Raw genomic sequence first — 118,364 nt, 5'->3', positions numbered from 1 at the left:
GCTGCGAGGGAGCGATCCTCTTCCTTCTTCAGCCTTTGCGCCACTTGTGCATGCGCAGTAGAGTTTAACAAAAAAGTCTGCATTTTTACCCTTTTTACCCCGCTTTCTTCTAAAAGGAGCAGGTAAGTGATTACAATGACTGAGGGGTGCCTAACATTTTGAAACCCAGTAATTTTACCTTTTCTTCTCCTTACACAAAATATAATTAATTAGAAACAGCAGTCCCACATTTGGCTGGCCATTCGTCAGAAAATTAAGTTACTGAGCAGAACAGTTTTCTGACGTCAGTAGAACTGTAGCTCCTCATCATCTTATCATCTGTTGCACTATACACTGGCAGATATGGTCCAGCAGATCAACCTTTCTATCAGAAAAGAGTCTTCTGACTTCCTCTGTTTCTAAGCAAGGAAACATTGCAAGACTTTTCTCTGCTCAGAAACTTAATTTTCTGATGACTGGATGGACTCTTAGCCAAACTGAACAGCAGGTGGCGCCACTGTACCAATTAGCCATGTTGAAAACTTTTTGTCTTAAAAATTAGAAAACAATAATCGGGATTGCAAAAGTCACAGAGGACCAGTTTTACATGAATTTGTTGATCACCTTTGCAAAACTCTGGCATTACATTTTTAGGGCTTCCTAGAAAAATATTCAATTAGCAAAAAACTTTCCTATGTTTATGTCAGCCTAAATGCGTGATAAATTGGCATAAGAAGGATTTAAGGGCACAAAGTACTCTAGAAATATTCTTGTCAGGCCACTATTTCATATGAGAATGAGAACTCTGAGACTGTTTCAGCCATCATTACTCCTCCGTGTGCAGCCCTTATAGGCATTGGAATCTGTAATGGCTTTTAGCACTGCAGCATAGCCCTGATATGCCCGAGCATATTAAATCAGTATATACATCACATCCCACAACACCAGTTTTCTTTTTTATGTCCATGAAAATATATAACTTATCCCAATAAACGAAATATTTTTAGGTTGTTTTTACTACATCAAAAGAAGAGAATATGGCTTCATTTCTAGAAGGCAAAGTAGTGTATATTAAATCAGAAGCAAAGTCACAATAAAATTAAAAGGAAATATATTTTAGTTGGATTTGTGATGTAACGCCTGTCATGTTTTTTAGGGTCCCACTACCCCTAGTAACCAGGAACTGCTTGGAAATGACTGACTGGATGATGCATGGAATAGAAGTAATATAGCATACAGTAATAATTACATTTAGCCTACATTTCTGGAGATGCATATTGCATTAGGCCAGGCCAAGCAACTTTGTTCCCTAAGGAAATGGTGGCAATATTTCCCCCACAATCCCACCCAAGCATTACTCTGGTATAGAAGAGTTAGTGGTGCAGCCAAGTAAAAAGTTAATAGAGACAAGGAGCAGATCTAATCTAACGTGCTGCTTTGGAGGCTTCAATAAATATGTTTTCTGGAACTCATACCCCATTTCCCAAAATGGTTGTGGCAGGTGCCTTGGTTGCCTACTCCTAGTTCCAACCCTGGCTGCTAGTACAGTTATGGGATCCCTTATCAGGAAACCCGTTATCCAGAAAGCTCCGAATTACATAAAGCCCGTCTCCCATAGATTCCATTTTAATCAAATAATTCAGAATTTTAAAACTGATTTCATTTTTCTCTGTAGTAATAAAACAGTACCTTGTAATTGATCCCAACTAAGATATAATTAATCCTTATTGGATGCAAAACAATCCTATTGGGTTTAATTAATGTTTTAGTGATTTTTTTTAGTAGAGTTAAGGTATGGAGATCCACATTAGGGAAAGACCCCTTATCCGGAAAACCCTTGGTCCCGAGCATTCTGGATAACGGGTCCTATACCTGTAATCAGAAAAACATTTACATTTCAGGTTACAGGAAGAAAAAGTAGAGAATTAAAAAATTCTAAAAACCTTTTGCAAACTGTCTCAGAATAGTCACAAGGGCTCATTCACTAAAGCAAAGTGCAGCACAAAGAACCCAACAGTTTTCTTCAATTACCATGCACAAAGGTACTTGTGTCTATACACGCTCCTGTCTGCTTGCATCTTGCAACAAATGCTGCTGGTGGCTGCATTGCTGCATGAGGTGTGAGCTGCAAAGTACATGGGGCATGGGTGCAACAGAGCTTTGGCATTAAGGGGGTTGTTCACTTTTACATTAACTTTCAGTATAGACATTGATATTCTGAAACAATTTGCAATTGGTTGTCATTTATTATGTTTTGTGGTTTTTCAGTTATTTCGCTTTTTGTTTAGCAGCTCTCCAGTTTGGAATTTCGGCAGCTATCTGGTTGCTATGGTCTTATTTACCTTAGCAACCAGGCAGTGGTTTAAATGGGAGACTGGAATATGAATAGGAGAGGGGATGAATAGGAAGACAAGTAATAAAAAGTAACAATAAAAATGTAAGCTCGCAGCGATATAGTTTTTGGCTGTCGGGGTCAGTGACCCCCAATTTGAAAACTATAAAAAATAAATAATAAGGAGCCATTGCAAAGTTGCTAGGAATTGGACATACCTAAAGTTACTGTAAGGTGAATCACCCCTTTTACACCTCGAGGGATTGTTAATACCAGGGGCTCTCTTTGCATATTGAAGTGCTAACACAGGTTCTGGTAATACAATTATTGTAGTACTGGAACTAACACAATTTGCACCCACACTCATGCCACTCAGATGCTCGATAATGCAACTTATGCTATGTTTACCAATGAGAATGCTGATTTGCTTCCGCATTCTTAAAAATATTGCTGCATTGTGGGTAAAAAAAATGTCGGCTTTGCACTGCTTTAATAAAGAAGCCTTTTAATGACATAGTAGATGAGGATGATGGGACACACCCCCTACAAGCTTCTGTCTATGTAGTACCTGCCTTACCTCTGGTTCATCCAGTTGGAAATATAAACTGCTCACATTATATTACGTTAGTCTTAGGATGAACATGCCTTTCAATAAGAAAAGATGCCATAGTAATGTGCCCTAAAGCCATTTCTGAAACGTAAGATTAATGTGCTTGTACAGTTGCTGTTCTGGAATAAAAGCCACAATGTTCCAGTCATGACTGCTGAGATGAAGGACTCAGGTCACTGTGTTCTGGGTATGATAGGGGAGATGAGCAGATCCGAGGCAGTGCAGAGGGGTCATTTTTAATCTGAGACCTTACTATCTGAAGGAATAGCCAAGGTTACTTCATCAATTCATTATACTGAGTAGCTGGCCATCAACTAACGGATGTAATCTAGCCAAGCTGGGGCAGGAACCAGCTCTGTTATCAAAATATTCATACTAAAGACAATCTGTGAAATATTGGATTCATTAGTTCTTCCTCATTTTTTTTGTATTCGTTTTGGTTTTACAGGGGTTTGTCACTTTGAAATGACCTATTAGTCTGATGTGGACATTGATATTCTGAGACAATTTGCAATTGGTTTTCATTTTCTGTAGTTTTTCAGCTTTCAGTTCAGCAGCTCTCCAGTTTGGAATTTCAGCAGCTACCAGGTTGCTAGGGTTTTGCTTACCCTAGCAACCAGGCAGGGGTGTGAATGAGAGACTGGAATATGAGTAGAAGAGGGGCTAAATAAAAAGATAAGGAATATAAAGTAACAATAAAAAGAGCGAAAGATGTAGACAAAGATGGCAAACAATTGAAAAACTATAAAAATTAAACAATAAAGGCAAATTGCAAAGTTGCTAGGAATAGTACATTTAAAAGTTATCTTAGGGCTCTGGCACACGGGGAGATTACAAATGAAAGGAGTGGTTCACCTTTAAGTGCTCTGGCACACGGGGAGATTAGTCGCCCGCAACAAATCTCCCTGTTCGCGGGTGACTAATCTCCCCGAGTTGCCATCCGTTGGCATCCCACCGGCGAAAATGTAAGTCACCAGTGGGATGGCACACGCTGCGCAGGTGATTTCAGCAAATCGCCGAAGTTGCCTCGCGAGGCACCGCCGCGTGTGCCATCCCACCGGCGACTTACATTTTCGCCGGTGGGATGGCAACGGATGGCAACTCGGGGAGATTAGTCGCCCGCGAACAGGGAGATTTGTTGCGGGCGACTAATCTCCCCGTGTGCCAGAGCACTTAAAGGTGAACCACCCCTTTCATTTGTAATTAAATTCATTAAATTTATTTAGTAAATGAAGTCTTGTAATTAATGCAATGCAGATTTGTAGGCTGCTAAAGTTTAGAGCTGCTGAGCTTTAACACCTCATTTAAATAAGCTGGAATTGGCAATCTGACATACTGCAACATTTTTAAATGCCCAAAAATGCCCAAAATGGCGGTTTTATACTGCTAATATAATTTGTGGGGGGGGGGAAGGAATAAACAATCAATTTGGACACCAAGATGTCCACCTAATTACAACTTCACATCAACCAGTGTCTTAATTAATGAGTGAATTCACTATGCTGCCTGGGGTTAGCTACACAAACTGCCTCTGTAACGCCAGCTGTGGATACAGAAATTGCCAGCTTTAATGTATTACATGGCGGGTCCACACTCCCATCATTCCAGCACCAGGAAATTCTTAAGCATGACCCTATAGAGTGTTCATACAACCCAATCGTTTGTGTCTTAGCCTGCACTATGCACACTGCCCCTCACTGCTATGGGCACCAGACCCACTAATATACTTCTCTGCCCAGCAACAATAAAGTATATTTTCCTTATGTTAAGTTCTAACCAGAGCAACATCATAAGACTTTCCTCTTCTCACTAACGTCGTTTCTGCTGACCATTGTTTCAAATTCATTGTATCAGCAGTGTAAAAATAATGCTTATATCTTGAAAACTAGAAGAAAAAATATTGTAAATTGCAGAAGAGCAGTTTTACATGAATTTCTCTTGAGGGTTTACATTCCCTTTAATAATACTGATTAAACTAGGAATCCCTAGTTCAAATTGTAATAAATCTGCCCCATACTCTTTTACCATTCATCATTTTGCCATGTGAATATTCCTTGGCCGTTGCTATGTATACAGTATGCATGATGCATATTAATGATCAATTGCTTTATAATTACACTTTTATATGTATTTCAGATGAATTAGATCCCTTACCTCCAAACCGTCATTATTTTGAAGAAATAGAATCCCCAGCCCAGCATATATTTATGACTACTCAAAGCCACATGCAGCCATCATCCCGGGTTCCTATAACTCCCATAATGTACATTTTTACTGTAATATTTCATAATGAATAATTACCCCCTTACAGTGTTTCTTTGTACTATCAAACTGTTAGTCTCAGCCTGCTATATATGCACTTATATTTATATATATATATACCTTTTGCTGCCGCCTGAATAAGGAATCCTATTGTCCAGTATAATCTCTTCTCTCACATTTTATAAAATATAATTACAATCTTTTGGTGCTGGCAAAATCCTATACATTTCCAAAATGCAATTTAACATTTACTCAAAACGCCTGGTAGATCCTTCTGCAGTCCGGAACTGGCTGGTACTTCTATCCATTTCACAGCTTAACAAAATATCAAGAAGTGAAGAATAAGTCAAGCGCACATTTTAGAGCCAATTAAAATCAAATGTCCCATTACTGTAAAAAAATGTTCACAGTCCACTCAAACACAGCCAGTTTAAAGGTGCTCTATTCAATATATATTTATGTGTGTGAGTTTGTATGTATATATATACATCTTATTTATATTTATTAGAAAAATATTAATAATAATGTTCCAATTGCCCTAGAAAACGCATTTCTAATACATTCTAAATATACAATCTGGCAATGCTATTTCTGTCGCTGTACACTGTTGCCTGTCTATGGACTGATGAGACAGGGGGGTCTAGAACCTCATGGCTGACACCTGGTTGTTGGAGATTGCTAATGTTCTTTAGCCACGTTCCAGAAGCCAGTCAAAAAAACTGGGTGAAGTTTTGCTCCCCTGCTTTTGCATCTTGCAATGAAGAACCAAGGCGCTGAAGATGTCTCCCACTTTCCAGGACTTTGCTTGAACTAAATGTGTGACTTCCAGGAACTAGATGGGGAGGATAGGAAATGTCGAGTTAGAGCATATAATTGGTGCAAGGGAGAACCTGTTTATGTTATAACCCTCTTTTTCAATGTTACCCATATTCCTAACAGTTTCTTCCCATATATGGACATTAAAGCTATCAGAGACAGACTGGGTCTTTATTAACCTCATAAAAAGTTTTTCAGAACTTCATAATTTAATTTTGGGCCAAGTAGACTAGACTTATAGTAACTAAGGTTGAGCTTAATGACTATTGTCTTTATTCATTGGTATAGGATCCATTATCCGAAAACTCATTATCCAGAAAGCTCTCAATTAAGGGAAGGCCATCTCTCATAGAGCCCATTTTAATAAAATAAATGTTTTTATTTCCTTTTTCTTTGCATAAGAAAACAGTAGATTTTACTTGATCCTAAATAAGATAGAATTAGTCCTTACTGAAGGTAAAACAACCCTGTTAGGTAAAGACCCAGATTCAGAAAAGCCCAGGTCCTGAGCATTCTGTATAACAGGTCCCATATCTGTATTTAACAGAAGCCATTGATGATTTAGTTCTATTTGGTTACAGGTCTGGGCTTTGTTAAAAAGCCATTTTTGCTATGCAGTCTGGTAGATAAAGATCTGAGTGTTTAGCTTGCTTAGTTTATAGGGTGTTTAGGCTAATGTAGGTTGCTTGGACAGCTATATGATTGGGAATGGCAATTTTTTTTTATATTTTTTTATATTTTGTGCAGTATAAGCTTGTTTTTTATATTCATGGATCTCTTCTCAGCGCTAAACACTTAGATAAGCCTTAAATATATCTTATAAGAGAGAAATGATCAACTGTGGCTTCAACGTAATTTATAAAAACTCTTCCATGTTTGGCATCTAAGATATATATAGTATCCGTAATACAGGTATGGGATCCCTTATCCGGAAACGCCTTATCCAAAAAGTTCAGAATTATGGAAAGGCCATCTCCCATAGACTCCATTATAAACAAATAATTCTAATTTTTAAAAAGTATTTCCTTTTTCTCTGCAATAATAAAACAGTACCTTGTACTTGATCCCAACTAAGATATACAGTAATTAATCCTTATTGGAGTCAAAACAAGCCTATTGGGTTTATTCAATATTTAAATGATTTTTAGCAGACTTAAGGTAGGAGATCCAAATTACGGAAAGATCCCTTATCTGGAAAACCCCAGGTCCCGAGCATTCTGGTTAACAGGTCCCATACCTGTAGTACAATATATGTAACCAAACAAAGGGTGCCAGGGCCCATTCTGGTCCACTGGTGGCTTACTTATCTTATTTGTTGCAGATAAAGATAGCGTGTGGCTAGTAATTAATAATAGTTTACATTGTGTGATTAAGTGCAGCAAGTATATCACAATACAGTGTATGTATATGGAAGATGTGTGTTCATGAGAATCAATAAAAATGACTTAAAAAAAACTCACCAAAAAGAACCCCCAACTCAACCCTTTCCAAATGTGGCTAAAATCCATTCCAAAACATTAAAACTTATTGTAGGAGAGATGCAAAGTGATGCCCCTCAATAAACAGCCTTTAGGGTATAGAGCAATACCCTAAAAAGGGCACAAAAGAACCATGTTTTTGCACTTTGCATATTGTCCAGTCGAGATTTAATGATCCGTAGTATCTCTGTCTCTTATGTTATGTCATTTGGGGATAAGAGGGGGTCTTCGTGGGGTGTTCTGTAGGAATTTAATGCAATCTTTCAAGAGTAAATATAAGCGATAGCTTGTATTGCTTTAAGGTGTCAGTCACCCAGGCCTCTATGAATTTCTTCCCTGGTCTGGGAAATCTATGAAAAGTAGGTTGTTGGTGCTGTGCATATGATTCCATGCTCCAGGTCTTGCATTTGGACTGGAAGCAGGTTGCAAGTATCCCCCCTCCCCAGTATACTGACTGTTTGCTCAACTGTAGTACAGTTCTGCAAGTCGTTCATTAACTCATCTATGTTATTAGTGACCAGATTAGTGCAAGTCCCTGCAGGGTCTTCTGCTGGAGGTCTTCCCAAATGTTGCCATTCTCTTACTGGAATAAATGTTTAAAGGAGGTCATACTATTACAGGGAGCAGTGTTAAAGATAGGGTAATGCTATTACACACATTGTTTGAGTAGGTTCATACTGTTACAGGGAACAGAGTATTGGGATTGCACTGTTACAAGGAAGGGGGTTTGGATGGTTCCTACACTGCCTGTTGTGTCTCAGTCTCAAGTAAACACCATTTCATGTGGCAGTGTGTTGACAGTTAACCTCTTATTAGTTCTTTCAGTAATCCCTCAGTCTAGTAGTATCTTCACTTTTGTACCTTTCGGATATTCTGTTCCTGAGATTTCCTAAAGAAGACGGCAGGAATTCCCAGTTCTGAGGCAGCGATCCACTGCAAGGTTGTGTGTAATTCCGATTCTGTACAGTCTGACTCCAGGTCAATGTTTATGACAGAGACTTCATGTTGATAACTGGCTGTGCCCACAGATAGCCCAGAGGTACATTCTGCCAATAATTAGAAAGTGATAATGAACTATTTATAAACAGAAGAAGTTGGGTTGTGCTCAAAAGGTACAACAGGTAAAATATAAAACGTATGCAACGTTGTCTTGTGGTTAAGTAACTAATAACATCCATGTATAGGTTTAACTTCAAACACCAAACCTGCTGATTGGTTGGTTTAAGTTATATGAAATTGAGTTGTTATGATTTATCAAATATGGAGCTTATCTCCTCATATGCTCTAAGAAGGACATTGCACAAGTGTTCCTTTAGTTGTGCAAAGGAAGACAAGCTCAGAGTAGACACTTATTTTATTATTAGTTATTAGGGGATTGAAGGATTCAGTCCCCTAATAACTAATATTTGGGGATTGAAGGCTTCAGTTGCCTATGTGGAAGTAAAGCATAAAAAACAATAACAAACCAGCTACATTTTTTAAACAGATTTAAGGGTACTTTAGAGACTTTGAACTCTGGACTCATGGTCCAATCTCTGAACTGTCAGGCCACTGGCAAGTAGTAGCTGGAAGGGGTCATACATTTATGGAAAATTAACTTACTTATGTAATTGTGGACACAATAGAATTAAGGGGGTGGTAGGGCTAAGCAAGTCGTTTTCTGTAGAAATCACTGGAGCATAGCTATAGGAATTTAGTATTAGAGGATCACAAAGCATTTCTGATAAACTATACTAGACTATATATATCACTTATGACACATGCAGCATGCAAAGAGCTATTTCAGACACAATTTGCCTTTGTTTTGTTTTTTTTTTACCAAAAAGCATTTTCACCCATAATTCCAGCATTATTGTGTGTAAGATCAAATGCCCTTAACGAATAAGACATAATCTTCTGGTCATGGAAATGTGATTTAATGCAATAATTGCGTGCATTAGGAAACTAGTTTCCTACCATCTAGATTGTCCTGCAGATCTTTGGTCAATTGTTTTTCTTCTGCATTTCTAGGAGAAAGAAAGAGAGAACAGAATGAATCTTTACACTCAGACTTAGTTACTGTAACTACAAACAGGGCAGATTTCTGTTGTAACCCACACCAAGCTCCATGTTTCCAACTGTCAGGATAACTAATAGGTACAGATTAAGTGGGGAAATATCTAATATGAAATGTTACGTTCAGCTTCAGAGCTTCAGAGGGGTAAATACCTTATTGCAGAGGAAATAAGATTTAATAATAATTGCAGAATGCAGTTGGGCAGGGTCTGTAAAGGGATGTTGGAACTGGCAGTCAGTGGCAGCAGGGGCCCTTGAGGCCAGGTCCAGAGGGCCCAAGGGTCTCCAGCCAACACTGCAGTCTAATAAAGTAACTAGAACAAATGGGGAACTGGTTTTCTGAAAAGCAGCACAATTGCTAATGTAAATCTGATTAAAGCGTATATTGCGAATGCAGTGCATTAAAGGGAAACAAAGTTAATGAAGGAAATGAATGCATTATGATAAAAGATAAGAACTGGCACATTGGTTTGTTGTCTTTCCAATATAGCAACCTAAATATGTGTCCATAATTTCAGCCATAGGATAGTGAAAGAAATAGAAAGGAGGTTTCATCATGAACCTATTATTGGTTGCTTAAAGGTAAAAGAGAAAATTCTCTTTATTGAGGTTGGTAAATCTGCTCAACTAAGGACAAACAGGGTGTGTGCAAGGTGGAATGACTGCAATAATTAGTGATTTACTGAGATATGTTGCTAAACTGGGTTGACATTACTGTAGTAAATGCATTTTGATTTGCAGTTGCTAGTTTCCATTAAACTGTAAGGGCTATCAAATCATAAAATATCCTTTGGTTATTGACCTATTTAATACAAAGGAAATTCACTTTTTTGCAATGATGCACTTATAGTTCTGCTTATTACACCAGTGATTGACCCAGGGCCGACTGCTCATGGTACCATGTGGGAACATAGAGAGGGCTTGGTGAGGCTAAATATGGTGGATCAATATGTAACTAACAATTGGAAAAAATATACATAACCAAATCCTAAAGGCAGCCATACGTGGTTTATTGAAATAATTTTTAAATGAAATAATTTTTTACAATCTATTATTCTCATCATGCTTTATTTTACTAATGAAGAACTACCTTTTATTTCTGAGGCATGTCTCATAATGACAGAATTACGCATAAAACATACATCTGCAAACACACAGCAGGGGAGCAAGGCCCTTAATACTCTATACTCACATGTTAGCGCAAGGAGTGGTTGAAACTACCTCCAGGTAGGCTTCCAGGTCCATGGCTCCTGCACTGCTGGTGGTGCTGCTGTTACTGTTACTGTCGGAATAAAAGAGAAATGATATCAGAATTTTAGCAAGAAAAAATTCTTTATACATTTGTAGATTTGTCTCTGCAGATGGAAAACAGGGTTCTATCTGCATAGTACAGGTATCGGACCACTTATTCGGAAACCCATTATCCAGAAAGTTCCGAATTATAGAAAGGCCATCTCCCATAGACTCCATTTTAATCAAATACAGGTATCGGACCCCTTATCCGGAAACCCATTATCCAGAAAGCTCTGAATTATGGAAAGCCTGTCTCCTAGACTCCATTTTAATCAAGTAATTCGGATTTTTAAAATTGATTTCCTTTTTCTCTGTAAAAATAAAACTGTACCTTGTATTTGATCCCAACTAAGATTTAATTAATTCTTATCAGATGCAAATCAATCCTATTGGATTTAAGTAATGTTTTATTCCAAATTACGGAAAGACCCCTTATCCGGAATACCCTTGGTCCCGAGCATTCTGGATAATGGGTCCTATACCTGTAATTCACATTTTTAAAAATGATTTAATTTTTCACTCTAATAATAAAACAGTACCTTGTACTTGATCCCAACTAAGATATAATTAATCCTTATTGGAGCCAAAACAATCCTATTGGGTTTAGTTACTGTTTAAATACTTTTATTAGCAGACTTAAGGTAGGAGATCCAAATTACGGACCCCTTATCTGGAAAACCCAGGTCCCGAGCATTCTGGATAACAGGTCCCATACCTGTAACAGGCAGAGTTGCAATGTGTTGCTTTTTCAACATTCAAGCAGCACAGAGAACCCATGCTTGTTCATGTCGTTTTTATTATATATAAACCCATAGATACAAACCACTAGACCTTGCCTCTCCTCCTATCTCAGTGGCTCCTCTGCTATTGTGACTGGTGCAAAGTGTGCCATGTTACCTCTCTTTTGGTACTCTAGCACCTAGCAGCCCATGCTCTTCACTTTAGAGTGGAGTTTGTGCCTCCGACTGCTACATATACCAATGTTTGATAAATGGACCATAAGGGATGCAATTTTCACAGCACAGTGTCCAAGCAACAGTGGCAGTCATAAATGAGGCCTTAAGGTTTGCCCAAGGCATTATATTTTGATCTGACTCAGCCCAGTTCTCACTTCTTGGCAAAGGATCCACCCTGGAGTTCAGTCCAAAAATCCATCCCCAAATCAAGTGTTGTGTTTAATGTCAGAGTTACTAAATTGTCCTGCCAGGTCATAGAGAGCCGCTGTGCTTTGATATTCTGTTAAAAAGAACAAACACAGGGGATCTGCAGAAATCCTAAGGCTCTGACTCACCTCCTTTACTTCAAAACCAAGACTTTTCATTTAATCACATCTTACATCCTAATATACACATTAGGGCCATATTCCATGACACTAAGTAGCCTTGTACAGAAGAGCATAAAAATTTAAATTGTGATATTTTCTTCAGAGCATGATTTGATCACACAATGTCCCCTCCTACTATGCCTACTACTACTTTTAACTCATGTTTTAATGCATTAAAATGAATATGTTGCCCAGATGTCTCTCACCAGTCATAAGGTGGCCATACATCTTAAGATTCGCTTATTTGGCAAGGTCACCAAATGAGCAGATCTTTGCCTGATATGACCACCTGGAGCTGACTGATATTGTGCTGATCTGATCATATGGCCCTCAGGCAAAACAATCAGATAATAATAAGCGTCTATACAGCCATCAGGAAAGGACTGTATTATTGTACAGATGGGGTCCTTGCCCTAATGGGATTTTTAGTTTCAGAGAGGCCCCATACGCAAGTACATAACCTGTCGACTGTGAAGTGCCCCAATTGGCACCATAAATTTGCCCAATGGGCCAGCTTTATTCTGCCAACTAGGTGGCTCTCAGGACCAAAAAGGTTCCAGTTTTTGGGCAAGACCTACCAAAGACTACTCATGTTTATTTCCATTGTTGTTAGTGAGAAAAAGCCCATAGGTATCCCCAGCATTCTACCATGGTGCACAAATTAGTGGTAGGAATGATAATAACCAGTAGCCATAGCACTTACAATGGGTAGCTATGTCTCTTACTGTGAGTCTTTCTTTTCAAATGAAAGGTGCCAACAATTATTTCCCCACACTGTGACGCAGCAAAGTCCTGAATGCACTACTGCCTTCTCACAAACTGCCCCCTGCTCTGCCCACTCACCTCATGGAGCGCTCACTCAAGTGCAGGAAACTACTGGAATCCTCTGGATTTTCCTCCTCATTGGCCAGTTGTGACCAGCTGCCTGTGCTGTCCTCACTGCTGCTTGCTGGAGTAGGGGGCTGAGGGTTTGTTTTTCCCTGTTTGGTTCTCCCCTGCACATCTCTGCTTAAAATGAGAAACCAATTTGATTCCATTACAAACAAGCTGCCATTATTTCAGTGTGCCCCCATTGACTAAATGAGACTCATATGCTGGGTTTTTAGCAACGCAACATTTCTTTAGTAAAAATACCAGTGGCGTAACCATATACAGCAAGGGGTCCCCAGGCAGCAGGGGGCCAAGACCATGGGGTCTACTGTACCTTAGTCCCCACTCCCCGGCCCCTCTCCTACCTTTAATATAGTGGCACGGTCGGGGCCAGGAGGAAGGGTGGGTAGGAGGGACTGGTTGCGCTGGGCTATCTCAAAAGTTTTCTCTGCGACTAAGTTAATCTGCTGATAAATACACTATACAGTTATGGAATCTGTTTTCTGGTACAAATGGCACCTAGGGTTTTTCAGTTAAGTATTTTTCATAATATGGATAATCAGAATACATAAAATGATTACTATTATTATTAAATTATACAACATGCAATAAAGAGCCATATCTGTCCAGAAAAAAAAACTTTACATTATTAAGCAAAGACAAGGGCACTCCTTAGTGACTGCACTCTGAACCTATGTACAAGTGTAGTATTGATGGGCAAGGCAGCACTGGCATAACTACATGCCATAGGGATGGTATAAATTGTGGCCTGCAGCTGGCATGATTCTATAATTTGCTACTCCGTACAACATGCAGGTTATGGATCAAGCAAGGGATGGGAGGGAACGCCTATATTCATCCCCCCTCCTACCCCTCATGAATATGGCACTACTGAATGAAGGCAGCGCTGTTTTCATTGGACACATGCAGGATCCTAAAATCTATTTTGGAGCACAGAAAGGCAATTTATAAGTACAGGACAGGGCAAAAGTGTGAAAAAAGCATGGCCGTTTGTGCCCAGTTTTTGGTACTTTACACCCTGCCCCGCACTTAGCAAATGACCCCTCTGTTGTAATTCTTGTACCAGTCTCATTCTTTCTGCTGCTTAATTCCCCTGAAATTTAATAGTGTGGAAATTGACTGTAACTGCCCCTTTTAGGTCAGGGAAATTTTTTTTTTTTTTTTTTACTGAAAGGTTATGTTAAAGGAAAACAGCCATTCCATATGTCACAAAGAGGCAAAGGCATTGAACTGTATGCGTGATTATACAGTCCTGCTTCTGGCCACATTCTTTTGCTGGTAAATATTTTTCCATGTTAAATCCCTTGATATATTTACATTTATCTTAAAATGAACAATGTAGGTCTTTCTAAAAATATATTGCATAAAACAGCTCATATGTAAAGGACTGCTTCATCTAAATAAACCATTATATAGATACAAGTGATAGTATGTGCCATTGGGTAATACTAAAAATAAAATAGCCATTTCCCTGGGACCATACGATTCACGGTGCACACAAGCAAACCAAGGGCACACATACATGTACACATAAATTAGCCAATCGACACAATTCTGTATTTTGCTCCCACACTACTTCCTGTTACAGTCAGAGCTGCATTATTTCCTGTCAGCTGATCTCTGAGGGAGCACACAGCCCATCACTAAATGGCGGCTCAAGGGAAAGGATGTAAAAGGGCAATATTTACTGATATATATATTCCAGTTTGGTGAGATTCTTGGATAGACCATTTAGTATGATATAAATCTGTTGGTTAGGTATTTATTCTGGGGGTATAGTATTCCTTTAAGTATTCCATGATGCTACATTCCAGGTTATTTATTCCATGACTTATCTTAGTTTCCCTTTGCGGAAGTTTCCTCTCAAGGCAACTTCCACGATTTCAGTGAAATCGCGCCGCCGCGTATGCCATCCCACCAGCGATTTACATTTTCGCCGGTGGGATGGCAATCCAGGGAAATTAGTCGCCCGCAAATGGGGAGATTTGTCGCGGTCGACTAATCTCCCCGTGTGCCAGAGCCCTTATACTGATCTGCTGAGAGGCAGTTGGCTATATGTCTCTCCAGTTTTTGCCTTCTGTGATTCAGCCCATTAAAACGATAGAGGTTAACTATTTTCTGCTCCTTCTCATCAGATTGTACTAATCCTTGACTAAACAGTTTTTAAGTGAACTTTGCATATCTATTGTACTAAATGTAAGAGTCAGATTAGGATAAAAAGCATTTCAGTCACATAAATGTTACTCTTTAAACATTTACACTTTGGTCACAGCAATGACTGATCATTTAATGTCAGACAGTGAATTTGTACCTGACTTCTGCCGAGAATACGTTTCTCTCTCCTTCTTGTTTTGAAGATTTGGAATCTTCTGAAAAGGTCAAATCCAGAATGTTTCCTTTATCCTCTACCTCCGTCTCATCCCTTTGTTCTGTTTCGATCTGTATAAGTGGTACATCCCTGGGGCCAAAACATAAACCAGGCTGGTGAGCAGTCAGAGATTTCTTTGTCATTACATTTTCGCTCTCAAAGCCTTGTTTGTCTGTATCTTTGTGCTGACCTTGGGATGTATTCCTATAACTTAAGCCTCCTTTATTTGAGTCCTCTAGGGAATCCTGTTGTGAAACCAGGAGACATTTACCACTTTGGACAATATCAGCAGCTAGTTTATTAGCATAATTGTCCACATGGGCCGGGGAACCTTTTGGAGATAAATCTACATCACTGTCTTCAGGGCTGTCTACTATGATCTTGTTCTTGCGCATTAGGTCCTCAATAGAGCTAGACCATGTTTCATGAATTAACATATCCGTGACTTGGTCCGTCTGGCATCTTTGGTAGAGGCAAGAGTCCGATTTGCAAAGGTTGACAGAGGACATAGCACTGGCAGGCTGCAGATAGAGAAAATCTTGTGAGCCACTTCTTGCAAACCCATCCAAAGAATTTGCTTTGACCGGAGTGTTCACTGTCAAACGGGCGCTTGAAGATCGATTACACGGCATAGAAGACTGCCGAAAGCAGAATGGAGTGCGGGGTGTTGGAGGCCGCAAACTGCTTGTCCACGCTGCTGTGTTCCTGTTGGACATTTCTTTGTTTTCTTTGTCTATTTCTTTCAACATATACCGGTAGAACTCTTCTGTTATGCTCTCTGTGCTTGACTGCTTAGACAGGCAACTTGTTTTAACATTCAAGTGATTGTTTCTTTTTGAGGCTTGCTGTAATGCAGAATTCATGATGTTAGCTGCATTTTTCCCAGCATAATAATCTAATAACAGTTCAAACTCCCTGCCCTCATTTTCCATTTGGTTGACCATAAACCTAGAGAATTCATCAGTGATGCTTTCGCAGCTGGACTGCTTTGACACTGAGCTTGTCCTGCTGAATGGCAGCCCTAAAATGCTACTTGGATCCAAGGTGTTGGGAAGACCCTTAGCATCGGAGTCTTCCTCTGGGATGCTTTCATAACTAGATGCTTTACCCCTGCTCCACCTGTCACAGTGTAACCTGTTGCGTGACACGTTTTGTCCTTGCCACAGCGCGTCTGCTACCGATGCCTCAGTTAGATTCATAATTTTTGCAGCCACTTCATTGGTAAAAGCATTGGCAGCATCAGGCACATCCTCAAGGTTGATGGACTCATCTACCACTCTGTTCATAAGCCGTTCCTTTAGCTCTGGGTGCTCATCTGTTTTCTTTTTAATTTCACTAAGGCGAGGTGGCCTGTGCCTCCTTACTACAGATCCACCAGAGGATGTGTCTTTTTTTCTTTTCACAGTTCGACATGGTGGGATGAGGCATTCGCTACTTTTTGCCCAAGCACAAAACCATGGCTGCTTTCCATGGGAATTTTCTAGACAAATTGCTGCAATTTCAGTGGCCATAGAAACAACAGTTTCTGCTAAGTCATCTGCAAAGTCTGTTAAACAGTAATTATTGGCTGCGTGTTTCACTGGAATCGCAGCGTGTGATGGATGTAGCATGTAATTAATTGGCGAGCTTGAATTTGAAGAGAAGTCCTTTATTACACTGGGCTCGGAATTAAGTTTTTCCTGGCTTCCAAAACGTGTCACTCCTTCCATTGATCCATTATCTTGGCTAGAGTGCTTGAGTTCTTCTGCATTCATGGTGCTCTCTTTGGATAAGAAAACTCTGTGCTCATTGTGATGGCGTCTGTACATCTCCCTTTTTATATATGGTTTAGTACATGACATTTTCATTTGCAGATTGGTTTGGCCACTGTTTCTGTTGTATAGTTCTGCTGGTGCATCAGCTTCAGTGGTCTCATACTGGGAAAGTTTATGTTCCAAATGTTCATGTTTTATATCCGGGCTGTTCTTGCAAATCTGATGTTGCCTGGTCCTATTCTGTAGGTCCTCTGTCTTTTGAGCTACTGTGATATCATCTACCAATCCAAGACTTTGACTCTCTTCTATCTGTGAATTAGTAGTGTTGTTTTTATCATCTTTCAAGTCAAATGGCAGATCCCCTGACTGTACCAAGTCACCCATCTTTTTACAGGTGAAATGCATCACATTAAAAAGTATTTCTGTTGCTGCTGCAACAAAAGCACCTTGTGTCCCAGATTTGCCCTTGCCATCATCACTATGTAGTCTCTGTGTAGCTTTCTCTGCAGAATATCTTAGGATTGCATCAGACAAGTTATGAGCCAGATCATCATTAACAACATCCTCTACATGTGTCAGTTTGGACGAGTTGACACTAGTCATGATCCTTTCATTCAAACATTCTATAAACTCCCCAATATTCCTGTAGGTGCAAGGACTGGTCAATACCATCGAGGCTTCGCTAAGCAAGACCTTTGCAATGTTGTCTTTTAGTGTTTCCAAGCTGCTCCCCAATGTAATGCTGCAATGCAGAGTCACAGCTGTGGAGGCATCAGCAGCTGCCAGAAGTCCACTGGCCGTAGTTGGATAAGAGATCTGTTTTTGTTCTCCAATACCACAAACTGCTACTGCACTTGCCACCTGGGTCATTTCACACAATGCAGAGGGTACAGAATAATCAGGCCCCAAAGTGATGCTTGAAGGTCCTACTCTGTCTCTTTGCTGCTCATCTGTATTTTTATCTAAATCCATGTGTCCCTCATGTTCTATTTTTATTTTCTTGGCAGTGTGAGGGCTTGTGATGGTTCCAATTACTGATGCAGCACAAGCTAAGGCCATTTCTAAAGTGTTTTTCGTGGAAACAACAGAACCATTCTCATCTGTGCACATTTCAGAATCATTCATAGGACTTTCCTGCTCTGGCCAGTGAGATTCGTCTGTCCACTCTGTTGGATTTTCATAGCTGTCTGGGCTTTGAACTATAACAATTTTAGGGAGTTCGTTCCATGAACGAGAAGCTAGGGGAGCATCTTGTTTGGTGAAGTTTCCAAAAGTCAAAGTGTCTCTAGCTGAAATCGATACGGCTGCCTCCTTGGTGAAAGAAGTTTCTGGCTGTGACAATCTAATAAATGCATCTTGTAATACACATTCGGCTAGGTTAGTTGCATACTGGCCAGTGGTAGCAGGTTCACCAATATGATCAGAAGTACATACCATTGTGTAATCTTTTTTTTCCTTTACATCTTGCTCCTTGCATATGTCCACATTGCACAGACCATGAAGACAATGTCTGTTTACATTTTTGTTTTCTTCATGATTATCCATAAATGAACAAAGGCTGCTTTCATTTGATTTGTGTTTTTGCTGTACTCCCTCCAGGAAAAGCTCTCCAAGTGACTCCTCTCTTTGGTATATTTTCACCGGAGCTTGGTTTGAATAGAAAGTCTCATTGGCAGCTTCTATGTGGTCTTTGTATTTTCCCAGTTTAGAGTGTGTCTCTCTTCTGTTTATGCTCTGAAGACTTTCATCAGGAGGCTCTGAGATGCATTATAAGAAAAAAAAGAGAAGAATTTGTTTATTTATGTTGCCTATTCTAGTACCTCAGTATATGGACTCATGGACTCAAAATGAGGGACTAGCAGGATTCATAGTATAGACATAATAGCACTATGGCAGATGGGATTGACCAGTGCATGTGAGATCTGGTGGGCCATGAAACAACATGGGATGGTGGCTACTATACAAATTATTTTTTCATTTCCATTTTCAGTTCCATGAACGCTTCAATATTTTTGGTTATTCATGTCTCTTTTCATGATAGGACCAGCCAGTCACATATGATTAATATGGGATGCACCCTAACTGATATTTATGTATAAAACTGTGTGCATATATTTCAGATTACAGGTTACATATGCAAAAATAAATTCTTGCTATGAAAAATATGACAGAGGAATATTAGGCATTTAGCCTGGTTAAACTCATTAATGGATGCTCCCCACAACCTGCTAATTATATCACTGGTCATGTAGCTCACCTCCCCTGCAGTTCTCCCCTTCGCTTTCTTCTAGCTGCTCAGAGGCAGTCAGGAAATCTTCCTCAATGGAGGACACCGAGCAGTTAGTGTCATCCTCAGCTTGCAAGGGGGAGCTGTCATGATGCAGAGTATTCTCTTGTGCCAGCTCGAAGCCAAAAAGAAATTTATTCAGCTCCAAGAGGATGCAGGAAGGGCTGCTTTTCCCAAGGGCTCTCATGTATTGCAGAAGACAGATCTCTGTTGGCCAGGACACCTAAATGATCATACACAATCATTAGGAATATCATTGGAACGAGGCTTGCCAGCTACTGCTTTACCAACACAGCTTGTAGAGATGCAAACGGAATATTAATGGAAAGCTTTAACAGAAAAAAGAAACTTGATGTTTTTCTTCAGGAACTTCCTTGGGAATAATATGGCTACATGGGATCATTAATGCTCTATTAGAGATAGCAATCTAGCGCAAAGAAAGTAACTATGATATGAGCCTTCCCACAGTCTCTTATGCACTATTCACACATTCACACTACAGACTTAGTACTGAACCCCCCTTTTATTCTGTCATGTACATCTTGTGCAGCTGAGAAAGAAGCCCTGTCAGTTCCTTGTGCTCCCAGACATCTCAGTAAATTGTACTCGTCAGTGCCATAGTAAACCATTCATTTACTTACTGATAACTCCTGTCTCAGTCAACCAGTTGTCATATCCACAAAGGAGCCCCAGAATTTCCAGTATTTCCTAAAGTATTCTCCATTAAAACCTGTAACTTGTCATTGGGGCTATTGACAAGCTCTTTAAAGCATTAAATACACTGAGTTCTAAAATGCCAAACAACTGCCTTTCCGTCCTATGAGGCACAAGGCCCAGGATTTAGAGATTTAGACTTATTGATCCTTTAGTGTTGTACAGTAGACCAGAACCATTGTGAAACTTTTATATGCCACCATACCATGTGGAAGCGATCAGACTCATACTCACATATAGAAATCTGCTTGGCTAAAGTAGACAGGCAAATTCAGTAGTTTCTGTGAGATCTATAAAGGACTTGTGTTGAAAAGGTAAGTATTCTTTTAATTAAAAACAACCCATATTGTATGTATCTCTTATTAGAAAGCTCTAATGGATCTTTGTTTTTTTTTGCTGTACTTTCTCCCTCTATCACACCTATTGGAATAAGGGTAATTTGAAGGATAGTAGTGACAATATCCCCTGGGTGCAAGTGCAATAGCACTTAGGGGCGCAAAAGCACTCCCATTAGTGCTCATTCTAACAACACTTGCACCCAGGGATATGCTGCTCTTTGAAGGTAGCCTACATGCCTCCCCTGCCTGCCCCATTTAATGCAGGCCACACTAGTTTCAAACTGACGTCTGCAGGTATCTACACTGTGAAATGAAGTAGAGTCCTGTGGCTATTTGCATAGTGCAAAGAAATGGGCGACTGCTGCCTTTTTTTTTTGTTTAGACATTGCACATTGCACACTGCATGGGGCATTGTGAATGCCCCCTAATCAGCTCTGTATAAGCAAACTTCTCCCAGCTGCAGTCCGTGTCAGGCTAAGGAGGAGCTGAGTAACAGAGGACTCATCTTTGGACCAGATATATGATGAACTGGCTTCTCCCTCTCCTACAGTTGCTCAGAAGTAACACAGAAAGCTGAAAAGTGAAACTGCTTTCGGTTGCAGTCTTGGCGCTGTTTAGTGCAGATGTTCTTGCACTTGTCTTCTTATCAAGGGTTAATGTTGAACCATACAAATACTCTTGTTACTATAAGAATGTCAACAGAAATATATTAATTATACTTTTTTTCCTAGATTGTTTGTGTTCCCCTGGGGGCTAGCCAAAATAATAGAACCTGTACTGCTGCATTGCCCAGTGGACTTAAGGAGTGGTCACAGATTTATCCCTAAATTTAAAACAGAGCTAATGTAAATGACTGCAACACAGTACCCTTTGCATGAACTGGCAACCCAGAATGGGGTCTGCCCTTGGTACATTATAAATATGCTACTGAGCATCACAAAAAGGCTCATCCCTGTCCTTCTCCGAGGCCCTAGTTTCTATATATCTTTCCCCCCCACGTGCTTTTCCAATTTCTAATTTGCCCTTATTTTCAGGTATAGGGCAGTCTAGCACTGCCTGCTGAGAATAATGTGATGCTTTGATTGCAGGTGGAAGTATTGCCCATACAGAGATAAATATATTTCCCCTTTACTAAGGCCTGCAAGCAAAGGAAAATATCTGGAGTATTATCCTCATTAAGAGTTTAGGATAAAATAATAATATCTTTAGATAAAATTGGAAAATTACCACTGCGGATTCACATCTGAAGCATTTCTCTCTAGCCTTTCTGTTTATTTCCTAATCTCACAGTATCAAAGCCAAATTGGCATGCTGTACACAGGCAGGAGACACACAGCAGCTCCTTGCCTTACAGGTATAAAGGACAAGAATTTCGTGTTAGCTATTTAGGGATTTCAGCATTGCTTGATGTGATGGCTTAACAGCGCCGAGGGAATTCTAAATGAGCATTTATGGTCTGTTGTGGCATAAAAAAAATAATAAAACAATACTGTGTAATGATTGGAAACTACAGTGCGTGAAGAATATAGTTAAGGGCAACAGAACAAAGGAAATGACTGAATTTTACTGATTTTTATAGCACCTAAAAATACTGGTGCAGTAAAGGATATGGATAATATAATGATTATGAGTAGGAAGGGGTGGTGCATATAGAATCTACAGTATGTATTAACACCTGTCTAGGGAAAATTCAGCAGCCACTGTTATAGCCTGAAATGAATTAAGGGGTACTGGGTTGCTTTGTTCATTCACCACCCCCTATGTCACATTTCCCCTGTATAGGGGGTTTCAGTATGTTTTTCCATGGGGAACAACCACCTTCCATGTTTTGTAATGGACATGCTGTGTCTGGGATGTGCTTCTGGGATATCTTACAAATAATACTCCTCTGTTGCTTCATGGTGGGACTAAAGCAAGTACTATTTATGAATTGCGAGCAAGAGAGGGGGCAGAACGCTCATGAAAGACTGAATGCCAAGGCAGGAACACATAACTTATAAAGATAAAAGCAGCTAGTGGGGTAAACTGTAGAGCAATACTGCTGGGTAACAGTTAGGGAGCCAGCAGTAAGCTTCATAGCTGCATTTGGGAGACCCAGATTTCTAAGTTCATGTTGTCCTAGACTACCAATGTTTAAGAGTAAGCCCCAGTGACGTTAAAGCCCATTTCAAATACCCTCAGTGCACAATACAGGTTCATACAGGACACTGCACAATTAAACTCCTGGGGCTCAGACTTATTAAAAGGAAGGGCCTTGACTGGGTGAGGAAAGTCAGGCACGTGCAAGGGATAGAGATGGGGTAAGGGCAGTATAGGGTTAACTGCTGGATGGCCGGAATAGGAAGTTAGCAGGCAGAAGGCGGAGACAATGGGGTATAGGGAAGTTCCTACCTTTTCCAGTTGGAGCAGATGACAGGCAACATCCCACCCTCCCACCCTGGTTTTTTGTGGTAAGTTTACAGGTGGGGGCATTGTAATTAGATACGTATGCCTTATTGTCACAGCTATAGAGGAATGCTTGCCAGGGGTGGGGGCTTATGCCCCAGTTTTAGGCACAAGTGTGCCAAGGTGGATATGGTTTCCTCGGACAAGGGTCCCAGGACGGTGGTTTTATGGTTACCTGCTCCCACTTGCCCACCTGTTGCTCCTGTGACAGGCGGCTGGCATGGCAGGTAGCCCAGTTGGTGGTGGTCTTCCGGGGGGCAAGCATTCCGGGTGGGAATATAATGTTGATATAATGTTGATACAATGTTGATTCTTATTTTAAAATTTGTTAATAAAGCTGTGGCCTGTTTTTTTATCCCAACCTGGTTGTCGTTATTGCCTCCTGGGGGAAGGGGGTGGCAAAGGTAGTTAGGGAACCCTTTCAGGTTAAAAGAAAAAGCCGACACAATTGACGATGCACAGTCATGTTACTGCAGTATGTTGCAACTATCAGTTTCATGAATTGGTTTCACCCACCCAAAATCCCAATAGCACATTTTGCAAAGATAGCCAGGAACAGGTCAAGTAAGTTGGAAGTAGTAACATGACACATCTACTCCTATATTACTTTCTGACTGTGGATGGGGATTGTTAAGGTGCTGGGTAGTTTTATGCATTCAGCAAGCAAGAACTCTCTAGGCAATTACAGGACAGGCAAGAAAAATGTGTGGGGTGTATAGGGCCACCATGGCTCTCCATATGCTGATGGATAACAGCCAGAACTCACATGCAATGATTGATGGTTTTACAGCTCTGTGGGCATTGTAAACGAGCAACAGGGGTCTACTGTAGCAAAAAATAAAATTACTTATGCTGTGAAATCACTAGAAACTGCAACGCGTGAAGAATAGATTCCAGTTGAATGGAACAAGGGAAATTATTGGATCTCACTGTTTAGAAAAGCATCTGTGTTCTTATTTAGGTGCCATAAAATGTTGTGTAAAATATATGTTGTATAGCTGTGTAAATTTATTGGCAAAATAATAACAAAGGAATTCTCCCTATGAAAATCCTGAATTATTTTGTGCCAAGAAGTGCAATGCCTGGCCCATGAGGTTGTTGCTTTGCTAGAGTTAGAATTGATGTAAATGTAAGTAAAGCACTGCATACCCCAAAGACCAATATTCCAAAGCATCTTGAATGTTTTATCTTGGAGCCAATGGGCCCACCATTACTTGCGCTGACCCTTCCTTGTCTGCTTGGGAATTTTTGCATCACGGGAAATGAACAATACAACATTTACAATGTAATGTCTAATTTGTTTTATTCTTATGTATGTGTTTTTTTTTGCATCTATGCCTTTTATTACATTTGCCAATTAATGTAATGAAAGTTGGCCAACTAAGCGTGATATATTTTTATTTACAGATGATAGAATTTTGTCAGCTGTGGTCCAATTTGAACATGCAAATGATTGTACAGATATGATTCTGTATTGAGATAAATGTGTTCCAGAGGGTTTGGTCATCAGCCAAAGGGTTCAGTGCATTTCTAATAGAAAGAGAATTATGTTAATGTATATATGACACATTAGGCTCTGCTAATTGCAATGGTAATCTAACGGCTTGTGATTTTCTAATGTGTGAACATATGTACCAGTGATGCGCAAAACACCAATTGCACCATAGCCCTGAACTGGCATATATCCAACATGAAAGCAATAGGTTCTCTTAAATGACAGTTGTGTAGGAAACATACACTTATTGGAATGGGATATTATTACATTTATACCTTATCTATATAAAATCTATTGGTAATATTGTGCAACTAGCAATCATTACAGATAGTTTACATGGAATTACACTTTCCACTGCAGCTCAGAATGTTCCCAGTGTGTAGCCATTGCCCTTTATAATTTATATAAGGAGAGGGAGCACATGGCTCCACCTGTACCAGGGGGGATGTATGGCAGAGCCTACAGAAGAAGGTTCCAGTATTAAGCTTTTAGCCCTAAGGTAACTAAAAGCTTAGAGAAGTCAGAGACCAAGATTAATGTACTGGTAGACAGCTCTGTTATAGTATAAGTATAAGACAGACTGGCCACAGCAGTATTTTGCTCCATTGAGGAGTAGTGTGGAATTAATACACCCCAGCTAACACCTGCCTAATGAAGGGGCCACACCTGGAAAGGGACTCTGCTTGTCCTTCACCCCTGTGAGGCTTCTACTGCAGGGGATCCATTTTGCTTGTGTTCCTGATAGGTGAGACTATTCCTACAGGTAATGGTGTATGGACCTCTGTGAAACTCATCTTTGCAATACCACTTTGCAGATTCCTCTGCCACTTGGTCCTGTGCATTGATTCTGCACCCCATTTATGGCCTCTGCTGACTTGTTCTTATGTTTTAAAGTAGGACCACTGTTGCTGGATTATAACCCCCAGTATATGGGATTATCATTCCAGTTTTGCTAAATAATCCTCCAGTGTGTATCCCATCCGATATGTGTAAATCTGCCTTTATATATGTGATTCCCTGAACAACTAGACTATAGTATGTCCTCGCCTGGTTATAGATTATAACCACAAAGTCTCAATTGCATCTTAAATGGATACCAGCAGGATTACTGACATGGTGCTGAATAGAAGCAGAATGTGCATATAAGCATAGTTCTAATTGGTGAATAATAACATTTACCTTAGAGAAGCAAAGGACACAGTATATAGTACATTCCAATGTTTGCTGAGCATAGTGTTGGTCATGTTTGCCTATTTTTATAGTAGGGGGACAGCAAGGCTGCACAATACAGTGGTACTATTACACAAAGCCCGTTACAGCACACTGTGACAATGGTGGCAATGCTATAAAAATCTCCACTTACTTGTTGGCCCTCAGTCCCCGGACGGAGCCTCCCCGATGTTAATCCACTCAACAATATCATCTCATTTTCTTTTAACTCCTGTGCCTTTATTGACGTCATTAGTTTGGGGATGTCTGCAGACACATCTAGCAATTTCTAATGCAAAACAAAGGGGAAACAGGCAATATTACAAATACTAAAATCCACATGGTGTAGGTTTTCCAGTCTGTGGTCAATTGTCCCAAACAATTTGGGTTGTTTTATGGCTTTCTGGGTCACAGCTGTCTCTTTGGGTTTCAGCCTTGTAAAACCCAAATTATTATTTGGCCAATAACTACTTCTAATGTCCTGGCCCTGCCCACACAAGGCACAAAACACCCCCAAATGTCATGACCCCATTCCTATATGTCACTTCTCTGCCCCCATGTCATCATCCCCACTTTTTATTCAGTTTTCACTGAGGTCAAAGGTGGGAGCTCTGTTTGGGTCAGGACTCAAAGATGTTGTTTAAGGTGGGTGAGACAAGACACAATTGTAATTAAAAATATATATTACTTTTCTAGAGGAACATACACCTGCAGGGACACACTGGAGAAACAGAAAATACATGAATATCCTGCTGGAGGGGCAAAGATTTGGAGAATGCAAAACGCAGTAAATACATTTATCTATTGAAATGCACATTGAGAGAAGAGAATGTCTCATTTGAGGATTTGTGAAAACACAACACAGGTAAAAGTATCAAATGAGCAAAGTTTGTTTCAGTGGAAATCGGCACATGAAAGCCTCTTTGATTTCTAATATCCTTATACAGTATTTTAAAAATGGGGGCACAGTATTATAGATTGCAATTTCATCAAACTAAACTTCAAACTAGACAATTACTTTGTAGCTTTAGCAGAAACTGTTACAATGATATTTATACACAGGGTTATGCTAAATGGACAATTTATCTCTCCTCTGTCCAGAAAAATAATATAACAGCAGCAATTTACATTAAATATATATAGTAATATTTTATTTAATATTTTATTTGCATTATATTTGCTTTATATTGACATAATAATGCTAAAGATAATTAAATAAGTAATGAAAATAATCATAAAATAATATTTGACTTTAATTAATGAAAGTAATAAATCATCATTTATTTTGGTGAAGTTTAATTATATAAACAGCTTACCTTTTTTAAAATGTCATGGCTTGAATCCTCTTTCATAAAACTGAGATTCACAAAACATACCTAGAAACCAATGAGATTCACTGAACTGAGAAGACTGGTTAAAGTTTCCAGGGAGACAGACATAAGAGAAACAGTCCAAAGATATTAGTTCCTCAAAGCAATTTTCCTATATTCCTATTTCCTATGTCTCTGTAGTCATCATTTATGGCATACAGGTATATATATATAGATAGATAGATAGATAAATAGATAGATACCTATGTGTACATATATACATATTCAGCCAAGTACTGAAGGATCTCATAGTGGGTCCAACCCTAGTCTAGGTCTCCAGCCCTTTTGTATTTCTGCCACAGACCAATATATTGTAACATTTGTAATATTTAGTATTATTTATAGCTGGATGTTGTGAGAGAAGGACCTAAATGTCAGGTCTTCTGGTGGGCACTAGTGATGAGGGAATCTGCCCCGTTTCACTTAGCCATAAAATTCGTGAAACGGCAAAAAATTTGCGAAACTCATTTGTTGCGCGATTTTTTTTGTTGTCGTTTTTTGATGCGGCTGCGCCCAATTTGCCACGACCGCGCCCTTTTTTGCCAAAGTTGTCTCGCAGCAAAAATATTTTCCGCACGGCGAAATTTACCGCAGCTAATTTTCACGTAAGTTTTGCAAATCAATTTGCCAATGCCGATATGTGGAAATTCGCTGCGAATCCATGCCTGGCGAAAAAATTCGCTCATCACTAGTGGGCACAATCTAATAGGACTCGTTATCCAGAATGCTCTGGGCCAAGTGTATTCCGCATAAGGAGTCTTTCTGTAATTTAGATCTCCATAACATGTCTACTAAAAATTAATAAAACATTGATTAAACCCAATAGGATTGTTTTGCATCCAATAAGGATTAAATATATCTTAGTTGGGATCAATTACAAGGTACTGTTTTATTATTACAGAGAAAAAAGAATTATTTGATTACAGTCGAATCTATGGGAGACGGGCTTTCCATAATTCGGAGCTTTCTGGATAATGGGTTTGCCGGATAAGAGGTCCCATACCTGTACTCTATAATAGATTGTACCAGCAATTCTTAGGAGGGCAATTATCAACACTGGGATTTTGAAGGTTTAAAAGTTTAAAACCACAACTAAATGTCCATGAATGTCAGTCATTTATCAAAAGATCTGGATGAAAAAACAGCATCAAAAAAACCTGAAAACCTCTACAACAATAAAGCAAATAAAGATCTTCCAGTTGCAAAAGTGACCGGCATTGACTTCTACATGATCTTGACAGGTTTTAGATGGTGTATTTTTGCTTTTGGATTTGTTGCAGTTTTGTCACATAATCGGAAAAAAAAAATCACTTTTTTACATTTTTACATGAAAGATGTTTTCAGCGCAAATAAAAAATTGAATGTAAGTAAATGCTCCCCTTAATGTAGATAAAGTGCATATATAAACCAATAGCTATACTGCTATGTTGCATGTAAAACAACTGCAGGCTCCCTTACTATAAGCAGGGGTGCACCGTTGCATCTATTTCTTGCACCTTTGCTCCCCCCTCCCTGTAAACAGTTACCAAGCCAACCAAGCATGAAGTGTATTTTGCTTGTTTATCAGTATAGCAGAGAATTTGTTTCCTAGGGTGATAGGACCCCTTAGAATAAAACATTTAGAAGACAAAACCAAAATTGTGCTTAAATTCAACTATATATATATACAGGTATAGGACCTGTTATCCAGAATGCTAAGGACCTAGGGCTTTCCGCATAATGGATCTTTCCGTAATTGGGATCTCCGTTACTTCAGTTTCTTACAAAATGATTAAAATATTGAATAAACCCAATAAGATTGTTTTGCCTCCAGTAAGGATTAATTATATCGTAGTTGGGATCAAGTACAAGGTACTCTTTGGAACTTTCTGGATAAAGGGTTTCCGGATAAGGGATCCCATACCGGTATATAAAAATGTGCCCGTACTCGTCTCCAAATGCTCTATAGAGGTGCAAAAATACATATGTTTGGTAAGGACCAGCACTCTCAAATATAAAAATAACAAAATGTCTTTATTTCACAAACTACTTGTGTCCCAAGGATACATATATATGTGCTGCAGTTTAACAGTTTGTTCTGCACTTTAAAAAATGACAAGTGAGAAGCAAAGTAGCTACTTAACTGCATCAAATAATCCCAAATAACGTGTTCCCTCAGCATACATAAAGTGCTCTTTGTTGTTTGCTGAAAGCTCTCCCGCGCGTCTCCGCTCCTGCCCGCCGATCCGTATTCTTCACAAGTGAATAATTATGTGTAAATCACAGTGTTTTTCAGCACGCTCGGAAAATGTAAAAAGCTGATGGTTTGTTTAAAGTCTGAAATTGAATTCCCCCTCGCGGCGTGATGCTCAGAGGAGTAAAATGAGCAACTTCCTAGTTCACTCTGCAACACTCAGTGCTTGTGTAGGAAATGGAGTCTGGGGCTCATTAATAGGAGGCTGGTGGGAATCATCGCCTTGTGGGGTGACATTTTTTTATTCTCTTTTTGTTCTCTACTATTATCTCCCCTTTACAGTTACTGCACCCCAAGTCCTAAATGCACCGAAGCCAAATCTGTATCTTGGATTAAAAAAGTCTTACAGGAAACCAGATCCATCTATTAGTTGCCATTATGGCCCCGGGACACAAGAACCTATTCAAATACCACCTGCAAAATCACAGGCTTGTAATCTGTATTTAATGAGTGTGGAAATAATCAAAAGTGCTCCAATACCCCTTCATTTAAAAAAGAAATCTGTATGTGTATCTTTTTAAGGATCGTGATGCACAGCTCGATGATGAGCTATTGTTAGTGCTTTTGGCAGTTTCTATAAATTGCTACAGTCTGTGAGTCAGTTGCTCTATATAGTCTTCCATCCTTTTGCGTCACTTTCAGTTTCCTTGCTCGTTCTGTATTACATAGGTCAGTGTCTGATGCGCGTACAAAATATCTACAATTCTCCTCACCATTCACACAACTCCATTTCATTTGTCTGACAAGATCTTTGCTACTCAGTCTCTTCTGGGAAGTGAGTTCCTAAAGAAGCTTTGGGTCCATCTAAGTTACCTATACACCCTCAGATCTGTGTTGTTTTAATCTGCATTTTTACAGTTTTGTTTTTTTGTTTGAAGGATGTACAGGGTTTCCATAATTTGTCTAAATGTCTTTCCATGCGAAGATCTGATCAATACAAGTATGTTAAACAACTGAAGGCTCATTTACAATGGCTCCAGATGCCAGTGATAGAGCACATTAAAGAAGCACTGGCATCCAGGGTCTTGTGTGCTCCTCACCTCAACTAGGAGTAAAACCCATAGACTGCTGCCTCCCCTGCCCACCCTTCTTAAATACAAAGCAGCCAAAGGCAGGCAGGGCTGTATCCATGGTGTATCCATCAGGTTCTTTCCTGTGACCAGAGGAACATGTAATGGGAACATAACATTATTCCATGTAAACCTTAGGCATAGAGGTGGGACAGGCAATTACTTAATCTTTCCATTCAGCACTCACATTCTCCCTACCTTCTCACCATCTAACCGTGTAGCCCGTGCATGGGCCTGGGCATCAGGTCCCCCATTCTGGCACATAGACAAGATTTTGGGTTGATACAAAGCTTGCCTTAATAACAGTGCCCACAATATGGCAGCTGCCTGCTGGCTGTGAATGTATATATCCAAGACTGAAGGAAAGATTTATATCATTTATATAGTAAATGAAGTTATTTTTGTTTAACAAACACAATAGAAAAGAAATTGGAATTATTTGTGACAGGTCCCCTTTAAAGCAGAAGGAAAGGCTAAATCACTGGGGGGGGGGCAACTCTTAGGCCCCAGAGACTGTAATCGCTTACTTGAAACCCTTCGGCTTCTATTAGGGGAAAACTGCACCGGGCAACTTTAACAAAAGCTTTATTGCTCAACTGCACATACACCCCAGGCCGATGCAGTTTTCACCCAACAGGAGCCGGGGGTATCAGGTAAGCGCTTCCAATCACTGGGGGTGCGTAACATTTGGCACCCCCGCCCGCCTTTCCTTCTGCTTTAAGCAGGGGATGTGTTAACAAGATTGCACCTTTAAGTGAATGACTTCTCTGCCTGCTAATTGTTTGTACTTCCAACTAGAAATAAGGTCATTCAGTTGTGAAAACAGCAGTTTTCTTGTGAATAAATGTGCTTCCTATTTTATTCAGTATTGCCATGTAGAAATGTACCATCTGTTTATATACCTAGAGCATCCATATAATACTGCATTCGCTGCAGGATCTGCACTGACATATGGCAATACAACTTCTTAATACTCAGCTTTCCTACAATGATCTGCGTGACCCTCACACTTATTGTCTGCTTACCATGAGGTTGTTCAAACAGCAGCACTCCTAAGAGACATTCTAAAATGTTCTTTTGCAAAAAAGAAAAAAAAAAAAAAAGGCGTAAAGCAGTGATTCCACTGAAACGTTCATAAAAATGGAAAGTTATTGTGGGTGCAGAAGCCTTTCAGTTGTGCAGCCTCCTGGGAACAGCTAGAATTGCTAAGTTGGTTAGAATAAGTTATGCTACAATTTATTAGGATAAGGGTTAACCTATTAATGCATTTCTTACCTGTTGGGGCACTTATTCATAGCCTTAACCCTTGTCCTAATAAATGAGTTTTTAACTTTACCTTGACTAATATTGACTTCTTATTTAAAAGGAACCCATATATATATATATACATTTTCCTTATTGTCAGTCTGGGTGGTAGGCCATGCCATCCTTGTACTGGCTCAGGGACAGTGTTAGGGAGGTCAATCTGGTGCTCATTGTGCTGCTGTGTTTTGGCATACAGTCAGTCCGGGTGGTGGTTCTTTCACATACTGGCTTATAATAGGGACAGAGCATGGCTATTGACATATAGTCAGTCTGGACGGTGGGACATACCATCCCACGTACTGGCTTAGAATAAGAGCATGGCATTCTTTATATTCTTCAGAATAAGAGAAATTAAGGATAGAGCCAACAAGCTGTACAGAAAAAGGAACTCTGAAAATATACAGACAGGTGAATTGGTTGCTAATAAAGTTTAACCATATTAAATGTGATAGGGCAGTGTGACAGGGAATAATCTCTGTTTGTGTAAAGTTTTTATAGCTGTCCAGCTGTTGCTCAGTACAAAAATGAAATAAAGGAGTAATGAAAACACTGTTGCTAAAAAAAACACAGCAATAAATAAGATAATAATTGGCTAAATGACAGGGACACTCTTTGGGGTGTAACATAAGGGCCCAATGTGGCTCTTTTTCTGGCTTCCAGAAGCTAAAGTATAGTCTGCAAAGATAGTCTGTGTCCAGACTGAATTTAAGGGAAAAAATTTAATAAAAGCACAGCAGTAATTAAGTGAATAAATGGCTAAACGACAGCAACATAAGTTATTATCTATAGCAGGGACAATTCCCTAGGTTTCCTTATAAACTTTAAGAAGAGATACCATAACAACGTCAGCAGAACTATTCCCTTAAAATAAAAAAAAAAAGCTTAATTCTACAACTAATATTTTATAATCAAATCTGAACTTTTAGGGACAAATTGGACTGAGCTGAGTGAGAAATACCATAGGCCAGATCACTGTCAGTTTTGCTCTAGTGTTCATAGTCAGAAAAGCCAGTTTAACATCTATAGATAATAATAAAACCAAATTATCAGTAGATGCATTCAGTCTGCCAAGATATAGGAAGAATATAACTAGTCACACACAAGATAAGTGAATGGATATCTCTGCCCATAATCTGCTGAGGAATATGGCAATATGCATGGGGAAATATACTCACTATGGTGCAGAGAAATGAATTTTTCAATTTACTGACAAAGAAAGAAAGGGGATAGACACAATGTGCTGATTCATATGGATACAGGGTTCGCAAGTACAGTAGTGAGAATGTATGTATATCTTTATTTATGTATGTAAGAGAATGAAACCATCGGGCTGGATAGTTTATGCTGGGCAGCAGATGTGGCACTTGGTCCATTTATAAAGATAAATCTGAATTCATAAATGTTAGGCCTGACAATAGTGATGGCTGGGGCCCCCTGGCTGATTACTTCTGACATTAGGACTGATCGCCTTCTCTGTCCAGTTTTCTGTCCCTAACCACAAAATGAAGACCAGGAACCAAGTTATTAGATTCACAGTTGTGCCATACTAAGACTAAATAAAGCTGTCAGCCCTTCTTTAGGGCTAATGTTCCAGCCTTTATACTATGTACATACTGTATTTAACATTAACTGTGCACTGGATGTGACACAAAAGACAGTATTACAAACCCTCTTCAAACTGTGACTCAAAGGTGTGACTTATACTCTGAGCTGAGCTAAGTGCAATGTTTGTAAGCAGACTGGCCCATCAAGCAATAGAGGAATCTGCCTAAATAAAAAGCATAGACTGTATGTGCCTACTGTACCTTCTGCTATAATCATAGATAAAGACAGGTTCATTTCTTTCGCTGCTGCCCACATATATACCAATGTCTGCCATTCAGTACATGCTGTTAAAAGCAAAAGCAACATAAGGAACAGCAAGTAGAGATCGGAACTGAAATAAATGCAGCTGGCTCTTCAACAGCCAAACCTACAAAATGATATGCAAGTGTTAAACACTTCCACCAATACTTACATGATTTGTGTGATTAAAGTAAATAACGTAGGTATCTAAACGACTTAATAAACTATTGTCCAACCAACGTGACTCTACTTTCTCAAGAATACAAGTTAAATATTGAATCACAGTGATTACGGACAGACACTCTATGGGGTGCAAAAATACACCCCTTAGTGCTTATTCAGGGAGTACCTCTGTAAAGCCTCTGGCTGCACCCTGTACCCTGCACCCAGTGAATAAAAAGAACACAGCATGGACAGACACAAGGCAGCCCCGTCCTTACCACCTGCCCTATCCTGCACCCTCCAGTGCGCGTTAACTTGCATGTCTGAATGATGCACAAGGTGGGGATTAGGAGTAACACCAACACCCACATGCCCCCCCACTCGTGAATACAGAATTGCTGAATCCAGGCAGCACTGTATTCATAAGGAGGCCACATAGGTATCTAAAAACATGTTGAATTGTTCCCATTTCCCAGCCTAAAATGACACCTTGTATTATGGGATCCCTTATCTGGAAAACGCCTATCCAGAAAGTTCCGAATTACAGAAAGGCCATCTCCCATAGACTCCATTAAATGCAAATAATTCTAATTTTGAAAAATGATTTCCTTTTTCTCTGTAATAATAAAACAGTACCTTGATCCCAACTAAGATATAATTAATCCTTGTTGGAGGCAAAACATGCCTATTGGGTTTATTCAATATTTAAATGACTTTTAGCAAACTTAAGTTGTAGCGTTCTAAATTATGGAAAGATCCCTTATCCAGGTCCCTAGCATTCTGGATAGCAGGTCCCATACCTGTATTCATTAAAATATTAATGTAATATAGCTGAATTTGGTCAGTGTAAGTGATAAGTGAATCTGTCCAGTTTCTCTTCTATGGAAAAATTGTGAAACTTTAGAAAAAGTCTTTGATGTGGCCATGACTTTTTCCGACATGACCGAAACATTTTCGCTGAATTTTTGTGCTGTATTTTGGTGGCTACCCTATGCATTTCTTTGTCTGAGACCCAGTACAAGTGCCTGATTATAAGCATAACGCCATGGAAAGGAGAAACCATTGGGAAAGGGAATTATGGGTCTTGTGTAGTTTCCATGAGTTGAGAGAATGATATGCTGATCCCTTTGTAGCCTTTAAGGTGGCCATACACCTTACAGGATTACAATTGCGATTGTTCATTTCCTCCACTGACATTCAGAGCTGAATTGTCAGATATGGAGGTAGAAACAATAGGGATTGTACCTCCACCTGACTATTCAGCCCTAACACAGATTTTGATCTGGCGCCTTCATCTCCACCCAAGCAAAATCTTTTGTCCCCAATCGACGAGACGACCGTTGTCCAAAGCTTTTTGCAATATTGGTTGTCTGGTCGATCCACCATACACATAACGAATATCTTACGAAACTAGGTTTTGTACGATAATATCGGTGCATGTATGCCCATGCACACTTTGCCCACTTTGCTCCTCTCAAGGGGGATTGGGATCTGTAATGGAAACCTGATTTCCAGAAAGCTCAGATTTAGGGGAAAGCCACCTCCCATAGCAAATAATTCTTTTTTTTTTTCAAATTATTTCCTTCCAGTCTGTAATAAAGAAACAGTACCTTGTACTTGATGGTAACTGAGATGCATGAATCCATATTAGTGGCAAAACAATTCTACTGGGTTTATATTGTGTTTAAATGTTTTGAATAGGCTTAAGGTACGGTGATCCAAATTAAACCACTTATCCGGTATCTGGCATAACAAGAAGTCACTTGTCACACAGTAAGGGCATTGGTTTAAGTAGAAACAGAGTATTGTGCCCAGCAGAAACAATAAGGTTTGTACTGTTTCATCATAACTTACTTACCTGACCCCCATCTCCCTTTCAGCACTACTGTCTCTGCCCTATTCTATAAACAATCTGGCAATTTAGCTAGTATTTAGCATAGTATTTATCAAACAGAATCAGAAGATAATACAGGTATGGTATCCATTATCCAGAAACCCATTATCCAAAATGCACCAATTACAGGAAGGCCATCTCCCATAGACTTTATTATAAGCAAATAATTCTCATTTTAATAATGATTCCCTTATTCTCTATAATAATAAAAGAGTACCTTGAATATTAGAAAATATTATATATTAATATAAATTATTTTCTAGCATAAAGTGATATCCCTTTGCTCCCAGTCTTACATCCCTACGTATAGCATTTTACTTTGGAATATGCTGCAATTCTGCCTACGTGGCACTTTAACTTAAACCGCTGGCCCAAACACTCTGCCATTGTTAGAACTTAAATTTGCAATTTGTTTATGCTGAACACACGCACAAAAGTGATTAGTGGCCCGTTGAAAGAATTTGACTTTCGATTGTATTCATTCAGTAGTTTCCCTGCTCTGCATTAAAATAGAAGAGCTGATGCTGATTAAAGAAATAATCAGTGAAACTGAACCAGAAATAATTGGAGATAATTAAAGGCTTGAGTCGAATCTGCTTATCTGCTATAAAATCTCAGTTTTAATCTCAGTCTTATTAGATGTGACAAAATGTATCATATATATATATACACACGCATACACACGCACAGTTCTCCAAATTATAAGGTTATTAGAATGCACAGAGACATTGCTAACTGTATTAAGACTTGGGCCCAGAGGCCTCTGCATTTTCTGCAGTTCACTGAACACTAAGCTGACCTTGCGCATCCTTCTATCCTCGCTATCGTTTCCAGTAGAACTACCTTATTGCTTTCACTGCATCAGAGGTAGCTGGGTACAGCAGTAAATTGAACTGTAGCAATAAAAGTCTGTGATTGGACCACAGTGCTGGAACTAGGGGTAGGCAGTAGAGGCACATGCCTAGGGCTCAACTAGGCACATACCATTTCTACTCATGCATTATACAGGTCAGGAACATACTCACAGTACTTGGTCACATAGTCTCTGTCCCCGCAGGTGAACAATGGGTTACACAAAGCCTTTGGGATAGGCCTTTCCCACGTGGAACCCAGGCCATTCTCTCTCTAGACCTGAGTCTGTTTGCTGGTATCCTACTTCTGGGCAACAGTACACCCAGGATTATAATCCCTCTATGACCCTTGTTGGAGCCAGAGCTGCTTCACTATTTAGCCCTTGCTATCTAGTGTGACATACAACAAAACTATGCCTGACCTTACTGGGCCTAAACCCAGGTTCCACTCTGGTCTACCTGCCTGCTTCAGGTCGAGATCTAATAAAATGGACCCTGTCCATATGGCTGCTGAGCCTTTTATATTATAACACTTCCACCTTGTTGCCAAACAGTGTAACTACAAGGGTCATGTTTTCCCAGGAAAATGGACTTACTTGACTTTATCTTGAGGACCCCCTATAGCTGTCTAAATAATTATGTTAGGAAGGTAGAATTTACCAGTCCCCTACACTAGTAAAGCTATGGTTACTCTCATTATTACAATGAGATATATAAAAAAGTCCACAAGACAGCACCACACTCCAAAGATATGCTATTATGTAGCTGCCCCTGTGCACGGAATACCATATAGATAACAAATCAAACACAACCAGCACCAAGGGTCTTGCGGCTCAAACAAATATTAGTGTATTATAATTGCATGTATAACCAACGTTTCGGTCCCTTTATATACTTATAATATATATACCTTAAATCTACTATAAATCATTTCAACATGAAATAAACCCAATAGGATTGTGTGGCCACAACTATGGGTTTATGCAGCTTAGTTACCATCAAGTACAAGCTCCTGTTTTATTAAAGGAGAAGGAAAGTCTAAGTCACTTGGGGGTGCCAAAATGTTAGGCACTCCCAAGTGACTTTAATCACTTACCTTCTACCCCGGGCTGGTGCCCCTGTATGGAGAAAACAGCACCAGCCTGGGGTAGCAGCGATCGCTTCCTCCTTCCTCCCTCGCTGCGCGCGCATGCGCAGTAGAGTGAAAAGCCGAACTTTAACAGAGAAGTCGGCTTTTCACTCTACTGCGCATGTGCTGGACTCGGAGTCTAGGGGAAAGGAAGGCGGAAGGAGGAAGTGAATCGCTCCAGATGCCCCAGGCTGGTGCGGTTTTCTCCTAATAGGGGCACCAGCCCGGGGTACGAGGTAAGCGATTCAAGTCACTTGGGGGTGCCTAACATTTTAGCACCCCCAAGTGACTTAGCCTTTCCTTCCCCTTTAATACATAGAAAAAGTGAAAAAAAAAATAGAATTATTTGCTTATAAAGGACTCTATGGGAGATGGCCATCCCATAACTTGGAGCTTTCTTGATAGTGGATTTCCAGATAGGGAATCCCATACTTTTACTACAACACATTCCTGAGATTTTCCTAATTCACATCAGTCCCTGCCCCAGTGGAGGTACCAGTACCTTAGTATCTCAATGCAGCAATCCCAGAGCTGTCAGCCTTTGAAATAAAGTTTTACTAAATACACAAGGCAAGTTCTTGTATGAGTATCCCAGGCCCCAAAGCATTCTTGTGTTTTATTGCTGCTGATATTCAGGTATTACTTAAATGAAACAGTGAGCTGTAGGCGACGGAAGAGTAGGAAGGGCATAAAAGACCCCAGGAATCATTCTCCTAAAATGGGAAGAGAGAGGCTGCAGGCAAGAGAAATCCATTCATTCTCAGCATTAACAGATGGAGAAATATCAAGACACATGTCGTATGAGAGCAAGGTACAGGGTTCTTGGGGAGATGACTGACACCTTGGCACTGATACCAATCCGCTAGCAACTGCCAAATTATATAATCACAAAATCTTTATCCAGCAAACCCTTTAGCACTTCACTCATTTAAAGGAGACTATATACTGTACCATACCCTTTATTCAATGTTCGTCATACTTCACCCAAGTACTGTAATAAATGTTATTATTCTATATGTGCTGTATAAAGATTATACATCATTCACATTGGTTTCTGCCCCAATAGAGCTTATAGCCCTGTCCCTGTCCTATATTTATATACCAACATATTCTGCAGTGCTTAACAGATATTATACCATTCACACCAGTCCCTGCCCCAGTGCAGCTTACATTCTAAGTCCCTATCACTTTCTCACCCACTATGGTCAATTTTATTATGAGCCAGTTAACCTGCCTGTATGTTTTATGAGTGTTAGAGGAAACAGGATTAACCTTCTTCAGTTCAACTGGCTGTTATGGGAAGTCCTAGGCATATAAACTCCTCCACTAATCTAATCACAATCGCACACTGTAACTGCTCAGAGAGGTGACACCTGAAACTCACAGAAGTGTGAATTCTGCGGCGTTATTTTGATAGCATTATCAAGGTATCGTGCAACCCATAGACTTTACTTTACAAGCATTACTTGTGAGAGTTGCATGAATGGATGTGTGAAGTGCTCTGAAACTGCCGGGATACAGATGTTACACTCTGGTTTGAATGGTGTAAAAGAGGCTATTCATGTTAAGGTGGAGAAACCATCCCTAAACGAAGGCAGGGGCCTTCAACACCATCTGTTCTAGCATCTGTACCTCAGCAGTTTTCATATCTCCTATTCATATTCCAGTCTCTCATTTACACCACTGGGTAATTTGGACCCTAGCAACGCGGCAACTGCTAAAATTCCAAATTAGAGAGCTGATGAACAAAAAGCTAAAAACTCAAAAAACACAAATAAATAAAAAATGAACATAAACTGCAAGTTGTCTAAATATAACACTCTCTACAATATACTAGAAGCTAACCCCTTTAACAAGTCCCCATACTGGTGGCCTTGTCACTGCTGGGTACTAACCCAACTGTCTTCCTTGTTGGAGCCCTTAGCTGCTCAGCTGTCATGAGCCTGTCTTTCACTCCTGAAGTGATTATTGCAGATCTTTCCTATTGGTAGCTTTGCCTAACTGGTACCAGGTCCAATCCTGTACCCACCTTCCCGCAAGGTGGGATCCCAGGAAATGACCCTGAGCACATGGGTGCTCTTCCTTTTACACAAGAACACACTGCCATCTACTGGACATTTCTTGAACTGGTATCAAATTACTCTGACCCTGGAAAAGGAAATAACTACCCAGCGTTTAAAAAAGAGCCACCTACGGTGTCTAAACTATAGGGTAACTGCCTGAGAAAATGGCAGCTACATTTTTGGGGTTCCTACAGCAGTTATATAGGTCAAAGTCTACAATTAGTACAGGACACAAACCAGTCATTGCAATGTAAAGGTAGTAAAGGCAGTTGTTACACAGATTGTAAGCAGGCAAACCCTGTCACAGACACCCAGTGGTGAAGAACGGGGAGAGAACGGCACCCTTCTCAATGTCTATAGACAAACAGGAACAACACATGGAAGCACTTGCCTAGGGATTTCCCCTGTGGTTTAAAGGTCAAAAATGGAAACACAATGTTTTGTGCCCTTTTAAGTTGCTGTCCTACATATTCTTAGAACTAGAGCTGAATGACTGATACACCAGTATTTTTCTACATCTGTAACCTTGTTATGAGTTCAGAGGGGTCCTGACCAAACGTTCAGGCTCCAACGGACAAACAAAAGTCTCACAACCACTGCCTTATGGATATAGGACTATACAAATCTAGTTTTCTGGTTAGAAAGATTGGGAATGGATCCTTGGATAAGGATTTATGAAAATAATAACCCACTAGTAAGGTATGGATATTGCTATATAGCCTTTTCTTATTACATTTGCCATCGGCCATGCAGTTGTAACATTCCTGTGCCTCTTGCCAGGGCTTAAGGTAAATCTGAATGTAATTATAAATGTCGTATTTAAAGCTTAGAAAAATGCATAAGCTGATTGAAGGAACTCCCTTCTGACAGAAATAATCTCTTTGTTCTTTGGGCTTCAGAAATACAGGAGCTGAGCACTTTCTAGTTTCTGGTCATGGATTCAATTCCCATGTTGACGTAGAGATGGCCGCCTGGTTACTCCTGGCAATTCTACCTGTGCATGGTAGCACCTATGTACTGTCACATAAACATGACATCTAATGGAATTTGGTCACCAAATTAGTAGGTGATTTCCTTATGCTTTGCTTAGCCGACTAGGAAATCCTGGATGGATGATTGTGAAAGGTTGGCGGCTGCTATAAAGACATCACTTGCATCTGCTTTTCCATAATACAATGACTCAAAGCTTTTTCATCAATAATCTATAAAATCCCTGCTTTCATTTGAGCAAATCCTGCCGGCACCTGGGCGCTCTTATCTTAATTACTAGAGCTGGAATTTTGGCTGAGAAATACTAATATTCATGTCAAAACATCAGCTGGCTACAAGCAACGCTGCAGAGCCGGTGAGGAGATTGCCGGAGCTTTCTTAAATCTCACAACGTATCAGGGGAAATCTGGTATTTATGATGATTTGCTGCTGTAAGCACTGTGCATTACATGAACAGATCGTACCCATTAATTAACTGGCTGATATCTAATAATCACAGGTATTTCAGGCTTGGGCACAGCTGATATTGAAGTCAATTTCAGATATATTACTAATACACATTACTACACAAACTGGGACACACACACAGACATAGAAGCTTAAACTCTTTCCCATCACACATCCTAGAAGCCATCCTAACCTTCAGGATTGGCTTGACCCAACAGCGAACTGGAAGAAAATCCAGTGGGCTCTGGTCCTGTTTGACCCAACAAGCCTGGGCTCATGGCATGCTGTGCTGATGGCTGGAGGGGGCCCCTAGCGAGGGAAGGGAGTGGTGGGCATTTTGCCAGAGGTGACCAGAATGGGTTTTCTATTGGACCCCTCCTACCCCTGTTCAACAAATAATAATCTTAGGATAGGATTTATTTCCTGGTACAACCCTTACTGTGCATTTGTTCAGTGCAACAGGTTCAATATAATATGAATAATGGCAATGCAGGACCTACAGTGGCCCCCTTTTCTGGAAAAAAATACTGACCTTCTTATATTTTTTTCTTTTTTCCCTATAAATCACATTGGCATCAAACATCAATTTTACCAGCTAGCTGGGGTAACCCTAGTAGGACCAGAAGGGATGGGTGTACAACATATATGAAATAACTCAAAGTCTCCCCATACATTAGGGCTTTTTTATATCTGTAGATGCAGTGGGCGATTTGCCCTTTTCCCTGCAGTGAGTTGTGTCTAAAACCACTTTCATTAAAGGTACTTGTGTCCAAATGTGCTCTGCACAAAATTCCAGGGTTCCTTGAGTGCCCTTCATCAACAGAACAGTCATCAGACGCATGGATTCCACATGAAATCAGTGCATTGTGAGAAAAAACATGGCAAATGCATCTGAAAGTGCACTTTGCTCACTGCATGAAGGAAAGTAAATGCACCCTACTGACTGGTAAAGGCATTTTTGCCTTGAAACTTTTGCTTCCGTTAACTTTGTATGTATCTAATAGTGAGTGCTGAAATGCTATATCCTTCATTGTAGGGTGTCTCCTTTATTGTGTGGTACCTTAAATGAAAATGTCTATATTTAGGGTGCAAATATACTCACTGATTGGCCAATGTACATGATTTATTTGACTAAATGCATGGACACCTTATGATTGTGCACGGCCACCTCTCATTGTTTTATTTGTTTGGACCAACAGTCCAACCTATAACAATTTTAAGGAATTAATAAGAGTGACGTGCCAAAATTACCCTTTAACTCCAGCAACAGCAAAACTGACCTGACTCACATATACGGAGCTGAACTGAACCCAGTTTGCTCAACTCTATTGCTATTTCTTGTATGAGGAATGTTCCGTATACACAATACCCTCATAGTACATGGTGAAAATATGGATAAAAAGATTGAATTTATTTAATCCTTTGAAGGTGACGTTTCATTTGTCCGGCCGTGCTGCTAACTTCTGTGCTGCATTTCCATCATCTCAATTACCATTTTCTCTTAAGAAATGAATAAATAGAAATTATTAAAAAACAGCTCTCATTCTGTTATTCCTTATGGCTAGATTGACTTCGCAAGATTGAAACGCGCATTTGAAAATTCATCAATCACATGCCTGGCACTGTGACACGCTGCATGTGATGGAAAGCAGGGCCAGATTAAGGGCTGAGCTGGAGTGGAAATGAAATGCACTGCGCGGGTGTAGAAGCTAATTGGTTTAGCATTGTGTTCCTTATGTGAAATTATTCCGGATGCAAATTCCTGCAAAGAACTCTCTCTCTGAGCCATCATGAAATGATTTTACAGCTGTATTGCAATTCAGAGAGATATTGAATAGTTTCCAAAGAGTAGAGCATAGCTGGAAGCAACAGAGAAAGGCTCATACGTGCAGTACATGCATCATGGGATACAGTTACAAAGTGCAAATAATTGGTGCACACACCCAAAAAATGTTTAGTGCAACGCTTTAGCATCAGCAAACTAGCAGAAGGAGATGATGGGCTCAATGTGTTAACTATTAGGGTAACGACACACTGGGCTACTAGTAGCAGCTACTTTTCACGGCTACTAAACTCCAGAAAATACCCTGCCATAGACAATACTGAGAATTGCCTCTGCTAAACACACAGAGACAGTTATCAGTAAATGATCAGCATTGTCTATTTTAGCAGCCATGACAAGTAGCTGCAACTAGTAGCTCCATGTCTATGAAGATTTTCATTCATCCAGGTCATGGTATATCTAGTATAAATAAATTTAAAGCTCCATGTGTCTTTAGCGGTGCAAAAAAAAGTGCAAGAAGTGGCACAATGTGATTTTTTTTTACCCACAACACTGTATTTAATTCCAGAATTCCAGTGGGTATCAGCTGTTCAACCCTTTGTTAGCTGCACAAACTGCATTAATATGGCCATCATACAGGCATGGCAGGGGTATTCTTTTATATGCCTTTCATTTGTGCACTATCCATGCGGAACAAACAAGAAGACATATAGGCACAGGGCACAAAGGAAATCTTGTATTTATTAGCAGGAGAAAGCCAGGTTAAAGCACAAGGGTCTGTTGTACACATAGTGCAGGATGCTGCTTCTTGGCAACATTTGCAAACAAGAGCCATTGTCCAAGGTAGTAGGTACGGAATCCTGGCTGCAATGGGACATAGTGCTTAGAATGACATGCTTAGAATGACATGCCATTACAACAAACAGCAATTTAGCAGATGGGAATAAGTGGGGTAAGGGTATGCATAAGCAGCTATTGCCCAACCTTTGTGTTACCTGGACTAGGCAGGAGATCATGAAAGGTTAAAAACAGGGCAGTATATATGAAAGCACAGCAAAGCAGGAGCCTGCAAATATAGAGGCATAGGGCTTAGGTGCAGAATTGTGCCCTTTAAATTACCATCCAGCATTTTTGCCTACTTGTGCTTATCTACTGTATGCTAGCACTGGCAATTTGCTTGTTACTTGGGCACACAAGGCTCTGGCACAAGGGATCTCTATACCTAACACCAGTTTTGAACTGATAATAAATACAGGACTCTTTGTACACTCTGTGTCTGTAGATGAGAGATGTCTAACTAGATGCAAGGCAGATAATTGAAGGGTATATATATCTACACCCCTATATGCTCCCTGCCTACTTTCCCTCCCATTGCAGGAGCAAGTTGCCCATTTGCATGCAATTTACTAACCAGCACAAATCTTGGCACCTGCTTTTTATTTACAAAAGTGTTAATTCTAGAGTGGAAAAAGAGTGGGATAAAGGAACTGGGAGTCCATCATGGCACAAGGGCTGGCACAATACTTTACTAATATTAAAGACCAGCATAGGTGGGAACTTGGCTGCTCTTTAAAGAAGGACATCTAGTTCTTTTGTAACTTATATTTTATTCCAAAATGAAAGAACATGTAGTTCTAAGCAATAGAAATGCAATAGGCATTAACTAAGCAGTTACTGAGCCTCAGGGCAAAATCATTCTAGGGCCTCTCCAAAGACATTTTTCATGAAAATGTCTATAAGCCAGTGCCCCATTGTGCCCCTATAGCTCCAAACAGGGGCCTTTTTCTTCTATAGTTACACCCCTGTATGAAGGAGAACCATTATTCTGCAATTGTACTGAAGCCCAAGTTTGATCCACCTTTATCCAGACAGCGTGGCGCCATGCTTGGCCTAGCTACAAGCACAATAAGCAAGCTAGCGGAGCCCCAATAAAACTTGTTATGTAGCAACGTGATTTTTATGATAAATGCTTCCCGGTATTTTGTATATTTAGCTTGACAGTTTATTGATGATTGTGTCTTTACCGTTTTCTTTTCTTACAGAGCACAGCAAGGATATAAATCATACAGGTGCTGGCTGTGCTTCAATAGACTTTATATGGAAAGCTAAATATAAAGCACTCGGCTCATTACGCGTTTTTTCCTCTTTGTTTTCTAGCAAAATAGAATAAGTTTTATGGTGATTGATGTGTTTGGCGGCACAGCTAATTGGCAGAATTTAGAATGGATTTTTAGAGGAAAAGATTTGTTGCAAGATTTGGTCTGGGCGGTAAATAAAGGACGTGCCTGTCCCATACAGTAACTGAATTGCAATGTGCTGCTGTGATCCCCTGTGGAAATAGCTAGATTAAATAGAATGTGCAGTCTTATAGGATATGGGACAGATACATTATCATGTGCTGTTATCATTTCTCAGCAGTTATACAAAGTAAAGGTTCTGGGAAGGAATTCCCATTGGCTAAAATATAACCAATTGTGTCCATACACCATATTGCTGTCCAGAGCTCGTGTGCAAACACCATCAATAAAGCGTTAACCATAATGCATTTTGATAAAGAAGCTTCTGGTATTAAGAACCCTTTTTCATGTGCTGTCACAGTAAGAGCAACAGATTAGGGATTATTTACATCCACAGAGGCAGTGGGCAACTTGCACTTTTCCCCACAGTGATTGCTCATAAGACCACTTTAATTTTAAGTACTTGTGTCAAAATGCGTTCTTTGCATTTCCATATACAGTAGTTGTGCTTGGCACTGCTCAGTCCTTCCTGCATTCTATTCTTAATCAGGCGCTGCTGTGCCCACTGATGCAGGGGAACCCTGGAGCTACTGCCAACTCCTGACCAGGTGGTAGCCTTGGTTTTCCATTTGTACCCTTTCTCAATAGGTGCATGCAACACACATGTAACTGACTTCCATGCAATTGCATCAGGCGCAGCAGCCACTTACAGACATAATACTGCATTGTGAGAAAAAACATGGTGACTCAAAATTGTACTTTGCTCACTGAATCTGCAGATGTGAATGAGCCACTAATGTGCTTGGAAATAGTAATTACTGTCCTCTTGCAATTGTCTTTTCTCCTCTCTTAACAGTCTAACCTCATAGTTTAAATCTTCCATCCCCTTTACCAATTTAGTTGTAGTGTAAGAGTAACTGGTAGTCTATTGGGTCAGCGGGGACGCCCGCCCCGTAGTTCTGGATGGCAGAAGTGTGCGCACATCCTTTTAAATCGGCGTGACGCATAGCGTCATCGCGCAAGGCACGAAATTCAAATATTTAAAGGTGCATGCGGATAATTTTATTGCCCAACTTCGGTTTAGCTTCCTAGTTCATTTCCTAGTTCATGGTATTGTCTATTCTGATTGCCTCTTCTTGTTTTGGCCCTTGCCTGACCTTCACTTCGCTGTTTGCTGCCTGTACTGACCCTTTGCCTGTTTACTGATTATGCCTTTTGGATCTCGACTCTGTACCTCGATGCTTGCACGGTTTTGACCTTGGCCTGTTCCACATTCGTCTTCTATCCCTAACTTTGCTTTAACGTTAGGTTCCCTAGCCTGCCCAGAACATTTGCCCTGGTTCTTTCACAATAAGTCCTGGTGGCACCCTAGTAGCGGAGGGCTCCTCCTGAAGTGAGAGGTGGCTGTTATAGGCGGAAGAGTGAGCTCTGACGGGGATCTTGGCTTTTGTTCTGGGTTTTGGATATCGTGCCTGACTTGCAGTCTCTGCACTCTCTCCAGCTCATTAAAATCCTTCTTAAGGACTGGAGCCCAAAACTGCCCCCCATACTCAAGGTGAGGCCTTACCAGGGACCTATAAAGGGGCAAAATTATGTTTTCACCCCTTGAATCAATGCCCTTTTTTATAAAAGACAGCACTTTATTTGCTTTAGTAGCCACTGAATGACACTGCCTGGAATTAGACGTGTGATGCACAAAAATCCCCAAAACCTTCTTTATTAAGGATCTCCCCTATACACTACCATTCAGTGTATAACTTGCATTTATATTATTTCTACCAAAGTGCATAACCTTGCATTTATCCACATTGCACATTATTTGCCAGTTTGCTGCCCAGTTCTTCAATTTACAGACACTCTGTGTAATCTATCCTTCAGCCAGTTCTCTATCCAAGTACAAATATTACGTTCTAGGCCAATTTTGCTTCATTTAACCAGTAACAATCTTTGTGGTACTGTATTAAATGTTTTAGCAAAGTCTAAGTAGATCCAAGTATATGTTAATGTTAGCAACAAAGTGTTGCATGGCCTGCCCCTAACCCCCCATCCTTAGACTAATGTCCCTTGTGCCTGTATTTCTCTGCTGGTATGTTACATTAGCTTTAGCTGCAAAACAATAGTGACCACTAGAAAATAACTGTGAGTGCAACTACTCATTATTTCATGGGATACACTGCCCTTTTAATAGAAGCAAGTATCTGGAATAATGCTATAGCATACAATTATTTGTGGGTTATATAAGGAAGAGCATGGGATGCTCCATTAGTTATTGCAGACCAGAAATATCAAGGCCTTCTGCATTATTTTAATTAAAACTTTATCCATAGCATGTTACCAACACAAGATGTTTGATGTACACACTGCAAATCCTTTAAGCCTACCAGTGAATTCCCATTATGCTCTAGCATGTCTAGCAATAAACCAGTATAAAGTGTAGAGTGAGGCATGGGGCACAAAGGTTACATGGGTTACAGTCATATAGATGTGATCTTTAGAATGGAAGCAGTTCATGCATAAATGTATGAGCCTATATTCATATCCATCTCTATGAGGCCGCCCCCCTTCCTTTAGGAGAATGGAAATGATTTAACCTCGTGGCTCCAGATAAAAAAGGCAGGATAAAGCCCTTCCCACGCAGAGTCGCTTTAAGGCACGATGATCGCTACACAATTTTCACCCAAACTGATATGCACATAATTTGCCTCAAATTCCTCCTGCAAGTCAATGTCACGTGGCACTGGGGGCAGAGAGGGATCACACTCACAGACATGTGATGCCAGTTTTAAAGGGACATGAACTATTTTATTTACATTTGAATGTTTATCTCTTTTTCTGGAATCATCAAATGAAATATTTCTTGGTGGCAAATGACCTAATTGATAGGGTTTTCATTACACGGTTTGAATTGTAAAAACATCTTAAGGGTCATTTACAATGTGCGGTGTGGAAAGTGCAATTTTTGGCCACAAATAGACTTCATGATGTTTTTTCCCACAATTCCAGCACCATTGCGGCTGCCGCAATTGAGCACAATTAGGTACAATGGATGCAATTGCATGAGCATATTCTTGTCACTTTAACAGGGGGTGATTGTTTCAGAATATACCTGTTGTGGCTATTGATGCAAAGCACCATGGGAAGCTTGGGGTGGCTATAGTTACCTCTCCCTAGTTTCTATAGAGGCACACAGGGGTGCCACTGCCCTGCGTCCAAGCAGCAGTTTCCTACAAGTTAGCAGAGGCAGCAAAAAGCCGACCCTGGAAACCAAAATTCAGTTTTTTATCATAATTTCAGCTTCTAGTGCAGAGAGTACAACTGCGCTTTCTGCACTAGTGATACAACCCTCCTCGACCCACGCAAAGTTCTGAATGGGGGAGAGGGGCGCTGCATCAGAATGTCCGCCTCAGGGGTCAGGGGAGGAGAATTGTCCCCAGCACAGAATTCATCAGAGCAGAATGGATGGATTCAATGGTGTTTAGAGAAACAGAAGTGCAAATACCTTTACTGAATGATATCAATACTCACAACATTTTTATCGTGAAAACACTTCTTTGTAAATACGGCTGTTAAATTATATGCACATGTGGGCCCTATTAGAACTTCAGTGACAGCCCCCACATCCTTATTATATTAACTGTATTAAAGCATGTAACATGTAACAGTGTTACAGAAGTAACAGTATCAGTGCAGGGTAATGGCACATTATCTCTCTCTCTCTCTCTCTCTCTCTCTCTCTCTCTCTCTCTCTCCCTCTCTCTCTCTCTCTCTCTCTCTATATATATATATATGTGTGGAAACAACAACAAGAGAGCCTCTGCACTCACCCATTATCAATATATAGGACATTAAGACATTCAGTGCATTTAAGCTACTAAGAAATGCCCTTCCCTTTAAGCAAAACAGGGATTGTTTGTCCATATATTGCAATATACTTCAAGCTGGCCAACTGCGTCAAAGTCATCCCTTCTAGCCAGTCCTACACTGACTTATGCGATTCATTAAGAATTCTACTGCTTCAATATACATTTAGCCAAGGGACTAAGTTTTACCTGCAACTTTCTTGCTTTCAAGGTTAAAACCCCCATATGGTTGCCCTTTTATTGGCTCCACTGGGAGCTATAGCTTATACAGGAGCAGTGGCCAGCTCCTTGTTGTAGCTCCCACCCTTCCCAGCTGCAGTCAGGTGATCCCAGTGGAGCCAATAAAAGGGCAACCATATGGGGGTTTTAACCTTGAAAGCAAGAAAGTTGCAGGTAAAACTTAGTCCCTTGGCTAAATGGATATTGAAGCAGTAGAATTCTTAATGAATCGCATAAGTCAGTGTAGGACTGGCCAGAAGGGATGAGTTTGATGCAGTTGGCCAGCTTGAAGTATATTGCAATATATGTACAAACAATCCCTGTTTTGCTTAAAGGGAAGGGCATTTCTTAGTAGCTTAAATGCACCGAATGTCTTAATGTCCTATATATATTGATAATGGGTGAGTGCAGAGGCTCTCTTGTTGTTGTTTCTATGTATTTCGTGGTCACAACCTCATTGCACCCCCGCCTAATGGTTTAAAATTTAGTGGTTGAGCACAACTTTCCCTTTTTTTGCTATATATATGTGTGTGTATATATATACATGCAATCAAAAGTATTTTAGTGCTATGTATCACTAGCTATTTAAGGAACAGCATCTCAGAGATTGTATAGAGGAATAGAATACCTGTTCAATCCAGTAATTACCTTAAAACGAAACCAGAAATAACAGGGTCTTCGGTTTTCCAATGACAAATCAGTTTACACATGACAACAATTATAAAAAATTGTTTTCATCTTCACAAAATATATAATTTCCAGTTAATTTCTGCTTTGCATAATTTTTCTAAAATGTAGGTTTTAACAACGATGTTGTTTCCTATACTCTCTGTAACCAGCTCCTCGTCTTTCTAAACAGCTGATCAGTAACAGATGTGGTCAGATGGTGGGCCAGTTTGCACTGATATATGTGGATGTATGCCCTTACACTCGGAAGAAATCTCAGCACTTTATTTGCACTCTCCCTTCCATTTCACTGCAGAACACCTTTTGTGACATTAAACTGACCACCTTAAACCTATACAGTGTGCCATAGCCGCTGCTTAGAACGGAATGCTAATGCCAGTAGCAGACTCCTTTCCTGCTCAAATGGAGGATTTTATCCCTTTGGCACAGAAACCCTATGTTCCACTCGTGTAGGTCATCTTGCGTTTACTCTCTCTCTCCCAGCGCCTCTCCCTCCTGTTGACTTGTTCCAGCTCTGTGAGCAAATACGTAACTTCTGCCTGTCACCATGTGTTATTCACTTCATGAGCAAAGTTATACCCTTTGGGCAGCTCTGTCTTGTGCAGGCACCAACATGTGGGGGAGATGTCATCCACTGACTCAACAAAGCACATAGTGACAGCAGACATTCCCTTGAGTCACTGCAGTTAGTCACTTCACCTCATACGGTCCCACAGCGCTGTGACATTAACAAATCCACCAACAATTAAGTTCGAACCGCTTATGGTTATACTTTGTACAATGCACAATAGTATTCATTGCTGTGAAATACTGCATATCTCCTTACTTGCTGCAGACTAAAACTGCAAGAGTTTTTATTTTTCCAGCCCATTGCTAGACCAAACATTAAAATGGATAGGTAGAAAACGCTGGTATGAGAAAAAACTCACACAAATATATTCCACAAATGCCCTTTCCAGCCACTCAGTTCACTCAATATTATCACACTCATCTTAGCATTAAACAGCCCATCCAATATCAATACATATAACTGGGGACATAACCTTTTTTGCAAGCCATTAGTATTTGTGTGCAAAAGACCCAAATTGTATAAGAAAATAATGTATGTGCTCCGAGTCACCACTGAGCTTTATGAGCTGCAACAAAATGCATTTAGCTTTGGGCCTAGTGCTTTTAAATGGCCTCAGAATGTTCTTGTGGCCTCTAATATCTTTATAAACGACAGCATAAGCCCTTCTGCACCACTCCGGAATTCTAATTGCACTGACTTGCTAGGGTGGCACATTAAAATAAGAAGGATCTAGTAGCAGAAAAAAAAACAAATATGTATAAAATGATAATTTTTTTATCTCTCTGGAAAGGGGTGTATTGCAATGTTTTGGGCCCCACATGCTTCAATAGCTCATGTCCTTCTATGTTTGTCCCCCCTTTATAGAGAATGTTATGTGGAACCTACTTCTCTTTGTGTCTCCATTGGTTACAAGGGAGTAGAAGGATTGCCCCACTATTAATATTTATGTTAGCTGTCACCCTTGCGGTATAAATGTTACTAGGTTGGGATTCACTGGCACCCAACATTGGGTGCCACTCACATATCTGAGTGCTCATCTTTTAGTGTAAGGCTTGGGCATTTGGTCACCCAGATAGAATTTCAAAAGCACTTATTTTATTCTAATAGTTCAGCTTCTTCCCAGCTGCTTTCTTCAAATGTCCAAATGCGCCCCTTCTCCTAAGTGCCACTATTAGGGTAATAAGGGTTTATTTGTGGAACACATTTGGTGGCTGCAGAATTTTAGACAGTAATCAACAACTCTTTAATTCATTGATGATTAAAAGCCATATTAAACACGTGAAGCATAAATAACAAAGGTCTGGTATTAATTTGTCATGGAATTCACCAACTAAGCTGACTCAACCTAGTCACATTTACACCGTAAATCCATTACTGTGTGAACCTTATAAATACAGGGCACTTAAGTGAAGGTATGGTTTCCAGGGTGCAGCCAGCAGACCCGCTAGTTTATGGAAAATCCGGGACACCCGCTTTTTACTTTGTTCTACAAACTGAAGAATAATGATAGTTTTGGCTACAAGAAAGCCCCTGGCACTTCATTAATGTGCTCTCTGCCATTGTACGTGTCCTAGAACCCCCGACTTCATACATTTGCAACCATGGCATCACTCTTGTAATTAGAAACATCAGGTGGTAGATGTGCTATTCCTTTCAGGTTAATTATCCTTCTGGTAGTCAATTAGTTTAACTCCCATTTCTCCAAAGTCAATACTGGGTGTGAGGAAGGCCCCGGCAAAGGGAACCTGTCAGCCTGCAATCAGAAAGCGTTGGATTAAACTTGTCAAGAGAAAATATCATATTGATTTCTCTGCTGTTCATCTTCTTTGGGAAATCAGATGTGCCGCCTGCTCCGACTTTGGCCTCTGTGCATATAATGGAGTTTAAAAACATACTTAAATTGGCAGATACCAGTGCTATGTATTTGGTCTTAAAGAAACATGTATATGTGTGTGTATATTTTGAAGATAAAATGCAGTTTAAGGATGTATAGAGATGTGCAAGGATGCCAGGGGCAAGTAAAGACAGAAAGTAAACGTAGCTGAGCTCAATCTTTTTGCACCACTTTGTGCAGCTCATAGATGTGTGCTCTAGAGAGTGCTATATGTGTGACTATAACCATAGAAATTGACTGACCAAGATATAGAGACAAGATGATCTGTGCTATTAAACCAATAACTCTGGATGCATAGTTGCCCATGGGAATATAAAGGGTTGCACAGTGATTTAGTGGTTAGCACTGATGTCTTGCAGTGCTGGGGTCCTGAGTTTGATTCTGCACCTAACTGTCAGCCATGCCAGTTGTCACAGACTATGCTATATAAACCTCTATAAGGACTTTGTGTCTTTGGCTCATCCCTTTCTTAGTCGATGGAGTGTGTTTTAGATCCTTTGCTAGAAGAGAAATCACTGAGGTCTATCTTAAGACAAGGGACCTCATGAGTGAGGAATAACCAGACTGAGTGCTGCAATGCTAAGCCAAGATGTTGTAGTGACACTATATACATAGGGGTAGGTTGCTTAGCCTTAGCAGCCCTTTGGTTTAATGAGAGAAACATGGCATTGGGTCACAGGGAGCTAATGCTCCTCTACATTTTGCAAACCAAAGATAGTTCTTGCCAGTTGTAGACAGTTGTTGCATTAGTGCATCCCAGCACAAGTGTTTGGGTCTACAAAGTCTACCTGCAACAAAACCAAAGTTTAATATATAACTTTCTGTCATAAAATATGTACAACCAACTATTTTCTTGTACTTCCAACTTCCATGGATCAAGAATGGGAAATTGCAAAGCACTCCATAGGGACAGCAGATCTCTGCCTGAACATCAGTCACTCGCCCTCCTATAGATTCAGACACTGCATGCTGCAAAAATATAGCAAAAAAACAGATATCTGCCTAGCAATAGCTCAACCTCACTTGGTGCTATTATGGAAGCCATTCCTGACTCCTTCTGAAAAACCTTTCGTCAGAATTGATTGAAATCCTTTTTTCTGGTTTTAGACGACTTTTACTCTCCTGTTGACACTTCCATAATGGCCTTCTAAATACAGTATTCTCTATGGCAGTCTCTTGCATCTTGCAGTGCATGCTTTCTTTAACAATGCTAGACAGATCTTAAACTGGCAATATATTGATAGACTGGTGTGTTTGGCAAGGTCACCTAACAAGTGGATCTTTGGTCACACACAGGCTCCACCTTATCAGGTTGATCTGATCATTTGACCACTGGGCCAGGGATGCTTTGAATCTAGAATTTTGGTTGAGATTCACCCTAACTGAATCCAAAGTTGGTTGACTTTAAATCTCTAGACAACAGATAGTAAATGATGCAATTTTTAAAAAAACAAATGACGTACAATATTTTAATATAAAATATAGGGTCTTTATTTGGTTTGGTAATCAGTCAGATCTTTTGTGAAGAATTTGGTATTTGACTGAATCCAAAAACTATGAATTCAGTGCATTACTAATAAAGGGGCTCAGTGCAGGTCCATTAACTGCAACAAAGGGTTGATATGGTCCTAGCCCAACAGATGATCCTTAGTTTAGCCAATAAAATCCAACCATAACACTTAATAAATTAATATTATTCATTATTTATACAGTATAGTGCCAACCTATTTACCAGTACTTTCCAGAGCCTGTATACCAACCCCTGTTCCAGTGGAGCTTACAATCTAAGGTCCCTATCTCATTCACACACACTATGTCAACTTTGGGTCTGCAAATAAACAGGTGTTCTGACATTTATACTATTTTTGTTTGCTTTACTATAATTAGGTCTTTTGGTATCTCTTTATCTCATCTCATCCTGTTCTTTCAAGACCACAGCAACTCGGAATATATTCATCATTTTCACTGCTCATTATCTAGAAAACTCTTCTCATCTTCTGCTGTCAGTTGTTCTGAGGAACGTGAATAGTTTGCATACTGTTTATATGATGTAAAACACAACACTTGGAATATACACGCAATTGCATTTGTGCTCATTGTGTTCTTGCCTGGAGGGGTTTATAGGGTATTACACATAACAAACTTTCAGAATAGAATAAAATAGTTTTAAGCATACTGTATATATTAGCTTAATGTTGCCCAGATCCAGCAAAGTGCATTAATTCCATCCCCTAACGATCAGATTTAATGAGGCCAGGATACCTTCTCAGGGTGTAACACTAGCGCCATGTCAGAACAGCAATGTTATTATCTTGACACTTGCACTTGATAGTGACAGCGCTGAATTGTTAATGCCTGTTCTCGCTGTGTGTGTTATTATGAAGCAATATTGTGCTGACGAGTAATAAACACTCTCATTGGCCAAAGGTGGGAGCAGTTTATTCTCCCCAGATATTCAAATTCATTAAAGAACAAATGTATGAGAATGTGCTGTTTTACAACTGCCAAACAAATGGCCACAGCATACCTGACCTAAAGAAACAGAAGCAGTGACTTGGTTAGAATGCAAACACAGTTTAAAGGGGACCTAAAGACATAATAATCCCTCACCTTCTTTAGGTTTTATTGACCTAATTTGAAATATAAGTTACATACCTTTCTATCAACTTTTCAAGAATTCTGAATATTGGTGACTAGACCTTGTGCAGTAAGAACTACCCAACAGAAATGCTCCTTATTGCCCAGTATACTCTGCCCTTTTCAGACATGTCCTGAAGCCCCGTGTCATTACGTTGATAATTAACTCAGTTCTAGCTCTTTGAAAACCTAAAGGGTTCATTATCTTACCTATATGTACCAATTTTTTAAATAATGCCAGGGTCCAGGATTCTCTTGATGCAGTTGGACCACGTATACTGCAATTGATTCACCAAAATGGATGCCTAAGCCAGGCCATTCTGAGCAGGCACCCTAGGCAACATGGTCAGCCACCTCACTCACAGGCACGGTGACGTTGAGGGGGGAGGAATGCATGTGATGAGAGGTAGTGCCCCCATTGTTGCGTCCTATACACATGCCTCCTCTGCAACTGCTCATGCACTTTATCACAAATCGGGCCCAGTTGTGCTGAATATTTTATAAGGCTGCTGTCCATCATTTTAGGTGTTTGGTGTGTGAGTGACGTATACACCCTGATGTATACACCCTGTCTCAAGTGTGCATATTTGGAATGGAAGGCAGGAAGGCCTGAGTGGCTCCAAGCACAATGATATGGAAGTGCAAAAAGTGCATTTTGCCGCAAGTAACTTTAATGAGTGCTTTAAGGTGCAACTCACTGCGGGGAAAAGTGCAAGTAGCCCAGTGCAATGAACCCTATATTCTAGTTCTATTGAATCATTATCACCCTAATGACATGGGGTTAGTTGACATTTACTTGATATTTCTTCTTTTTCCAAATTGTGAAGGTTTATTGTTAAAAAAGTATGGTAGTTTGGGCTGGCCACTTATAGACTGGGTAAATATAATGGGTTATGCATATTTTACCCCATCCCACCCCCAATTTTTAGCAGATAAAGAGAGAATAGAAGCATGACACCGAGATTGTCCAGTCCCATTGATATGACTATGATGCAATTTAACTGGTCACATCCTCTGGATTTCCATTTCTCACCCGTTTAAAATTTCCAGAATCTTAAGGCCATCAAATGGTCAATTAAAGCTCTTCTGCCAAACTTAAGCTCTTAACAACTTATACACCTTTTCCAAACAACTTTTCTCTCCTTCTGCACCCCCAATTACTGGTTGACCAATTTTCTCAACAAACTAACGTCCAAGATATAAACTGACACAATACCACACAAGTCACCACCACCAATCCCCATCTCAATCCCCTTCCCTATTAGACTGTAAGCTCTTTTGAGCAGGAACCTCCCCCTACTGTATTTAATACTATGCATACCCTACATTGTGTATCTATCTCAGTATAACATCATTGTATAAACTGTTCTGCTTTGCATTTGTGAGAGTGGTGCTACATAAATAATAACAATACATGAAAGTTGTTGAATATTTTTACCCTGGCATGAACCTGTGTGCCTGTTGCCATAAGAACATAGTAATCACAGTGTGAGAGCCTTTCAGCACAATAAAGAACTTCTGCTGTTGTTAATAGTGCAGATCCCATTTATTTCTTGCATTTGCTATGATTTTTTTCCGAATGTGATAAAACCCTATAGAAATGAAATCTCTGTTATGTTGTAGCTCAGGGCACAGATAAATTTTTGTCCCTGTGCTGCTTCCCACCTCCTCATGCTTATTAAGGCGGCACAGGCATCTCAGTCCCTCCAGTAACACTGTGTCTTGTCATAACCTCTGGGAAAAATACATTTGCATATGTTTTAACATGTTTTCCCAGAGATAAAACATTGGTGAACATCCATCCTCAGTGCTTAGTTCAGTGTCCTAAGTTGGAGAACTCTCGAACAAACCAAGCCATTTCCTTAGAGGGAGATTCACTGAATATTAGCCAACAATAACTCGCGTCTTTGTTTTCCTATATAACATGCTTGAAAGCACTCTGTATCAAGGGGTTTACAATACCCACCTGATGAGCAGGAACAGTTCAAGGGTCAGACAGATGGTTCATTTGCCCAATAGTTCCAACAGATGCCAAACTGGGGAACATAGATACATTACTATACAGATCATTTTAAAGTATTATAGATGAAGAAAATCCAAAGTCTTATACAGATAGGAAATCCTTGTTTTATGTAAATCCACACCCAAGGCAGGGGCATCATCAATTCTGTATTGTCAAGGCATAAGTAGACTTGTTTATAGAACGTGTGATATAGAATTTAAGAATCCCCCCAAATAAATATTTTTGGGTAACATCTCAGTTTAGTTTTCTGCCTTGGTGGCATCTTGTATTGGTTAGACCTATCTGTTTGGCATCTTGAATACAGTGTCTTGGGTGTATCTTGTATTGGTTAGACCTTTCTGTTTGGCATCTTGAATACAGTGTCTTGGGTGTATCTTGTATAGGTTAGACCAGTGCTGTCCAACTGACCCCCCTCTGTGTGGCCCCCCACCTGTCTGGCTGCTTTGATGGTTTACCTTTGAGTAAGCTTTAAATGGTATCAGTACTGAGATTAACTGCCCCCCCTGCATGGTTCTCACCTCAGATTCAGGCTGTAATCCTCCTGTATTGTTTAAAAATGTAATCCCCTGTGTTTTTCACACCTTTTAATCTCTGCATTGTTCACCCCCTGCAGTGTTCACACCTTAGGCTCAGGCTGTAATCACCCCCATTGTTCACTTCTTCACACCTCAGACATAGGTACTGTAGGTACCTATGTAGGTACTGCCTGGACTGTGCTGCCTGTGTGTATGGCAGAGTAGGCAGAGTATGGCACACACAGGCAGCATACTCTGCTTGCCCTATGCTGCTTGTGGGAGGTGAACCTGGCAGGGGTTTGTTGTGGGAGTTTGTTGGCAGTTGGAAATAGCCATTAAATGGTCCCTAAGGTGTGTAATTATGTACTGGGGGTTGCTGTGCTATCCACAGGGGAGGAGGAGGCATATGGAAATTAAGGGTATATCTTAATACGACATAATTCTTTCACATATGAATGATGGTTGATATCCCCACAGTAAGCACCAAGCATTTGGGATTTTGCTGTGCTACCACCATTGTGATAAAATAGGTGTGGTTTGAAGTGGGTGTGGTTTCAAAAAGGGGAGTGGTCAAAACGGGCTTCCATTAACGGCCCTCCACCATGTATGCTAGAGAAATTCCGGCCCTCGGCACCGCAGAAGTTGGACAGCACTGGGTTAGACCTATCTGCATTGATTACAGTGCCTTGGGTGTACAGTATCTAGTATTGGTTAGACCTATCTGCATTCAGTACAGTGCCTTGGGGGCATCTTGTATTGGTTAGACTTATCTGCATTCAGTACAGTGCCTTGATGGCATATTGTATTGGTTAGACCTATCTGCATTCAGTACAGTGCCTTAGGTGTATCTAGTATTGGTTAAACCTATCTGCATTCAGTACAGTGCCTTGATGGCATCTTGTATTGGTTAAACCTATCTGCATTCAGTACAGTGCCGTGATGGCATCCTGCATTGGTTAAACCTATCTGTATTCAGTACAGTGCCTTGGGGGCATCCTGTATTGGTTAAACCTATCTGTTTTCAGTACAGTGCCTTGATGGCATCTTGTATTGGTTAAACCTATCTGCATTCAGTACAGTGCCGTGATGGCATCCTGTATTGGTTAGACCTATCTGCATTCAGTACAGTGCCTTGGGGGCATCCTGTATTGGTTAAACCTATCTGTTTTCAGTACAGTGCCTTGATGGCATCTTGTATTGGTTAAACCTATCTGCATTCAGTACAGTGCCTTGATGGCATCCTGTATTGGTTAAACCTATCTGCATTCAGTACAGTGCCTTGATGGCATCCTGTATTGGTTAAACCTATCTGCATTCAGTACAATGCCTTGGGGGCATCTTGTATTGGTTAGACCTATCTGCATTCAGTACAGTGCCTTGATGGCATCTTGTATTGGTTAGACCTATCTGCATTCAGTACAGTGCCTTGGGGGCATCTTGTATTGGTTAGACCTATCTGCATTCAGTACAGTGCCTTGATGGCATCTTGTATTGGTTAGACCTATCTGCATTCAGTACAGTGCCTTGGGGGCATCTTGTATTGGTTAGACCTATCTGCATTCAGTACAGTGCCTTGGGGGCATCTTGTATTGGTTAGACCTATCTGCATTCAGTACAGTGCCTTGGGGGCATCTTGTATTGGTTAGACCTATCTGCATTCAGTACAGTGCCTTGGGGGCATCTTGTATTGGTTAGACTTATCTGCATTCAGTACAGTGCCTTGGGGGCATCTTGTATTGGTTAGACCTATCTGCATTCAGTACAGTGCCTTGGAGCATCTTGTATTGGTTAGACCTATCTGCATTCAGTACAGTGCCTTGGGGGCATCTTGTATTGGTTAGACCTATCTGCATTCAGTACAGTGCCTTGGGGGTATCTTGTATTGGTTAGACCTATCTGCATTCAGTACAGTGCCTTGATGGCATCTTGTATTGATTAGACCTAGCTTTATTCAGGTCTGGCATCTTCTATTGGAAAGACCTGTCTTCATTCAGTTAAATGCATTGGTTGCATCCTGTAAAACAATTTGACTGATCAGACAATTCTTGCCTTTGCAGTCTAGCCACATCTACACTGTACATTTTTAGAAAACAATATTATAATAATATCAATTTGGATTTTAACCACACAGACTAACAGTTATTTGATGAAAATATTGGGCTGCTTCAGCTTATTTTGCTTACTATATCTATTCCACACATAAATCCCCAGCTGTTGTTTATAAGTTCATTTTCAATGGGTTGCAGTAACAAGAGCTCCCCATAAATATTTCATGCGCACCCATAATCCCTTCCATGATTCCTACTTTTTGTGAATTTTATACAAATCCATCCTGGATTATTGTAGCCATGGATATAAATATACTGTATATTGATTAGTCACATCCCTGTTGTATGTCAGCATTCTGTTGTCTATGGCTATTAATTCAACACAAAATATTTTATTCATTTAACTCCAGGAATTTATCTAATTTATAAAATATACAATAAGAAACTTTAGAAGTGAGCAGCTTTGCAGGATACTGTACATTAATTACATGTTTCAAGCAGTATCTTGAAATAATGAGAGACTGGGATGAGTACCTTCTTTTCAACATAGAGGGATCACAGGTATCAGCAGGGGCAATAAACCACCACATATTGCAGCATTTTGTAGCACACAGACACAGTCCCATGCCATGGAAGGAGGGAGCTCTTATTAATGACTTACACGCTTGGAACATTTAAGCACATCTGTCCTATATTTTTGCCATTTAATAGGGCTGTGGTGATCCCATCCTGGGAATCCTCCATCTGTACCAACCTGAAAGTAGCCTTCCATACTGGTAGTTCATTGGTTATCCCTGTAGATATTCCTATGAATGTCATAATACTGTGCATATTTGTCATCATCAATAGAGACACTGGGCAAGAATGTGAACATAGAAAGGGTTGAAGATTGAGGGCCATATTGTATCTGTACAGTTGTCAAGCTGCTGAATGTTTGGGTTTGTACAACAGCCTTATTACATGGCATAATAGATTTTAGAAGGTTTATTTCAATGTATTAGTTGCCAGCTCTGATATGACACTCTGTCACCTTTCATGTTTAATTAACACCTCCACATGTCTTACATTTTTCACTCACTATATGTAGGACTGATGGGAGAAATGCTGAATCAAATACAGATTTAAAGCCTCTAATTAGAACTTTCCCACAGGGCCTTAGCAACATCTGTTTTCAGTTTGTGCCCAATTGGCTTTAATCTAATCCAACTCTAAATGCAATTCTCCCATCTATTTGTACTGTACCACAAGAACACTATAGACAAGAAATCATCTCAATAATAGACCACAGGGCAAATGTGGTCTCAAGTCTCTATTCAGGCAACACAGAGAATATCCTGCATCTCAAGTGAACTTCGTGTACAAGAGACTTTGTTAAAACTATTGCTTGATAAACTGACCAAGAGATGCCACCTATTCATTACAGTTTTTGGATAAGGTTTCCTAATCACAGTTATTATGGCTGTTCTCACAATATGAAAAATATGCCAGTGTGTGGTGTATTTATAAAGATAATTTAGTTCATGTTAAACAGTATATTCTTTTTATCATGGTAGGTCTGCAAGGATGCAAGCATGTTCATAGGGCAAGTTTTAGAAGAGAATCCTTATAGGCAGTCAGAAGGTGGCTGCCATCTACTGGTGTAGCCCCAAAAATGAATGTGGGTGACTTTTTGTTATAAAGTTGGATATTTAACAGTGGTGTAACAATAGGAAATAGGTTGCAGGAGGGTCTGTGGCACAGAGGGCCCAGACTGTGGGATCTGCTCATATAAATAAAAAATATAAATATCATATATGCATATAAATCCTCACTGGGTGGAGAGGGAATGGGGAATGGCTAATTATACACAAATGGGCAGGGGGGTGGGGGGAAGGGGGCGGTAAGGTTTGAGGTCCAGTGCAGAGTAGTTACACCACTAATGTTTAATGATTTGTAGTAACTACAGTATGTTCCATTGTTCAAAATGGTTCTTTTAGTTGTAAATGTAAGTTTGCATAGCAGGAAGTGTGTGGTATGGTTATAGGTCAAAATATTTCAGCCAGCACAACAAGTAAAGTGCAAGCAGGGCTTGGCCCTTGCGTGTTTATTCAAAAAGCAACGTTTCGGGGGCGTACCCCTTCGTCAGGCATGGTATGGTTATAAGCCAGTATGGTGGCTTGGGTTATAATTTTTAATCCTAGTCAATGTTTTACCACACAAGTGTTTAAAAACAGGGGTCACATTTAATGTTCATACACAATAAACATTTCCTTAAATAAAATCGGACTCTTGCTGCAAATAAATATTTTTCTTTTGTAGGGGCTGAACAAACAAATGTTTTAGTGCAAATAAAAGATTTTCCCTTTATGGCCCTGGGCGAATATGGGATTGAGCATTCGGCACAGGATGGAGAGTTTGGGTTCACAGAGTTGTGCTGACTTTCTGCTTGATTGCAAGCTCTATTGGGCTACAGGACTGCTATAGAAACTGCTCAACTGGCACATTTTTCATTTTTGCCATTGTCAACAAAATTACACTGAAAACTTAATCTGGAGTGTTTTTCACTATATACTGTATAGTGTGTGTGTGATACTTTTGCTGTGCACATAAATAGTATATTTGACACAAAGAAAATAAAACTAAAGTAATAAAAGAAAAGTAAAGTTGGGGAAAGGTATGAAACTATAAAAGCTTTATGAACAAATGCTCACCTAGATGGTGTTCCTAATGTACTATAACACTAAGGGTATAATAAGCAGTTCACAGGCGGTCAGTAAATGTATAGAACTGAAAGCAGAAAATCATAACACAAAGAGACAGAAAATTGCAACTCTTGTAACTAAAACCCATTATGGCAATTTAAAGTGAGTGGGACTCTGAAATGGGCATTTCATTTACATGAAAAAGTATTTACACTATAAATAAAGAAACCAACACAAATCCAGTTGGGTAACCCAGTCTGCCAACCTAAGAGTGTGCCAGTATAGCGAATATTAACAGCGAGTAACTCCCTCAATACATTTATTATTTAACAGGGATGAACCCTCACTCTGCCGATTTTCCTGGCTTGTGTCAAAGTAACCATTGAACAAAGAATTGTAATTATACTATGTATGATTAAAAGCAACAAATATGTGTGTGGATTTAAGTCTTAATCTCACCTACTGTAAATGAGCCATGATTTTTAGGCTGATGCCACACCAGATATTGGCTACATGCAGATATTGGCTACATGTGCCTGCACCAGAGCATATTCCATTCATTCTGGTGCAGGAACAGCTAGGGGCATATGGTGCATATGGTGCATATTTTTGGCAAGCGGTTTTCATCTTGCCAAAAATATACGCCATGCACCTGGTGTGGCATCAGCCTTAATCATTTACTAATGACTTTCATATAATGTTGGCACACATCTTTATACCTATATAGCCTCTCCATAATTAGGATGAACAGAGGGGGGACTCATTCACGATGCCCAACACAGTGTGCAAAGTGCATAAAAGTCCTTAATTTATGTTTTTTGCACTTTGCCTACTGTGTGGGGCATTGCGTAAATAGCCACAGGCCTCTGCTCTTCATTTCAGAGAACGGAGACCTGCAGACTGCCCTTAGAATTGATTGCAGTCTGTGTTAGGCCACACTTAATTCTAAAGAGGCCCCTACACACCCCTAACTTGAACATCATTCTGCGGCACAAGCGGCACAAGCGGCAGGGTGTGTAGCCTGCATCGGGGCCCTGTCCTTACGCCAGTGCACAACCGGGGATGCCAGGGGCCCACCAGAACCCTTATACTATGGGCCTGCTTTCCAAATAATTTTATTATATATATATATATATATCCTCTTAAAGAAGAAGAAAAATCAAGTTGGCATTTTAATGCCAATAGATTAGCCATCATAGTGCAAGCTAGAATGCTATAATTATTCTGTAGAAAGCTTTATCTAACCTTCCCTCTATTTCTTTTCTTTGTTCTCATATAGAAATGAGGAATGGTCATTGTATAGGCATACAAGGCAAATGGCTGGGTGAGCAGGAGGGCCCACTAACACCAAGGCCAAGGCTCCAAAATCGAGCTCAAATTTGTATGTGTGGGTATGTGTGGGTTTTTTACTTTGTACTTTAAATTAGTAGCCCAATTTGGCAGAAAACCCACCAACCTGGCAACCCTGAGTCAGAGCTGCATTATTTCCTGTCAGCTGATCTCTGAGGGAGCACACAGCCCATCACTAAATGATGGCTCAAGGGAAAAGATGTAAAAGGGCAATATTTACTGATATGTATAAGTTTGGTAAGATTCTTTAAAAGGTCACTTAATATGATATATCTGTTGGTTAAGTATTAATTCTGGGAGGGTGGGGGTATAGTTTATATTTAAGGAATACCATGAACCTACACCGCTTTATAAAATATTCCTTTCTCATATCCCCCAGTGCATCTCACTTCTCTCCACCATGGGGCATCCCTCTCTTTATTCTTTTATCTGGATTCATGTTATTCCATCATTTATTAATGTCATAGTCCAACAAACCTTTTGTGATTCAGCTGGTACTTTAAGGTACTAAATGTTATATTCTGCGCTTCCCGGAACAGATCCCCGTGTCGGTTGGCAGGCACCTAGCGTCTCCTTTTGGAGAGTACATGACATCTATCACTCGTCTCCTGTCTGTTTCACTCTCCTTAGAACAGTGACTCTGACTGCAATAGCTTTTCATTCCAGGTGGTTTAAGATTAACACTTGTGGAGAATAAAGCTGACGGGGCTAAAATTCTAATTACATACCGGTAGATGCCTCTCGTTTGCATAATGTATATATGCAAGGACCTAGAGACTTCAGGAATACTTTTAATTTACCCACATTAAAGGTCACTGCAAAAACATGCAATGCAGCAATTCTGATGTTTTCCAGAGTGTTTGAGAGTGCCCAGAGGCTGCCCATATGAACATCTCTTCTTCTGCAGGTGATTGATTATAGAGTTCCAGTTCCAACTTCCCGTGATAGAATGACAGCTGCAGACTCAGCCCCAAGCAGCTCTACTGGAAATATGGACAGCTTTTCTACATCTGCCATCGCTGCATATCTTGCATTTTCATAGGACTCAAAGGGCAAACAAGTCATCCAAGCACCCAGGTCAATTTTCTTCAGCAAGACATTTAAAGTGCATGATACATCAGCATCATGACCATACACTTAAAACTCCAAGGGGAGTTTGTTATATATTATATAGTGTATTTGTTATAATAGACATCTTTTGATTAAAAAGGTGACTGCAGTTGTGCAGCCCAAATGATACGGTTTAGTGCTAAACTGATAATGTGCCATTTGTTTACTAATAGTAAAGTATAGGGGTTTCTGCTCCTTCTTTGAGGCAGGGGGTGATTCCAGAATAAGTGGCACGAGAGGAGAATGCAAACCTTGCAGTCAAGGGGGTGAGGGAGTTGAGGGTGATGGGGGGCCCAGATAGCGGGGTATGTTTCCCCTATACTTTAAAGAAATCCCCCATCCCCTACGACACTGCAAGCAGCGGGGAGGCAGGGACGCGAGCCCACAGGCAGGTGGGGGAGGTAGTAGTTGACTTGTGTGCTCCCTATTGATGCCGGGCCCCTCCAAAATTTGTTTTTAAAGGGGCCCAGTTCAGTCTAGTTATGCTGCTGAGTGGCACTATGGTACAGGTTATATCTGTCGCTATGAGAAAGAGTGGGGCAACTAATTGCATACCTGTATATTGTCTCTGTCAGTCCGAATTAATTGGAAAGGGTTGAGAATTCAGAAATATTCCGCTTTATTGATATGTGAGGTCAATGTCAGTCAGAGGTTAATTATAACATGGGCATGATTTTAGTGGTCAGATGTTAGAGACAAAAATATTGTATTATCATTATACTGTATTATTCTGCAACACAGTCAGATGTTAATACTCTTTTCAGTTTACTGCTAGGGATGAAAGAATCTGTCCCAAAATGGCAAAAAATTGCGAAACGTGTTTTGCTGAGACTTTTTCATGCTGTGCGAGTTATGGGAAGGTCATATCTCATTGACTCCATTTTAATCAAATAATCCAAAATTTTAAAACATATTTCCTTTTTCCTCTGTAATAAAACAGTATACTTGAAGATACAAGCAATGCTTATTGGTGGCAAAACAATCCTCTTGGGTTTATTTCATGTTTAAATGATCTTTTAGTAGACCTAAAGTATGGGGATGTAAATTACACAAAGACCCCCTATCCGAGAAACCCCAGCATTATGGATAACAGGTCCCATCCCGTTATATATATAAAAATACAGACACATACTGTACAGTATATATATTCCCCCGTTAGCATAGAATGAGGTGCTTACTGATGTGCAGTGGGTTTCCAACCTTTCTTCAATAAGTCCTATCCTGCACAGATTCCTAGAGTTCTGTAGCCAGTAATCCAATGACTCTCCAGGTCGGCTGGTACACAGGATCTGAGAAGGCAAACAAAGAAGACAGTGAGTTGTGCAGGCCAGGAGAACTTTGAAGGACAAAGGTCTTATAGACTTGGGGGCAACCTGCTTATTTTCAGCTACTGACAATCCCAGTCAATGCCCCTGTCCTCATCAGCCACTGGACTCATATACTTGTCATAGCCTGAGGAAGAATACATATGTCTCTCCATCTGCGAAATTCCCATCATCCCTTCATCATTAACCAAACAGTGCCCTTGTGTCCCTGCCAAATCCTAAGGACGAGCCCCTGTGGTTCTCCAGATGATGTCTAACTATCATTAACTTTAACTAACTATAGGTCTCTGTATTTTTCCCTAGCCTTATGAAAAGACCATATGACTCTCCATTAGTTTCTGATTAAATATTCTAAAATCCTTAGTTAGCCATTTTCTGTCTATTCCCCTAGAATCCTGAGGAAACTCTCTGCTTGATGCCAGGATCCCAAGCATTTGTTTACATGGCAGCTATGTATTGCAGATCCTTTGTCCGGTGAAAGTATTTGCCTGATGAAAGGGCCTGGGTGCTCCGAAAGCTTGCAAGTTTACTTACTCAGTTAGCCAATAAAAGATATCACCTAACCTTACATTTTCTGCATTCTTTCAATGGATATCACGGTACAACATCTTAAAACCAAACTCTGGATTCAAATGCATTTATTGCACAACCTTGAGTAGGATTGTGAGCCACCAGCAAGCCTCTTTTAATCCAATATTTATTTAATCCTTTATACAACAATGCAAAATCCATCAATTTATAATTCATCATTTTACACCATAGAATTCCCATATTTTTTTCTGTCTCTAAAATACAAAGATTTAATGAAAGAATTTGAATAGATTGTCACTAGTGACACGTATTCCTACCTGAGTAGAAGGGGATTTCATTTACAAAGGCTGACACCTTGTTGTGCAGTATCCTAGAGTGCAGTATCCTAGAGTGCAGTATCCTAGAGTGCAGTATCCTAGAGTGCAGTATCCTAGAGTGCAGTATCCTAGAGTGCAGTATCTTAGAGTGCAGTATCCTAGAGTGCAGTATCCTAGAGTGCAGTATCCTAGAGTGCAGTATCTTAGAGTGCAGTATCCTAGAGTGCAGTATCCTAGAGTGCAGTATCCTAGAGTGCAGTATCTTAGAGTGCAGTATCCTAGAGTGCAGTATCCTAGAGTGCAGTATCTTAGAGTGCAGTATCCTAGAGTGCAGTATCCTAGAGTGCAGTATCTTAGAGTGCAGTATCCTAGAGTGCAGTATCCTAGAGGGTGCAAGTGGTTAGGAAATGAGCACTAAGGGACATTATCTTGCTCCCATTACTACTCTTGCATCCTCAGGAGTCACGAATGACCTCTCATGTGTTTTAATGCTGGCATTATAGGGGTCATTCTGACCCCAGGGGTTGCACGTGCAAGAGCTGATTTTTTCACTTCCTACACTGAGTTTCAGTTTGCAAATAAGGCCTCCTATGAGTTTGTGTGTTTTAATTTTAGGTTAGAGCTATGACACATAGAGCTACAAGTAGACAATACTAATTGTCTCTACATGTCTTTTAACTGAGACAATTATCACTATTGTCTATGGCATTGTATGGCAGGTGTCATAGCCCTTAAGGTGAGAATTTACCAGCCAGTGTAAATCAGGCCCACATTGAGAAGAGAAGGCAGAGGTGGATCAATAACATCAATTAGTAGATAGAGTATGAACTTTGTAGTGCTTCTAGTATTATCTTAATGTGCAGTGCATCTGTAGGTTTTCCATAGGTGGCCATTAGGTACAAGGTACCTCTGCACTTCTTAGCATTGAAATGGTGCTATGCAGACTTTGCAAATCAGCTTAGTTTAACTTCCTAAATAAACCCTAATTTGTCTATGCGTATCTTCTACATGATATACTGGAAGAGATCATTGAAGAGTGCACTCGAGGCATTTGCATTTGCCAGAGCGCAGTAGAGCAGATGTGCCAATACAGAAGAGACTACTTAGTATCTTAGTATAATTCAGAGAAATAACTAATCTCGGTGTTATTTCCAAATCAGACCTCGGCACACTCAGACACGGACCTCTGCTAATTCAATTACCCAGTCTAATTATCGTTTAATAGAATCAAAACAAGCTCTGGATGGATGGACTGCAGCAATGGTAACAAGCCATGAGACACCACAGCTAGGATTAGCAGTGAATTCAGATGCAGCTCACTGAGAGATCACTGGGGAGAGACATCGCATTTATGAACACTGCTGTCTGACTACAAATGTAAGTTTTGAGTTGGGATTTAGCAAACAATTCAAAAGATTTTTATTAGGGTGATGACACACAGAGTTACTAGTAGCAGCTACTTGTTGTGGCTACTAAACTAGACAATGCTGATCATTCACTGATAATTTTCTGTCTGTGTGTTTTAGCAATTCTCAGTATTGTCTATGGCAGGGTATTTTCTGGCATTAAGTAGCTGTGAAAAGGTAGCTGCTACTAGTAGCTCAGTGTGTCCCCAACCTTATGCTTACAGTACATCATGCTTGCAGTTGCATGTTGCAGTGAATAAACTGTACACATACTTACTTTCTTACATGCTGTAATGGAGCTGCCTAAATTACTGGTAGAAGGGTCCATAGTGCTGCTGCATCGGCTGTTCCCATAGTTTTCCAAGGGTCCATACGTTGCAGCCATGTCCAGGTTACTAATAAGAGAGCAGATATAACAGCCATAAGCACAGTCCTTCCCAAAAGCTGTTCCAGCTAAGCATAACCATTGTGTTAATTAATGAGTTGAATAACAATTTAAAATAAAATTGTTTTTAGATCCCTGAGTACTTTAGGACAATGTGCTAAACCTGTTAGGTCTGCCAACCCCGATGGGGCTTAGATTTCTGTATAACAGGAAAGAGCATCTGGTTATAAAGTACAAGTATGGGACCCATTATCCAGAATGCTCGGGACCAAGGGTATTCCGGATAAGGGGTCTTTCCGTTATTTGGATCTCAGTACCTTAAGTCTACTAAAAAATCAATAAAACATTAATTAAACCCAATAGGATTGTTTTGCATCCAATAAGGATTAATTATATCTTAGTTGGGATCAATTAAAAGGTTCTGTTTTATTTCTACATAGAAAAAGGAAATCAGTTTTAAAATTTTGAATTATTTGATTAAAATGGAGTCTATGGGAGACGGGCTTTCCGTAATTCGGAGCTTTCTGGATAACGGGTTTCCGGATAAGGGGTCCGATACCTGTACATCCAGTTGCAGAGATGCCATTGGAAAAAAACTACTATATTTCAAGCACTGGCTGCACAACTTTAGTTGTAACTTTCTGATAGCTGCCCTTTGAAATTGAATCAAATATTGGGTTTGTCCAGGATCTTGTTGTATACTGGCTTTCTTTCACCATTGAGAGAAGGCATGAAGAAGAAGGAACACAGGAGATCTGAGTTACAGTAGCTGAAGAAATGAAAATGGAAGGAAATTCTACCGTACAGCAAGGACCTTTAACTTTGGTCTCTCCGGCTGTTGCTAATGGCACAGTTATCTAAGCAGAGAGAATGAGTTAATTTAAGAAGTAATTGTCTATGCTACAAAAATGGGAAGCGTAAGAACAAACAAACAATAGTCACTAACATAAACATTTTACTTAATTATGTTTGAAAGTATGGAAAGCTTTTATCTCATCTGAGAATCAGATCCCTCTCCTGTAAAAAGAAGTTTCTAAAGTGCTTTAAAATCACTTTGATATATTGTATGCACTGTGGAACTTTAACTTCTTGTAGGCTTTTATAATGTGGTGGAGTAGCTACATATTGACAAGGCCAGGGATTCCATTCTCCAAGGCCTGCAAAATGGAAAACATGGGGTATTTATCAAATAAACGAGGAGCTGTGTGATGGATACAGCCAGGATGACATCATTTGAACCTCAGATGAAATGTGTGGGATTACTGGGCCCCAGGATGCACTCTCACAACATACACAATTTGTACTTGGAGCAAAAAGGTCAGGCTTCTATAATCTCCCAAAAGCCCATAACAAACATTGCTTCTAACAGAAGTCTATTGAGCATTCCTGTACGGACACTAAGCAGCAACTGTCATCACAGAGACTAAAATGCAAGGGTAAGGGACACCACGGTCCAGCAAGAGAGAACAAAGAGGCATTAGCCGGCCAGAACTGAATCTTCCCCCTTCCCACTCAGCTCTTCATTTCTTTTTATTTGAAAATGAAGATGTGGGATATACACTATGCACAACCAATGTATATGATAATATGTGGTCAAACTCAACAGTAGAAAGCACTCACAGCTATAACATCAATCAAGTCAGTGATTTATTTCAGCATACCATCTACGCGTTTCGATCACCACAGGATCGTCATCAGGATTTACAAGACTGATAATATGTGGTCATAGATTCCACTGAATTTCAGATCTATGGGTATCCAGCCTTAAAGGCAGCATGTGGGTTAAATAAAATCTTTACATACTTTGCCCTACCTACTGTATACTGTATATATATATTGGTTATACATCCATTCTCGCACCCATATGCCCAGAGTTGCACCTGTGAGGCAGCAACAGAAGTCTTTTGTTTCATTGTAAGATCCTGCTACATATTTTCTGTGATGAATACAGTCCGTAGCCGGTCTGCATTAAAGGATGTGCTTGTTTCAAACCAGTTGAACTCATTAAAATGACTGAACACCTGTGCACCATTATACTGTATCATTTGTGCGCAAGGCAACCTCAGCAGTTTGGCCTGATGCTATCCATGGTCCATGGAGATTAAGCTGAGAAACTTTGTTTTGTTGGAAAATATTCTTCAATGCAATGTAGTGCACAGGCATACCCTGATGAAAATATGATAATAAGGTAATATAGATGGAAAGGACAGTGGGGACTAAAGGGGATAATGAGGTTGGACATTCCGGAAGCTGACAGTGTTCTAGTGTTATAGATCTTTATACATCTTTATGGGAAGATTGTGTTCCCTTTTTGAACAGCAGAGTCTGTGATTGTTGCAAATCAAACTAATGGCTGGGAAGTTTGCTAAAAGTTCTGCATGTTGAGGGAGGGGTTGGAAACCTCTAATTGTTTTCTTTATCTCACTGCAATTTTGCCTAGAACATAGCTAACCACTCAGCAGGCAGATGTGGATGTATTTTAGGGAGGAAAGGCTTTAGGGAGAAATCAATGTATTTTAATAGCAGGTTTAACAGTATGAAAGGTTGTAAATCATTTGCCCATGGTCTCATGTCAGTAATACAGGTCCAGTATTTTATTTTCCTATTCCCCAATCCCCTATATTTATACCATTAATGCAATATCAGCAAACCTGCAGGAGTCTCTTGGATAGGGCTTTGTGAATTGCACATTTAAGGAGAGGGTTATGGATATACATACAGTTAGGTTATGCTGGAGAAGCTCTATTACCTGATGCGTTTTGAAATAAACATGTTTTCATAGTCATTTAGTGTTGTACTTGTTACTGCTTACTATCTGTTCTCCTAAAGGAAGGAATAAAACCCAATTTTCCATAAAACTGCAACAAGTACAGCCCTAACTTTATGCTTAAGTCAACCTAGGGTCTTTATTCTTAATGAATGACCGTGAGGGGCTCCAGGTTTCATGTTATGTGGTTATTTTGGTTATGGTCAGGAAGCTATTCTGTATATTCAGTGATACCATGTTTAGCTTTCTGACGGGGCTATGCAATGTCCTAACCATAACAGTGCTCTATAAAAACATACCTGTACTCTCACCCTTTTCAATCTAGACCAGGCTAGTAACTATCTGTTAATCACTGATCACTATGATTCTTATCTTCATCAACAACAATCATTTATCCACAAAGCCATTCTCCTCCTTTTCCTGCAAAATTTTTTTCTTTTGGCTTCTAGTCCAGTAAAACATCAAATATAAATTTATCCTTTACACTTTTAAAGCTCTACATTCCGCTGCTTCTCTTTCTCCTGTTCTAAGTTAAAAAAAAACTCTGTCCCTGTCATTGGACTAAGTTAAAATATTTTCCAATCATACAGTTTACCGAAATAAGTTCCACATAAAGCTATGTCGGGTTGAGCCGCAGGTAAGCATCTGGCAGGCACGAGTCTAGGTGCTGGGTAATACGGATAAAGTGGGTACTTGAAGTTGGAAACACATTGTTACAGAGAAGTATGATATACAGTATTAATAAATGTGAAGACAAATAAAACAGAATAAAGAGCACGATATAACAAATACAAAGTCCTTACACGGGTCAATAAGTAAGTAAGGGCAAACAGCAAACAATCACAAGTCCATAAAACAGGCATTGTTTAACATGCAGACCAGGGTTTGATTCCCAGTGGTTCCTGACAAGCTATCCTCCCTAAATTACAGGAACTCTGCTTCTACATTAACTTGATTCCGGCCGCTGTTTTGCTTCTATATGTCTCCTCTCCCTCACTAAAAGTAAGCTTTGGTGAAAGGACATGTTCCAGCCATGCGTTCTCAGCACTTATGCATGTAATTCTGTTAATTTGTATTACTGAACATTGTGCTTTTATGGAATGGTTATACATGTATGGGACCAATTAACAATCCATTTAATGAAATAATTGACATTTTAAAAAATTATTTCCTTTTTCTTTCTAAAACAACAGTTGCTCAACATTCATCAAAAGAGGCAGACATACATTAGATCAAAAACCTTAATGTATGCCATCGATATTCACTCTCCATTGGGAGTCTTCCGGTCTGAACATATCCAATTTGCCTTTAGCCTGGGCACCCCATAAATGTTTTTTTTAACCCTACCTTTGGGAGAGATAATATAAGACTGTATATAAGACCTGTCTAACCTGTACCATTTGTTTGTTGGGGTGCTGACACCGCCAATATTACGGGGGGGGGGGGGGCATTCCTATTGAGCAACTATTTTATAGTCAAGTAGATTCAATCAGGTCAGAAGAAAACCTTAATTTTAAAACTACAGTTTACTACAAGGGAAACGATTGGCAGCATCATTTGAGAACGATCTGGGACATGTGAATCCCCTCATTGTGTACAGGAAACTAATAGCAACATTGATTTTCTTCTACTAAACCATTGTTTGGGCCTTGCGGGGATTCACTCTGTTGATCAGCCATTTACAGATTTCCTATCTAAAAGTCAGATTATTTAGCTTACGTTCACAATCAATATTCAATTTGGATGAAAGTCTAGGAAGAATACAAGACATATCTGTAAATCAGGAGATGACTGGAATGGTTACGTTTAATCTAGTATTCTTCACGAATGCAGTTTGTTTATACCTGATTTATTTACCTATCCAAGCAAACGTTGTTTATTTTTTTATATAATAGTGCTAGAATTTACTATTCCTGTGTATAGATATATCATCATGACTATTTTTCTACTGCTCAGAAGGAAAGGTAAAGTCTAAATCACGTTTCCCATGCTCTGACCTTTATGTAGCCTGCAAGAAAGCTAGAAATCCTATTTAATCCTTCATCTTCATTTCTGCTCAGGCCATATTTGATGTCCATGGCTTTTGAAGGTGTCATTCTATACAATCTTATACTTCATGTTTTATTTTATTTTACAGTTAAGATGAAAGGCCAAGATCTCTCATCACCAACGGGAAAGTATGGATATTTCTGGTATTTTCACTCTGGTGCTAGTCATTATGCATGTCAGCCTGCGCGTGTTTTCACAAATGTCTGTGTGTGAGACAATGGGATACTGGAAAGAGATTTTTTTTTTATACTAAAGCCAATAGCTTCTTCCTCCTTGGCATGAGTGTATTTGTGAGTGTGTGAGTGTATTTGTCTGTGTGTTTTTGGGGTAATACACTGTGTTGTAGATATTTATTGCCCTTTTTGGTAGAATGTTATTCAAAAAAGTAGGGTCAAAATGTCCTAGAAAAGCACTAGAGGGTCTGCTGGTGGGCCCAGGACAAAAACCCAGGACAATTTTCATTAGACTTTTTATCTTTTCCCCATGGGTTTTACACATTTAATTCAGAGTGCATCACATTGTTGTGTTATTTGTAAATGTTATTGCTATTGAAAGCAGCATTTGCTGAACTCCTGGTTGTTTCTTTTTAAACAATGTTGCAACGGTCTGTCTCCTTCAGCAAGTCAGGTCTGTCAGTCTGCTGCTTGTGTTACATTGTTTCAAGAGTCAGAGTCCCCAGGGCAGATAATAAAAAAAACAGACAAACACAGCTTCAATAGCAGTTACATATACAAATAACTCAAAAAACATTACAAATTTGTATATTTGTAAGTTGCTTAGAGATTTGTTTTCTTTTATTAGGCAAAAAAATTATATTCTGGGTTGACTTGTCCTTTATGAAAGAGAAGGGCTTACCCACACACCTGGGCACTCCAGTAAAGAGAAGCTTGGTGCACAAATGCTGGAGAGATCGGCACCCTTCTGGGCAATTGTAGAAAGGAATAAGCACTGGCACCTAATGCAGGTACAAGCAGGTACAAGCAGTGCTGTGAATGTTCGCTATAAACTTGCCCTGCTTGTACCAGCTTTGTATGCCAGTGCTTATTTCTGTCTACGATTGACTTGTCCTTTAAACTATCCAGGGCAAGATAGAGAAAGAGTGAGAGAAGAAGCCTGCGGCATTACACTACACTTTCTCCCGAATGGTCTAGTCCACAAATTAAGTTTTATTTTCACTGCCAAACTTTTGCTGAACTATCCAAGGCAAGATTACTAAGAGCCATACCAAACATTTTCTGCTAAACCCCAAAAGAGTACTTGTCATTGCTTGCAATTCAGTAGCAATCAGTGTGCTCCCTCCGTGTTTTCATCTCAATACAAAGGCATTGGTTCCCTATAGAATTCACAAGAGAACCTATTAACTTACCCTATAAAACGCATAGGCTCAGGAACAATATTACATACAGTAAATGAGCAAGAAACAAAGAAGAGACCTGAAGCTGCCATTAACATAAGCTGATAGCGTAACCTCACTGAGATCCCAAATGGCTAACTAGAGACTTGCACGGAGAACAAAAACTACAAGCTCATTTACTGGAATAGTAAAGGGTTTATTGTATTAAGAAAGAGGAGCATTAGTTCGATACCAAAACCTGAAAGGAGTTCAATACTCCCTAGAAAATTCTACACCTTTTGTGTACTGAATAGGGCAACCCTTAAACAGAAATACTTTATATAGCAAGCAAAGCTACATTTTATTTAAATTAATTCTGCTTGTGTTCCTGGGTATACAAAAAGTATGATGACCTACAGTGCTACAGTTGTACTGTACTTAGCATGATAACATGTTCATTAATGTATAATTGAAAGTTTTTAAGCATTTTCCTAAAAAATCTTGGAACCTGAGTCAATTATAGGAAGGTAGCTAATCACAGTCAACATTCAAATATATGTATTTTAGGGCATAGTTTGGAGCATGTTCACAACAATGGAATAAACATAGCACCTAAGTTTACCCAGGTGCAGTAACCCATAGCAACCAATCAGCAGGTAGCATTTACTGGTCACCTGTTTAAAAGCAAACATCTTATTGGTTGCTATGAGTTACCGTACATGGGCAAACTTAGTGCCTTTTATTAAATATGGGGGTTAAAGTGCACTTAGTTATTACTATGTATGTTTATAGGATAAATAATGTTTGTTTATTGTAAATAACCCTTATTTGCCATGTTGACGAGGAACATTAAGGGGCAGATTTATCCAAACTCAGATTTGTGTAATTTTATACCATGACTATACTCACTTTTTAAAAAGGCACAAATGTGTACTCATTTATTAAAAAATCCAAATATAAATAGCACAAACAAAAAATGAATCTGAATAAGAATATAAAAACCTCAAAATCCTTGTTTTTGTAAGAATTTGCATGCGCTTACAAAAAAAAATATGAAATCCTCTAAAACCACCAATTAAATAAAGATTTGCTTAGAACAGCTCCCATTGAATTCTACATGACCTCGACAGCCTTTAGATGGTGAAGTTTTGTATTAGTGTTTTCATGGTTTTCATGCTTAATTAATTATGGTTTCTTCGTGTTTTCAAGAAATTATAATTGGATTAATAATAATCTATGATGATGTGTGCAATTCCTTTCTTTTTAACCATAGAATTTCCTAGCCAAGAACTGCTAAGTAGAGGTATGGGATCTGTTATCCAGAATGCTCGGGACCTTAGTTTTTTCCGTAATTTGGATCTCCATACTTTGTAATCCTTAAATAAATCATTTTGCCTCCATTATGGATTAATGATATATTAGTTGGGATCAAGTAGTGTCAGAGTACTGTTTTATTATTACAGAGAAAAAGGAAATGATTTTTTAATAATTTTGAACTATTTGATTAAAATTGAGTCTATGGGAGTTGGCCTTGCCTGTAATTTGGAGCTTTCTGGATAACGAACGTGTTTCCAGATAACAGATCCCATACCTGTACCAGTCAGAATGCTTATGGCTGTACATAAAAGTCTGTAGTACAATACTACTAAATACCGATCGTACATTCTGCATTTTTGTCAGGTATGTTGGGGGTTAGGTGGGTGGTTTATCTGTGACCAACACATAGAACAAGGCACCTATTTCCAGCAGTGCAGTATTTAGGCTCCCACAGTATTTAGTATTTAGGCTCCCTGGGGTTTTCTGGATAAGGGGTCTTTCCATAATTTGGATCTCCATAACTTAAGTCTGCTAAAAAATCATTTAAATGTTGAATAAACCCAATAGACTTGTTTTGCCTCCAATAAAGATTAATTATATCTTAGTTGGGATCAAGTACAAGGTACTGTTTTATTAATAGAGAAAAAAAGGAAATCATTTTTAAAAATTAGAATTATTTGTTTATAATGGAGTCTATGGTAGATGGGCTTTCCATAATTCAGAACTTTCTAGATAACGGGTTTCCGGATAAGGGATCCGGAATTGAACAATGACAATGGTTGCAGAACATGGGAATCACCATTTTCCCTTTTTAGGCAGAAGAAAGACTTTAGCATTAAAAGACATTAAAAGACATTTACAGGTATGATCTTCCTTTTCAGACATCGTGCCTTATTCAATAAATTGCCTTAAATCCATCATTGGTCTATAAATGCCTTTACATAAGAATGACACTTAATTGAAATCTTTGCAGAACCGCAGATCAGGACGTTTTATATTTGCACATTTAGAAATATACCGCTTGTGTGGAGCGATCTACAGAATTTTCATGCCCTTATTAAATCTGCTGAGCAGCGAACATTATGAGCCCAGCTCCTGCCAACACTATTAATTTCAGTCTGGAATAACAACACTTTTACATTCAGCCTGGAATAACAGATAGCAATTATTAATGCAGATTTCATCTTAATAGAAATTGTAAGGGTTGGCAAGAATATTGAAAGCTTGTCCACGTGACAATAATAGGAATGTTAATAGTCTTAAAGGTGATACTAACCTACAGGTTGCCAACTGTAAATCGGAGCTTAAATCTAAATGACCCAGCTGACCCATTAGAAACATATAATAGACACAATATCACTGAATAGGGAATATTCAACACATTCAATCACGTGTAACAACGTTCTAACTTTGATTTTTGTATTTGAATATTCCAGCATGGAAAATATGTTGTATTTCATAACACTGGGTGCTCACTAGAGAGTACAAGTAGTCACTGTATGTCTCAGTGGGAGAAACATTAGATGGTTCTAGGGCTACTGGCTATTCCCACCGAAATGTGGATGTTTGGTGAAGCTGCAGGCCATTCTGTGTGTTTGATTTGGTCAATAATGTTTTTGGGCTTATTTTTCAATTTGTAAGTTTGTGAATTTGAGTTTGTTTTTGTTAATCGAATAAACTTGTATATAGAATGCTTGCTTATTTATTAATAAAGAAAACTTGTTCAAATAAAAAACATGAATACCTCAATTTTTTTGAGTTTAGAAATTAAAAAAAAAATGAGTTTGAAAATATGGCTTGACTTTGCCTAGGAAAACTCCCATTGACTTCTATAGAAACTCGCAAGCTTTCAGATGGCAAATTTTTACATTCAAGTTCTTTGCACTTAATAAATACCAGACATTCAAATTTGAGTTTTTTTAGCGCAAAAAAACTCGAATCGTAAGAAAAAAAAGTCAAACTTGAATGTTGATAAATCACCACCTTTGTGTTGATTCAATCACTTAGCCCCCAGGCCAAAGATTAGGTTATATGCAGGCTACTGTACACTTGTTGGGTAAAGACCACACCCATGGACCAGGTGATCTTTAGTTTAGAGTATTTTATTCTTAGCCTGGCTGATACCTGAACAAGCCCCTGTTTAGGCCAATACACAGACCATTAGTCTTTAGATGGTCAAGAGAAGCCATGTCAGCCATCTTTAGTAATGTCAGAAGGCTGAAACCCCATTAGTTTGGGAACTTTGATAAAAAAGGCTATGTTCTGATGTATATGGATTTGGTATGGACTATAAAATATAAATATGCCTATATTTTACACCAAGGTTTTTTGGGGTAAAACAGCTTCCTAATGAGATACCCAAGGGCTAAACTCCGGGAGCTTTTGTCGGTTGGTATCAGATGCATCCTACAAATTGGATGTAAATGCATTGATCAAAATCTAATGTCACTGATAGAGAAATCTGACGTGTAAGCTACATGAAAGATTTGCCATCTGACACAACACATTTATTGGAAGGGAACGCTGCATGCTGTATTTTCATCCGAACAGATAAAATCTGACGGTGTCTAATGTTTTTTTCTCATTGAACTACATTGACTGTCAAATGTACATGCAGGAACAAAACCCACCATCCAACTTTATCTGATCCGACTTTACATTACAGTTATGGAGATCAGATTTGGTTGGATCCTACAAGATCTTGTGCTGTTGCGTGGTCTTGCGTGACAAGATCAGATAAAATCTGACCCACAAAATCTGACCAAAACCTCCTGTAGAGTTTAGCCGTAAGTGTTAAATAAGCCTGTGCACCAAGAAGGAATATTCTTTTAGTGTTTCTAGGTACCAGATGGACCTGTTCCTTGTTATACAGTGATGGTACCATATGTAATGTTCCTGCTGAAATTCTCAAGGTCTGTGCAGTGACACCAACAATTTCTAGGATCTGAATATCCTTAATGGACTATCTAAAAAATGTACAATAACAAATGGAGTATAGATTCCAGGATCAACCCACCATCCACCCCCACAAGGAATTAAACTAGAAACACTATATTGGTAATGATTTAGCTGGAGTGCAAATCAGTCTCAATTAGCCAACATTAGTTAAAGTATGAGATGGCCAATAGGAACAGGAGTCTACTTTGCACCTTCCCATGTGTTAATGCACATTACTACTCTTCATAGAGTAGATAAAACAAGACTTAATATTCATTTCCATTAGTTAGAATTAGCAAAAGTAAAAGTGAAAGCAAGTCCGTAGGGAAATCACATGTAACATGGGAACTAAATTACTGAATTGATTACGTTGACGCATAAGGAGCTACTTCACATTAGATTCGTTGCAGGGAAAAGAAAAGGTGCAATTGTATCGTAACATGGAAAAGTGTTCTTATGGCTCCTGTTATGGCGCAAATCTTACAGGTGAGTTATAGATAATTCCTTATGGTGGCTGAGGTTGAAAAGTCTACATGATTTATATCTACTTCTCTCCTATCCACCAGGTCAATGTTTCTGTCTCTGCCGTGTTGCCTCTGGCTTATGGTTTATCCTGGATTGCACCTGTTGTTTGGTGGTGCAATATTTTGGGTTAAAGGAGAACCCCATACAACACAGAAACCCCTGATATACTATATCGCTGTAATCTGTTCCTTCAAAAATTATGAATAAATACTATTTTTAAATACTGAAATCCAGCTGCAAAACACTTCTCTTTCTGCATCTTTTGATATCCAGGCAGGGGAGGAGGGACTAAAACACTGATGTTACAAATTTTAACAACTTTGCCACAGCTTACAAACAGCATGCAGGAACTACATAACCCACAGTGCATTGCATGGAATTGTGCAAGGAATTGTGGGATTTGGAGACTGCAGCCTGAGGACAGTCGACTTCATTTTTATGAGTCTCAAAGTAGTGAGCCAGATCAGCAGGAGAACAGGGGGCCAAGATTATGTTACTGTCCCAAAACATATTATTACATTAAAAATCATGAAAAGGCTGCTTTTTAATTTATATATATTGCAAAGCTGCTTGAAATTATGTTTTCTGTTCAAAAAGCTTAAGTTGCGTTCATGGATAACATAATTTCATTCTTACAAAATAACCAGATTATATTGAAATCTGTGGCTAAAATTAGATGAATACCATCAGAAACAATCAATTTGATCCTAAATAAATAGCCCCTTAAATAAAGCTTGATGTCAGGGTTGGACAGCCTTAAGTGGACGTTAAACTATAACTTCCAACACCTTCCTGCTGAGAGCTTGTCAGGATATGCTATTCCTCTGATAGGTAATTCCCACACAACTAGAACAATCTGCCCCGTAATTAGGAAAAGGTGTGACAGATTGCGGGTTAGTGACTTGCATGGCAATTAGTTCCTGCTCCCTGTAGAAGGTAGTCGAGAATGGCTCAGAACCCTGTCTTTCTATTCTAAAAAAGCGCAAGGAAAAAGCTTTGGAAATGGAACACACGGAAGAGATAAGACATGCAAATTGTGCCATGAGAGACTGAATCTTTCATCTTCAAGAGGTGAGGTACTTTCAAAGCACTAAACAGGACAGAAATAGTCTGTTCCTGGGGCTTCTTGGGATCCAGCTCTTTACAAGTGCGTGCAGCCGAGGTAATTACACAGCCAAAATATCCAACAAGTGTTACAGCTAAAATGGGGTGGAAGTGTTTAATGAATTCTGCAGAAGTGGGAACCAATATAAAGAAAGTATCTTATAAACCTTCAGCAAAACAGCTTGGTATCTGCTTATCAGCAACACAACATGGTGGGTGGAGGCAGAGAACACTGAACAAAATCTCAGGTTTTTTAGCCATATTCATAAGTATGTATGGAACTCATTACAATTTTTAGAGGCCAATATATCATCTGTTCATATATTGTTATTTCTTGCACCACTCTTAAGAACATAACTAACCTTTGTCTCTTGAGTTCATTGTTTTTTATTTCTCCTTTACCTTTCCTTAAATGTTATATTCTTTAAATAGTGAAAGCAGACCTAGCAGCCCCAACAGGGTACACCAATAGAGAAGGCCCAGCCAGGGACCAGGCCTATACACCATTTCAAAATGTGGGCAAAAAAATAGGTTTGGGTTAAGGGGGACCCTAAAATGATTTTGCTGGTAGGCTATCCTGTGATTTCAGTACCCAGCCATGGACCAACCATCTACAACCCTGACACTTTGCTTTCTACTCCAACATCTCACCGCTTGTCTCAGCCTTTCTCTCTTTTGCACCACTATTTATTCATCTCCCTTAACCTTGTAATTTTCCTCCTCCCTCATCCCTGCACCAAAAACCATGGCAGCAGAACTGACTCTCATTTGTTTCAATATAAGAAAGCGGCATTCTAGCCAAGGTCCTGATGGATTAATCTGCCACATGTTATGTTAATGTGGTTACTGGTGTCACACTGTGTGAATGTCAGCTCAAGGGCATACTCTCCACACTAAAGGTCAGATTGTGTGTTTTAAACAATATCTAATTAAAGAGATACCCAGAATGCTTGTGCCACATGGTTTGGTTTCTTTCGCTTTTAAAGCATGGAATTTGTATAACAACTATGAAATACATTATGGAGCTGTCAGTGATCTATTCACCAATAATTGTCTAAAGTACATGCAGTAATAAGAAGGAAAAGGCTTAGGACAGACAAGGGAAACCTCCTTTATAAGTGATATTAATTTGGGAATTAATAAGGAAACCATTAGTAATATGTTATATTATTCCAAGTAGTAATTGAAAGACTTAAGGAAACACTTTAATTTGGCAAAACAACCTATCTATTAAAGGGACAATCTAGTCTAGTTGATGAGGTGGAAATAATACATATGTTCAACTTGTCGAAATAAAACCTACCTAACTTCTATTTGATCCAGAAGAAACCAATGTCCACTTTGCCTTAGAGGTGGAGAAAAATTCCTCAGCTTCTCCAGGCTAAGTCAGCAGCTTATTGCTACCTTTATGGACCATGACAACACACTGCCTGACCAATATAAGGTCAAATATAAGCCAGAAAGCTATTGGGCAGGTTATAATATCCAATCAGAAAAGGACCACATTGGCATGTAGATAGGACCCACCTATCTTAATGGGTCTCCTTAGGCCACATAACAAAAAGTTCCTTGCCAAGCCTCACCAAATGAGAGAATCTACAATGCCCAACTTTAGGCTTCCACATTCTCTAAATGACCACCTTAGTAACTGCAATGAATACCCTATTCAGTCAGGCCTTTAAAAGTTGTCAAGTTTTTCAGTATACAAATGAAGCAGAGCTTACTGAAGCATTTGGCACACACAGTAACACCCACCCACCTCCTCTTTATATGAATGCTTTGTCTTAAGTCTTGTGTGCCAGATAAATCTTTAACATTTATACATATAACAACAACTGATTTTCCCATCTTACTGCTTAAGTCAGACCCTGGCAGGAGTATCAGAGATGGAGAGTTATGCATTCCAGAAGCCCAGTTGCTAATGGCCAAAAAGTGTGCGAAACATCATTACCATGAACCCAGACATCCAATGTGCCACACAGAGACTCTTATTCATCAAAGCTCCTTTCCTGTTTATCATCAGTGGAGTTAATTAAAAAGCCTCGATTAAGCTAATATTTATCATGCTCTCTATTAAGGCTGGGAGGAGTGCAGGATCACTCTGTGTAAATAAAGGATACATGAATCTTGTGCTTAATCACTTTTCAACCAGAATAGAATACTCAGAGCTCATCTGGCAAACACGGAATTCAAAGCAATGAGAAAAATGTCATTTAAAAATAGAAACTGCCAGCTGAAGAAGAGTTTGGACAATACAAGGAAATTTGGTTTCAACAAAAATGTCAATGATAGTGGTTGCAGGTATGAGCAACAGCATAGAACTAAAATGTAGTTCTTGTACAAGAAAGACCAGGGGGGATTTATCAGCACTTGCTTTTACTGACCACTAATGACTTTTACCAAATAGTAAAACATCCCTGGTGGTTTAAGATTTGACTATTTATTTCCCATGCTGGAATAATTCATTCAAGGGAAGAAAATAATAATCTGAAGAAAAAAAATTCTCCCCATGTGCAATTTGTATCAAGGAGCAAGCATTTGGACAGGGGAGCAGTACCCGCATATGGAATACTGGAATGAAATATACCTATGAAATAATACAGAAATGGAAATACTTAGCGATATTAGGGAAGTTATTCCTGAGATGGTGGTAATAACGGTATTTAATATACTAATCCTATTCTTATTGTTACCTTGGGACTCCCATTGCCCCATTAGGTCTGGCTATGGGTAGAGCAAGGATTTACATTCCCACCCCTTACACCTAAAGGGAGCCCTCATATTCTGTATATATTGGAGGATGGGTAATACTGCTAATAGTGTGGCTTTGTGTGTTAATACTTATTAAACTGGTTATGACTTTTGGCTGCTCAGCTACAAAGTACCTACTGGTCACATTGGGTCTAGAATGGCATTTGCTAATCTAAGCACAAAAGACATCCCTTGTTGGACTACCATAAGCTCCCCCACCTCTTCTTTCCCAGGGAAACACTTATTCTGTGATCAAGTTCCTGCTGATATACCCTAATAAGTAGCAAGTTACAAGGAGCAATATTAGACATTTTCATTTGCCCATTATTAGAATCACAGATAGGTGTTATGTGTATGCAAAAATAGTGTTTATGCAACAACACAGTACATAATACAGTTTGGTTATCTCCAGTATATATTGTAGCTAGCAGCATGGTGCTACAGTTACTCAAATTAGAAAGAAAAACTGTCACTTTAAGGTACCCTATGTGTCGTTTAACAAGGCTAAAGAATGTATGGAAACCAATGCCTCTCACATCAGTACAATGGAGAAAGAACTTACGAATCTGTGCATATATTTTACTAATGCAATTTACCAGCTTGTCACTCACAGTGACCTTTACGAAAAACACATCAGCACGCGTAATAATTTAGTAGCCCAAGGAAAAGTAGCAAACACCATTTAAAGGGTACATTATTATAGTATCGTATTAGATGCTACTTATCAAATTAAATATTTCATATATGTGATTAGATCTGGTCATTTTTAATGACCCTGTTTAACCCTTCTATGCTCTCTATGTGATGGGGAATGTAAGTGTAAGCAAGCTTCCTGTGCTGAGCCAAGGGCACTCTCAAGGTCAGAAAACCAAATAAACAAAATGCAGGACTAGGGAAGTAGCATCTTGCTATTTTGAAGAATGGTAGTGGAGCAGGTCACTTTCCCCCCTGTAACGTGTCAGGTATTAAAATCATGTTGCACTGACTTCACTTGGTTTTTTTAAAGTATGCCATGGATCTTATTGTGGATTTTAAGAGGAGTAATAATAAAAAAATACTGTACATAGTTACATAGTAAAGTTAGGTTGAAAAAAAGGCAAAAGTCCATCAATGGTTACCCTTCCAAATGAACCCTAAGTGCACTCAAGCAGAGATCCATACTGACCTATCTATCCACTCACATACAGACCCATACTGACCTATCTATCCACTCACATACAGACCCATACTGACCTATCCACTCACATACAGACCCATACTGACCTATCCACTCACATACAGACCCATACTGACCTATCTATCCACTCACATACAGACCCATACTGACCTATCTATCCACTCACATACAGACCCACACTGACCTATCTATCTACTCACATACAGACCCATACTGACCTATCTATCCACTCACATACAGACCCACACTGACCTATCTATCCACTCACATACAGACCCATACTGACCTATCTATCCACTCACATACAGACCCACACTGACCTATCTATCCACTCACATACAGACCCACACTGACCTATCTATACACTCACATACAGACCCACACTGACCTATCTATCCACTCACATACAGACCCATACTGACCTATCTATCCACTCACATACAGACCCACACTGACCTATCTATACACTCACATACAGACCCATACTGACCTATCTATCCACTCACATACAGACCCATACTGACCTATCCACTCACATACAGACCCACACTGACCTATCTATCCACTCACATACAGACCCACACTGACCTATCTATCCACTCACATACAGACCCACACTGACCTATCTATACACTCACATACAGACCCACACTGACCTATCTATCCACTCACATACAGACCCATACTGACCTATCTATCCACTCACATACAGACCCACACTGACCTATCTATACACTCACATACAGACCCACACTGACCTATCTATCCACTCACATACAGACCCATACTGACCTATCTATCCACTCACATACAGACCCACACTGACCTATCTATACACTCACATACAGACCCATACTGACCTATCTATCCACTCACATACAGACCCACACTGACCTATCTATACACTCACATACAGACCCATACTGACCTATCTATCCACTCACATACAGACCCATACTGACCTATCTATCCACTCACATACAGACCCATACTGACCTATCTATCCACTCACATACAGACCCATACTGACCTATCTATCCACTCACATACAGACCCATACTGACCTATCTATCCGCTCACATACAGACCCATACTGACCTATCTATCCACTCACATACAGACCCACACTGACCTATCTATCCACTCACATACAGACCCACACTGACCTATCTATCCACTCACATACAGACCCATACTGACCTATCTATCCACTCACATACAGACCCATACTGACCTATCTATCCACTCACATACAGACCCATACTGACCTATCTATCCACTCACATACAGACCCACACTGACCTATCTATCCACTCACATACAGACCCATACTGACCTATCTATCCACTCACATACAGACCCACACTGACCTATCTATCCACTCACATACAGACCCACACTGACCTATCTATCCACTCACATACAGACCCACACTGACCTATCTATCCACTCACATACAGACCCATACTGACCTATCTATCCACTCACATACAGACCCATACTGACCTATCTATCCACTCACATACAGACCCACACTGACCTATCTATCCACTCACATACAGACCCACACTGACCTATCTATCCACTCACATACAGACCCATACTGACCTATCTATCCACTCACATACAGACCCACACTGACCTATCTATCCACTCACATACAGACCCACACTGACCTATCTATCCACTCACATACAGACCCACACTGACCTATCTATCCACTCACATACAGACCCACACTGACCTATCTATACACTCACATACAGACCCATACTGACCTATCTATCCACTCACATACAGACCCACACTGACCTATCTATCCACTCACATACAGACCCACACTGACCTATCTATCCACTCACATACAGACCCACACTGACCTATCTATCCACTCACATACAGACCCATACTGACCTATCTATCCACTCACATACAGACCCACACTGACCTATCTATCCACTCACATACAGACCCACACTGACCTATCTATCCACTCACATACAGACCCATACTGACCTATCTATACACTCACATACAGACCCACACTGACCTATCTATACACTCACATACAGACCCACACTGACCTATCTATCCACTCACATACAGACCCATACTGACCTATCTATACACTCACATACAGACCCACACTGACCTATCCACTCACATACAGACCCATACTGACCTATCTATCCACTCACATACAGACCCATACTGACCTATCCACTCACATACAGACCCATACTGACCTATCTATCCACTCACATACAGACCCATACTGACCTATCTATACACTTACATACAGACCCATACTGACCTATCTATACACTTACATACAGACCCATACTGACCTATCTATCCACTCACATACAGACCCACACTGACCTATCTATACACTCACATACAGACCCATACTGACCTATCTATCCACTCACATACAGACCCATACTGACCTATCTATACACTTACATACAGACCCATAGTGACCTATCTATCCACTCACATACAGACCCACACTGACCTATCTATCCACTTACATACAGACCCATACTGACCTATCTATACACTTACATACAGACCCATACTGACCTATCTATATAGGTATCACAATATCCTTGGATTTTTATTTATTTGGATATTAATTTATTTTACTCTAATTGGCAGGGCTTTATGTGCTGTGTAACTTGTATCCTTTTAAAACTGAGACAGAACAGTAACAACGAGAAATAGTTACCCATCTTATAAATCTGCTGAGATTGTGGCATACAGGGATAATTGCTGTCTACTAACCATTTACCTTTAGAAATCTGGCCCCTTTTAACAAACAAAAAAATTCAATTTCTGGAAGTATGTATCATGGCTAACCAACAAAAGAACTTTCCTGGCTACTCCGGAGCTTGGTAATTACAAACTGCACTTTCCCAGAATGTTCATTATAAGTGTAAAGAATGGGGACATTACTCTCCATTCCTGAAATGCTTTGCACCAAGAAACCAGGAGTGGGGTGAAGAATTTACTGCCTTAAGAGCTGACATGATTCAATAGCCTCAAGCAATTGTAAAAGGCTCCACTTTGTTTGTTGCTCCATCAGAAAATTAATCACAAAAACCTCATTCTTCTGATAATATCTTACTTCACTTCTTTAGAAAGGCTCTGTACTTAGCTGATAATAATCTTGCTGCCACATAAACCTAATTACAGTACTGAAATGCAAAAAACCCATAGCTTGCCCTCTATACTCTAGCAATGAGTTACTGCCTCCCTTGTAAGAAAAGCCTTAATACTCCCTTTAAGGTAGAAGTAAACTTTAATATAGAAGGATAGACATGCAGCACATTGTATTTTGGGGCTTTGTTCCATCCCAAGGCAACCACAGCCCCTTAGCTGCGAAGATTTGTGCCCCCAAAGATGCCCCAGTAGCCCCCCCATCTTCTTTTCTGCTGATTCCCTGCACATGCTCTGTGCTGCTGTCACTTACCTGAGCTTAGGGATTTACAAGACACCGGATATATAGAATATGAAAGTCCCAGTACAAGGCTGATTAGTAATTAATTCAGATTTTTATTACATGGCAACTCAGAAACCATTGAAATTAGAATTCAGCAATGAGCCCTGTGGCATTAGCTTCTATGCCAGGCAAACCTTATTTTCAACAGCTGCCCAGAGCCCACTGAGCATGTGCGGTGTCGCTGACACTTCTAACAAAATCCAAGATGGGGAGCTCCTGTGATGACTTCAAAATCCTGAATCATTACTGAAATACAGAAACCTTCAGGCTGGTGAATTAATTTCAGTCTATAAAATACAGCATTTTTAGTAATGTTCATTTTTAAGATTTAGTTTTCCTTTGACACTAGGCTCTGTCATTGAATGAGGATATGTTATAGGGCAGTTCCAACCTGGTTGCCACTTCATATATTATTTCTCCAGTGAACATTATAGGGAATCATCAGAGAAAATTGTTAAGATAGATACAACCACCATCATTTTTTTACTTTGTGACCCCTGTGGAAATCCTTGCCTGGCTGAATGCCCACACCTGTTGCTGCTTTTGGTTTGTGCACCCCATGCTGCGGGTCTGAGGTTGTTGCACCCAGTCCACCACCTCTACTTGGTGAGTGTCTTGTACATTCTGGTTCTTTGTGCCTTCCATTGTCATTTTTGCATGTCCCCATGATGCTCCTCACTCAGTGTGTGCAAAGCAAGCTTGCCTAGGGACACAAGGCACAAGGGAGCCATGTACTTAACATCTGCTCATTAATTCAGGACATGCAAAGCAGGGACACTGAGGGTACTTGGGGCAGATTAAAAGTAGCAGTTTCTCTTGTGTCTGTGTGAAAATGCAATTTGGCAGCAGCAAGCAAGGGCAGGGACAATAGGGTTTAAATGTTTCAACTCTATAGGGAGCAACTGTGTGCCCCTTGGCACCTTAGTAAATGAGCCCTCGTGGTTATTTTTCCCAAACAATTGTTTTTCTTATAGTGTTGCCCCACCAGAGACAGCTTTGCTTTCATTATTGCCATTACATTCTATTTAGATAGAACCAGTATGGTTCATTGTGCTGTATAAAATACCTTTGCTGGATTATTCTCATGATGTGAATGGACAGGATACAAGATTCTACAGAATATATATTAATGCAACACTTCATGAATCCTGCATAAAGCCTCCTGCTAGTCTGTATCAATGTTTGTTTTTCTTCTATTACACGTCAGTGTTTAGTACATAACACCTACTGATCCACACATTAAATAATCAACACAAAGGAAAAGCTGTCTCTCCAGCCCCTGCTGAGCAATGCCGAAAGCATACATCTTCTGGTGGATATTCACTGCTATGATCAGCAGACTTACGCTTCTCTTCTATGGGATTCCAGAACAGATACATTTGGGTCACTGCTGTGGGTACTGCTTGTGGGGGGGTTCTGTGCTACCTGGGTTACTGTGTCTGTGAGTTTAGCACAATGGTTTGCCTGAGATAACTTACAGAAGTCTGGCCATGCTACAAACATCATAAGTGGGTCAGCAGCTGAGCAGCAGAGAGAACTGGTAAGAACTTGTGTAAGGTTGGTCCAAACACATGACATGAGCAACGTCGGATCTTGCCCCTCTCCCAACCAAAACCCTTTTTTACCTCTTTTACTTAACATACCCAATAAACACACGGACACCAATTCTTGGGATGAAAACGGCCGCAGAACATTTATTAATAACAACCAAATTTTTAATTTAAAACATATCATAGAGAACAAATATCATACAAAAAACATCTCATAAGCACCGTCTAACATAACACAAATGTTTGTATAACAAACCACCAACTCTTAAAGAACCATACACCGTAACCAGCCAATAACTGCGCAACGCAACTGGCACCGCCAGCTGCCCTTCTAGCCTGGAACCACCTACCCAACAAAACTCACCTCCTGATCCACTTTCTTACCCCTGAGGTTCCAGGCGTGCCAGCCCCAATTAACTGTTAAACTCCCTTCCTAACCTAACCATTGTTTTCCCCAAACTCAATCACCCCGCCAACAACACTTCAGTGCCTCCACCTATGTAGGGAGGGAGGGCGTTTTACTATGCTGCCTAAAATGGATTGAGAAACGGTTTTACACTACTTATACCCCTTGCTTACGTTATTCCTTCAGCTACGAATCCACCAATCCCCTCTAACTGGGAGTGGCTACGTCAGCCCTACTGCTCTGTCATGCCCCTGCTTCCCTACGTTTCACTATGGGTCATTGGGCTACTGCAGGGTTTTGCAGGAGGAGAACAGCCCTGAGCTTTGCTACTGTGGAGAAGCACTTCTGTTATCCACTACTAGACTATACCATTATTCTATTTAGCTCTGGGTTCAACCATTATTAAAGACAACCCTGAGAACAAACCCCAACCCCAAATTAAGGAAATGCACAGCTTGCTTCTTCACATTCTCTCTCCCTGCAGGTCACTCTATAATGTCTAAGAATTGTAAATAGCAGAAGTAAATATATATTAACACAAGCACACAGGAGGTCAAGGGATAATCTCTTTGCCCCTCCATTTAAAAATCAATCAGGGCAGCAATTACTCTATGCCAAAATTGACAGCAAGTCTATAGGATAAGGTCACTAATGTAACAATACTGGAATAAGGCAGTGAGTATTTTTAGCTGCTAAAGGCCCAAATCAGCAAGTAATGTAACATGTCTGACACTAATAGAAATTGCAAGGAACCTGGGCAAGAGGCCAGAATAAAGACAGATATCTAGGGTTCTAAGATACTCTGTTAGAAACAATGCATTTTCCATTGGAGTTAGAGAGGTAGGGCCCCAGTGCAATTGCTAAGGATACTATCCGGAAAAAAACCCTACTTCACAACACATTTGCTTATGTTGCCTTTGGCCCTCAGAGATGTACTGGGAGTAATGAGGCTCAGTAGAAAACTGATCTTGTACAGTTACAAACACTTAAATAAATTAGGGCATTCTAACTAATGGCCTGTTAGCAATTGTTAGCAATACCCCCAAGAGCTGAGCTTTCAATTATACCTGTTGTTCCACAGCCACAGTCCCTTCCCAGAGGCTATTATCCCACTGCTACTATAGGCACCATCTCTCCCTACTATACCTGCTATCCCACAGCCACAGTCCCTTCCCAGAGGCTATTATCCCCCCACTGCTACTATAGGCACCATCTCTCCCTACTATACCTGCTATCCCACAGCCCCAGTCCCTTCCCAGAGGCTATTATCCCCCACTGCTACTATAGGCACCATCTCTCCCTACTATACCTGCTATCCCACAGCCCCAGTCCCTTCCCAGAGGCTATTATCCCCCCACTGCTACTATAGGCACCATCTCTCCCTACTATACCTGCTATCCCACAGCCCCAGTCCCTTCCCAGAGGCTATTATCCCACCGCTGCTACTATAGGCACCATCTCTCCCTACTATACCTGCTATCCCACAGCCACAGTCCCTTCCCAGAGGCTATTATCCCCACTGCTACTATAGGCACCATCTCTCCCTACTATACCTGCTATCCCACAGCCCCAGTCCCTTCCCAGAGGCTATTATCCCTCCACTGCTACTATAGGCACCATCTCTCCCTACTATACCTGCTATCCCACAGCCCCAGTCCCTTCCCAGAGGCTATTATCCCACTGCTACTATAGGCGCCATCTCTCCCTACTATACCTGCTATCCCACAGTCCCAGTCCCTTCCCAGAGGCTATTATCCCCCCACTGCTACTATAGGCACCATCTCTCCCTACTATACCTGCTATCCCACAGCCACAGTCCCTTCCCAGAGGCCATTATCCCACTGCTACTATAGGCACCATCTCTCCCTACTATACCTGCTATCCCACAGCCACAGTCCCTTCCCAGAGGCTATTATCCCCCCACTGCTACTATAGACACCATCTCTCCCTACTATACCTGCTATCCCACAGCCACAGTCCCTTCCCAGAGGCTATTATCCCCCCACTGCTACTATAGGCACCATCTCTCCCTACTATACCTGCTATCCCACAGCCCCAGTCCCTTCCCAGAGGCTATTATCCCCCCACTGCTACTATAGGCATCATCTCTCCCTACTATACCTGCTATCCCACAGCCACACCCCCTCCCAGAGGCCATTTGCTCATTGCTGTTGCTACTGAGTGGAGGTGCTGTGAGTGCTCTGTGGAGTTGTGACTTTCTCCCAGGCCCGGCTGGGTCTGGGGGTTAGTTTTTGTTGGTATTTTTCTTTGTTTTTTGCTGTTTTTCCCTACTCAATGGGGAAGAAGGCAATTAAACCGTTTAGCCGGGTAGTTAAGACCCGTTTGAGAAGCAGCAAGAAGGCCACTGGGTCCAACATCGTGGTGACAGTGGAGCGCACTGCAGAGGGCAATGTTTCCTGCTCTGTTAAAGGAAAGGAAAAGAAAGGCAAAAGCTGTTCCAAAAGCGGCATGGAGAGTAACTCTGAGGACCTGGACGCCGGTGTTGGAGTAACTGCAGGGAGCTGCGGAGCTACAACAGAGGCAGACCAGGAGATGAGAGCAGAGTCTGATGACTGCAAAATGGCTGCTGGCAGTGAGGAGCATGGAAACCATGTGGCCCTGGAGGTTGTAGAAAGTGCTCTGACCAACCAGGAGATGGCTGCTGGCAGTGAGGAGCATGGAAGCTGTGTGGCCCTAAAAGTTGCAGAATGCGCTCTGAGTGACCAGGAAATGGCTGCTGCCTGTGAGGTGCATGGAAGCTGTGTGGCCCTGGAGAGTGAGCAGGTAATGGCTGCCGACCCCCTGGGGAAGGCAGGGGAAGGGCATAAAGGTACTGAGACTGTTATACAATATGACACCATTATTAATGCTTTGAAAGAACTGAGGTGTTTGGAAGAGAAACAAAGCAAGTTAAATAAAGAGATTGACAGACTGATAAAAAATCAGAAGTTGCTGAGAGGAGAGAGGAGGACTCAGTACATCAGGGAGTTGGCTTTCCTCAATAAGGAACTAGAAGAGACTGAAATTAACATTAAAGACATTCTGGCTGTTATAGAGCCATGGAAGGAGCTGTATGACAACAAGCAGAGATTTGAGCAGAGGAAGGAGGGCAATGTGACCGCTGAGAGACTGCTTAAAGTTGCTGAACTGCTCAAAGAGACTAAAGTTTCAAAAACTTTTACTGAATTTAGCGTTGCTACTGACATTACCCATAGTAACAACCTTTCTAATGCTGATAGTGTGTGTGCAGCTGCCGTGAGTGCCGGGGGCAGTGTGGGGCAAGCGGCTGGGGTGCAGGTACATGCAGGTAATGCAATGTGTGTGACTGAGGGGGGTGGGGCAGTGAGTTCTGGGGCAGCTGAGGTGCAAGCGGCTGGGAGTGGTGCAGCTGAGGTGCAGGTGATTGCAGGTAATGCAATGTGTGTGAGTGAGGGGGGTGGGGCAGTGAGTGCTGGGGCAGCTGAGGTGCAAGAGGCTGGGAGTGGTGCAGCTGAGGTGCAAGAGGCTGGGAGTGGTGCAGCTGAGGTGCAGGTGATTGCAGGTAATGCAACATGTGTGAGTGAGGGGGGAGGGGAAGGAAAAAATGTCGTTTATTCTGCTGGGGAAAGCAATGAGCATGAGGGGACTGAGAGTGTTGCTGGGGCTGCGGGGGGCAGTGTTTGGGAGGGAAGGAGATTCTTTGCACGTGAGCAGGATGAGGAGTTTGATGATGAGTTTGATAAGAGGAAGAATGTTGTTAAAATTAAGTGGGAGAAAGAGAGGGAGGATTTCCCGGGGCGCAGGTTTGTGGGCAGAAACATTATTAAGCAGTTGCTGGGTTTTACCCCACAGGATGTTTATGCCTTGCTGAGTGTCACAGACACAGAGTTTGATTTAAGCTATAAGTTACCCCAAGGGTTAGAGGAGTTCTGGAGGCGGTACCATCTGAGTAAAGAGGCCAAGGAGTGGGAGGGGTTTAGGGTAATACCGGTGTCCAAACCCGAAACCAAACTGGTCACCATTATCATGAAGAGAGAGACAGTGCATGAGCAGGACATCCTCATATGGCTCCGGCGCCAGTGCACTGTCCTATCCCCCCTGGAGCCGGTGTTTGATGAGGAGGGATTCTGGGTAGGGGGGTATAAAGTCCAAGTAAAACTGCATGTGGATCAGAATGTTCAGAGGCATCTCCCAAATTCTTTTTTCATTGGGAAAGCAAGGGGTGTCTGTTTCTATGTGGGCCAGCCCAGGCTATGCTATAAATGTGGGTCCAACAGGCATTATGCTGTAAAGTGTAACATACAGAAATGTGCTTTGTGTGGGGAGACTGGGCACCCAAGCAAGGAGTGTGTAAAGGCCATAAAGTGTAACCTGTGTATGCAATCCGGCCATGCTTATAGGGCCTGCCCCGAAGCCTGGCGGAACATTAGGAAGGCTTGTCCCAATCTAGAAAAAGTAATGAGTACCCCAATGCCAGGGGAGAACTTGCCCCAGACTGAGGGAAGGGGGGAGGAGAGGGCAGGTGGGGGAAAAGAAACAGACAGGGGGCGCCCAACAGAGGTGAGAGGGAAGGAGAGAGAGCACAAACAGACAAAGGTACAGGCATCCCAAGAGGAGGGAGGTGGAGGGGATGGTTGGATAGTGGTGGGCAGCAAATCAAATAAAGCTAAGGAGGCTCAGTGCCCAGGTGTAATTACCCTCCCAACTGAAAATAGGTTTGTTTTGCCAGGAGGGAAGTCATGGGGGGATTTAGCAGAAGAACAGGTAGAGTTGGAGAGAATGGAGGAGGAGGAGGAGAGGGAGAAAAGGAAAAGCCTCTCATCTGATATCATCTCCAGCAGGAAGAAGAGCAAAAGAGAAGGGGCTTTTCAGTCTCAGGGGGCAGAAAAGGAGTCACTGGAGGAAGGGGAGTTGGGGGAGCAAGATGTGATGGAGAGTCAGGGGGCAGGTGTGCGGGTACAGGTTAAACGGTCTGCTGGGAAATGTTTGGACAATTCTCAAAAAAAGAAACATAAAGATGCCTCTTGATATGTGTTATAACGATCTATAAGAAATAAGATGCTTTGGAGGGAGGTACGCTTTGTTTTTTGATGTGATATTGATTTATATATTTTTTTTTGCTTGATTGAAATGTAATTATTGTTTTATTGTATTTGTTAAATATATTTTAATAAAATTCTCTCCCTACTATACCTGCTATCAGTCCCTTCCCAGAGGCTATTATCCCACTGCTACTATAGGCACCATCTCTCCCTACTATACCTGCTATCCCACAGCCACAGTCCCTTCCCAGAGGCTATTATCCCCCCACTGCTATTATAGGCACCATCTCTCCCTACTATACCTGCTATCCCACAGCCCCAGTCCCTTCCCAGAGGCTATTATCCCACTGCTACTATAGGCACCATCTCTCCCTACTATACCTGCTATCCCACAGCCCCAGTCCCTTCCCAGAGGCTATTATCCCCACTGCTACTATGGGTATCATCTCTCCCTACTATACCTGCTATCCCACAGCCCCAGTCCCTTCCCAGAGGCTATTATCCCCACTGCTACTATGGGTATCATCTCTCCCTACTATACCTGCTATCCCACAGCCCCAGTCCCTTCCCAGAGGCTATTATCCCCACTGCTACTATGGGTATCATCTCTCCCTACTATACCTGCTATCCCACAGCCCCAGTCCCTTCCCAGAGGCTATTATCCCCACTGCTACTATGGGTATCATCTCTCCATACTATACCTGCTATCCCACAGCCCCAGTCCCTTCCCAGAGGCTATTATCCCACTGCTACTATAGGCACCATCTCTCCCTACTATACCTGCTATCCCACAGCCACAGTCCCTTCCCAGAGGCTATTATCCCCACTGCTACTATGGGTATCATCTCTCCATACTATACCTGCTATCCCACAGCCACAGTCCCTTCCCAGAGGCTATTATCCCACTGCTACTATGGGTATCATCTCTCCCTACTATACCTGCTATCCCACAGGTCCATAGGCTTCTATTTATTACCACTACTGGCACCATTTTGCTCTATGTCCTTCTGTAAAACTTGTCTGATTTTAAATATAGTCTCATTTGTGCAAATGTATTTCCTTTTGGGTAATGCCCTGCTGAATCCTAACTAGTGCTGATACTGCTTTTCAGATTTAGGCTGTGACAGGTACATAAAAGCGAAATGATAAGCACAACCAAGTGAGCCATAGCCATCCAACAGCTAAAAGAAAAACATGTTAAGCATCAATGCCACCGTGAGATATGCAGAAGACTTCAGGACCTTTGGGGGAAATAACTAATGTAATTCAAGAATGTCCAAAGTGCAGTAGCTACTAAATATTACTTTGTACAACTCCCAGCATTCATTGGCATTGCAGTTTAGTAACAACTTGAGGGGCAAAAATAAATAACAAACTGCCATATATACTGGGCTGCATGCCCTCCTCTAAAACAGGCCCTGTATTTACAGTGAGTGCATGGAGACTAGCTCTGCATGGATATAATGAAGTAGAGCTCTGCATGGATATAATGGAGTAGAGCTCTGCATGGATATAATGAAGTAGAGCTCTGCATGGATATAATGGAGTAGAGCTCTGCATGGATATAATGAAGTAGAGCTCTGCATGGATATAATGAAGTAGAGCTCTGCATGGATATAATGGAGTAGAGCTCTGCATGGATATAATGAAGTAGAGCTCTGCATGGATATAATGGAGTAGAGCTCTGCATGGATATAATGGAGTAGAGCTCTGCATGGATATAATGGAGTAGAGCTCTGCATGGATATAATGGAGTAGAGCTCTGCATGGATATAAAAGAGAAGAGCTCTGCATGGATATAATGGAGTAGAGCTCTGCATGGATATAATGGAGTAGAGCTCTGCATGGATATAATGGAGTAGAGCTTTGCATGGATATAGTTGAGTAGAGCTCTGCATGGATATAATGGAGTAGAGCTCTGCATGGATATAATGGAGTAGAGCTCTGCATGGATATAAAAGAGAAGAGCTCTGCATGGATATAATGGAGAAGAGCTCTGCATGGATATAATGGAGTAGAGCTCTGCATGGATATAATAGAGTAGAGCTCTGCATGGATATAATGGAGTAGAGCTCTGCATGGATATAATGGAGTAGAGCTCTGCATGGATATAATGGAGTAGAGCTCTGCATGGATATAATGGAGTAGAGCTCTGCATGGATATAATGGAGTAGAGCTCTGCATGGATATAATGGAGACCAGCTTTGTTTGGATATAATGGAGACCAGTTCTGCATGGATATAATGGAGACCAGTTCTGCATGGATTTAATGGAGACCAGTTCTGCATGGATATAATGGAGACCAGTTCTGCATGGATATAATGGAGTAGAGCTCTGCACAGATACAATGGAGGCGAGCTCTGCATGGATATAATGTAGACTAGCTCTGCATGGATATTCAAAAGGTCTGCATGGATATAATGAGATGAGCTCTGCACAAATATTATGGAGTCCATCTCTTCATGGATATAATGGAGACCAGTTCTGCATGGATATAATTAGATGAGCTCTGATTGGATATTATGGAGACTAGCTCTGCATGGATATAAAATCTAAAATAGAATAAATATCTGCACATAATAACATTACATAAACAGACCAGCTGACTCTAAATTATGCCTAAAAACTGTCTGGGAAAAGTAAGGAGATGACAACCCAGAAGATTGTATCAGGCTGGGATCCATGCTTGTGACTATATGCAAAGTGACAGCATCCAACAATACCCATTCTACAGCAGACATGTGGCCCCTCAGGATGTTGAAGCAGCGTGTCACTGCAGAGCGGAGACTAGGGACCCAATTAGACATTCTCGCTATCACTGGGGTGATGTCGGTTGGGTGTAGAACTAAATCATGAAATAATAAGTCATGTCAAATATCCAGCACACACAGGAGGCATGTTTGGCTAAAGAGGTATAATGGCCTTTGCTCTCTCTTTGTTGGATATCTCGCGAAAAGCAATATTTCTTCCTGTACTGTTCAGAGTAAATCAATTGCAGTATAACACGTTCATACAAAGATGCACTGACTTGATAAATTCCAGTTTATTAAAGAGAGAAGACTCACTCTTTCTAAGCACAGCTTATCTGTCTTTTGTCCATAAACAGGTTGTAGCTGTGACTGCTTGGCTTGTTGTGCGCACAGAGGATGCCTTCCCGACATACTTGCATCATTATTATTCTTAATATGTATTAATAGTTCAATTAATATCAATTAATGGAGCATATGCCACAGGAAACAGAAATACTGACTTGCAACAGGAGCAGAGCCGTAGTCATAATAACTTATATTCTAGAAGGAAAGGGAAGACAAAAGAGACCAAGCAGAGCACAGCATGTAAGCCTGTCACACCCTGGTACCTCTACACGGGCCTGGACTGAGATTCAAAATAGTGACTAAATAGTGACTGCCTATGGTCCTCTACCATTCGCCAGAATCCATCACCAATCTGGGCCTCCCCACATTGATTGCACCTGCGTAATAGTTTGCTCATGTGTTATCCTCAAGTCATGGTGTGGGTATAGTCATCAGACTAGAATGGAAAATAATTCTTAAAAAATAGAGAATTTGATCTGCTGGGGGAAGATTTAGAATTTCTTAAATTTGGAAAGAAAGACCCCAAGATACAAATAAGCATACGTATTAACACCAGTTGTGGTTCTCCAGTTGTAAAAGTTGATGGAGGAAGAAAAGTCAAGGGGAGGCAAAGGAGTCACAGAGATGAAGAGAAAGCATGAGCTGAGTATCTAATGCTGTCACATTTACAGAAGATGTAGGCTCTGAACTACCATATGAGCGCTTGAGTTACCATAACCAAAGGCAGTAGCAACACATTTTTTATAACCCTTTGTAGTGTTAATGGTGATGCAATTGTGCTTGCGTTTTGTTGCAAACTGGGTGGAGGTAGCACCCAAGGCCATTCAGAATGGCATTTGCATCAGATTCAATGGGCGCAAGTCTAGTGTCGGCAACATAACCCACTGAGATGATGCAGGGAAACCTGGCACTACCACCACTTGAAGCAATAATAAGGGGGGGAAATGCTGCATTATGGGTAAAAAACATGGTGTGCTCTTAAATGAGCCCTGTTAGCAACCATGTTAAAGTACTCTGCATACACAATTGCTCTCCATTGTATCCACTTAAGAGCATCCACACTTGTGGGAGCATTTGTAAATCAAACTGAATGTCTTCTCACAGATATCATGATAATCGGACAATTGTACCCAGTGTGGCAGTGAAGCACAGAAGTGAACAGGTTCCAATGAATCAATCCGTACAAAGCACCAATAGACAGGACTCAGAATTCCCATTGATACTGTTTTGTACCCCAATAGTTAATGCTTTCCTGCCTTGCAGTTACAACTCACTGGTAAATACACAAATCAAAGCAAATTCTACACCTCCAGATTCCTGCGTGGATGTCAGCATATCTGCCGGCTATTCTGCAGGAAGAGAACATCCCGGGCTGTTCTGTGGAACACTGATGTTCTGTGGAGGCGACAGCTCCCATGCTAACAGCTCCACGTTTCACCTGTTTAGCTCTTTTTGTGACAAATCAGATCTATTTATTTGCTCTGAGAGTTGACACATGGATAAATTCACCCCACAGCAGCTATGCACTAATAATCCTCTGCTGCACAGAAAGGTCAGTTCTAATAACATTCGCCACCAATTCGCTCAGATACTTATACAATTTTTCTCTGTCTCTCGGATCCTACAGAGCACATTCCTTCCCCCTAGGTATAAATGCCATTTTTATTGACTTGTGCCACCTCCTTTTTGCATAATTTATTCAATGGCAATCCCTAAACTTGTCACTGATGACTTACGAGATAGGAAGGATCTTGTTAAAAAACTGCCATTCTTGAAATATACACAGTTCTACTGACGCCCGATTTAACATTTAAAGTTACATAACAAATAGGATAACTGAAAGCTGTTTGCTGCTGGTACTCACAGGCCATGGAAGCTTGGATCTATTCTGACAAATACTGACTGCAGACCATAACACAATGAATGGTTGGATATTTGCAAGCAGAGCCCTGTTTAAAGCCAGCATATTCTCATGTAAATGGCCATGGGGAAGGGGGCACCGACTAAGGTGCATAGCATAGGAGCTGGAGCAGTGACTGGGGCTAGCAAGGGTCAAGTAAGACAAGATGAGATTCAGGTTAGGAAGGGGTTAATAAAAAGCTAGAGTGAATCATGGTGAATAGTGAGTTGGGACTGGTTAGGCTTCAGTTCAGTATAAAGGTTAGGAGTTGGAGACTAGCAGGGAATACTATGGGAAGTCAGCAGGAAGGAGGGCTTTCCTTGTATTACTGTTGTACAACGAGTAGCAGCCCACCATTGTCGGTTTTTATAGACAGAGGTGGGTTTATAGCAGTTAGGGCTTGGTTATATTCTGGACAGCAATGTAACAGCTTATGGAAAATACTTGCCCCTGGTGGGAGCCCTCTCTGCCCCAGTTTTTGAACAAGAGGCCTTAGGTGAGTTGTATCCTCAGACAAGGGCCCTAGGGGGGAGGCTTTATGGTTGCCGGCCTTACTTGCTTTGGCATAAAGTGACCAGAATGGCTGGGAGCCTGGTTGGTGGCGTTTGGTCTTGTCCAGAATTCCTGGTGTGAGTTGGATGTAATTACCCTTAACTGGTATTGCGTAATGTTGCACTTTTTATGCTTTATTTATCTCTTATATGCTGATCTGTACCTGTTCTTCCTGTACACTCAGTGACTACTCAGCAAGGCAGAAACTGCAAAATAGGAGAGCAGCTCATACCATATGAACATGGTTTATAATAGAAGCCTGGCACTTACTTAACTTTTATGTATGATAATATATTTTGCCAGCCTAACACAATCAGAGCAGCCCGACTGCCCTATATTTTAACCTACGTATTCAATTAGATGTAAGAATGTAGAGCTGAAGGATTAGTGTAGAATCCAAATAATCTCTTTCATTGTGAAACAGCATTTTATAAATACTGAGAAGCTTGAAATCTCTGATAATGTGGCAGACATCAAAACCCAGTGCAAAAAGTATCCTTAATGACAAGTTACCATAGCAACATGACAAAAACCCAGTGGTAAAGAAGCATAGTAGGGCCTAGATATTTCGTAGCTAAACTTTGCTATATGGTGGGTACAATTTGTGAAAATATATGAAATCACACACATTGTTATGGATGCAGCAGCAGCAAGTGTGCCAAGCGCCATTGTACAACCACTTCTGCTGAATCGCTGCACGCTAGGGTGCAATCCAGACTCGGAAAATGTTAGCCACAATCTGCAACTTGCTACCACACATACATGCAATTGCATTTGTTTTGGCACAATTGCAGCAGGCAAGATCATTCCAGTCATATATACACACACTTATACACATATAAACACACATACATATATACACATACATACATATACACATACATACACACATACATACATACACACATACATACACACATACATACAGGGTATATACATACATACATGCATACACACATATATATTTATATATGTATATACATACACAATTACTATTATTAGTTAGATCTTACTTAAAAAATGCTGAACTAGCATTAGTTTGCATTATTTACATAATCTATTGCTGCCCGGTTATTATATTGACATATGAGCTACAATCTATTAACATGTTTGCTGAGGTTTTCATTAGAGCCCAGTTGGCATTGATTTCAGTTAGAATGTAATATAAGTTTGAGAATAATATGCAGAATGCTGACTGTGAATGTTACAAGTGTAGGGGAGTCAGGATTCAGACCTTCCCCTGCTCATGTATAGCTATAGCGCTGTGGCTAAACATACTTTTTGCCCATAGTATAGCTTTTATTATTTCTCACACTAATGAAAAAATAAACCCACTTTCACTTTAGTGTGTTTTGGCTCTGCCTAGTCACTATTTGCAGAGGAGAAGCTAGTAAAACATATTACCAGTCCACAAAGTCTGCAGCTTAAGGTTTGGTTATACAGAACTCATTATCTCCCTTTAAAAGTGAATTAAGGCTCAACAAAGAATTAGTCTAGACAAAATACGCCTTAAGTTTTTGGCTTGTGTACCAGCCTAATGCCACCACATCCCTTTAGGTTCTGTACCTCTGTAGTTGCCCCCCGTACCTCAGTAGCTCCCCACTTCTCTTGCACTGAATTGCTATTGGTAACCTGAGCTTAGGGACCAGCACAAAATATCAAATTTACAATACAAGGTTGATTAGTAATCAATTCAGATTCAAATTACACAGCAGCATAGAAACCAGCGCATTCTGCATCTAAACAAATAAGTACTCAGCTCAGTAACATTAGCTATTATTACAGAGCTAAGCTCACTTTCTGCTAGGGCTTTGATAATTCTCGTTACACCTCGACCCAGAGCAGACTGGGAGATGATCAAAAATTGTCCCATACCCAGTTTACTGCTAACCCATAACGAAGGAAGGAAGGATAAACGTGTTAATGATAGAAATGATGAGAACACACCATACATACTGAGCTGCTGTGAGCTGCATGGGTGGCTCTCCAGTGCCTGCTGTGTCCTATAGAATACAGCATGAAGGAAAGGGAGAGCCAGGGAATCAGAGAATGGGGTCCTAGGTTTGATTCCATCCAGGGCACTATCTGCAAATTTGTATGTTCTCCCTTTCCAGCAGGGACACCAGTTTCCTCCTCTACTCTACAAACATACAGGCAGTTTAATTGGTTCCTGATAAAACTGACCATAGTGTGAATGCAACTGGCACCTTAGATGATAAGTTCCACTGGGACAGAGACTGATGTGAATGATGTATAATTAGTGATGAGCGAATCTGTCCCGTTTGTTAAAAGATTTGCAAAAAAATTGTGGCGTGCATCATTTTTTTTTACGCATACAACAATTTTTTATTTTTTTTAACACTATGGGCCTGATTCACTAAAGGGCGATAAAAATTATCGCACGCTTTTTTGCGTTAAAAAACGCAAAATAATTTGCGCACGATTCACCATAGTATTATCGCGTGCGAAAAATCGCCATTTTCGCATGGGTTATTTCTCGCACTAGTTTTACCGCATGCGTTAATTTCCGCGCTGAAAAGAATACGATCGCATGATTCACTATAACTTTTGCGCGCTAAATATCGCATTCGGCTATGCGAAAATTAACACCTACTACAGGCAGGCGAAAAATTATACAAAAGTACAGTAAATTATTTTTTGCAATAAAATATGGACTTACAGTGTTATTTATTCAAGTCTGTGTTTCCCCTAGAGTGACGCAGCCGCCAGTTTGCAGTGAAATGTTCATTTTTAATACAGTAATTTTCTGCAAGTATTGGCGTGTATGGCTAACATGGCGTGCGTTCATTTGGCTACAAGTGATGAAATGCTTCGCCAGGCATGGATTCGCAGCAAATTTTTGGACGTGAATTTTTTCGCGGCGGATTTTTTCATGCGTTTCGCAAAACAATCCGCCAATGGCAAAACGCATGAAAAAATTCGCCACGCAAAAATTCACCGCACAAAAAATGATACAAGCGTCAAAAAATAATAGTCACAGCAACAATTTTTTTGCCCGCACAACATTTTTGCCGTTTCGTGGATCTTTCGAAAGATTTGCTAATTTTTCACTAAAGATAACCAGAACACATTTGCTCATCACTAGTGGCTACTATTTATAAGCATCTACTATTTATATGATACCATTTATATGCTACCATTTATATGTGGCTAATATTTATATACACCATTTATATGTGGCGACAATTTTTATACACTATTTCTAAGCTACCATTCATATGCGGCGACTATTCGCGGGCGTAATTTAGCGCATGTACCAGCAAATACCGCATTGAAATAGTCTTCGCGAGTTAAATAACGCATGCAATATCGCGCGTAAAAAAGCGCGAGTATGCTTATAGTGAATCGTGCGAAAAATCTCCAAAATTAAGACGCGGTAAAAATTTTAGCGCACAATAAAAATAGCGCACGTTTTATCGCCCTTTAGTGAATCAGGCCCTATGTATAGTGATATGTTGGCACTACATACATAATATTAATAATAGAACTGCTGAACCTCTTGGCTAGCACGGTAAGTTCATGTGTTGGTGGGAGAAGGTTCCATGCAGGTTAGGCATATCCTGAAGGAAAGGGGAATTCCCTTTTGGGTCAGGGTGTCAAGTGGTTTTTGCTATTCTATCAAAGGGTGGGAATATCAGATTCTTTAAACTCTACTCTAGTGAAAGAAGGTAGAAGGTTCTACCGAGTCCAAGTCTGATGCAAGAAGAAACCTCAGCAGAAGTAAGAAAGACTAGAATATGGGACATCCTAGGAGTGAGAACTAATGTTAGGGTAGTTAGTATAGAATTTACAGGTTTAATTGAGGAGAACCATCTGGTGCCAGTGTAGGGACCCAGGTGTATCCAGAATTTCTATGGACAACACTGTGAGGGCCCAATACTCTGGGGCTGGGCACCTGTGTGTATTTATGAACACTAGAGACAAACATCACCAGTGATATTGCCCATAGAAACCAGAAATCAGATTTGAATGGTCACCTACAAGTTAGAAAACAAAGGCAAGGATCTGATTGGTTGCTATGGGCAACATCACTGGTGATGTTGGTCTCCAATGTAAATAAATACACCCCTGACTGTAGCTACACTTAGGGGCATATTTATTGTAGTGTGTACGTCAACATCACTGGTGATGCTGCCCATAGCAACCAACAAGCAATTAGATTTGAACGGTCACCTACAAGTTAGAAAACAAAAGCAAAGATCTGATTGGTTGCTATGGGCAATAGCAAGGGGAAAATTGTTTAACTGTGTCAGATTTAACAGGATACACATTCATGGTCTCTACAGTCATCCAAAGTCCATTGACACCATTGCAATAGGCTTTGGCTGCAGAATGGCTCTGGCGTTTGCAAGGCACTTTTCTTTTAGTAGTACAATGTGACACACAGACACTTGCATTGATGTTCTAGCAACTCGGCAGGGATCCAAAGCCTTTGTGCGCCCGTGCCAGATCAGAGTAAGTGGCTCACTTTGAAGATGGTTTCCGAGGTATCAGTAACCACAGGTCTGTGCTCCATGATTATACAGTACAAGTGTTGCAGCACATGTGATTGCAGCATTCACATTCAGAGCCAGCCGTCTCAGCAGAGATTTCTCTCGCTCTCAGCCCCCATGATAAGCATGGCAGGAACCATCACGAAACAGCATTTACTTGAGATATATTCACCTGGTTGCCTAAATCCTAGAGCTGAGAGAACTGAACTGGAGGAAGGCAGTGAAAAAAACATTATTATGGAGAGAGAACAGCAATAAGGAAGGCTGCCCTCCAGAAAGTTAGACACTCTTTAATAGCAGATTTTCTATAAGCCACTTCCGAAACCCACAGCACTGTCAATCTTGCCTTCACAGGAGGAGATGTCAGTGAGCGTGCAGGAATTCTAGTGGGACAGCTGCTTCTCAGTAAATAAACTGCAACTGAAAATAAGCTTGACTTTGCGCCTAAAGGGACTTTAACCCATATTAACCAACCCCACTTCTTTTATGCCCATGCAAATGCTTCCCCATAGCCATACCCACATGCACTGCAGTACCTGCCTTATCTCTACCTCTACCTACCCCTTACCTAGTCTGACCCCATACTTCCAGACAATGACCTTAACTTTAAGTTCAGCCTCTACCTCACTTTCCACCACTGGCCTTTCTATCACATTCTTAGCCCTTGTTTGAATACAAAATGGAATATCAGAATAATCTGTTAAACTGGTTATGGATCTGATGTGCTGACATTTTGAGTCTTGACACATACTGTGGTTTAATAAAGAAAAACTGTTAAAACACAGACCTTTGCAGAAATGTAATATAAAGACAATGGTGGAAAACAAAGTCCAGGTTCAGGCACTGGGGAGGTGGCAAGTAAAAACGGACACAGGGTTGGGGCAGGCAGCAGATAAGTAGGAATCTAAATAACAGGCCAAGAGCCAAAACCAGAAAGTTAGAGAATAAGGAGACAAGGTTGGGCAGAAACCAGTTTAATTCAGGAAAGAAATTTGGAAGGCTTGATCATAGCAAAAGCACCAGGGCATGGCAGAGGCAGACTTAAATAGCCCCTTAATTTGGCTATTCCCTGAAGCTGGATCACAGTTGGTGTCAGCAAGGAAATACAAAGGCAAAGGGAAAAGGTCACTGATGTAAATTTGTGGCTGAACCCTGAGGAGCAACAACCAGTAAACCTCAGGCCCCTGGCTCTAAACCATTGAGTTTGTGACAGCTGCATCCTCTCTAGTTCCTGTCCTCTACAATTGTGTCTGGTACTTTTATTTTAATCCCTATTCCCTACCTCTCTGCCAGTCTTTTTCATTGCATTTCTAATCTCTGCCTCTAGCAACACTTCTTAAGGCCTGCCCAGAGTCCATGACTTACTTTGCAATCTTTCATCCTGTTCTCTACATCCATATGTAATAAATGTCTTTACTCTCATTATGTCCTATCCAAGCTGGACTTCTATCATCTACACCAGTGGTTCCTACACTTGGGCCTTGGCTGGGGGCCAAACTGAAGGGCAGTTAGGGGGAGATTAGTAAAGTATTCCCCTTTGCTTACCTAGATACTCCTGAAAGACAATCAGGGAGTATGACTTGTAGTACACACTTTTCAGTGTCCTGAATATTCTTGGAACTATGGCTGAATGGCTCACTCTAACTAATATGTTTGCAACCATCACCAAAGAGTAGAATCTACAGTTTTCGTTTAAAAACTGTTTCTCTCCACATGACGACCTCTGTTGCACCTGTTGGGATGTCAACTATCTCCCTCTAAAATCATGCCTTCCTCTCAATCCCCACCTTTGAATCCCTCTAGACCCAGCCTCTCTAACACCTGATTCTATACTGCCTACATTTCTTAATAATGTCACTATGTGGAACATCTTTACACCTCTCTTTCTCCCTCTTTAATTTTTTCCTGTATGCATGCTGGTCAGCACGATGAACAATAGAAGCTCTCATATTTTATGGTGGTAGTAGAGCTATCATTACCAGGGGCAGGGCCCAGGGTACAACAGATGATGGCTGACTCAATTAATTATATGTAGTAGAATTGTTAAACCTATGGCCCTTAATCCTTCAGCAAGTGTTGAATGTTTTGCATCAACTGTCGTAACCACTGATAGAAATCTCATTACAGTCACCAACATGTTCTGCTTAACCTCACTCTTCTTGTCTGCTGTTGTCTGGGACCTCACTGTGTATAGGGCCCACTGCAGTACCCAGTGATGGACTCCCCACCCCACTGCAGGCAGCTGTGGAAGGCACTAGAAGAAATCTAGGCCACCAGTTAAGTGACCTTACCATATATATATTTCTGGGACACTTGTATACATTATCATGATCCTTTACATAGCCAGCATTACCTATAATTCGCTCTCTAATCAGTCACATGTATCTGGCTCTTCAAGAACCTCACAGTTGTGATCTCCAATATCCATTTAGTGTCTCAATGACACAAAGTAAATATGACACAGATCATTGCAGTGCGGAGCTCCCTTGGTATCATACAAAGAACTGAGTATTAATATATTAATGAATATTTGTTTTAACTAGCCATGCGTTTCCTCACATGTAACTAAACCAGGGTCCCCCTCCTAGCAAAAAAGGAATTTATTACCCAAACCCTTCATAAGAAACCTGCATTAGAATCAGCATTAAATTAACATCCGTATGGAGAAATGCAGCACCGTACAGGCCAGTTTATAAAGGAGCAAGCAGAGATATACAGAGAAGTTGTAATGCTCAATTGGACAGTGTGTATTTGTATGTGGCAGATATTCATAACACTGTGCTTAGTTTTTCAATCCATTTTCCCTCTAAAACTGTTGAATGGCATTAGCCTCAGTTTGGTGCATCTGGGGGCTGGGCACTATCCATAATATATGGGCCACCAGCATGGAAACTGCAGAGAATGTTGCAGCAACTTACTAAACTCTACTCAAAAGAGAACTTCAAGTAAATATTGTATATGGTTGTCTGCCATATTGTTATTGTTATTGATTGCTCTCCCTATTTTACCAAATGGTTGGGCCTAGTTCTGGCCCTGAGAAAGCAGAAAGTTTGAAAGGTTAGATAACGTAGGAAATAAAAATAAAATAATTTCAAAGCAACAAGAGTAGTTGGAAAGAATGGTCTATATTTTGCTCAGCTCCTAGGAAAAATGATTCCTAGAGCAGCCATCATCTGTCCTTCAAGCTACCTTTGCCTATATAATTATCCTTACTCCTTACAGACAAAAGCTACCTTTGATAGGAGCAAACATATGGGACATAATACATTGTTGTTCAAAAGTCTTCGGGGCTCCTGGCAATTAAAAGATTAATATCTCCTGCACTGTCAATTTAGATAATGCTGATGTTGAGCTAAACTGGGGCTAATGGAGCTATGGCTTTCATTATGGAAGCCTTTGATATCTGTTTGGCTGGGATTATACCAAGTGGGTCATTTGTTGTAATCCTCTTGTTATTTAGTATTGGACCCCTTTGTGGCTGTTCTGGCCATAAAAAGGTTATTGGTTTTAATACAGATGTTAGAGATATGTCTGGAAACATACAAAACTGGGGCACGTGCAATGACAGTTTCATATCGGAACCCCATAACCCGATCAGAACATCGCAGCTCCCTACTCTGGCATTGTGCTAATAAAAACACCAGTGCAATGAGAAATACATGTAACCTTTCAATGCAAAAACCCACATACCATATATATTTCAAGTTGGGCATTAGACACACTAAATATACACAGGGAAACCTTTTCGTATCTATTTGTATTGTCCAACAGATGTTATGCAAGCTCCTAGTAAGGCTTAACAACAGGTAAACACTACACAATCAACTCCTGGGAAGCTCAAGGAGCAGAGGACACAGTATTCCTTTTCTGCAGGGAACTGAAGTACAGTTATTTCCTGGGCCCCCAACATCACAGGGGACCCCTTAGGGGAAAAGCATACTGAACAGATAACATTAACAATTGTTAGATATTTTAAAATATACACCATACATATCCACAATAAAGCTATTGCCAAACTACAATACCCAGCATTCCATCAATATCCCAAAACACTCAGAGGACTGATCTCTCTCCTGTCCCTGCAGACAGCCCACATCACATGTCATTTTACCGCTGCGAGCACCACTTTACCTGTCAGGAGATCTCTACCCCCCTCCCGACAGCATCCGAACATCTGCACCATTTGTGTGCAAAATTAGAATAAACCTTTGCTGATCCTACACTGCGGGGAAATTCGTAGCAGCATATCAGTCATTCCAATATGTAGGATTGATTTGTTTTGTTAAGAGGTTATTAGAACACAATTAATTAAATATGGTATATTTGAGAATGAGCCTATTAAACCTCCAGATTTAATGGCCCAGAAACATCTGCTTAAGGCACTTGTAACATGTTATTTTGTTTTTTCTTAAAAGAATAATGGATTTCATAAAACTGTAGATTATGCCCCCCCTTCCCTAAAGGTGGAACATCAGTCATTTCGCATGCCTGGCTTGTGATTTATTTCTGTTCATTGGAATGAGTTCATTGGCAGCAGAGTTGATTTATCCCGCTGTGCTCATAGCAATACAACAGGAGAGAAAGCATTCTGGGCTGCCCCTGCACAACAGAGAGCTGGGCTTGCCAATAATCCCCTTTAATCAGAGGAGCATGAAACATACATAACGGAGGAGATTCTGAAGTTCAACGCTGTCCTGCACATTGAGAATTCATTCTGTATTCTGCATTAATGATGGTAACTCTATCCTCAGCGTTCGGAAACTGTGGGTTAACTCTTTCAGTCTCAGTTGGATGCCTAAGGAAATATTTGCTAGGAAAGGGTCAACAGCTTTTTGTTGTTTTCCTAGGGATTTATTTTTTTTGTTGCTGTTGAAATCTGCACAGCAACATGGAGAATGACCCATTTCCCATAGAAGAAGCACCGAACCATATAGGTTAAAAGAGAACAAGGGCACATGCAGTATTTAAAGTTTGGCAAAGTAGCTTGGAGCTTTAAAACGTTGCTCTGGTTTCACTGAGAAAGGTGAGTTACAAAGGTCTTACCTCTGGGACACATATGGCCACATGGCTAGGTGCACGACATGCGCTGGGAGAAGGGTGAAGGTCCAACACAGGGAGAGCAGGAACTGACAAGGAGAAGAGAATCCCTCCAGTCTCTCTCTACTACTGCTGCTCCTGCTTGTGCACTGAATCCCCAGTTATTGAGCCCAAGCCACTCCTTCTATCTACACACAGATGAGTCAGAGGAGAAGATGTGAACAAGGCACAATCCTTTAACCACCTATTAGCCAAGTAGAAATGTACAGCTTGGCCGACAGCTTTTGCCGATCATCTCAAGCCACGCACACTCATTTCAGGTCTATGAACTGATTTTATAGGGATCATTTTCACTTCGCTGATGAGACTTCTAGCGCAACGGGATGCAGAAGTGTAGCAGAACCAGGAGTCAGAGTTTATGATGGTTAAATGAAGGCATTCATAGGTTCCCTTGCTGCAAGCTTGTACAGTCATAAAATAATCATTCATTCAGTTATGATTTTATTAATCACGAAAAGTTAAAATTCTGAAACAATATAGGTATAGGTAATGGTAACATTTTTTCAGGTGAACTCATCTTTTTAACACTACTTTACCAGAATTTTATGTTTGGGAGTAAGGCATCTCTGTGGCCCAATAGGTGATATGTACAGTACACATGTGTCAAATAGCCAGCATATTTAATATATGAAACATGTGATACATGGCAGACTGGGTCATTCTAAAGAGAAATCAGGGCTATCAGTCCCGCAATGGTGCTGTTTAATGTAAAAGTCATTATATGTGCACACTGTATGCGATGTAATATCATTGCTGCAATAGTTTGTGTGCTTCTACTTAATAGCAGGGTGGTCTCTCTGTGTGGGAAACAGAAACCATAATGATAAGCTATATAATCAGGTATATAAAGATACCTATAGGCCCTGTGGCTCTGAAAACATTAGGGCTCATGTAAGTACAATCACCATGTTTTTTCCCACAATGCAGCATTTTCCCCCTGAATTCTGTTCTAGTGTCACTGTGGTCGCAATAGGGTGATGCACTTGTTGCACCTGCTCTGTGCCTACTGCAACTGCATCCAATTCGCCAACACTAACACAACTTTTGGTGTGGGGAGCCTGTCTGGCACTATTTCTGGTGTTTGGCATGCAAAAGATGTGTAATCTCTATTCTTTTGCACAACTGAGATCCAGCGATTGATCCAGGGTGCTGAGGGAATCCTGAACCTACTGCCTGATCCAAAAGTGAAGCTCCATGTTTCCACTGTGTCAGTAGGACACTGAGCACAATTATACGGAAGCACAAGGGGCACATTTTGACATAAGTACCTTTAATGAAAGTGGTTTTATGCACAAATAATTGTGGTGAAACTGCGGGGAGCACAACTCCACTTGCAGATGTATGTAAGTAATACTGTTATTGTGGTTCAGCACCCTGGACAGCTGCCTTCTCAGCCAATACAGAAATCTCTGTAAAGGTTCTTACACACTGGCAACTGAATGTGCGTCTATTAAAATGCATGTTAAATACATATATTACTTATATTCCATTTGTGAGTTCAGCATGCATTTCTGCATCTTTTGTTGTATTTTGAAAGCACACGAAGCACATAAAAATGCAGCAGATGTAATGCCAGTGGCTGCACGCAGGCAGAATAATATAATGTGCGTCTCTAATGCACATCAACGTACATAAACCTACCTGTGTGTAAAAGCTCTAAATGTCGCTGTAAAGATTTTATTAAAGACAAAATGTCTAGGTATTGGGACTCTAAATCCCTTGCAGAGAAGGCTTCCTGAATATGAACTCATTACATTTTAAATACAGGTCCAGGTAGGGTGTGGGTATCAAAAATTTTTTACGCATGACAGGAAAATGTAATAGCAACACAATTCTATATGCATAGTTATCAAGATAATTGAATAAAAAGTACATCCTAACAATTAAGTGAGAGTTAATGTGGCATTTATCATCTTTACCACCACAAGAGCTTGCAGTTAGATTTGCAGAGTGCAACTTGTATTGATATTTAAATGTTTCATTTAGATGAAAGTATCTCACCTTGGAATTAATGCACATTTGGGACAATTTACTAATAAATGTGTTAAAACTACACTAGTGTTACCCAAAGCAACCAATCAGATCTTAGCATATATATTAACTAAGTAATAGCTGGGAATTACAATTTGTGCAATGTAACACTTGTGTCAGTGACTGAGCCCTGTTACATCTCCTTACAATTTAAACCTTCTGAGATGGAGGAGACACCAGCACTACTTATCAAAATAATAAACTAGCTTTGCTACAAATCCTACAAACGCAATCTATTTACTGCTTTACTGAATGTATCAAGTAGATATTACCAGTTCAAGTCAATGGTGCAAAGCAAATGAGAGTAATTGTGGCTCAATAGTATTGATCCTCAAACAGTGGTTGATGGCAATTCCTGTCAATGAGAAACCAATCACTAAACCCAGGCATCTGCATTCTGTAAATCTATCACTATAAATCTTTTGACCACCTCAATATCTGAAAGTCCCACTTGACTGCTACACAAACTCATATAATTAATTGAAGTGAGGCATTAAGATGCGGGTCATGATGCTTTTTTTCATGAATTTCATTGTTTTTGCATGCCCTATAATCTTGCAGCTGCCACTAGATGCAAGTTATGTATCAATACTAATGCTCAATTGGAATCCCTTTGAAAACTGTGTACAAAGTGTAATGGCCTCATTATGGGAATTTTCTTTTTTGCAAAATATGTTCCATGTGGCACAGAATGCTATTGGCCAAAGATGTGCTGAATACGGGGCTCCCTGGAAACTCTAACATTAACTAGATAAGCATAGCACATATTCTCAGTGCTGTTTTTATGGATGCAAAATTGCACTGGTTTTTCGGGCCTGCACCAAAAGGTGCCTTGAGAAACGAGGCATCTTTGAATCTAATTTCTGAACTATGGAATACAGAGCCCCTGCCAGGCTCAAATATATAATAGAAGAGTGTTGCACTGTGTTAAACTATTGATTAAAACAGGAGAATGTAGAGTACAGCTGGCCATACACGGGCAGATTTTAGCTGTGATTCAGCCCCATCAGACTCTCCAGAGTCAGCAGTTCATTTGGGCCTTCTTCAACATCCTCCCTGACTGATATCTCTCTAGTGTCGGACTGACCCACCAGGATACCAGGAAAACTCCCTGTGGGCCCAGGGGTCAGTGAGCCCTCCTGCTCCTGACCATTAGGCCTGTTTCATGGTCATTCCCTATTTCTGCATGGGAAGCAAGAAGAGAAATAGATGGAAGAAAAGATGCTAGCATGTAAATAAAGACACTAGGAGAATAAAGAGGAAAGGAGGAAAAATAGTTTGGAGAGTGGGCCTATGGTGTAAGGTTTTCTGGTAGGCCCCTGAGGTCCCAGTTCGACATTGAAAATTGGGCAGTTTTAAAAATCCCACCAGGATGAGGACCACATCAGCTTGTTGATGGAGTCTTTTATTGATGGCCTCTGTATCTTTCATTATGATCCCATCGTTGACCTGAGTACCAAATGATTGGATCAGCCTGCTATTATTGCTGTCCGGGCATTTTGTAGTTCCATGAGATGGGGACAAAAGGCTTAAAGCTCAAACTATTGTCCAGGATATAGGTGGATATATCAGGCAAAGATCTCTAGGTGTATGGTCACTGTACGTGATACCTGTTTTCCTGTAAAAATACATGTGGCTGTTACATTAATTTTTAGCTTCTATAGAGTGTGGTACATCCATGTATTCCAGTTGTTTGAAGCACAATCACATCCCTCTAGGTGGGGGTTTATATGAAAGAAAATATAAACTGATGAATAAATATAAAGTTCTGAAATAGTCTGGATTTAGATAAGACAGGGTGATTACGTACCACAGTTTTAAAACAGCAAAACAGTTGATTTTCTGGGGTTTGGCAGTTATGTGGGATGATATACTAGGGCAATCAAATTGAATTATTCTGTATTTTTTATTATTTGCTATTTGGGGAAAGCTGAAAAGCCAACAGAACCAGATTCCGATGATTTTTAATGGCCATTGAAGGTTCACATCACAGCAAAGAATTATGTCAGCGCTCCATCAGTCTTCCCTCACTTGATGCACCTTTACTTGTCAATAAGCTGTAATTTATTTCTTTCTGCTCTAGAACATCTCAGCCCGGCGCTCATTTGTTTACCAGCCCTGCGCGGCATCACTTGGTTTATTCTTGCTTCTTGGAAAAGTTCCCTGACAAAGCAGATAAGTAATTGGTCTGTTTAATGAAGCAACATTTCTGGAGCATAAGCTGTGACATCTTCATTTACTGAGCTTTGAGTCAGCAGAAGAAAAAAAGAATAAGCAAAATGAATAAAGAAAAGGACAGAATAATGTGTTGGGTGTGTGTGAGAGCACTGCTTATCTGATGGTCGGAGAGAATGGTTCCCCTACTGCGGAGAAATCTGATTGGAAAAGGACACAACTGGAGCATTTGTATACACTTAAACATTACATATTTATTATATATTAACTTAAAGGGCCAGTACACCCCATTGTTCAGCATAAGTGCTAATATCTTTGTGCACCTTGTCCCTTGTGCTCCAGGTGTAGGAACGGATTTGAATGATCCTGTAGGAGGAGTGGGGGAGGCAGAGAATGCCAGCCGCTGGGCACCTGAAAGTGAAATCTGGCCCTGGGTGAGCTCTAATACATTGTAGTGTAATGGTATCTTAAAAAAAGCTAATATAGAGCAGGGGTCTATTTAGTAACGAAAATGCCTTAAATGGGGTGTATGTGCTAATGTTCTGCTTTGTGCTGCCTTAGAAATCCAGTCTAATAAACCTTCCTGGTTATCATCAACTAAATTCCTGTTGTAGGGAATTGTAGGGTCCAAGCCAAGAAGCGGAGTAGGTTTCCTGCTACTGCACAGACCTCCCTGTCCTTGACACCTCTCCTTTACCTGCTGCTTCCAACCAAAGAGGTATAGTTAACATTCTAATGGAAAATGTTTAACACCAAAAGGCCAGTAAAGTCTGGGATTACACACAAAGCTTTATATGAAATGCAAACCATCACAACAGATGAAAATTGCTCAGAGCGTTCTTGTAAGTGTTTTTGCAATTTACATATATTTTTTCTAGTCTTTAAGATATTAGCAATTCTTAAACTGCTAATATTATCAATTTAAAAACAACAGTGCCACCTGCTGGTTAATAACTGTTTGCTGTTGATAATAAATGCAATCAATGCTGCCCTGTAACATATATTTATTGGATGTGTCCCTGAACATTCAAGTGATCTGGTTACCCTACAAGTCCAATTCTCTCCTGTACTCTCCTTTTAGCTTCTATCTACTCTATTATTTCTGTTACCTTTGTCCCTTCCCTTTAGCTCTCACCTTGTGTCTTGTTTTCCATTACTAGTCTCACTTATCCAGCTTCTTGTATTATCCCTCCTGTTATCCTGATTTTGCATGCATGGAATTCTTTACAGTTATGAGTCTTATTTTTTGTGGCCTTGAGTTGTGGTTGGTAGAGAGACTATAGAGAGGACTCATTCTGTATAAAACTGGGGGTGGGCTGCATCCATGGCTAGGAGCTTTGAATTTTAGCTCTTCTCTATGGGTTGTTTCAGTCAGGGAAGGCAGTTTGGTGGCCAATGAGCTCCCTCTGCTGGCCCTGCCTATATAGGCTGACCTTACACAAGACCTGAATCTAAATGGTAAAGTTGCAGGTGACATATTAGGGATTACTTAGCAACCCTGCTTATTTGACCTTTTGCATTAAATGCATGCATATTAGCCTACCTATGTAATGGGGGCACATTATTACCCCTGAGGAGGATAGTCATACTAAGGACCTGACCAATATAAGAGACCACGCAATAATGTCATGTAGGAAATTATCTGACTAATTAACACAACAAGGTTTTGATAGCTTGTTCTCTTGTCAGCCAGTCAGAACACATCCTTGTTTTGTTCATGTTCAGTGAGATTGTAACAGAATAACTCATGAAGCTTAGAGACACACACACAGAAAGAGAGAGTGTTTATAAATATTTAAAAATTAGGTTAAGTCCTTTGTTGGCTATACTCTATAATCTGTGGACAAACAATGAAAGAGTTGTTACCAATGCTGTCTCTGGGCCTGGCTGTGGTAAATAGTACAGTACAGTGCATTTACAATAATATACTATATACACTTTCCATTTACCCACCCACAATAACCCACACAGTTGTGATACTGGAACTAGGAATCAATTGCCCAGGTAGAAAAAGAACAAAAAAGACAAAAGGTGCATCATTACTAGATAATTAGATCAGGAAAGAGAAGAAGGAAAGAAAATAGGTGCAAAAGGCAAAGAGAAGAAAGCAGATATACGGAATGAATATAGGTATAAAGACATATGGTGGATGTTTTGGGAGAAAAAGAGAAAAACAGGAAAAGCCATTAGGATCTGATATTTTGGTTTGTTTCTGTTTGTTGTAGGGTTTGTGTTTATTTTGCTTCTGTTGTTCTGCTGTTTGCGCACACCAATACATTCTATAATGCTGCAGAAAAATGTGGGGCTCTACAAACAAACAACAGTAATAATAAAATAGAGGGTGAAGAGGACACCACGGGAAGATATTGTTATAAATTCCCCTATTATTCCCTATTATTACTAGTAGCCTCATTTGGACTGAAAGAAGCTGTAATGGACACCCCTTAATTTAATCAGGGTAAGACCTTTTCCTCATTAAACAGTCTTCTCTGTGCCCTTGAAGTGCAAACGATCCCCATGCACAGTGTTAGAAAAGTCCTGGTCAGGATTTACTGTGTCGGCCAAAGAATATTAACAATTTTGCTCCCGATCCTGAATCACTTTTATTGTATGGGCTGCAGGATTTTATCAGCTACCATAAAATTGCTCAAAACCTACATTAGAAATGAGAATGTATATATAAAGTAATGACTCAGATCCTATAAATTCTGTATATTAAAACAAGACTACAAGCCTGGGCAATATATACTGAATAGCTTGGCCCTATGCAGGCAGTTACAGACATTGATATTGAACTGAAATGGGGTATAAATAAATAAGGGAATCTAGACAAGACACAAATATTAGCTTTCTCCCAGTCTTTACGATCTATGGGGAGGACTTAATCCGTGTGTCTTTGACACTGTGTAGCCGATCTGCAAACTAGCACTATAAATATTTGGATGTCTGGAACTCCAGCACAAAATCACTTTGTTTGCAAAACCCAGAAACCTTGCAAAGTGTAATAAATAACAGTATGGAATTTAACGTATGTGTAATCATTAGCGGCAGAGGACATTGTTAGTATGCTGGTACTTGCTAATGTACTTGCAAGTTTCACCTCAGTTGCCATTGGTGACAAGGCCTTCATTTGGGAAAAAGATATCATCACTGTACAGTACAATGATATTCCATGTTCAAAAGTCCCATTGGACAATGACCAGGTTGTTGTATATTTGTAGGTGGTAAAACATTCAACCTAAGTTTGAATCATTCCTTTCCACCTATCTCTCAGTAGAGAATTCCTTAACCTGGCCGCCCCTCAGTAAAGCCACCTGAAGATAAAATTTCCCTTCAGCTATTCCTAATTGCAATCCTAATTGCCATTAAGCAAAAGTAATATTGACTTGTATACTCTCACCAAGAAAATACTACTGTACCCTTCCGAGTGAATGTATGAACAGTGGCAAAAAATTGGGGCAAGATTTTAGCTTACTTAGCTGCATTTAATACGCTGAACATGGTAATCACCAGGGTAATATCAGCAAGGGTTATGTGGTCTCCTCCCCCACGAGAAATACGCAAGGTGTTTAGACAATTCTCTATGAAACCAAAATCCACATATCCCTACGGTCTCTAGCCTATTATGTGGCTAAACTTTCAACAAATGTCTTTTTCTTGACAGCCCCATTACTGTGCAAGAAGCAGCATCTCATACAAAAAGAGGAGTGGGGCGCAAGTGGATAATTTTGGTACCTTCCCACCAGTATCACATACAATTAAAAAAAAAAGATCAAATCCACTTGCAATACAAAAAAGTGTGGTTCAGTATAACACCTATATAGCGGCAGTAGCAGCGCTGCCATCACTCCCAAGTAACAAAACACCCGGCCTTGATGGCCTTTCACCAGAGAGGTGCAGATCTGTAGCAACTGACTCACAAATTAGTAAACATTTAAGCAGATTCCTTTGACAAAGGCCCAACTGGTGC

The 118,364-nt window shown here is 40.4% G+C and overlaps 1 protein-coding gene across 1 annotated transcript; it reads right to left on the bottom strand.

Moving 5' to 3' along the window:
• Positions 1–4,077: 4,077 nt before the first annotated feature.
• On the bottom strand, positions 4,078–110,305 carry sphkap (SPHK1 interactor, AKAP domain containing). The gene is made up of 12 exons (XM_012971327.3): positions 110,135–110,305; positions 68,481–68,598; positions 65,803–65,913; positions 26,967–27,026; positions 25,805–25,939; positions 19,420–19,672; positions 15,352–18,919; positions 12,993–13,154; positions 10,725–10,814; positions 9,434–9,483; positions 8,339–8,523; positions 4,078–6,015 (listed from the first exon to the last, which is right to left on the bottom strand). Exons 1-12 carry the CDS (start codon positions 110,155–110,157, stop codon positions 5,872–5,874), a joined length of 4,899 nt encoding a protein of 1,632 aa, XP_012826781.2. The 5' UTR covers positions 110,158–110,305; the 3' UTR covers positions 4,078–5,871.
• Between the last annotated feature and the right edge of the window lie 8,059 nt (positions 110,306–118,364).

The sequence above is a fragment of the Xenopus tropicalis genome, chromosome 5 (genome assembly GCF_000004195.4).
Source record: "Xenopus tropicalis strain Nigerian chromosome 5, UCB_Xtro_10.0, whole genome shotgun sequence".
NCBI classification, from domain to species: domain Eukaryota; kingdom Metazoa; phylum Chordata; class Amphibia; order Anura; family Pipidae; genus Xenopus; species Xenopus tropicalis.
Note: the sequence above shows the minus strand (reverse complement) of the source record. Positions and strands in the feature narration are given on the sequence as shown.

Coding starts and splice junctions, on each gene's coding strand:
- sphkap (XM_012971327.3), bottom strand. CDS start 110,157: ATGTGGCCATATGTGTCCCAGAG. Junction 65,914..68,480: donor CCATTACAGCATGTAAGAAA/GTAAGTATGTGT, acceptor TTGCCTTCTCAG/ATCCTGTGTACCAGCCGACC. Junction 6,016..8,338: donor AGGAACAGAATATCCGAAAG/GTACAAAAGTGA, acceptor CTCCCCATCTAG/TTCCTGGAAGTCACACATTT.